The sequence below is a fragment of the Amphiprion ocellaris genome, chromosome 17, assembly GCF_022539595.1.
Source record: "Amphiprion ocellaris isolate individual 3 ecotype Okinawa chromosome 17, ASM2253959v1, whole genome shotgun sequence".
Classification (NCBI taxonomy): domain Eukaryota; kingdom Metazoa; phylum Chordata; class Actinopteri; family Pomacentridae; genus Amphiprion; species Amphiprion ocellaris.
This window is the reverse complement of record NC_072782.1, coordinates 6,244,628-6,388,806: the sequence shown is the minus strand read 5'-3', so window position 1 is coordinate 6,388,806 and position 144,179 is coordinate 6,244,628. Positions and strand designations below refer to the sequence as shown.

Below are 144,179 nucleotides of genomic sequence, written 5' to 3'. Positions count from 1 at the left end.
TATCAACTCTACGTCCTTTCCGTGCATGAGGAGAGGACCATGGGCTGTCTTCCAAGCTCTCCTGTGGTTCACAATGACCTCCTTGGTTTTCCTGGTGTTCAGGACCAGGTTGTTGTGTGAACACCACTTGGTCAGGTGCTGGATCTCCTCCCTGTAGTGGGTCTCATCGTTGTCTGATATAAAACCCATCATAGTCGTGTCATCTGCAAACTTCACAATGGTGTTTAAAGTGTGGATGGCAATGGATGGAGTATTTGAACTTATAGTGACATATTTAACATGATTTCAAGGTGTCGAAAACATGCTGCTGGACAAAAGCAAGGAAGATACTAAAGTCTGAGCAACCCGTGTTGCAGCAATGTTGTGTAAATTGTTGTGTACTGTGGTTTCCTGAAACAAACTCCTCCAAACAAGATCTATTTGGTGTACAGAGTTTGCTGTTGTCCTCATTACATTTTGCATTTGATGGCCACATTATGTAAGGATATCCCTCTTACATTGATTTAAAATTCACATCATGTTTTTTTCCTCTTTGATCTGAGGATTATTTATTGGTCAGCATGAAAGCCTGAGCAGATACAAAACTTATTAAAAATCTTCGTTATGCAACATCACTGCATGTGGTGGAAGATTAGGATGTTGTGACTCTATTGATGCTCAGCAGTCTTTATTTTTTTCAAATGTCTTAATGAGGATTTAATACAAATGGCACCTCTCTGCTGCAGTTTTGCTTTACTAAGGCTCCTCTCAAAGGAACCCATTTTCTGCAAACATGAGTCACATGTGGTCTTTGATGAAGCTTCCAGTCAGCAGCTTGACACAAACTTAATTTGTGAGTGAATTTATGTTCACGTCTGATGTGCTGCACTCTGTACGTTGGCTCTGTTTACACCGGCTTCCTGTGTTTCCTGTGCGCCTGGCTGGTACCATATGTTTGAGCCTGTGCATATAAAGCCTGACTGATAGCTTGTGTTGCTTTCATATCTCAGAAGGCTGTGGGTAAATGTGCATATGTGTGTTTAGACAGGGGAAGGCGGTGGTGGTGGTGGTGGTGGTGGGGGAGCATTGTTAAACGTTCCTCATTGGCTGAAATATTTTCTCTGGCAACGGGAAAACGTGATCCTGCCTGCAGAGGCACTGCAGTGTGTGCTGCAGCGAGAGAGAGCGAACGAGAGGGCGAGAGAGGCTGATTGTGAGTGGGAGAGAGAGAGAGAGAGAGAGAGATAGGAGGGGGTGGGCAGGAAAAATCAACCACATGCATAAGGAGGCAGCCAGAAGCACAGAGACACAGAGAGAGGAAGAGTGTGTGTGAGTGAGTGTGTGTGCATGTATGTGTGAAAACACTGCGCATGTGTGACTGAGAGATGCACTGACTGGAGCAGACGGACGAGGAGAAAGAGCAGTAATGAACAGCAGCTGAGGCAAGAGGAGAGATAACAGGAGCAGAAGGAGGAGAGAGGTTTTACCTGAAGACCAGCAGAAAGAGAGAACTGGGAGTCAGCGCAGAAGCTCAGCAGAGAAGAAGCTGTGAAACCTGAAAGAAGAGGAAAACAGGGGATGGAGAGAGAGATACCAGAGGGTCAGTCACAGCTCGGAGGAGAAGGAGGGTTGGCAGAGTGAAGGACAAAGGTACCAGAGAGGAGACGAGGGATGCGGAGGTCGATGAAAGCAGCCCGAGACATGATGTGCTTCCTCCATCTTACATCTCCTCCATCTCTTCCTCCCCTCGCTGCTGCTCATTGTTCATCCTTGTAGAAGCAAACAGGACAGGAGAGAGCATCCTCCCTCTGGACAAAGCAGCTTGGTTGATCTTCACAGAGACATCTCAGCAAAAAAAGCTGGACCGAGAGCGAGGAAGGCGAGAAAGGGCGAGAACAAGACGAGTGACAGACAGGTGAGAATGAGACGAGGCTTTTCGTCTGTTATGTGGTGACGATGCTGAGGCTTTTCTGTGTCTTCAAATCTTCAGATCATGAACGTTTCAGGTCTGTGAGGTGTGGCTCATCTACATTGATGCTCTTTTCTTTCTGTGTCTCTTTGTGCGTGGATGACATAGGCAGAGGTGGCTTTGTTACGTTAAGCTGGGATTTGCATGGCGGTTGCATCATGGACGTCCATTTTGCAGACATATACACACACAGATGCATGAATGGAGACACATGTACACCCACAGAGACACACACCTGCACACCTGCTTATCTACGCAGACCATAAACAGTGGTTGGAAACTGTGAATAGAGAGCAGATGCTATCTTGAGGGTTTCCTGTCTCCAGCGGTTGTGACATTTGACAGACCTCTGCACACACACACAGACAGACAGACAGACAGACAGACAGACAGACAGGTGGAGGAGGGAGTGCAGGGGGTAGAAAGGACGGGGCAGGAACGGCCTGTTCTGTAGCTGTCAGCAAACACTAAAGCATCTCCATATTGGCCATACATTGGCGCTGCAGTGAGAGGGCTCCATGCTGCGATTGCATAACTGCTGCTCCCGAACGCACCCCTCCCACTGGCGAAGCAGCACACTGACTCCATCTCACACTGTCCAAATATTTTGGCCACCTCAATTCTATCTCATATACGAGTCGCTGTCGTGCATCATCCCTGCTGTCCACCTTCAACCAATGCAGAGGCAGAGTCTTTAAGAGCAAAATCCATCGCCTTAATCAATCCGGTTGCTATTGAAGAGGTGGACACTTGCAGAGCTTTTTTGCTTCATGAATCTTCCATGAGGTCTGTGTCAGGTGGAGCGATTATTGCTTTTTGTTTTTCTGCCCGTGTGCAGCTCTGCCATGTTGCTGTGGGAGCTACATACACGAGAACAAAGAGCACTTGGCTGTAATGAATTGCGAGGCAAAATGGCCGATGTCTGCCGTGAATGACAGCAGGGCTGAATTATTAAAAACAACACCTCACCACACACACACACTGAGCACTTTCTGCCCAAGCAAAAACACAAACATCCGACTGCACTTATGCACTTCGCTGTAATTATGACAGATGGATGGATGCAAGCATCATATGTGGATTAAAATCCTGGGAATACTATCTACATGTATTTACATACTGGCATTTAAATTACAGCAACCTATTTTATGAGAAAAAATCATGTTTGTGTGAAAAAATTCTATAATCTAGTATGAAAAGGATACAAGAAGTTTAAAAAAACTACACAAAATTAAGGCCTGAGCATTTAAAGTTTTGCATATCATGGCTGTAACAAATAAAAATTAAACACCTGGAGCATAAAAACACACATTTATGCAATGCCACGCTTGATTTTCTCTCCAAACTGCAACATCTACAACATAATAAAGCCTCCTGCTTTGACATTATTTTCATTTAGTCTCTGCAAACTGCGTTATCTGCAGAGAAAAGCTGCAACCAGTAAACATACAGTAAATCTGGGGGATTTGCCCTCAGATCCCGCTAAGGTCACAACATGTTACGTAATGAAAATACAACATAATATTCAGCACAGGTCCTGGCACAGACGTGTCGATGTGTTTTTACCAGCCGAGCTACGAATGTGGATGCAAATCTCAACATAGCTGGCATACCTGACATGCTGCTGGTATGTGGCGCCGGGGCACAAAGACCCGGACCTTGTGTTCTGTCCAGGCCAACGTACGGATAGATAGATGGGCAGAGAGCGAGAGGGTGAGACAGACAGACAGACAGACAGACAGTCAGACAGACGGATGCGTCTCTATGACTCATTCAGAACATGGTGCCCTTCCCCTGCACTCCGATCTGCACAGGTGGAATCAATCCACAGCGTTCGCGAGGACCAGTGTGAAATCCACCGAGGAACAGAGTATGAGCAGAGTGTGATATGACAGGAATGTTCTGCAAAGGTGCGCGGATCGGCATGTGCTTTCTCTCTTTTCAGGTTTTGTCTGTGTCAGTTTAATCAGGTAATCTAGCATTTAAAAATACTCCTCCTAGTGGCTCCTACCGGCCCGTTATCAGTTTGTTTGTGAGTCCACAGGAATGTAAAGGGTGTTGCCCTGTACGTGATAGGGAGTCGTCGGAGGGTGAGAATGTTGGAGGATGTGTGTGTGTGCGTGTGTGTGTGTATGTGTGTGTGTGTGTGTATGTGTGTGTGTGTGTGTGTGTGTGTGTGTGTATGTCTAAAATGTGAATGCAGCTCTGTGTGTGTTTAATGCTATGAAGAATTCGCTGCTGAGGCAGACTCTTCTGACATCTCTGTGGTCAGCGCTCCTCTTCTTCCTCTTGCTTGCGATGATGAGGTCAAATGCCTGCCATGATTTCATTAGTGTAATAATTCCTCTACAGGAAAAGCATCCAGAGCTTCTCACACACACACACACACACACACACACAAGCAATGTGAAGACTGTGGGGAGCTGCAGCAGTTTACACTGTGTTAATATGGTGGCTGGGTGGAAGATGAGCTCCTTACATAAGCGGAGAGAGGGCTCCGTCGGTTAGGCGGAGGCTGCGCCAAAGCTGGCCCATCAGCAGGCAGCCCGCATCACTTATCAGCCCTTTTCATAGCGCTGTCACCAAATTAGAGGGTAATTTTAGCTGCTTCATCTCCCCCAGGCTCAAAGGATCCTCGTGCAGCCTAGATGCTTTATCAACTCGACCTTTGCCATTATCAGAAGGAGTCCTTTTTACAAGCTGTTTACATCCTCTGAAGGAGTCTAGACACACAAGATCTGTCAGATCATTTTTTGGGCCCAACTGATACTGGATGTTTTAGAGTTTATAGAAAACAACATCGATGTATGTAGGAATGATCAAATGTTCATATACACAAAAGTATGTTTCTTAGATTCCTTTTCACACAAAGTTTCTAAATCACCTCAAAAACATCCTTGCATTTCTTGCCTTCATTTAATTGGTCCATATGTACAGAAATACAGATATATCTGTATCGTTATTGGCTCCAGCACTAATTCAAAACTATCTTCTTACAGTGTTTTCAATTAATTAAAAATGCAGGCCTTAAGCCTAGCAAAATTTGCTAAAATGCAACTACTTAGAACAGTACAAAATAGACAAAATGTAGCTTAAATTGGTAATTTTCTGATTAAAAACGATACGTAAACAAGACTAATAAACTGACAAGACTCTGTATCACAGATAGGTTTAGTATTTAGCAATAATTAGGACTATACTGTCATACTGTGTTTTACAAAACTATCACAAAACAGAAATAAACTCCCTTTAAATAATAACATACAAATTAGTATTCTGATATTAATTTAGCCATATAACAAGGCATTGGAATCATGATGCAAAAGTAGATCATTTTAACTTTCCAAGTTAGTGTTGTCTGTATTTGCCAGGTGATTTTATTTATATATATATATATATATATATATATATATATATATATATATATATATATATATATATATATATATATATATATATATATATATATATATATATATAAAAAGATTCATGATTCATTTCTCAGAAAAATGGTCGACCAATATATTGTTTTCAGGGCTCATGCTGATTATTAGTAATCAAGAAGACCAATTACTGATCATCACTGACATATATTTGCAGTTAAAATGAAAATCTTGGTGTGAAAATGTAGAATTCTCCAACTCCAACACAAAACCTCCCTGATATGCCTTTACTTTTTTATGTTTTTACATACACTGCCAGTCAAAAGTTTGGACACACCTTCTCATTTAATGGTTTTTATTGAATTATTTTGTACATTGTAGATCAAAATTATAAAAGAATACATATGGAGGTATGTTGTAAACAAAAAAGTGTTAAACTTCAGTATTAATTTACAATGTAGAAAATAATACAAATAAATAAAAAGCATTGAATGAGAAGGTGTGTCCAGACTTTTGACTGGTAGTGTATGTTTTATTAAAAAAGAACTTTTCAACATTGATCCATCAGTGTTGTTTGGCTTTTGTTCATGACGTGTAAACATTCACACAGTGCAGACAGAAAGAGGTGGCTGCGTCAAAGCTAAAGTAAATGTATTTATTTTAGTATGAATCTTTAAATAATTACATGATGATGATAATCAGAAAATGTTGAATATCTGATACGAACTGCCAGGCTGATAATCAGTCAGTCCCAGATCTCCAGAAGCAGTAAGTTTAGCTTCTATATGCACTAAAATCAAGGCATTTGGGTGAAAATAATGTCCTTTTGTTTCTTGAGTGCTAACCTCCAGCCTTATGAAATGTGCATGAATGGATGCTGTGTGCGCATGAGAAAGGAACAGAGGCTATTTCGGGAGAAGTGTTGCAGCACTGCAGAGCTGGATGGACACATTTGGCGGGATTGTGTGAGAGATTGGTGTGATTGTGAGGGATTTTGGCTCCCAGCTCTGGTGTCTGAGTGTCAACAGATTAACAGAGAAAAGGATAAATGGGAGAAACAAACGTCTGCGCGTTTGCCCGATATGGCTCAGCGCATCACGTGAACGTAATGGGCTAAAGCGCTTCCGCCTGTTGGGTGCATCTTTCTCAGTCAGTGTGAATCTTCAGCAAAGGTTGGGGGCAGGAAACCACAGAGAAGTGCTCAGATAAACAAACCATAAATAGAACCCGGGACCTGTGCTGTGCTGTGCTCTCTCTCTCTCTTTCTCTTTCTTCCTCGCATGTAGGTCACCTCCTCTGTTCAGTTTTTTCCCTCGTATAATGAATCATCAGTGTTGACAGCCTCGCACAGAATGAACGATGTGTCATCCTCCCTCTTCTGCTGTTTGGCATCTATTGTTTTGGTCGGGCTAAAATCATCCATCCATACACTTGTTCTTTTTCATGGGCCCACACACGCAGTATGACACAAACCCTCCATGCAGATCGTTCCCACGCAACGATACGGTGGAACCGACGCAGGATGACTGAGCGTCGTCAGGAAGTAGGAGGAATGACGGGAGCCGTAACGCATCTGTGTCACAATCACCTGCTCTGACCACACGGTGTGGCAAGCTGCGATGTTGCATTTCCTGTGTTTAATGCAGCCAGGTCACAGCACAGTAAATTGTTACACATTTAAAGGTTCTAAGACGCTCAAAATGTAATTTACCTCCTCTGATGATGCACATAACCGTAGTGTTTCTACATTCCTGGCTTCGCTTGAACTATATATTCTTATGTTTCTGTGCACCAGAACAGAGGGCATTACTATCAATCTTTACAACAACGAATGAAACAAATTTGCAATTACAATATGTGCATCTACAGAATGATAAACCCCAAATATGTAAAGAAAGACTGTAAAACATCTGCACAATCTAATACAGCTCTGCTATTACATTGATCTTTACAAAACTTATAATGTTTCTTGTAACTTTTTTAAATGTGCGAATTAAATTGTATATTTTTTTACTGGGGTCATAGCTTTAGGAGACTAGATCATCTTATTTATGTACATGATGAAGGCAGGATATTAGAAACGTTCCAACATAATGTAATTGTACAACACCATTAAATATGACCTCAGTGCTGAATCATTTGATGGCACCAGTAAAAGCTTTACCCTTAAAGGCATCATAAAATTTTTGTGGAAGAACAGTGGAACTGAACTGCACTAAACAGGTGTATCTAACAAAAATAGTTACTTAAATACATAACTGGCAGAAAACTCACAAATTCAGTTTCAAATTAAACAAGAACATCATCAATCAATTCAATTTTATTTATATAGCGCCAATTACAGGTCAAATTGTCTCAAGAACCCATATGCCTGAACCCCCAGAGCAGCCCTAAGGCGACAGTGGCAAGAAAAAACTCCTTTTTAATGGGAAGAAACCTTGAGCAGAACCCAGCTCTTTATGTGGGGGACCCATCTGCTGCTGGTCGGCGGGTTGAGAGGGACAGATGAATGATCAGTAAACATGAAAGTAATTTTGTCCCGCCTCAGGATGAGCATTGGGTGTGCTGTGTTTGTAACTCGTACGACTAGAAGACACTACATATGAACTTGGTGTTCACGTTTGTTGATTGTGTTCAGTGAAAGGAAAGGCGTGCTCTGTGTACTGTGCCCTCGAGCGAGTGGCAACATAATAATTTTCTCATTCTTTGAAGAGACACACCTGAGCCAATGCCAAGATGGGAAAAGAAATAGGACAGACTGAGTGACTATCAGTCAATCATACACAGAAATATAACAGAGTCAAACTAATGCCACACATCCGAGAAACATAATAAACACTACACTTGTACTGTTCTAAAAAATAATACTAAAACCCTTTTTTTTTGTATCTCGTTTCTGTTTTTACAGGTAGATGGACCAAAGGAAACACGTTATGGATCTGAGGAAAAGGGAGACAAGCACAGAGGCGTCCTAACTGTTATCACTCTCTCTGCTCGGTTTGGGAGGACTGTCTGAAAGTCCAAATACAAACCCCTTCACTCCCACCTCTGAGGAATTCAGGAGCCTTGGAGTTTGAAGGAGTCATTCCTGGAGCATTATAAAAGGACCTCCTCCCTCCTTCTTATCAACAAGCCACTGACAGGGTCTCACAGGGTCACCTGACCACACCGGACCAAGAGCAGAGAGAAAGACTGAAGCTTACTCTTTCTTTCTCACGCACTCAAGTCAATGTGTAACACACCCGCAGCCAAAAACAGGAAGTTAAGCTTGAGCGAGAAACACATTTAAAGTCTCATTTGACAAGGGAAGAGTTTCCCTTAACAGGCCACAGGATATAGTTTCAGACAATACCTCCTGGACCTTTTCTGAACTGCCTGTAATCAACCCCCAAACCACTCTGTGAATGCAGAAATCCACCAACCTGTACTGTATGTATATATGTGAGCATTTGCGTGCATTTGAGATTATTTATATTATATCTTTGTGCTAAAGTAACGGTCTTCTTATATGAATATACATTTCAGCAGGTAGCCATCAAAGACAGCACAGGAAACATCAGCATAACTGGGTTAAACAACAAAAAACTACCTTCAAGTAGTCAACACTGGTCGGAAAGTGTAAGCTGGACTGTTAAACCATCTGTTCACATTAGCTTCAGTTTGCAGTGCTCTGGCTGAGCTCCTCTATCTGTCTCGTCCTCATAAAGACTCAGGCTGACAACAGCGCCCACCAGGGGGGGATCTCTTGAGGGAAACATGGAGGCAACCATCCGTCCCCATGTTCCCTCCAATGGCTGACTTTAGAGAAAGAGTCCAATCTTTTTCCCCTTGTGCAGAACCAGGCAGGGGTGTCTGATTAGAGCCACAGCCCCTCTCTCTTCCACCTCCAAAAACGTGCGAATGTCCTGCCTCAGGCGTCAGCCCGTCACCATCCCCATGGACACCGTCAAGATCATCCAGTCGGAGAAGTTCCCCAGAGAGTGCCCTGTGCCCGTCACCCAGCCGCGCTATGCCCCGCCCCCCAGAGTGGCGTGGGACGGCGGAGGCGAGGGCGAGATCATCGTCAACCAGGCCTGCAGCGACCTGACGCTGGACATATCCGGCTCCCCCAGGCCCATGGTGTCTCCGCCGGCCCCGATGACTCGCAGGGAGCAGAGCTTCCTGGCGCAGCGCAAAACCAGTGCCAACGAAATCTGCTACCACCAGTTCCACTACAAGATGGAGGACGTCATAGTCAACCAGTACGTGCTGCGCTCCTCCTCCACCTCCTCGTCCACGTCCTCCTCCTCCTCCTCGGGGCCCGTCATGCCCTGCGAGCCCCTGGACTGCCCCACCTGCGGCCACACCTACAACTTCGCCGGGAAGCGTCCGCGCATCCTCTCCTGCCTGCACTCGGTGTGCGAGGAATGCCTGCAGATCCTCTACGAGTCCTGTCCCAAGTACAAGTTCATCTCCTGCCCCACGTGCCGGCGCGAGACGGTGCTGTTCACTGACTATGGCCTGGCTGCTCTGGCCATCAACACCAGCATCCTGAGCCGCTTGCCCTCCGACCCCAACGGGCCCGTGCAGTGGGGGGGGGACGCCGACCGCAGCTGCTACCAGACTGTGCGTCAATACTGCCAGTCAGCCTGCACCTGCCAGATCGCCAACCCCTTGTCCTCCTGTGGCATCATGTAGACAAGGGGGCCACTGCAGGCATGACTCCACGCTGCTCCCCACCACCACCTCCACCACCACTCTTTACATACTATAAGCTCTACCCTCTCTGCCAACCCCCTCTCTCTCTCTCACATGCAGTAAATAAAATCCTCCATAGATGTTATCTCTATATATTTAATAGCACAGACTGATGCTGTGTGGGACTAATGGATGCTGGTGGTTCAATAAATAGTAAATAAATGTATTTTATGTATGGACTGGAATCCTATTCACCTTCTCTCGTTTGGTTGGACGTGTTTGTCATTGACATCTCTTTACATGGGAATGCCAGGGGAGGTCTATCCGCTCCCCCCCAAACTAGGTGAATAAAGATTAAATAAATGCGAAAGTACCTCTGTGTGGCCTGCACTTGTTACCTGTCAGAAGTCTGAGTGATCACGCCTGCAGAATCTGTCCGTCTCATTGTTGTGCTTCCTGCAATATGTAATTCGAAAAGCCAGTCTTAAAATGGACATTAGTGAGGTTTTAAAATGACTTTTCATTGATTAAAGGGAAGTTTTAGGGTAAAAATGCAAAAAATACTCAATAATGAGTGCTATTTCTGACTTTGTATAGTGCCATTTTTTTGCAGTTGAAATGAAACTTAAAAGTTGGTTTTGATGCCTCAAAATTTTATATCATTTTATACAGGACACTTATTTTAATTAATTAAAATCACTTCATTCATCTTAAAGTATGAAATAGTTCGCTGGTGCACTGACTGAGTTAAACATCAGTGACTGATTTTAAAAACAATAAGTTCAGTTATTTAGACAGCAAAAAAAAAAAATAAAAATCAAATAATGAGTGGATCTAGATTCCAAAATGCCACACTCCACTGCTTTTCTCCATTATGTAGCCTGAAATGCTAAAAAACAATATACAGACATGACCTTAAGCTCTGATGCACACTATTTTCTGACTTTTGACAGACTAAATAAGTAATTAAAAATAATAAACACTAGTTGCATCATTTATGAAGATACATTTGCATCTTCTAGGTTAAAAATATGATCTGACATTAGACAGAATGCCATTAGAAAGTCTGTGTCTTTGTTTAATTTCTCTCAGCTGTATTTATTGTAATGATGGATGTACCTCTTCTGTTGCAGAATAACAAAAAGGCAAAACTGCATTTTTTTTAGAAAAGTATATTTACATTCTATTATTTGACAATTAGAGCGTAGATATTGATATGAACTGCACATTATGACAAAGAAACAAGTTACACATTTAATTCCCAGTCACAATTTTACAGAGAAAGACTCCATTTGTCAGTATAAAATTTTTAAAAAGCAAGTGTACATTTTACAATAAAGAAGCATGGCAAATTGTTGCATCATGGCGTCAATAGGAAGTCATTTTGAAAGCAGCTTCAGTGCCTAAAGTAAAGCTTCTCCTCCTCCAGTGAAACCAAAATGCCAAAACATCGGCACAGACTCTGTGGTCCATTTTACACAGGCAGAGTTTTCCTTCTCCTCCTGAACAGCTGGCTGAGGTGTCGTCGGACCAAGTTTTTCTCAGATGACTGCATCTGTTGGCTTTATAGATAAAAAATTCATCAGGCAGAGCGGATACAAGACATTGTGGAAAACTGGAGGCATTAGCGCTTACAGTAATAAATACTAGATCTCACCCCTTCGTATCTGATGCAAGAGACTGCCCTCTCCTCAAAGATGTAATTCTTAACCTCCACGTCTTGTTGCTTTTACTCGTATCCTTCTTGGTAGATTCCTGAGAAAATACAAATATTTTTGGACCAGAAAAATATTAGATTTAGAGGCAACAAAATCTTTGAAACTCACAATAACACAGTACATGGAACATCATGTATGCATTATGTAGCTGTTACATTGATTGTGTTTATTATTTAAGTACAAATTATGTGTTTATTTGAGCGTATTGTACCCGGTTTTCATGGTCTTCCTCTTCCTCCTCCAGCAGGTCATGTGCACTCAGATGCTGCCCTCTGCAGTCTGCATTCAACCTTCCTGCACCAAGCACCCACACAGCAATTTACAAACACAGAACATGGCCTTTCATACGAGCTGCTCTTTCCCATGTAACAACACCTGCACAAAAATATGACCACAAAATGAAATCAGGACAGAAGCAGGTGACAGACGACTCACTTAAATGCAGCGCTGCGAGAGTCGTGTCTGAAGCTGATCTCTGACGAAAATGTCCGTAGGGAAACTCTCTCCTCCTCTGGGGTTCGCTGGAAGTCTGCTCTCTGTTTTCTGTGTGTTCAAGTTGTTGACAAGAAGCGGCATCCTCCTTGGCAGCCGTAGAGTCGGTCTGACAGGTGTCGGCAACCTTCAAGGAAATCAGGTGATGAGGACAGTGTTGTCACGGTTTAATTCGTACAAGCCCTCAGGCTGCAAGCACACTTCCTGTCATCAGCTATTTAACAAGCCCGTGTCACGTTTCTGGACTGTAGGAACTATGTCAAATTCTTAGGTGGCTTCCAAAGATGTCAAACATAAATGTCATCTGCTGACTCACCTCCATGTCTTGATCCTCACACAGAGCATCCATCTCTGTCTGTAACGCTCGGCTGTGCATCTGTTGTCTGGCTATTTCTTCTAGCATTTGGCAAACCTGCTCCAGGTAGTTGAGGCCGGGACTCAGTTCTTTCCCCTCCTGCACAGATCAGTAAAGTTATGTTAGTCAACTGAATTTAGGCAGTCCTCTTCTTCTGTGAATGAGGTGAAGTTCACTCAGCTGAGAAACAGGAGTTCTGCCTTAACCCTCCTGTTGTCCTCATTTACAGGCACCAAAAAATATTGTTTCCTTGTCTGAAAAAAATCCAAATATTCTGCAAAAAAATGCCCCAAATTTCTGAAAATTTGCAAAACCTTCAGCAAGAAAATTCCAATAATTCCTTAAAAGTTTCCTTTAAACGTTTTATTTTTTTTTAAATATCCACCAAATTTGGCAAGACAATTCTTGTAAATATTTTCAAAAAATGAGCAAAAATCTTCCCAAAAAAATCCTAAAAATGTCTAAAGTGATTCCATATATATCAATAAAACTTCTAATATTTTCTTTAAGAACATTCACATAAAAATCAACCAAAATCCAGCGAAATTCGCTGGATTTTGGTTGATTTATAGCTTTTCTTTTTTCCCCACCAAAAAAATGTTCAAAGATTTCCCAAAAATGTTGAAAATGTGGACATCAGAAGTTTCACTGTGAAAATATATGTTTTTTCCCACATTTTCACATTTTAAAATGGGTAAATTTTGACCCGCAGGACGACACGAAGGTTAAAAATATGAGGTCCTTGTTTAATTTCTGACCTTCCCTGAAAATTTCATCCAAATTCATTGGTCCACTTTTGAGTAATGTTGCTAACAGACAGACAGACGGACGCTGATCGTCACAGAACTCCTCCGCATTCCTTGGCAGAGTAATAATCAATAAATTATTACAACTACAGCAAATTTGTTGAGATGTTTCACCAACTAAGTCATCCTCGTGGTGGAAAGATGGATCACCAGCAACATTAGATTTCATCATCTGGGAACCACGTATATTTCTTCAAAATTTCTTGGCAATTCATCCGATAGATGTTTCAGCCTCAATCAAAGAGCAACAAATCTCAGTCAGGCTGCTAGTTTGGCTAAAATGATTGTGATCCTACTACAAATCCACTGCTGCAGACTTATCGGGACTTATCCATCGGAAATGATACAAGGAACAATCGATTAAATTGTGGGGGTGTTTCCAAGTCCCATCAAGTCCTGCCGCCCGCTACATATTTAGGTTACGCGATTCAGTATCTGTACATAAAGTACACATGCAAAACGTCATTTTGTCTGTGGGTCTTCCATGCTTTCAGTCTGCCTACAGTTGCTAGATTACGATCGGGGTTCACCTGTGGCACATGAAGTTCCCTACCGGATGAGGCTTCTTCCCTGAAGGCTCCATTCACATCAATGAGCTTAAACCGACATTGACTGGAGTTCATTTTTGTACTAGGAATAAATACTGTGGTCTTCCGTTGCCTTCTTCAGCTGCAGTGTCCATACTGGACTTGGAACCCTGTACTTTGATCTCTGGATTCCTCCGCCCAGTGTTGCGATTATACAACCATATATTCACTTTAACTGAATCTGCTTGTCAAATCATCCATCCACCTGCAAGTCACGGTTTCACGTAACCCTGATCGGGAGGCTAAACAGGTGCTACACATTGCCCAAGGGTGACCTGTAGGCCAACGTACAGAAGGAGCGCCTTACACCTCCTTTTGCTGTATTAGTGCTCTGCACTTATACAGTACCGACACCGATGTGGTTTGTTTGTGGGTACATCTATATTAAATGGACACATTCTATGGTGTCGTGATTTCTGACACAAATTTTTTCAAGATTTCAGCCTCTGGAAATGATACGACTGAGCAGCCTTGGCAAAGTACTGCGTTCTCTGAGTGTTTTTCTTGTTTCACTGTGATCCTCTGACTTGTCATGTGGGGGCCTTCATTGGAAACCAAATTTCACTTCGCTTTCTAACTAAATACCTGAAAAACTAACAAAATTTACATCAGATTTAGCCTCAGTGTTTAGAGCTATTTCCACATGTTAGCATGCTAAGCTAAACTAAGACAGTAAACATTACACATGAAAAATCAACATGTTATCTTGGTAGCATGCTAACATTAGTTAGCGTAAGTCAGTCTAACACCAAACTTATATTGAGACTAGATATAATAAGGGAGTTCCTCATAATATGACAGCATGATGACAACATCAAAGGCTGCCTTATGTTTTGATCTTATTAAGTGTTTCTTTCTTTGAAATGAACAATGAAAATCTCAACCTGTTTAGTCTGAATATCCAGATTTGACTGTTTCTAATTTCAATTCACATTCAAAGCGGTTGAAGTTGGGCTGAATAATCAAAGTGTAATTAAACATAATTAAAATAAGTGACCTATTTAATTGGGCGATTATGACTTTATGGTATGTTCAACAAACCTTTTAACTGTGGCCAAAAGGCTACAAAGAAATCTACATGACACACCCAAAAATTGACACAAACATTCTGGACAAATTAAATTCTAATAGAACATTTAATCCAGTTGTTTCAACACCTCGTTGTGCTGATATCTACACTGATGAGAGTGAAGAGGAATGTATGCAATGTTCTCCTGCTGCAATGGTCAGACTCAAACTAAGACAGATTATTTTCTACCGTCTGGTTCATAACACTGTCTGTGATTTTTATCAAAAACCCACAGACTGCTCAACTTGCCCCACATGTCTCCATCCATTCTTCTCATGCCTGACAGCTGGGCAGACTGGTTTCTGATCCACCGCATGAAAGAGATCCTGCATGAGTAATGGCATGCCTGTCTTACTTTAAATTTGAAAGCAGCTTAGTGAGTAGTTAAAGGGTGTTGCAACCTTTTAACTAAAGTAAAAGTAGAGGCCTAGTTAAACGCCAGGCTTTACTTTAACCTTTACAACACTGTGCTGTGCAAGATGGTGCATGTAGCTGTGACTAATTTACCTGAAACCTGTCCCAGAGAGGAACAAACAAAAATTAGATGCAGTATTTAAATGTTTGAAAGCTTTGACTTGTAAGTGACAAGTCAAAACTTTCAGTCAAACAAGCTGGAAACAAAAAAGTCACCGTCATGACCTACATGTCTTAACCCTCCTGTTGTCATTTATGGGCACCAAAAAATATTGTTTCCTTGTCTTAAAAAAATTAAAAAATAAAAAAAAATCTGCAAAAAAATTTGCAAAACCTTCAGGAAGAAAATTCCAATAATTCCTTATAAACTTCCCTTAAAAGTTTTATTTAAAAAAAAAATAAAAATAATCCCCAAAATTGGCAAGAAAATTCTTGTAAATATTTTCAAAAAATGAGTAAAAATCTTCCAAAACAATTCTAAAATAATCTAAAGTGATTACATATTTATCAGTAAAACTTCTCATGTTTTTTTGAGAACATTCACAAAAAAATCAACCAAAATCCAGCAAAATTCGCTGAATGTTCTTAAGAAACATTTTTAACATTTCTTTTTTTCCCACCAAAAAAATGTTCAAAGATTTCCCAAAAATGTTGAAAATATGGACATCAGAAGTTTCACTGTGAGAATATTTTTTCCCCCCACATTTTCAAACTTTAACACGGGTCAATTTTGACCCGCAGGACGACACGAGGGTTAAGGAGAATCTCACCTCTGATCTGGGCTTGTCGTAGCTCAGAGCAGACAGCGGTCTTCTGCACACCTCTGACATCTGCCTGACGGGAACAGATGGCTTGACTGTCCGTCTGGAGCCAAAACTCCCTGACCTCTGACCTCTCACTAACTCTGATGCTTGCCGTTTGGATAGAAAAGATGCTCGAGGCCGTCGACTGAGCACCTCCTCCACTGTCAGGGGTTTCGGGTTTTCTTTCGGCTGTCTAGAGTCGGTCCTCTGCAGGGTTTGCTCTGAGTGCAAGGCTTCAGTGGGGTTCTTCTCTGCTCTGCTCAGGCAGAGATGAGGGGACGAAGACGAGGATGAGGAAGGTGCAGGAGAGAGGAGGATGGGAGACTGCGATGTCGATGCTGGGGTGAGCAGAGGCGTGAACAGATCCATCTCTGTGTTGTCAGGGGATGCAGCTGGAGAAGACATGTCACAGCTGGCCGTCTCCACTCCGGAGTCCACCGATTCTGAGCGCAGGTTTTCAGGCGAAGGTGTGGGAGAGTCTTCAGCGTTACTTCCACTCCACTCTGAGTCAGGACACGGTGGGTTTCCTTCACTTAACCAAGCCTCCATGAGGTTTCCAAAGCTCCTGTATAGATTCATCTCCGAGAAAGGTTCCTCGCACCTCTGCTGCTGAGATACAAAAGGCAAAAAAGGAACAGCAGTTTGGACAACCCACGCAGTCATTAGCTGAGGTGAGCTGGTGATGCAGCATTGAAAACATCCCCCGTGATCCGCCTCTGCTGCTTCACCACGCCTCTCCACATCACAGCTGCATGTTCATACCCGCTCTTTGCTGTCACCAAACGCCGGGGAAGAAGGTGACTCAGCTGCAACACTATTTGAAATACCTGATTTGTCCTCCTCACCTGTAAGAAATCCAAAACAGAACAAGAACGGGTCAAGACACGCTCACACACAGTCAGCCTGGGAACTTGACGTATTTACAGAATGAAACTTACATGTTTCCCGCAAGCTGGAAACAAAAAACTCACCGTCATGACCTACATGTCTTAACATACCACACACGTAATATGCTGACATTCCTGAGTGGATATACGGTGCTTATTGTATGCGTGTGTGAAAAGCAGAACTGTAAAGAAGAGGCTGAAACAGAAAACGCTGTTTCGTCACTGCGACAGTAGGAATGTGTAGAATGGGAGCTGCTGATATGATCTGCATTCCCCAGGTGAGCAGTGACAGCACAGGTCATCTGATCCGACGCTCAGCTTCATTCACATCCGCCAAGACACCAAACTAAAGCTCAGTGTGCACAAAGTTACAACTGTTACTGTACTGAAGAACTGTGATTTAACTATTCCTCCATTTTGTTTGTTCCTATGTTTACTTACTTGTGTTTTAATTTCTGTATTTTTCATTTAAACTTCATCCCACTCGATAAATGGATAAACAGCTATTCTGACCATTTTTATAATTTATTTTAAATATATTTTTTTATATTTTTGCCATATTTGTCAACTTGTTTGTTGTGACCTTTTGTATGCTAAATTATAATTTAAAAAAGATGCAATTGTAAAGCATATTTAATTTGTGTAAAATTTAACTGCAGCTTTAATATGTAAATGTAAAAGTAACGAGCATATAGATCATAACAGTGTGTATGGAAGTGATTGTAGAAGTGTTGGTGCAGAAAACAACAGCAGGAGGAAATGGATGACCAGTGGAAAATTACCGGAACTAAGCTGAGTTAATGGAGCTGTGGTAAAAAATAATGCATTTTAACTACCTACCTTTTATGTTTTGCAAATTATCAAATATGTTTTTAGCTATAAGTAAATTTATAGAAGACACACAAGTTTTTTTGTTGTTTGTTTGTTTCAAAACACTTATATTTAAAAGCAGGGCATTTTGTACATTTTTGCTGATATTCAGATATTATTTTGAATGGACAAAGTGTGATTTCAAGTCCACCTTAACCCTCTAAAAGCCACTGTTGCAGAAATATACTGCATCAGTTTTATTTTTTAAATATTATTTTTATTATATATATTTTTTATTCTATATTTGGGTTTATATATTATTATTATTTATATTGGTTAGCTTTACTTTTTTGCTAATTTTCTTCTATATTTGTTTTTTTTTATTTTTTATATATATATATATATATATATATATTATATTTATTTATATATATATATATATATATACACATATATTTTTTTCTAGTGAGATTTATTCAAGAGTAATATGATAGTGATCAAATTAACACCTTAATATTGCCCTAAATTATATTTTTTCCTTTAATTTGCCACCTTTTGTGTGTGTATGTGTATGTATATGTATAAATAAATAAATGACTAGACATATAAATTAATGCATTTAATGCAAATAAAATTGTGTTATTATTGTTCATGTTTCTTTCATAATTTAAAATTTTGATCACGTTCATGTCTTTTATGCTCCTTTTTCGACTATAAATTGTAATTTTGACAGTAATAGTAAGTTAAGTTAAACAAACGAGTTAAATTAATATGGCTTATGCTGGGAAATAAATCAAAGCACAAGTTTACTGATTCAATTTGAGCATTTTCTTAATTAGTTCCCTATCACTGTTAATGGTTGATTTTAAAAAACGTGGGGTGGTGTCCTTCTGAAAAGGGAAGAATAATAGATTTTTTTGAGGTTTATATCAGAAGAGTGTGGACTAGAACTTGATTATTTAGTCAGTTGTGTCCATCAGTTTTCTGACTTTAAGTATTTCTAAAATGTTGCAGAACTACACTAGGGGGCGCCGCTGAGCATTTGTCAAGAATGGTCTCTGCTTTCAGTCTAGGATATAATTATCATTATCTACTTCTTCCTTTATTCATGTAAAGAAAAATGTTTAGAGAGAATATAAAATTTAGTTTCAATGATCTCTCTGAGCTTTTTAAAGAAGAACAGTATGAGGACAAACCGTCAGAAGTGCAAACTACAGCTGCTGTGGTTGTTACTGCACAGAAAACCTACAGTCTGAATGTTCCTAAACACTGTAAATTCATCATAACACCCCTGACTGAGTATTACAGCAGAGTTGTGTATAAAAACCTCCATGACAGCAGCAGTTTGTTTGACTCTCTCTCTGTAGCAACCAGAAACCAGCTCAGACCTGCAGCTGCTCAGACATGGACAGATACGGACCTAAGGTTGGAAAAGCTCTGCTCACACCGAAGCCACACTTTATCCCGGGGTAAGTTTACAACAAATGCTGGGTTTAGTGTTTAAGGTTAAATAATCAGGGATAAAATGTTGCTAAATTACTATAAATGTTGCAGGAGAAACATGAACACAGACCAGTAAAAACCTGTCTGACATAGAAACCAGGTAAAGAAACTATTATTATTATTATTATTATTATTATTATTATTATTATTATTATTATTATTATTATTATTATTATTACATTTATTTACAGAGACTAGTAAACCCTGTTCGACACAGAAACCAGCTGTGATGGAAAGTTAAGTAACTATTATTATTATTATTATTATTATTATTATTATTATTATTATTATTATTATTATTATTATTATTATTATTATATTACATTTATTTACAGAGATTAGTAAAAACCTGTTCAACATAGAAACCAGCTGTGGTGAAAAGTAAAAAAATAACTGAGTACTGTATGTCCATATAAAAAACATTCCAAAATACAAATTCAGACTCAATAGAACCTAAACATAGACGTGTGTCGTCCTGCTGCTCATATTATTCTACCAAACAGATAAATATCTCATATTTAACAAATGATTGCTGCACAGTTTTAACGTACACAATCCTACTTTACCATTTTTTTCAAAAACTTGTCCTCTTACAGTAATTCTTTCCGTCTCGAAGATATAATAAATGATGTCAACACAATCATCTGTTGTGGGTATTTCTGATCTCAGCTGCTTTCTAGTAATATCCTGCTGGCCTCAGCTTGGTCATAGTTAATAACAACTAATAATAGAATTAACTTTAACTGATGGTGTTTCACCAAAATACAAGGTTTGCAGTTTAAATAGATTGTGCAGCTCTTTGTAGCTGTTTTGACTTATTTGCAAGTCAATCAAAAACATAAAAGCAATGCAAAATTACTCAAAACATCTAAAAAGAGCCACACAATCACATATTTTATTTCATTCCCCTATTTTCAGAGATTTTTGATTACATATCTCCCCTAAAATCCTCATTATTTTTTCTAAAGTGTTTGTTTAAACTGCTGGAATCTTAATTTTCTGTCGGCTGTGTTCATTTAATTTCCTTTTCAAAGCAGCTACTGAGGATATTTATCTTATTTTCTAGTTACACGGGGTATTGCCCACAGCTGAAGTTTAACATTGGAAAGTCGTACGGAAAGCTGACGGCTGAGCTGCTGACCCGTCCTGAGGTTGTTTCCTCTGAACAAACTGACACCAGTCTGACACTGAGAGGCCTCGCTGACAGTAACCTGAAGAGGATGATACCTGGATACACAGGTTAGCATCGCACACTTACCTGAGGCTCAACACTTAACACCACCATCAGAGACAATCATTTTCCTTTAACACACCCACACAGTTTAAGACATTTATCAGCTGTTAATGATGTGAAACGCCAATCAGCAGCATGTGTGTAGTTAGAATTTAGCCTGAAATATGTCTTTAACTTCTCACTGCAACATGAGATCAACAATCTGTGTCCAAACTACTAAATTATGAAGAATAAGCTGCTCGTTTAGCGGATCAGTGTTGAAAATCAATACACCACATAGCTGCATGGAAGGAAGACAACATAGTGTGCACAGGTATCAGTGATCTTGGTAAAAAATTAATGCATCTGTGGACAGAAATAAATGCTGTGACATTGCAGAAGCTTATTGAAACGATGTCCCAGCGAATGAGTGCCATACTCAAAGCTAAAGGCCGTCCAATAAAATATGAGAATGTGTGACCTTTTTTTTTGTCCAGGCAGTGTATATCAATCTCTGCTGCAATGATTCAGTTTAAGGTGAGCTGAATTTCATCTGTGCATCAACAGCATTTTTTTTAAAATGTCATGATTATCGCAAAGAAATAAATCTTCTCACCTCACCGTGAGGCGTGACACCTAAAAAAACTATAATGAACTAATAATCTGTGTGAACTGGAGCTTTAAAGATGCTTGTTTCTCTTCTAGGTTTTATTCCAAAAAGTCAGAACTACTTTGCCTGCACCTACTCTGAAATATGCCACAAAGCCCTGACTGAGTTCTGCCAGGAAAGACAAGCGAAGCTCCAACAGCAGTCGGAGGAGCTGCCAGCTGCTGTCAGCTCCAGGATTCAACAGATTGACGTAAGTTCTCTCTCTAATACAAACCTGCTGTGGATTTACCACTTTATTAACCCACACACATGTTGACGTGACACCAGTTCACAGGTTCACTCTGATTTAATGATCCAGCTCCAGTGTCGGGTGGCTGTAATTTAATCCACTGCAGGGGTCAGACCAACCACAGATTCATTAATTATCTCTCTGAGATTCACACGAATCACTTTTATCAGATGATAAAAAGGAATTATCAGCCGTATGATCAGTTTTATGATGGTGATAGAAAAATAGCTTTACATTTAACCTGGATTTATAGGCATTAATTATGTATTATTGTATAGAATCTTTCCTTTTTATAGACTTTACATTAGAGCCCACTGACAGGTCTGTCATATGATCTCTGACTCCTGCATGTTTCAATGGTTTCTGTCATATGTCATCTAGGCTTCTTACTGGTCTTAACAGGCGACATCACATCTCCCCTATTCTGGCTTCTCTTCAGTGGCTCCCTGTCTGTTTTAGAACTGATTTTAAGATTTTACTTTCACTTTAAAAGCTTGCCAGATCCTTGCCTCTGGCTGTATTTTAGACATGCTAACTCCACATGTACATCCTCAGGTCAGTCCCTCCTGATCGTTCTGAAGTCGAGGTTTAAATCCAAAGATGACCAGGCCTTCTCTGTCAGGACTTGTCAACTTTAGAACGACCTGCCTGAGGCGATAAGGCTCACTGAATCAGTAACTTCCTTTAAATCACTTCTTAAAACCCACTTTTATAGACTCTCCTTCAAATAAAGTTCTCTTTTATCACTCTCTGCCTTTTTGTCCCTTTTAAAATTTCCACTGCTTGTAGTCCCTCTTTCTAACCTCTTGATCTTAATCTATTTCTGTCTTTTATTTTCTCTTCAGCTTCTCTCTCAATTCCTTTGTGTGATGTCGTCCTTTTAACCAGCTTTTTATTAGCTATCCAGTCTGCACATTTTTGTCATTTTTTATGTTCTACCTGTCAAAGCACTTTGTGAATGTTCTTCTGAAAGGATTCTATACTGATCAAGTTATTATTATTATTGTCTTCTGGCCCAGAGAACCAAACCACCTGTGATACCGATCACCAACAAATCGATCTCCTCTGAGCCTGTACAGATGTTCACACCACCTGGACGACCGTATTCTATGGATGATGACAACCCACACAAGCACTTCATCTCAGGTAACAGTTACTAGCTGTACCAACGTAGCTTCACACAGCTGACACTGGTAGCAAGCAGTAGGCCTTAAATGGACATTAACAGATTTTTTTCAGTCACTTGGGGGCAGCAAAAATCAGCTGAAAATACTGACAGTGATCATCTTTTCACCTCAAAGACACCAGATGACTCCGTAGAGCTAAGACAGTGGAGAGGAATTCATCCCAGCAATCCACTGTTGATGTGAAACTACTGATTATTTAACTGCTGCACTGTTTAAATGCAATGTGAGGCAACCAATCAAACAGAGTGAACTGTTCACTAGCAGCTGGATAGCTCAGTAAGGAACACCCCTGACTTTGGAATGGAAGATCAGTGGTCGCTTTGGATAAAAGCGTCTGCTAATGTAATTGTGGAATTTTTTTTCTCTGTCGCTGTTACATTATTAGACAACAGCTTTACTAGTTTATTGTCTTTATCAAAACTATTTTATTTTAGAGCAGTTCTGGCACAAATGAATGACCCAAAGACCAAAAAAAATTTTTTTTTAAAAAGCTAAAAGGGGCTAAAACTACACAGAGCTGCAGAGTTCTCTTTCATTCTGAAAAGATAACTACTAAAAGACTCCAGTGGCTCACATAGTGGCGTCTCTTTTGCAGGATTTACAGGGCATGTGCCAAAATCTCGCTTCCTGATTGGCAAAGGCTACCCCATTATCACCAAGCAGGCACTGATCCAGTCTGGAAAGCAGCAGAGTTATCTTACATCCAAAGACCTTCCAGACAGGAAGAACAGTGCAGCAACTCCACTGCCTTCTATCTATCCATCCAACAGAGGTGTGGTGCCATCATTCGCAGGACACATCCCAGGTCTGTGTGTCGTATTTCACACAGTAAAACCTCCTGATAAGCTCAATTATAAATGTGACTGAAATAGAAAATGAACAATCGGGAGTTAAACATTAATCATGTCTAATTCTATGCCATCCTACAGGATACAAGTTCATGTACGGGCAAACCTTTGGTCAGCTTTCCAAGAATGCACTGGAAAAGAGCGGCATCAAAAGGATCCTTCTGGAAAAGCCATAAAAAAAAAAAAACGGCACGGCAATAAGATGATCAATAAAGCGTGAAGAGGTTGTACCAAGAACTTATCAGGAAGTCTTCAAATTTCCATGAAAACAGTTTGTTCTTGATTGCAAAAACATCTGGCACAGGACAGAGCAGACAGGTAAACATGTAAAGTCTTTACTGACAGAAGGTTGATTGTCTCTGGGCATTAGAGGAAGCATTCAGAGGATAAAACAAGGTAGAACAGTTTCACAGACTTCACATCATCGCACTACATTTAAAAAAATTCTCTATTCAGCAAATGCAGAGAAAACAGTTTCCTTCACTTTCCTCCATTTTATCTCACCACCAGCCCATCGAAATAGACCCGACACACAGTAAAATACCTGAAACAGCCACAAGAGGGCTTTTAGTTGGTGCAGCTCAAAAAACTCCACTGGAAGACATAAAACTGTATAAACCAAACGCTGCCATTAATTTAAAATTCCATTTCTGGACAATTTCTAAACTCTACACCTATAAAAACATCAAGAGGAAGTTGAGAGATTAAGAAAAAGGCAGGAAACAACTGCTGTATGTTCATGCACCTACAGTAAATACATGCTGAAAAAAACATCACTGACAATCTACTACAAGAGGCTGGTGTGTGTGTGTGTGTGTGTGTGTGTGTCTGTGTGTGTGTGTGTGTGTGTGTGTGTGTGTGTGTGTGTGTGTGTGTGTGTGTGTGTGTGTGTGTGTGTGTGTGTGTGTGTGCGTGGCATATTTGGCACTGGAAACAGTGTATTGCTTTTTTTCCACTTATCAATGAAATGAAAGATTGAGCTACGCAGAGATTGACGGTGACAAATGAGAAATGGATCATTTTGCACCACAATAATGTCCAACAGTCCACAGCAGATCAATATGCACATTTTTATGATTGATATTCGCCTACGGGAAATAGAAAGAAGAGTAGCATAAGCACCTAGTTGTGGTTATTCCAGTATGCAAAGACAGATTGGGGCATTGGCTCTTATTTATCAAGCTACTTCCAGGAAAAGAGTTCAGGATCTACGTTGTCATTGAAGCTTATCTCACAACGAAGATGAGTACAAATTAGAAAAATGAACAACTAAGGGACATTTTTAAATCAAGAGTTGGTTGCACTAGCTGTTAGCAATCATAGAAAGATTTGCTACTATGTATTTATAGACAGAGAAAGAGATAATATGAAATGTGCTTGACATATACGACCTAATACTTAATCAAAATGCTGTTAAAAAAACACGTAAACTGATGATAATTTCAATGACATTTCACAGAAAAAGGTTTTATCTTCAATTACAAGACACATCTGAAGAACCTGAAGCCTTATCAGATACTTTTCACTCAAGTGCATGAATGTTAACAGCTGTGAAACACATTTCTGCAATATATAATACAAAAAATAACTAATTTATACACTACAATATAAAGATTTGTGACTGAAGCTAATTCTTGGCTGTTATGCTACAGTTTGTGACACGAAACAACTGCTTGTTCAGACGGTTAATTGTCTTTGATTGGACAGTTGTTTCCTTCTATGGATTTAAAACTATTTTATATGTATGTATCGTTTGATACTGCAGATGATGAGTGTTTAAATGAGAACCCAGACAGAACACACGCTCAGTTGTGGATTTACAAATAGCTTGATGAATAAGGGCCACTGCCAAAGCTGTTAATCTCGTACTTCTGTGCTTTCTTATCGGTTCAGCAGTGTGGTGGAGCGCTGTGTATGTATTTTTCATGCAGTTAAGACTTTTGTTATTACAGTAAACAGTCCTATCTCTGTGTGAGCTCAGTTTTTAGCAGCTCTTGTGAACCTGAGCTCCGACCAGCTTCATCGACCTGATGGACTGAGCCAACCGTCCGAGCTGTGATCTGTCCAAATGCAGCCACTGCGATGGTCGCCGCAGCCTGGCAAACAAATCACAAAGAGATGTTGTTCATGACCAGAATGTCACATTGTCAGTCTTTCATCAATCTAGACTGCACAAACAAACAAAAAAAAGAACATGGGATTAAGGAGGAACACAGATTATCATGAAAATCTGTTTCATTGCTCACTGCTTCTTACCTTCTGTTTTGTGCTTCAATGTGACTCTGAGAAACTGACTGTGCTTTGGTGGAAGTGTCGGCTGCTCCAAACAGTTTGGCCCAGCGCAAACCACCCTGACAAGGACTCTGGACAGCGGTTGAGGAATTTGGGGTCCCACAGTCTTTCTCTGATCCCCTGTCGTCTTGCCTGCTGTCCATACTTATTTGAAACCAAGTATCTGCATAATTCTGGCTACCGTCCTCTCCATCAACCACACCTTCCACAAGGTCAGGATCCTTCGGCTGCCACTCTGGAATAGGAGCCAACGACGGACTGCTGTTGGCCTGCGTATTTCCACGTTGCTGCTTTGAATTTTGAGAGCCGAGAGACTCGCGGTGATGCAGACCTACTGGGTGGGACATCTTAGCTGGCTGACCGCTGTAGCTGCTGTACATCTTTCTGTCAGCCTGTAGTCTTGGCCAGCTGGTCACCAACAGGGCTGAGCATGGCTGAGGTGGAGAAACGCTCTGCTCTTCTGAACACAGCTGTCTGTGGTGTAACAGTCGGGGCTCCAGGAGCAAGTTGAGGTCAAAGGGCAGCACAGAAAGTGGCTGCAGGAGAAGAAGCAGCTCCTGAAACAAGGGCTGACACCGACCCAGGGACATGGTCAGGAAGCCCCAAGAGTGGTAGTATGTTGTCACGACATCTGTGGAGACAATACTGGGCGTCAATACTTAACTTATATGCTGATATTTTGCAGATTATGTTCACCATGATCATGATTTCAGTTGAAAATGTTAGCATTTGTACATCCACGAATTAGCACTAAACACAAGTACTCAAATTAAAGTACAGCACTGGACTGAAAGTACAGGACAAAACAAAATGTTGACTTAATAATGGTGCTAAATCAGGAGATACAGATGCAAGAAGAAGCATGATTGTATAGAAGTCAATGAGAAAATGACTTTACTTCTCACTTGATTTAACAGCTTAGTAAACATTTTCTGAATTAGTTTGTGGTCTCAATCACTTCTTCAACACAGTATGACGTTCATTTAGTAAATTATGGCCCAATTTAGAGTAAATTAGATGAAAAAGAAGGGTACTCCTTAGGGGCAGGGCTATCTTGTGATTGACAGATCATTACAATACGGACATGTTAATTGTCCCTCTTTTGTTACATCAATTTCAAAAAACAAAAGGCCAAGAGCTACATTTAAAACTACAAATCAAAACAGCAATCCAGTGGCCATCTTTTATGTACAAAAAAGTACAGTAAATTGACTGTGCACTCACCTCTTTGACTCTGAAGGTGACTGAGCCAGAACTCCAAAGCTCTCAAGCTGTCATTGAACACATAACCAACAAAGAAATAAATGGTTTTAGGTGCAGGAACTTTAATAGCAGTAGTCTTTTGTCCTTTAATTTCATCATTAATATCACAGATAACTTACTTAAGCAGGCCCATAAGGAAGGCTCTCAGTCTCATGCAGTGGGTGGTGAGTTGTGGACAATGTCTGATTTTGGAGACGAGACTTTGAAGGACCCTGGTGGACGGACCTGAGGCCAAGTAGGACAGAAACCAGAAAATGTTTGTCAAAGAGCTCATGACAAATGGTGCACCACAAACAAGTACTGCTTAGCAAATTGATCCAGAGGTACATTCATGATAGCTTCTTTAATAAATGGTATAATAACCATATATACCAATCCTGGTAGAGATCTCCACCACGTTCCAGGAGTGGTTGCGACGCTGCCCAATGATGAAATCCAGTTTGTGATCCCGAAGACCATCTTCTAAAATATTCTGGATGGCTGGACACAAGTGTTCCAGGACTAAACCAGCGATTGTGGGACTACAAGAGCTGTTACCCAGACGCATCTGAGCCAGAAGGAAAGAAATGTTACACAGCATTCAGTGTTTCTTGCTGACACAAGTTATTTCACTCCTTTTCTATAATGTAAGTGATACCAGTTTGGCACGTTGCTATTGTGACACATCATTCATGGTGCTTAAAGCTGCACACTTGTACCTTTTCTTCAGGGTCTCTGCTGCTGCCAAAATGAGCCATGATCAAATCCACGGCTCTGCTCACAGACCTCAGCAAGCCTGGAGACAACGACAAACAGGTTGGACGAGTTGAAGTGAGGACAGATACAAACTCTGATATCTTTAACCCTCGTGTCTCCTGCGGGTCAAATTGACCCGTTTTAAAGTTTGAAAATGTGGGAAAAAAAATATAATTTCACAGTGAAATTTCTAAAGTCCACATTTTTAACATTTTTGGGGAAATTTTTGAACATTTTTTGGTGGAAAAAAGAAATGTTAAAAAAAATATTTCTTTAAGAACATTCAGAAAAAAATCAACCAAAATCCAGTGAATTTTGCTGGATTTTGGTTTTGTGAATGTTCTTAAAGAAAACTGATATATGTGTTATTGTTACTGATATATATGGAATCATTTTAGATATTTTTAGGATTTTTTTGTAAGATTTTTACTCATTTTTGGAAAATATTTACAAGAATTTTCTTGCCAAATTTGCGGGATTTTTTTTTTTAAAATAAAACTCTTAAGGGAAACTTTTAAGGAATTATTGGAATTTTCTTCCTGAAGGTTTTGCAAATTTTCTGAAATCTGGGAAATTTTTTGCTGAATTTTGGGATTTTTTTCAGACAAGGAAACAATATTTTTTGGTGCCTGTAAGTGAGGACAACAGGAGGGTTAAACTAGTGGTTCAACGCAATTTTTAAAAAATCTAATTAATTAGAGGCTTTGTAATTAATCAATCACGATTAATCACATTTTTACCAAATAGTAATATCTGACACAATATGCAACATTTTTCAGTTCAAATACATTTTGGTTGATGACTGAATTGTTAAATAGACATAAATGTGAACTTAAATAACAAAAATGTTTATGTTTCATTTATTTTTTTTCATCTTTCTGCTACATTCACAGATTACTGCAAACTCAAAGAGCAATTATAGCGATTATATTCAACATTTTAAGACTTTTTGTCAACTCAAGAACTTTCAATGTCTTGAAAAGTGGTCTATTATGGGATGGCTATAGTGTTATCGTAGCTAATGTGTCCACAGGAACATCAGTTTCTGGCATCCCATTCATTGTCTGTGTAAAACGCAAGTAGACTTGACTTCTACTTTATGCAAATTCGGTGTCGGCTGTGGAAATTTGGGAACTGAGAAAGGTGCCATTAAATGCGTTATTTTTTTAACCCGTTATTTTTTCTGTAATTAATCGAAATTAACGAGTTAAAGTCCCAGCCCTACTTTAAACTGTTTGAACAGTACATGCAACCTTGCAGTTTTAAGCAATTTCTTGTCATTATTCATAGTTAAAACTGGTACTGAGATAAATCTAATTTATTTCTGGTGAATATCAATCAAGACTTTTCTAGTATTATCAAGTAAAAATGCTGGCACTGCACTGGCAGATTTCTCCCTGTTCTAAAAAACTCAGATCAAAAATTAGGAAGATTTTCACCTCGCTAACTAGGTCAATGTGTAGAAATATGAGAGGATGCTTTCAAGATTCATTATCATATTGCACAAATGCAAATGTGGACGGGAACTAAAGATGAAAGAGTCACTTTTCATCTCAGCAGTGATCCTCATTGACTTGCTTTCCCCTTCCTCTCTCTTTCCTCGTCTCGTACCGGCTAGCCTCTGCAAATGTCACGGTAAATTCTTTATGCATGTTGATCCTGCCTGCAGTGCTGCGCCACACCGACTCCTCACCGCTGCTGCGAAAGCCTCCGTCAAGGCATCGCAAGAGGTTCTCATTTACATAATTAAATTCACACCAAGTGGCCCATATGGTACCACTAAAACAAAATGATTAGCTGCGATATAAATCATTTGCACTGCTCCTACTACATCCTCTCTCGGAGCTCACAGCCGCACACACATAGGCTACGCAGCAGAAGGCTCAGCCAATCCTGAGCAGGGAGAGTTAAAAATAGGTCATGTTTGAGAGGAAGCCCCTTCAGGGTATTGAAGTCACTGCTGCAGTACAGTGAGTTTTTATTGCTGCTCTTAACAGCTCATCACTGGCTAGACCTTCCAAACAAGGAGGGATCCTGTCATTACTGATACTGACTCCCTTTTACTGCATTCTGATTCCAATTTGTCAACTGTATTTCACATCATTTGTAGGTAATGATACAGTGCAGCAGTCAGTAGTTGACCCTCACCTCTTCTCTGCAGATGGCTGATAGACATGGACTCATAAGACGTATCAGGTGAAAGGCAGAACTCTGCGGGCGGCTTGTCACTCAGGATCAGAGACTCGCTGTGATGGCTCTGACTTGGCTTTGAACTCGGCCCAGCAGATTCTGGGATGTGCTGTGGATGCAGCCCAGAAGTGGCCAAGGAGATGAGAGAACTCAAAGAGGAAAGAGGAGCCACTGAGGAGAGGGCAGCCGTGAAACTGCTGTGAAAAAAGCCAGAGTCGGCTGCAGTTGCTGCTCGATACTGAGGGAACTTCTGCTGCTGTAGTGAGGTTGTTGAAGGAGACAGAGACGCCTGTCTGTTCGGGTGATGGCTGTCTGTGGTTAGAGGTAAAGTGGGTGGTGTGTGAGAGAATACTGAGTTGTAGCAGGTGTGGGTTTGGGACTGATCTAGACTTTTGGGCTCTGGACTAGCACGGCTCTGCTCAGGAGTGAGGTGGATCAGGTCCTGGTAGGTGGGAATCTTCACCAGGTTGGATTGATTTGGAGCTGACATCAGATTTGAAAAACTGCTTGTCTGAGTTTTGCCTGAGTACGGACTTGTTTTTTCTTGCACCTGAACTATTCTGGGCTTCAGGATGTTGTGATCCAGACTGCCTCTTGATGTACATGGACTCGGGCCTCCTTGGGTTCTGCTGGACTGACTCCACGTATGTCTGCGGGTGAAGCACTCTGGGCTCGGTGTGCAGGTCGAGCAGGTATCGGAGCTGGAAGGAGCCTCCAGGAGGATGGGGCACTGGCTGCCCAGAGGTGATTGCTGGAGATTAGAAAAGCACTGGCTGCGTTTCACCGTAAATTTGGAGCCTTCCTGGGAGCTTCCAGACTTGTTGCTCTTTTGGTTTAGGTACTGCTCCAGAAGACATCCAAGGTGTTGGGCCTGAGGTTTTCCTGTGGGGACCAGGACAAACGGCTGGATGGGCAGCGAGGTCGGCCTCTGGGCCTTACTGTAGCGGACCGCATCGTTCTCCAACACTCCTGAGAAAAAGGCGAGAAGCAGATACTAGAGTCACTTAACCCTCCTGTTGTCCTCATTTACAGGCACCAAAAAATATTGTTTCCTTGTCTGAAAAAAATTTAAAAATTCAGCAAAAAAATTTCCCAAATTTTTCAAAATTTGCAAAACCTTCAGGAAGAAAAGTCCAATAATTCCTTAAAAGTTTCCCTTAAAAGTTTTATTTTAAAAAATCCCCCATTTTGGCAAGATAATTCTTGTAAATATTTTCCAAAAATGAGTAAAAATCTTCAAAAAAAATCCTAAAAATATCTAAAGTGATTACATACATATCCGTAAAACTTCCAATATTTCTTTAAGAACATTCACATAAAAATCAACCAAAATCCAACGAAATTTTTGTGAATGTTCTTAAGAAACTTTTTTAACATTTCTTTTTTTCCCACCAAAAAATGTTGAAAGATTTCCCAAAAATGTTGAAAATGTGGACATCAGAAGTTTCACTGTGAAAATATATATTTTTTCCCACATTTTCAAACTTAAAAACGGGTCAATTTTGACCCGCAGGACGACATGTGGATTAATAAAACAAAATACTCTGTTCTTCATCTTTCAATGCATCGTGGCCTAAACAACAAAGAAAAAACCTGATTTTTCTCTCTTACCCGTCGCCTTTCCCTTCACAGCAGCATCAGTGTTGCTGTGTTCCTGGTCCCGAAGCACAGATGGCTGTGTGGACGGAGCTCTTGTGTCTTGGCATTTACTGCTCTGTGGGCTACACTGGCTGGGGCACAGTGAACGAGGCGTATGGGAGAGGTTCTGGACGCTGCCTGTCTGCTCCGTCCTGCAGGGGGATTTGTCAGTGGAGGTGGTGGCAACCTGGCAGTCGATGATGTGAAGCTGAGAACCGTCAAACTTTGGAGAGGAGAACCTCTTTTCCTTTTGTTGATCCTCTTTGTCCTGATGGGGATGGACAAGGAAAGCAGGCAATTCCTTAAAAGTTTCCTTTAAAAGTTTTATTTTAAAACTATCCACCAAATTTGGCAAGAAAATTCTTGTAAATATTTTCAAAAAATTAATAAAAATCTTCCAAGAAAATTCCTAAAAATATCCAAACTGCTTACATTTGTATCAGTAAAAGTTTTAATATTTTCTTTAAGAACATTCGGAAAAAAATCAAGCAAAATCCAGTGAAATTCACTGGATTTTAGTTGATTTTTTCCCGAATGTTCTTAAAGAAATTTTTTTTTTTTTTAACATTTCTCTTTTTTTCCACCAAAAAATGTTCTAAAATTTCCCAAAAATGTTGAAAATGTGGAAGTTTTCACTGTGAGAATATATGTATTTTTTCCACATTTTCAAACTTTAAAACGGGTCAGTTTGACCTGCAGGACGACACAAGGGTTAATTACCTTCTCGACATCATTGTGTTGTGGTTCTTTGTTATGTTCAGATGGAGGGAAGGGGCTGCTCCTGCTCTGACCCTCGGGGCAGCTGGTGAGGCTGGACCAGGCCGGGCTGGGCGACTGGGAGGAAAGGTCGCAGGTCACGAGTTTGTAGTACTTCTGGTTGGTCCCTGTCGGCAGAGTGTCTTGGCTTTGAAGACAGGCGGTCAGGTCGGACACCTCCAGAGAAGACAGACCTGGTGGGAGCGGCTCCAAGGAGTAAAGATTGCAGTTGGAGTCGAGGCCTTGAGGAGACCAGCGGGAGGCAGGAAGCGTCATGTCCTCTTTCGGGGGTGAGTAAACTGCCATGTGGTGGACGTCCTTGGTTGGAGTTTGAGGAACAGGTTGGAGGTTGAGGAACACGGACCCCTCAGACGACTGAGAGGGGTGAACCGCAGGGCTGCTGAGGTCATAAGGAGTGGCAGGATTGTTGCTCCTGTTGTAGATGGTGCAGAAGTTAACCAAGACGCCGTCAGAGCTGTTGCAGGAGGAGTCGCTGGGAAACTCTGTGTGGCTGTTGGACAGCAGCTCCGGGGAACATTTGTGCTGGCTGTGGATGCAGCAGGACATGTTATCCTTCAGTCTGTCTGAGTCCTGCTCTAAACAAGCCGTGCTGCCAGATCGGCTGCTGTGAAAGCACTGGCACTCAGGTTGCAGCAAGTCCGTCTGGTTGGGTTGATTAGAAAGCCACTCTTGGTCGCTCTCAGTACCCAGCATCGTCCCTTCATTGCCCCATTCGCTGTCCAGGTCCCCATTGGACATAGTGTAATTGGTGGCTCCATTATTTAAGGGCCAGTTGGAGTTTCCATGCAACACAAAAGATGAGTCCTCATGATATCTGTGTAGGTTATCTCCATCACTATCTTCATCCTCTTCGTCCTCATCCAGCTCTGGATTAGGTAGGAATGAGTTGTGTGACCGCAGACTGGCTCGAGCTGCAGAGTTTTCCTTCTTCAGGTGGGAACTGGTCTCTTCTGGCGATGAGGTGGAGTCATACCTGCCGCTGCTGTCGCTGGTACCTTCCTCCTCCGCTCGGTCCTCGTTCAGGCTGCTGTAGCTGCTGGAAAAATGCCTCCGGCCGCCGGTGAAGGCATGTTCCCGGTTGAGTGAATCCTGCTCCGGGAGGGACACGGCCCTGGTCAGGCCCACTGAGCACAGCCGGCTGGTCCTCTTGGCCGAGCCACACAGGGCCTGGACGGGAAGCTGCCAGGTGGGGAGCTGCACCACGGGGAAGTGGCAGGCTATCAAGGTGTCACCTGAGAGACTGGAGGCTCCGATCATGCTGCTGGATGAGGCTGGACCATGGACCACGCTGTCTCCATGTTCCTGTAGTTATCTCCTAAAAGAGCAAAGGAAAAGAATCATCACATTTATGCACTAATGTACAAATCACAGCACACAGAAAGTACAATTATGATAAAAAGTTATCAGCTTAACCGCCATGTTGTCCTGCGGGTCAAAATCGACCCGGTTTAAAGTTTGAAAATGTGGAAAAAAATATATATTTTCACAGTGAAACTTCTGAAGTCCACATTTTCAACATTTTTGGGAAATCTTTGAACATTTTTTGGTGGAAAAAAGAAATGTTAAAAAAGTTTCTTAAGAACATTCACAAAAAATTTTGTTGGATTTTGGTTGATTTTTATGTGAATGTTCTTAAAGAAATATTGGAAGTTTTACGGATATGTATGTAATCACTTTAGATATTTTTAGGATTTTTTTGAAGATTTTTACTCATTTTTTGAAAATATTTACAAGAATTTTCTTGTCAAATTTGGGGGACTTTTTTTAAAAATAAAACTTTAAGGGAAACTTTTAAGGAATTATTGGAATTTTCTTCAAATTTTCAGAAATTTAAGGAATTTTTTTGCTGAATTTTTAGATTTTTTTCAGACAAGGAAACAATATTTTTGGGTGCCTGTAAATGAGGACAACAGGAGGGTTAAGCAGTGATAAAACTTAACTGAGGAGTATTTTAATTCATTTTTTCTGCAAGCCATGAAAACGTATTTTAATGTTGAATTTAAATAAACTTTGGATAAATTCTATCTTTGTTGTCACCATCTGCATACGAGGTGTTTGTTTTGATCCCTGAGGTTCTGCTTCTGTTTTCTGGCCTCAGAGATCTTCAGGCCTCATCACATAACCAGATTAAGGAGTAAATAGTGCATGTGTAGGTGGCACGATTAACCAGCGGAATTTCTAGCTACATATCTGAGAAAGACCCATTGCCTCTGGGACCTAATTACACACTTCACTGATTAGCAAAACAGAAAAAAAAACCAAGAGAACGAGGTGAAACTATGAAGCTCAACTGCTGGCTACTGCCGTCACAGTCTGCTCCTTCACTGCTTCTCACTGCTGGTCCTCAGGTCTAAGTCCTACTGTGTCGTCTGGATCTGGCCCTCAGCGCAGCCTACACTCTATAATTCAGTCAACCATTAACAAACTCCTCCTCTTGCTGCTGGAGCCAACCACCGTGTCTCACAGCTACTCAGCTGCTCTGTAACTAGGGCAGCTGCACTGCAGAGATGCTCCCTCTAAGAGTAAATACACTTTCACATCAGTTTAGTTAAAGCAAAGTCCTCCACACCGTATTCATACACAGAGCTCCTGATTGTAGACACATTTGGGAAATATTTATGAAAATACACAGGCAGTGGAATTAGAGTCATCTTCATAAGGGATAAGCAGAAAATAAAATTACAAAGCTTGTGCAAACTGCATATAAAATATTTAACACTGGAGAGTGCTAATAATGTTTGACCAGAGAGAACAAAAACACTAGTCTTACTTTGAACATCATGTTTAGAAAACTACATTTCAGATGAAGCATTCTCTGTCTTTGCAGTCATCTACAGCTGAAAATAATGCACCAACATGAAAGAGCTGCAGATCAACAGGAAGATTATTTTTTCAGCAGCACAACAACAAAATCCTGGTCATAGCAGCAAACAGTAAACACGTCAATAAAATGCTCTCAGGCGGTAATAACCGGTCTGATCACACATACCGTCCCTCATGAATGAGGTTAATCCTTATTTATTGCACATATTTACCACAAGAGGAGACACAAGCTGCTTAACTTTCTTATTGCCTGTTAAAAGTGGTAGAAAAGCTGCTTGATGATTATTTCTTTGGCAACCGCTTCAAAGCAAAGGGGTCAGATTTTTCTCAGCTACGTTATCTCAGAGACTGGAGATTAATATAGTGTGTTGGTTAAGATGTTCTAAACATGAGTGAAAATATGTGTGTGTGTGGGGATAATTTCAGTCTAGTAGTAGGACAAGCTGTGGGAGAACATGATTAGATCAACCTTCTCTACATCTCTAGCTCAAAACACTCAAAAATGGAGCATTTGAAATTATATCAAAATCAAATTTGCTTTTCTGCCCATTGTATTTCATAAAGTCTGTTCCAGTTATAGTTACAACATTACTAGCTTTATGATGTACTTTACCTCACCCTTTAACAGTTTCACTTGTGCCAGTGATTTATACAGTATTGTTATTTCCACATCCAGAGGAATAGACAATCCACATCCACATATGGAAGAATTATGTACGTTTTTTTAAATTTATCTTAAATTTATTATTGTCAAATGTTTGCATTGCCCCTTTTGCTGCTGTAACCATTCAAATTTTCCCACTGCTGGATTAATAAAGGCTGTTTTGCATCGTTTAGGTTCATAGCCTCTTAGTCCTTCAAAAGCCTATCTAGAGACATCCATCCATTAATTATCTCTACACTGCTTCATCCTCATTAGGGTCACAGTGGGGGGGTGGACTTAGGGTGAAGACAGGGGACACCCTGGACAGGTAACAGTCTATCACAGGACTACATAGAGAGACAAACAATCACACTCGTATTCACACCTACGGACAATTTAGAGCTACCAATTAACCTCAGCATGTTTTTGGACTGTGGGAAGAAGCTGGAGAACCCAGAGAAAACCTGCACATGCACAGGGAGAACATGCAAACTCCATGTAGAAAGACCCTGAGAAGGCTGGGACATGAACCAGGGATCTTCTAGCTGCAAGGCGACCATCTAGAGACAGATGTCACAAATTAGCATTCACTAGAAACACTATGAAAATTCAAAAGTTGTTTTCAGTTTATTTATGTAAACTGTATATATCCCAATTAAATAAACTATAAATAATTACATATTTTCATATTTAAATGTGTAATGTGTTGATGATTTGCCTTTAGATACTTGCAGGTCTGTTATTTCTGGGGGGAAAAAATCACTGGCATTTATTTGCATAAATCTAAAACAAAGATTTTTTTTTAGGTGCAGGTAGAGCAGAAAGGCTTTTCATCATAGAGACGGCTTCTTCCTCAGGCACTTTTCTTTGCTCCTAGTGTTTGTGTAGGTGTGATGTAGAAATGTGAGTCACATAAGACAATACCATCTCCCCAGTGAATGTAACGTAAAGCATAATTTGTAGCCTCAGTGTCAAAGGTTGAGTTGTACATGATAGTTTTTGCAAGTACCAGTTATTTTTTGTATACAGAAGTTTCCACCTTAGTTTTGCTTGTCAGTGAAGCACTATTCATGTCTGAGGTGTAATATTTCTTTATTGAACCTTGAATTTTCCAGTACCACAGCAAACTAGGCCAGTGTGACAGACCAGTTGTCTGCAGAGATCGAACCATTCCGATGCATAGCCGAGTGTTTATCCCTGCTGGAAGTCTTCTTATCTCGCAGCCCAGAAATCTATGCCAAGCAGCTCCGAGTGCAGCTCCCAGCCTGAGATGGCTGCGATTATCTGAACTATTTTTTCTGGAAATGTCTGTCAGGTCAAGTCAGCCGTCTAACGTGACGGATGGGACAAAGAGTCTGAGGCCCACAGTGGTCAGGAAGCGGCTTGTTATGAGAGATGAGGCATCATTACAGAGGAGGAAGAGGAGGCAAAGTTTCAGGAGGTTCTGTGTGGCGGATTATCAAAGGGATGTTCAGTAGGATAATATGCAGGACAGCAGAGAGCGTGCACACATGGATGCCAAGACAATAAATAAATAAATAAATAAAAGAAACATGGCAGAAGTAGCATCTAGATTCATTTAGAAGTAGAACACAAACACACCCCCATCACATGCAGCAAGATCAAAGCTGAGAAAGAAAACACAGCTGAGTAACTGACTTTAAGTGCATCACCTACTTGAAACCAGCCGTCAGCCAAAGGTGAGCCTCTCCTCAGGTGACTTTGATTTGCAGCCTCCTCACAGATGCATGATTACATCCGAAATGATGCAAACATTATCTGTTAAAGCTGCATTCGACGAGCTTTTGGCGTCAAATGTGAATTATAAAGCTGCTGTTGCAAATCTTTAACCGTGCATCTAAAATCTGCAGCTTACCCTTGAATGAGTAACTGTGGTGCTGAGTGGGCTGGAACCGGTCCGGTGCTGAGGGTCCGGTGCCGAGGGTCCGGTGCCGAGGGTCCGGGCAGATCCAGCGGCTCTCCACGCCGCCGCTTCAGCTCCGCTCAGGATGGCTCAGCTGCTGCGTCACGGCGGCGTTGGCCAATCAGGAGAGAGAAGTCCCTGCGACTCGCAGCATCCAAGACACCTGTTTTTTTTTTTTTTTTTTTTCCAGGGATGTTAAAAATAAACATTAGTAGGCTTACAACTTACAGCCCAGTTACAAAGCAGAGCCTAAAATGATCACTCTGCTCCTCACAATGACTCACAAACATCTTAATCAGGATTGAGAAGGAAAATAATTTAAAAAGCAGCCTTTTAGACACATTTTCAGATACATTTTTGTCATATTTTCCTCATTTATAGCTTTATTATTCTCATTTATTGTCATATTTTTAAAAAGAAAAAAGAAAGCTTCAATCCCCATATGAATAACAATCATTTTGGCATTCTTGTTGAATTATTCTGATTGGAATAAACAATAAATACAGCTGCTGCAATAATAAGTTAGTAAAATATTACATTTAACAGCACACAGTGCAGTTTTAACCACATCTCAAATGTGGTGCTCTACATTCATCTGGTTAAACTGGCTCAGGACGCCCTCCAGTGGTGACAATGAGCACCAGCTAGCGATGCATCAACGATGTTAATATGTGGACATAAAAACACATCAACACGGTGGTAGTGTTGTTCTCTGATGAGGCTGTTAATCTTCGAGAATCTTCACCAACTAAAGGACAGGATTTGCTTGCTGGAAGGTCTCTGAAGTTATTTATACCGCAGGATGTCTTCCAGTTGGAAACTCCTTATGAAAAACATCACGTGTTTTGAATCATTCCTTAGACACCACTGTCTTCCCTGTCTCTTAACGGCATTAAACTCATTGTATGGTGAGAAAGAGGAGACCTGTTGTTTATTCCCCTCTGGAGAAGATTTTTTTTTTTTAACTTTGTTAACATCTCCATATAGTGTTTTTTAGATGCCAGAAGACACACTAAGAGAAATAAGCAGTCTATAGGGATGTCAGATATTGGCTTTTTTGCCAATAACCAATATGCCAATATTGTCCAATTCTCAATTTCCGATTCCGATATCAACCAATACTTATATATGTGGGCTATTTAACTAATTTTAGGTAACATCACATATCTCCTGTCACAGAATTAACATATCATGCCTGATTTTATTGCGATGCCCCATTGGATGCATTCTCAGATGCAACACGGCTTTCAAATGTAAACATTGTCTGTGCAAAATAAGAAAACTACTTCAACTTAAGTTATAGAAAAAAATGCCATATCTATGTCATATGTATATATTTAAATTGTCTCAAACAACAGTTCACACTCTCCCTCTATGAATTCAGTAAATGCCGGCGAAATCCAGGCAGTTGGTTTTCATGATAGGCAAAAAAAACAAAAAAACTAAACGATAACGATATTGACCGATATTACATTTTTATGCCAATATCAGGCCAACATCCCTGGTCGACACCCTGGGGGAACATCTCCCACCTTCAAACTGCAGCGTACTGATGACAATCCCAAAAACACAGATTCAGACTTTAGGAGTTTTATATGTAACAAACCTAAAAAATCAATCCGTAGAAGGAGGGATTTTCTAAATAATTATTCATCTTCAGAATCAGTTTCTGGTTTAAACATGTATGACTGACTGACTGACTCTAATGTTACAACTCACCATTGTGTAGCATGGAAGGGTTTTACAGTGTTTGAGCAGAGATGTAAGCGAGCTGATGTGCTCGAGCTGCAGCAAGTGGAGAAAAGTGACTAGAAACAAAGGCAGCAGAAACAGAGTAGAGTTACATCTGAGCCATTCTGAGGCAGGAAATTATCATTTTCCATTGAAAAAAACCTCCTAAACATGTAACTTTGACAGTCAGAGATCCGTTTTTAGGGGTTTAAGCAGAAACCTCACAATTCTCAACATTAGTACTCCTACTTTTTAGGATAAAAGGGAAATTTGTGTGTGAAATTCACACAGGTGGGTAATATGGATGTATCTATTTGAACTGAAGATGTTTTATTTATTTGTTTGTTTTTGATTGAAAAAGCAAGCATTTGGGCATCACCACCCTGGATGATCCTGGATAAGCAAACCTAGACATGTTCCACTCAATCTGGAAAATAAATGTAACACGGTTTTGGAATGGTTAAAAAAACTCAAATGATTTCAAGTTATTTCACTGAAAAAGTAGCAAGAACTGTGAGGAATGTTTTAATTTGTTTTACAGTAAAAAAACAAAAAAAAGGCAAGGAAAATCTGGGTAAAACAACCTGTTAAAAAAAGAATATTTGTCTATTTACATAGTTTACAATATGTATAAATAAATACATAATCTTAACATGAACCAAAAAATGCAGAGCACCTCACAAATTTTGCATGAATATTTATATTTTCTTATTTAAAACACATTGGGATTATACAGCCTGTCTGATGTTGCAGTAGTGCTTTAGACAACTCAACACCACTCAGGATGAAGATGTTTGTTGCTTGTGCAGCCCAGCTTTTATAGCTTTGTTTTGCTGCAGTGCGTCGCCAGATTAGATTAGTTGGATGGATTGCACAGAGTCTGATAAACTTCCAGTTCGGCTGTATCAGCGCAGCCATTTCACACAGGCTTTATTTCGAGACAAGTCAGGTTTGGTCCATAAAGCAGATGTTTGTTTTGTAGAGTCGTGTTTGTGCGTCTCTTATTCAGGGAGAGGTCCAGAACCAACACATGTTTTTCCTGTAAAGATAAGGAGGAAATTTATTGCGGTGTCATTAGTCTGACTTTGTCCACGTCATGCAAAATGCACATGGATACAACCACATATATGCAGTGCAGAAATATTATTGCATATATGTGAAAACTACAAAAAGAAACACTATTTCTATTCAATATCATGCAATGTCCTATAAGGTTTCTCATCATTAAAATATTATTTAACCCTCCTGTTGTCCTCATTTACGGGCACCAAAAAATATTGTTTCCTTGTCTGAAAAAAATCCAAAAATTCTGCAAAAAAATCCCCCAAATTTCTGAAAATTTGCAAAACCTTCAGGAAGAAAATTCCAATAATTCCTTAAAAGTTTCCCTTAAAAGTTTTATTTAAAAAAAAAATAAAAAATCCCGCAAATTTGGCAAGAAAATTCTTGTAAATATTTTCAAAAAATGAGTAAAAATCTTCCAAAAAATCCTAAAAATATCTAAAATGATTCCATATACATCAGTAACACTTCTAATATTTTCTTTAAGAACATTCACATAAAAATCAACCAAAATCCAGCGAATTTCGCTGGATTTTGGTTGATTTTTATGTGAATATTCTGAAAGAACCTTTTTTTTTTTTTTTTTTTTTGAACATTTCTTTTTTTTCCACCAAAATATGTTCAAAGATTTCGGACAAACGCTGAAAATGTGGACATCCGAAGTTTCACTGTGAAAATAAATATTTTTTCCACATTTTCAAACTTTAAAACAGGTCAATTTTGACCCGCAGGACGACATGAGAGTTAAAGAAATATACATATTTAGTAACATAGGAGGTAATATAATAGATAAGTTAAAAAAAAAGTAGCAAAATGAAATGTTTTATGTTCAACATAAATGCAAAGCTCTTTATTCACCTGCAGTATTTTGTGCCACACTCTGAGTGATCCCTGCAGCTGGCACCAACTGGCTTCATACTGTTCCAACGCCACAGCAGTGACCTTTTGGTCCGCTGGATCAAACCTTTCCAGTCATCACGTACAGGCAGGGAATCGACCTGGAAAAGCAAATATTTGATCATTTAGGAGCTTTAATGACCCTCGTGATAAAAGCTGATGACATCTAATGCCATTAAATATTTAAAAAAAAAACAAAAAACATTTTTTCAACAAAGGAGATAAAGCACAGGATAAAAACAACAACATAGAGGTTATTAACTTACCTGAGTGACATATATGAGAGACAGAAAAAGAGAAAGAAGGATGATTTTTTCCCGGAGGGTTCTCATGCTGCTTGCAGATCGCGCTGAGGACAGCTGCTGCTCTGCGTCAGGGTGGCTGTGGAGTCTCCTGCTGCTCGTATTAAAGCTTTTAATTAGGTTGGGGAGGAGCCACCCTCTGACTGATTCACTCGTTTGTCACTTTAATGACTGAAGCTGAGGTTTGGCAGACTGAGCCACTCAAGTCGAAGTCAGCGATGCAAATCTGTCGCAGAGTGCTACTTATCAGTTTTATAATGACGAGTGAAGCCAGAGATGCAAAGTACACTTTAACCCGGTAATTGAGGACAATTCCACGTCGGCGGTATCTGACAGAAACCTAACGTAGTTTATGGCTGTAGACAATTTATCTGTTCACACATCTTCACCATAGAAGTCTGCAGAAAATTAGAGAAGGATGTGCAAAAATCATTTCGAGTAGATAAAACAATAAACCACAATCAAGATCTGATTTCAGGACTTTTATGCCGTTTATGATGCACTCCTCTTGAACACCTGTACGTCATCGGCCTGCATGGATTCTGAGGGTGGCAGGGGAGTTCCTGACAAAGTCTGCTAATCTTGAATCAAAAAAGTGACACAAATTTGTTATTACCTCCTCTTGCCCTTTTCAACTGTTCCACGTTTTCTTTCACAACACTGTGGTTGTACATTTAATATCAGTTTGAATGCAATAAGAGAGTAAAAATCCCTTAAAGCAGTAGCTAAAACATCTGCTTTCTTGTTAGATGAGAAGATCAATACTCTTATTTGTCCCTTAAATATGAAACTAGAGCAGCCAGTTAGCAGTTTACCATAAATATTGAAAAAGCTAAATTGGCTTCACGCAAAGCGGAAAAAAATGTCAGTTCAGTTAACATGTTCCATCTTTAAACAGGATGAGTTTTTATTTTTCAGGGAGCTACGGTGCCCATTAAAAGTATTCCCTTTTTATTACTTTTCAACATGGTAAATATAATTTAGCTTGACAAAAATTCCCCCCCTTCAAAAAAAAAAAAAAAAAAGACTATTTCACAACAAAGTGAAAACACATTTCTACAAAGTGATGTCAATTCTTTGAAATTCTAAAAGCAAATGCCTGACTATTCACCCCCTTTAAGTCAATATTTAGTAGATGCACCTTTGGCCGCAATTACAGCATTGCATCTACGTGGATAGTTCTCAATCAACCTTGCACATCTGAACGTTGCAATTTTACCCCATTCTTCTAAGCAAACTGCCCAAGATCTGCCAGGCTGCACAGGGATCAGAAGTAAACAGAACTGGACTGAGGTCTGGGCTCTGATTCAGCCACTTAAAAACATTCACTTTGTTGTCTTTAGATCATTTCTCTTCATGCTTCAGGTCATCGTCTTCCTGGAAAACAAATCTTCTACTAAGTAAGGACAATCTGATGCAAACCTCCAGGATTTCCCTCTATTTTGCAGCATCCATTTTACCTTTAACCTTTACAAGCCCTGTCCCACATGATGATGCTGCCACCACCATGCTTCACACTGGGGATGGTATATTTGTCATGATTTCCTGGTAAGTGATTTCCTTGAGTTTTCCTGGCAGCCCCACACACCCCACCAGGAATACTTATGTGAAATAACTTGCCTTTATTCATTTTAAAGGATATAAAATGTTATTTAGGGAGCTTGATTGGAGCTAGAACACAGATTTAGTACACAAACTTTATATTTAATATCACTTGCAGACATGAGCATGAATGTTGTCAAATCAGCAGGACAGCAAACAGGCACATTTTCTATTTCTATATTAACTATTTTCAGCCTTCTGTAACATAAAGTGATCACACTATGGTCAGTTTTAGTGTTTAACATTCCAACAGGCCAACTGAAAACAGTTAACATGATATAATAATCATGAGTGCTAAAGAAACGGAGAGAAACGTTTCCTTTATCAAGAGTTTTCTTAGTCTAACTGATCAAACATCTTAGAGACGCCCTAAGGCAGTTATTTTGCACTAATAAGACCAGGTTCATATCAAAATGAATGGGAAGAGAGACATAACATTAATTATTTACAAGGGCATAAAAGCTGCATGTATTGAATCGGCAGTCAAATCTGATAAAGAAAAACATACAATTTTATTATTTTTCCCAAAGTAAGGTTTAAAAAGTGTTTGTCCACACAAAGCTTAGGATTCTCCAAGTAGCAAATCTCAGCTAAATGCCAACTGTTGATGAAGTGTGATGCTAAATCTTATAGGAGGCCTCATTTTAATTCACAGAAGAATATCTCCAAGTCTCAAATGCAACCTGCCTGTAAAAGTGTTACATTCACAGGGTTTGTGGGTGAGGTGTCAGTCATTAATTGCAGCTGTAAGAAAAAAGTTTCAACACTGATATGCAAACAATAAATTGGCCAGACCATCCGATGGAGTTTGTCATAAAGCGACTCATGCTTTACCGGTAACTTCCTGACAAAAAGGAATTAGGAAGTAATGATTCAGCACTTTATCAAATAACTTTGCAATGTGCGATCGAAGAACTACAGACACGCCTGTAGAGAAGAGCACAGCAAGTTTACTGATAAATCATAGCAAGTTTACTGACAAACAGTGAGCTATATGACCTATTCAAAGCATGTAAACAGTGATCACATGCGGGGTATTGATTGTATTGTTGAGTAGTACTAGTGTCAAGGCTGTTATCTTTTACATATAAAACACCAAAAAGTGAACACAAAATGTTTCTTCAGTGACTAGTGGTTACTGACATGGTAAAATATTGCACATTATAGTAATATTCTATTATAATGCCTGACAGAAAATTCATTTTACGTTAGGAACGAATGATCTAAATAGCAATAGCACAGTAAGAAAACACCGGTTTTATCATAAAGCGCTCAATAAAGTCATAAAATGCTGCTTAGAACTGCAGAATTAACCCTCAAAAATTAAGCTAAGTAGTTAAAAAAGGGAAAATACCATTTTCTTCTTTGCTAAATAAACATTGTTAATACAGTGATTTTAGCATAATCAAAAATTACGACAATTTCGTGAGCAAGAATAGGAATTAAGGAAAAGAAATTATTTCAGTGCATCTCACACAATGAAGACATTCGAAACACTTCCCTTTATCCTGCTACTGTTGGAGTAATGCTGCTTGGCTCTTATTCCATATTACACACACCAGCGTAAATAGTGCAGATTACTAGGTTTAACTGAAAACTACAAGCAGAGGACATGGGTTTTGAAATGAAGCTGATCCACAATATCAGTCCGAGAAACTGAGAGAAATGTCCACACTAAAATCCAGAAATAAGATACGACTTAAGAACCTTTTTTTTCTGTAAACAACAGATTTTAGACTTCTGAAATACTATTTATCGCATTAAGAAGGAAACAGTCTGCCAGCAGTCATTTGGCACAGCTGACTTCTGAATCGATACAAAAATGTCAAATGTGGATTTTCTTCTTTTAAAACTAACTCAGAGTCTGACAGTATTCTTTCAAGTGATCCACTAGCTGGAGAAAAATGTGGCAATTTTACAATAAGTTATGGCTCCGGTCAAATAAGAGTCCAGTATTTTCCTTCATCAATTCCTGGAGGTTTGATAGTTCAGAGTTGACCCTCCAAACATATTTGGCAAGGGATTTAAATTACATTTTTTTCAGTTTCAGCTATTATTTAATAGTAAAAGAAAAATATGTTCAATGTAACACCTAATTTTTAAAAAAAATTCTGATTTCAGCATCGTTAAAATCCTTACAAACAACACAAAGACAGTCAGTTTGTTTACTTATAAAACACTGGATTAAAATTGATGAATTCTAGTGAAATGTTGAAACCATTACTTGGGAATTAACAGCAGAAACTTGAAATCAATTGAACTTTTGAGATTAACCTTTGAACATGATAAACCTCATCCTTTGGCCTCCTGTTTGGTGCTATGATGAGAGCAGCGGCTGTCGTTCAGCAGCAGAGCTCTGAAAAGGGAAAGTCACAAAAATTGCCTTAACTTTACCCATTTTTAAAACAAAATGTCTCGATATTGGCATTTAGTATTTGACATATTTCATGTACAATAATACATATTTAATGTTAGCATTGGTCTTTTGACAATATTGGTTATTTTCAGTTCTAACACTATCTCTCTATAAATTGTAATTTCTAATTTCCACTAGAGCTAAAATGATCTGATATTAATTTGTTGGCTAAGAAAAATCTAGTCATTAGCATCATGAAAATTGATTAGAGCTGTTTAAACTTTAAAAGAAATGGCAAATATTCTCAGGATAAGGTTACAAATGTTAAAATTTTGTACTTTTCGGTGTTTTGTTATTGCATTTTATGCAACATGTAGGTCAATATATAATTGAGGGATGTTTGAAGTCCATGGGATTTATCTTGCATACATTTTTATTAAAAGTAAAAAAACTAATGTTTTTATGATCGTCTTTACAAATTCCATAATTATTTATTATAGAAACAATCACTTATTTAAAAAAAAAAAAAAGACTGGATATCACTAAAATGTCAACTAAATAACCGTCCCAATTTAATAACAACCACCTTCTAATTAGCTAAACAATAATAAAATGAACTTATTCAAAAATTGTTTTGATTGTGTTCTTTTTATTAAGTTGAGATAATCAGGACAGATATTTATGTTTTGGCAATATATCAAATTTTATATGGAAAATAACAAATTATATCTGTGTCCCAGAAAAGACTGGCCAGACTCCAAGGCTTTCTGAGTTATTTAATATAAAGTAGTGTGTGAGTCAAGTGTGGATTTATGGCATGTCAACAGGTTTACTACAATATCTTTATAAATAACTTTCAATTTCAATTTTACTCAATTGTACATATAATATTTAGAAGAATCTTTCTGTAAAAATGCCATGTGGTGTTTGGTTATAGGCGGCCATGTTGATTTATAGGCCTGAAAACAGCAAAAACGTCAACTATGATACAAACAGTCCCGCAATGATATATTGACCACAAGCAATCAACTGATTAACATGGAATGAAAAGATTCATAAGTTCCATTTCTGTTCATGTGAACAACTCCTTCATGTCCATCTTTAACACTCACCTCAGGGACCCTCTGCCGACACATCAGGAACATGAAGACTAACCCCAGAATGATGCCCAAACCGATCAGCATGAATGGAACGTTCTCCACGATGTTCTTCTCGAGAACAATCTTCTTTAGCTTCTCAACTGATGCATCGTCAATGACGACGCTCTGAAGACATGGCAAGAAAAAAGATAACATTAAAAAACATTTGAAAACAACTACCAAAGAACACATGACTTTTCATTAGAATAAACAGTGAACTTATTGTTTGTTGGATCCAACTTTATGAAAGCAAATGAGGCCATAAAAATTTTATGAGCAACAAAACTTTACCTGCTTATTTATTAATTTTCAGCTACCACTAAATTAATATCTCTGCAATGAAAACCCTTTACCTTGTTTGAAATTTTCAAAGACTGATTAAAAGTTGTGCAAACTCCAAAATTTCCTATTTAATTTTATGAGGAAAAAATAGAAAGAAAAGAAAACATTTTAATTGAAACATCAGAGCTCTCTTCTGTCAGTTACATGATCAGGAAAAAGGCTAAACCTTGAAGGCTTAAATTAACTAAAAAAAACAACAACTAAAAAACAAGGCAAAAGTTAATTTCCTAAGCTTGATGTGAGCTTGTGGAAAGGCAGTAAATACTCAGAGGTGGTTAGATTTCACTTCATTTCAATTATTACAGCAAGGTGCGTAATGAAAAAAAAGCTAATTTTAACTAAACAACCCAAAATATCACTGTCTGAGCGAAGCAATTCCAAATGCTGAACATTAAATAAAAACGGAAATATGAATATTCTAATGTGGGCCGATTAGTTTAATGACAGAATTCTGCCACGAGACGAGTGTGTGACACAAAGTAATACATTAATGACAGACAGATAGACGCAAGTGTGAACAAGGTCAATACGAATCTTTGCCCTTTGAAAGTGGCATAAATTTGGATTGCTGATTCATGGTCTGTATGTAAAGCAGTGCCGTGTGCCTGAATGTACCTCATTGAGATAAACCACAGGGAAGACCACCGTCCTCACATTTCCCGTTTGACTGAAAGAAAAAAGAAATAGTCATATTGTTTTTCCTGCAAACATAGTCATAAATAAACAGAAAAGACAAATACAGAAAAACAAATATCATCCTTTAAGAACAAAATCTTCCTGGGCTTCAGTGCATAGAGTTAACATTTATTGTTTCTATGTGTTCTAACATGTACAATCAAGACTAAGTATTTTGCACATTTTCTGTTCTTCAAGCTCAATGCTTCAGCACATTTAATCTGAAATAAAATAACAGCTACAACATTAAGTGTCATGTCTCAGCTTTAGAGTATGCTTTTGACACTTGACTGCTAATGTTTCTTGGACAGCTGTGTGGTTTCAAAGCTTGTTCTTGTGTGAAAGGAGCTAAAGCTTGGCTGACAGAGATGAGTTTCCATTTTGAGAAGGATATTTTTGTCAACATGGGGCATAAAGAAGCTGCCTTGTAGGTAAGGAAGACAACAAAAAAGCAGAATTCTATTTATAAAAAAAAAACTAAAGATATGAAAGGTGATTTGTTTGGCGAAATCAACAGAAGTCTCAGGGAAAAACCAGAAAATGATAAATGACCTGGTGGATGGTTTGCATAGTGAATAACACCCCCTTTTCGACCGCATAGGAAGTTAAGAATGCCTAGCAGGATGTAGGTGAACTTCTTTACTTGAGGCTATTTAATGAACATAACCTTCACCAAGTATGCAAATGACTGGTGAGCATCAGAGACAGAGAGGCAAGACTGCAGTTTGCAAAAATATCTAAAAAAAAACCCTCAGTTCTCAATCAAAATTCTACAAAATTCAGCTTCTATGGAAAACAACAGGAAGAGGTAAGTGTGGAGAATAAAAAAAAAGAACCATTAAGGATCCAAAGCAAATCATTTCATCTGTCGTACGTGCTGGTGCTTCTGTCACAACTGGGTTACGTATGGAGCAGAAAATTGGAAGTGGAAAACTGACATTTTTTGATCATTTGAGTACAGAACATTACTGTCTGCTCAGATTCAACCACAAGAGTTAAAACCCGCTGGACGACATTTAACGATCTAAAACATGCGGCCAAAGAGAGCATTTTCAGGCTGATGAATATATACCAGACTGCAAAGGATTTTCAGCAAATATCTCAAAATTCAGATTTTTTTGTTTTCAAGTGTCTCTGTTCAAATAATTTTGAGCTCCTATTCTTAGGGCACTATGTGTTTCAATATTTACATAAACCTACTCATTTAAAGCTGAGACTCTAATGGAATATCTATTATGTTACATCAGATTGTCTGTATTAAAGCGTTTGTGTGCCTGGTCTCCACATTATCTTGCTGTTTTTTCTCTTAGATGGCAGGTAGAGGCGTAACAATTAAGCCAGGACTGTCCAAAAGTCCACTTAAAGTGATGATGATGGCATTATTTGCTTTGATGTTATCTGACTGGCAACCCTTCACAGACATGGCCAGTCATCCTGAGCACTATTTCAGCTGGCAGGGAGGAACAAGAAACTGATGACGGAAATGAGCGGATTACCTGAAGGTGGGAATTTTCTCCACATATACATTAACCTGGAGCCGCTTGGCTGCTTGAAGGACGAATCCTGTGAGCTGAGAAACAGAATGAAACACACAGTTCAGGAGAAACTCACTCCTGCCACTCCTGATATATAAACATTTATGTTTGATTATCATACGATTAAATATTCAGCTCCAGTACCACACATTCTCTAGACCCTTTGTATTATTTTTAAGCTCTTTAAGGTGCCAGTATATTCCAGGATTTTCAGCAGTCGAAGGGCAAAATGATTTAACACCAACCCACTGTGCAAAGTCTTTAGATGTGTAGATTCAGATCCATTACATAATACCATCAGGGAGGCGTTGCATCGCTCCCAAAATCTTTCTGCAGCATGACAGCAGCTTCAAACATACAGCTAGAGTCATAAAAGCTAACTTCAGCTAGCAGAAGAACCCTAGAGATCTAATCTCAGCATCACTGTGTCAGTCTGGGACTATGTGAAGAGGCAGAGGACGCTGAGACAGAACGACAAAAAATTCCTACACTGCCCTTTGTAGGAAGCTAACTGATGACTATTCACAGCATCTGCAGTTTGTCCTCATTCTCCTAGCAGCGCCTTAAACAGTCACAGCCATGTCTGCATGCATCATTATTGTAGGAAAAATAGCTTCACATCCCTGAAAAGTGTTGAAGTTGTACGAGGCATCGCAACCCAGCAAAAAGTTAGGAGATAAGCGACAGGACTTTGATCAGTCCTAATAATCTCAAGCAGCAGCAGAGTGAAGATTACAGTATATTAAAGAGGATAAACTGACAAAACAGTAGCTTGTTTACTGGGATCAAAGACTCCTTTTGAACTTTCGATGCCACTGTCTTACATGCAGCTGAAGATAAAGTGGAGACAGCATGAAATTAAAATGTATGTCAGAGTTCCATGCTGGATTTCCTTCTTTGAGGGCTGCACAGTGGCTTGTTGGTTAGTACTTTCGCCTTGCAGCTAGAACATCCCTGGTTTGCATCCTGGACTTCCTGGGATCTTTCTGCATGGAGTTTGCATGTTCTCCCTGTGCATGCGTGGGTTTTCTCCAGCTTCCTCCCACAATCCAAAAATACGCTGAGATTAATTGGTGACTCTAAATTGTCCGTAGGTGTGAATGAGAGAGTGATTTTTTGTCTCTATATGTGGCCCTGCGACTTATCCAGGTGTCCCCTGCCTTTGCAGTACACTGGCTGGGATAGAGATGAAGTGGTGTATAGGTAATGGATGGATGGATTTCCATCTTTGATATGCATGCATCACAATCCATTTGTCAGCTTGCTAATCTGACAAACTAAAAGATAACACATTCCAAATAATACCACTGCAGTCCTCTACAAATACACTGCAAAAAAAAAAACTAAATGAATAAATCGCTTTCATACAAAGCAAGCACCGCCTGGCTTCAAAAGAAAGACTCTATATTTAGACCTCACCTGATTTATTATTGCACAGTTTGTATTTTTGTGCAGCATTTAAAGCAGAAAAAAAAGTGTTGTATGTCTTTTATCAAAGGTCATGCACTACAAGAGACCTATCAGCTCATCTCTTTACAACTATTAGGAAATCTCCTTTGATTTATGGACTATCAACAATAATTTTCACTACAATTTCAGTAACGTAGCTTTGAGCACAATCTCTTCCAGACTTGAATGTTTCTGAATTTAATTGGCAAATAGGTGATGCAAAATACCCCCAACACAAAACCGAACTGAAACTTAAACTAAGAGGTGTGATGCATCAGAGAGTACGTGTCTGTATTTGTTTCCTCTTTCTACAATATTATGACAGTAGTTTATATCTGCATTGTTTCTCTCCCTCTCTTGAACGGTACACATTGTGCTCCTGAAAGTGTTTTTGCAGACTGTGTCTGTTTATCAAGGTTTTACCGCAAGCTCAACAAAGTTATTACAATATTACTCATGATAAGAGCTATAAAAGCTTATCTTTCGCGACAGCTCCGTACCATGTACCTCTGCTTTAATTTTTAACCACCGCCTCAAAAAAAAGTTGTTTTACTTGATGATCATCGACGAGCACAAAGCCGAGACAGTTCCCCATCTAGTGGGAAAAATTTATACCACAGGTGTTTAAAACAAGGGTATAAATGGGCTCACAACACAAAACTACAGTATGAAAGCTGTAATTCCTACCGGATGGAGATCAATGACCGTCTGGTGCTGCTCTTTCTTGGGCGTCATGCCAAACACGTCCTGAACAAACTTCTCATCTGCCTGGTAGAAGTGTGGTGAAGACATTATGATGGGAGCTCCTAAACACACATAAGATTCACATTATGGAAACAGAGCAGATTCTGAATGAAACAGGTCGAGTAAAGAGCCACGAACATTTGCCCATGTGACACAATGACATATTGTCTTCTTTGTTTCAGCGGTTTTTAGTACATTTCCCACCTTGTTTACATGTGCTGACGTTCAGCACGCCAGATCCCAGGCAATTACCAGCAGGCACACAAAAGCCTGCGTTGGCTGGGTTCACTGTTACATTGGCAAACACCTCGCTGGGGGGACTGAATCGATACCCAGAGATCCCCTTCACCGTCACCTCGTCCTCATACAGAGCATACAGGGACCTTGGAAACAGAGTCACATGCCGGTTAATCTGTGGAGGCCTAAATAATTCTGTAAAGCTCAAAGTGTAACAAAGAGGGAAGGTTTGCATTGGTTTTGTCCATAAGCTCTGTGGTAAGCTGATTTACTGGAAACCGAAGTGGCACAAAACTATTTGCAAGGCTGTGTCAACGTGTTACTGCCTCATAAACCTCAACTGTTAGGCTTTTTAAAGCCTCCGTCAGCAGGTATTTGACCTGTATATGCTGTACTTTCTGATTCTATCTGCAGTCAGAGAGGCAGAATATTTGGTGTTCCAAATACACCTTAAAGTAACAGTGGCCTCATTTCAAGGGGCTAACGTTAAACAGCCATGCAAAGAGCCAGGCTAAATTGGTATCCTTAATCCAATATCTAGATCTGGATAATGCTAAGAAAAAGGCTTAGGAAGACTGAGGGGGGAGCCATTTCACTGGCAAGCACAAGTCAGAGGAAAGATGCCAGAGATGCTATATGAAGAGTCAGTAAGAGGACAGAAAAGTTCATTAAAATTAACTCTAAATAACCTAAAAATGTCAAAATGGGAGGAATTTCATGCTCAGCTATACATAGTAAGCAACTAAATAAAATTAATTACTTTTTTTGGTCATTAAAATAAACAGTGTAGAAAGAAAAAAGAATGAAACAAAGAAAAAGAAAGAAAGAGAAACAAAGAAAGAAACAAAGAAAAAGAAAGAAAAAGAAAGAAAAGAAAGAAAGAAAGACCTCACTGACAGGATAAAGGTTTTTCAGACAAAATTCAACTAACGAAAATCTAACTACATTCAATTTAACCTAATGTCATCTTTTAAATGACTAATTTGTACAGATAACAAAAAATGTGCACAAAACCCATAGAAATACTAGTGTAAAATAAAAAAAACATCTCCATTTTTACTCCTTTAAGACCCTGCAGCCATGAAATATAGGAAAAAACAACAAAAACAAGAATATCATTGCTTAGAGCGTAATCTTGACAAAACTACATAAATACAGTGGTGGAAAAAAGTTTTTGGACACACCACACGTGTGAAATATTGTATTAAGAATCACTTTAAGGTCTTCATGTGTAATTTCTATTAGTACAATCACAGCCAAAATACTAAACAAATCCTAAAAAAGCTATTAAAAACTTCAAATTGATTGATTCCATAAAAATAAGGAATTTTGAGTATTGGGTCATTTTGGTAGAATTTAGTTTTGTTAGTTTTTCTTGTAAACAAACAAAAAATCATTTGTATTGGTTTGTGTCTGTCTAATGCAACCACACCTTTTGAAACACAAAGATTTTTCCACAAATATTTCATGATAATATTTGAGATTGTGTAAAATTTTAAGGGTGCCCAAAAACTTTTTTTTTTCCACCACTGTATGTAGTTTATGTATCACTCCATCATTCCTTCCAGTTAAATCCATCAGACAGACGTAACAAAATCCCAATGGTCCGCAAAAACATCTATAAAAAAATCCTTTATTCCCACTGCAATAACCACCCTGAACAAAATGAAATAAAACACTGAACACTACATATATTGTTTTAATCGGCTGCTGTTTCTGTTTAACATTTCCTTTAGACATCTGTACTTTGTGAGCTTGTGTCTTAACTGTGTTTTGATGCGTTGCGTTTTTTTGTTGGAAACTTGTCAAAGGAGAATTTCTGTCATCGTTTGGGGCAGACAATAAAGTTGATCTATTCTATTCTATATATAAAATACTTGGGTGCTTACCAAGACACATTAGACCATCTATAAAACCTCTCTCTCCAGAACTCACCTGCACAGGTCAGAAGAGAACATGTAGAGCGTCTCATTCTTGGTGAGGACTGGATGGAAAGACGCTCCGTTGGTTCCATTAATCATATTGCACTCATCAGATGTCCACCAATTCAAGGATCTGCAGGCAAATTCAAATAATTTAATACTGCATCATGCATCTTAGTTACGATGCATGATGCAAAACAGAACGGAAGACTGGAAATTTTTGTAGGTCAAAACAAGCTTTGGCAAGTGTATTCCCCCTCTCATGAAAGGCTTAAAGACACCAGAAGAGAATGCAGAGATAGAAGAACGTCTGTAAATCCAAAAAAAAGAGGATTAACACTGGTTTGGCTTTTAAATGTAGATAGTTCTGAGTACAGACACAGCTCCTCTGAGTGGCTGTGTCTTTCTTTAGCATAAATTAAATTAGTGAGTTAGTTGTTCTAACTAATTAATGAATCTAATTCATTATTATTTAATGAGTCATCACATAAACTGCCAAAGGATCAGTGTCATATCAAGTGTGATCTAACAGTGGAAAGTCACACTGAGCTCCTGAACGTTATCAAACGGATGAAACTAACCTTTCATGTTCCTGTGTGACACTGATACAATCACTTTTTACGCATTCATTTAAACTGCTTATGATCAGTAATTCTCTTTGATTGAATACACAAAGTGACAGATGAGTGTCATTTTGGGTGTGAGAAGAGACCAATACCTTTCACCGTTCCATGTGTCCACTCTAGCAAAGTCTTTGTAGTTCTGCTGGCCGGTGAAGAACACATATTCTCCATCATTTGAAGCATTGGTCTGTGAGAAAAAACAAAGAATCGCATCAATAAACAGCTCTCACTGTTAGAAATAAAATTAAAAAACAAATCCATCCTGGTGGAGTCCTTGCGATTAATCTAAAACTTTGAATTTTGTGTGATTTTAGTTACTATGCATGCAGTTAAGAGTTATCCTTTCTACCATTTATGAATATGAACATGTGCTTTAGTGAGACCTTATAGAAGAGTCCAAAAACATCGTCCAGGTCAGGGCTTAGAAGTTTGAGGGCTTTAAGAAGGCCGTCTTCATATCCCCACAGCAGCTCTCCCACTGTGCGGGTGGTGAACAGGCCCTCCCCCTGGGATTTCATGTAGGCGGAGATCAGGTTGGCTGCTATAGAGTTGTCCTTGAATCTCTCCATCACCGTCTACCAGGAGAAAAAAAAGAGAAGAGATGCTATTAAAATCAATCTACTGTGTAAGGCAATAAATTACATAAGTTCTGTAAAAAGGCCAGGTAACAGAACAAATCATTTACTTAAATAGCATATAAAAAACCTGTAGTGACGTTCACATGACAGCAACACATTACAGCAGGACATACTGTCACACAATATGCAGCAGTAAAAAGGACATATTTCATATTCCAGTGGTACAATACATACAATAAAATTAAAAATATTGATACTAGATACAGAATAACGTGAGTAAATGCTAAATGGCTGATCAATAATGAGATTGCCATAATTTATCATGATTATTTTGCGATTTTAGGGGCAAAATGTTAAAATAAACACATCCATGTTGTGTTACATTGCTGCAAATGTGCAAATCTTTACATCAAAATAAAACTTTTTTCCACCTGATTTCTCTACGTCTCCTGGAGGCTTGAAAACAATTCTAATGTCAGATTTACCCAAGTTATTTTCATCTAAACTGACTGTTTCCTATAAGCAGAGGACACATTTTAAACACCAGTCGATCATCTGGGGAAGCCAAAATCATGACTGTGATTGACATTGAATGACTTCTGCAGTGCACTGCTTCCCAAAATGGCAACAATGCTAAGTTTACAAAAAAAACCCTGATGATTCACTGATCCTTTCTTACCTTTAAATTAAATATACACAGAACACAGAAACACCACTTCTTCATTTGTATGTTGATGAACATCAAAATGAAATTAATGCTTGAAAATAATGTTACTGTGACTCAATAGTTTACTATCAAACAGCACTTGTACTTTGTGGATTTCTTTCACTCACCATGGCAGGGATGTTAACCGTCCTGATGATGTCACTCTCTGGACCTCGGGACATGTTACGCTGGAATACGTAGGTTTTAGTGTTGACAGCTGTGACTCTGGTGCCGTTATCATGGAAGACCACTTGCTCCATAGGCCGGTGTTCTCTGAGTAGAAAAACAATTTTAGGTGATATTTAGTCAAATATAGGGTAGTTCAGGATGATGTTACGTCTCAAATTTTCTACAAAACAGTGTCAATCTCTCTCATTTGTATGTACAATAGCACAAACTATCCTGTATTATGAAACAATACTTGAAATTTGGATGCTCTACCTTGATGCACAGTCCTTTAACTGGCCAGTGATATCACATTTAGTGTACATGCATACAGTATCTCCACTTCAGACTGCAAAGGTTTCCTTTTCTGGTATTTTTCCTTTCTTTTTATTACTCCACCAAGAAACACAGCGAAGTTATGTGACAATCGGCATATGTTTGTTTATCTGTGTGAAACATTTCTCAAAAACGGACAAACAGATTTGGATGAAATTTTCAGGGAAGGTCAGAAATGACACAAGGACCAACTGATTAGATTTTGGCAGTGATGTGGCTTATAGTCTGGATTCATGGATTTGTTAGATTTCTGTATCACTGCAATGATACGGCACTGTATCTATGGCAACAAGTGAACGCTATGTCAGCTGAGTCCTGACGATCACATGATCATGATCCTACTAAAAATTAGGGCTGCAACTATCGATTAATCGATGAATCATCTAAGCATGCTACAGTATCAAAAGCGGAAGTGAGCGCGCTATGCAACAGAAATAACTGTCCAGGCAGAGCGCGGAACACGGATGGACATGCGCGCTGTATCGTGCATATGTTATATAGGCATATATAATGTATGCATGATACAGCGTGGACATCTGCGTTTACGATAGAGCGAACGATACAGAGCTGATGTCCATCTGTGTTCAGCACTCCGACTGGACAGTTATTTCTGTTGCTCACTTCCACTTTTGATGCCGTAACGTGCTTAGATGATTCATCGATAGTTGCAGCCCTACTAAAAATCCACCAGGACGTATCAGAAATGATACAAGGAACAACTGATTAAATTGTGGTTCCGAGTCCCATCGATTCCCGCCGCCTGCTACATATTTACTACGGCTAGCCTGAATAGCAGTTTCAGGGCTTCGGATATTTGGTCCCGATTAATGACGAATATCCGAACATTCAGTTCGGCTTCTAACGTCGGACGGGGTGGAGGGAGCGCAAGCCGAATATGGGGGGTGCGCTGAGCACACACACCTGTGCTCAGCGCAAGGTCATTGTGTTTGTGGGTACATCTACATTAAATGGACATATTCTATGTTGTCGTGATTTCTGATCATCAATAAATAATTTTTAAAAATGCTGCATTTCTACAAAAATATGCTGCATTTCTAACAATGCCGTATGGGGGAATGAACAGCCTTGGCGGAGTGCTAGGCTCTCTGAGTGCTTTTCTTCTTAATTCTCAATTTCATGTCACGCCTAAAAACCTGTATCTTTGAAGTTAGCGATCGCTTCTGTGATACAAACACTGACGGCCAGAAAAATCCCACTAATAAAGTGTCTCTCAGCTCTTTCACAAGACCAGTCATCAGGTCCTTGTCACTTGAAACACACAAATGTGAACATTTAGGTGCTATTTCTTAACAACTCCACATGACTTTTGTCCAACTTCTCTAGTTTTGCTGACTCAGTGATCCAGAGTTCAACATTTGATGACACTTTGCTTCAGCTTGCAGTATTCCGGTAAAGTATTTCATTTGGTACAAAAAAGATAAAAGGATCATCCACTGTGAGCAAATATATCTACCAAAGCAGGGTTTACAGGAGGACACAAACTTCAGTATAAACAGGTAGATGAATCATAGGATCATTGCAAGGCACAAATATGCTGACTGAATACAATAAAAAGTTTTTTTGGCAAAAAAAGGGAAGAAAAATGCAAATATCTCAGTGATGCAACTCTTACTTCCCAAACTATTGTGCCTGTGGTGGTGAGAGTGGAGAAAAAAGAATCTTCCTTTAGCTGGACAAAGGATCGCACTAATGTTTATCTGTGTGCATCTGTCTCCGCAAACCATTACTGTCTCTTCTGAGAAAACCATAATTGAGTTAGGACAGAGACACGTGGTGTGGGTGAAAGCCAGGACACAAGAAAAATAAATAAATGCACAAGTAAGTGTTTTAGACTGCTGTGGAGTCTGAATATGGTAGCTTTGCTGACTTAATGCACCGTACTGAATCTGCTTTTATAAGTTAAAAGTGGTTATTTTGCTGCTCTAATTATTTATCATTCTCAATATACAATAGAAACATCTGAGTTAAACCTCTTGTATTCTGTTTAATGGGACCATTTTGCCTCATTCAACGTCTTGTTTTCTTGTATCCAATGCAAAGCCTCTAAGAAGACTGTTCATTTATTTATTCCCTCCTTTACTTTGTGTTTTAGCAAATCTAACACTCAGCTTTTTGGCACTTTTGTTACTTTGTCAGATACCTTAACATTAGTATGTGCAACTGCACTATTTCTGGCTTTGAAAGTTTAAAAAAAGCTTTGTACTCACTGCAAATAGAGGATCTTTATTTTGTAGATGTATGATTTGCACAGTATGGGACATGAACAGGCAAAACAAAATCCTTCCTCACCTGTATGTATACGGTCCGATCTCCACCACAGCTGGCCTGTCCCCATCCAACACCTCCAGAGGATTTGTCAGATTGAAGAAGTAAAACTGCATGTAGATAGGTGCCGGTGGATTTTCCCAGGCCTCAAACGCCTCCGTGCCATTTTTTAAAACTACTTCCTATGGGGGACAAAGGGCAGTGGGTTAAAAATGTATGACTTCAGAGTGGTAATCTGCTGATGATAAGCTTTCTGAGGTCACATGACTGGCGGCGCCGCTGCACATGTCGGCTGCAAGTGGTGAAATCACCAAAAACGCAAAGCAATACAGGAACGATATCCCAAAGTAGAAGCTAAAATATTGTGAAATAAACTGTCAGTAATCATGTTAAGCTAAACTTGAATGTTTCTGGTAGTGATAGAAAAGCTTGCAACATGCAGATTTCACCAGATGTTTAATTTCAAAGTTAACTGACACAAAAAAAAGCACCAACAGCTAAATAATATAGTTGCAGGTGTGTGCCAAAGAGGGATATTTTGCCAAAAACAAATTGCCAGAGCAGTTATCACCTCATCAGTGCCAAAAGTTATAACCAATCCAGTTGTTTTTATCGCTTGCCCTAGTTTAACTCATAAATGCAGATTTCCACTTGCCATAACTGTGACTAAAATATTAATAATGCATGATTTCATTTCATGAGAGTTGTGTCTTACAGATTATAGCCAACAGGATAATTGCAGAAGAGACCATTCCTCTGTTTCAATATTTAGATATGGCTAATTTCCAAACACAAACGAAGATATTTGGCAAACACACACAGCCTTAACATCATAAACTCAACTACAGCAGTGCCTATAATCATAAAAGTGACGCCTGATTACACTATAAACCACAAATATTTCTTTGCTCACACGATAGGTTTCACAGAGACAAACGTTTGCTATCACCCCAGATATAAAGCTCTGTGTATTCCCACGTTTGTCGACTGTTTGACACAGATAAAAGCAGACATGGACGTTTACAAAGTGGACAATAATCAGCTTTTAACGCAGTTTTCCTTGATAAAACTGGCTAAATACATGTAGCATTACAAGTAGTCGCCACAACAGGAACAGACACTACATTCCTCGTCTATTTTTAACACATTCAGAGTTATAAGTGAGCCAATAGCCAATAGTTTTCATAAGGAAATTTAGCGGCGAAACACCAAACAAATCTGTGCTGTTTTGCCAAGTCAAGCTAGCTTTAGCATTAGCTTCCACCCACCCAAAATGTCTCGCATTAGCTCATCTACCGTTGACGCTGTTACAAAACACAAATAAGATGCTTACCGCTTCAACCGCTGAGTGTAGGGCATGCGGAAACACGTTGGATAAAACCAACGAAATGCCGAATATCAACAATAACAGAGAGAAAACCCCGGTGGTATAAACGCAGCAGGTTTTCAGCAGCATGATGAGACGTTCCAACTGCAGACTCCACTGACACTGACTGGGCTGTTTTTATTTTGGTGACCCAGGAGAAACTGGCTCAGTGGAGCAAAGACTCACATCCGGAGCGAAATAGTGATCAAAACCACCTCCGCTTTCTCAGACTGTGGATGGTTTCCGAAAGCATTCAGCCGTGACCAATTACTCTACGGTGGTAAATTACAAGTACTCGTTTAATTCAAGCTGTAAGAAATGTAAAAGTGTTCAAGGTGGTAGAAGAAATGAGCGTTTTTCTTCCACATTAGTTGTTTGCTAAAGCTAGCATGCAAGGCGAGTAACTATCTTGCAGATAAACGCTCTTTGATTCTGTCACGTTAACCATCGTGTCGTTCTGCAGGTCAAATTGACCCGTTTTAAAGATTGAAAATGTGTGAAAAATATATTTTCACAGTGAAACTTCTGATGTCCACATTTTCGGGAAATCTTTGAAAATTTTTTGGTTAAAAAAAAGAAATGTTAAAAATGTTTCTTAAGAACATTCACAAAAAAAAGTTTTTTGTGAACGTTCTTAAGAGAATATAAGTTTTACTGATAGATAGATGTATATGTAATACCTTTAGATATTTTTAGAACTTTTTGGAAGATTTTTACTCATTTTTTGAAAATATTATTAGAATTTTCTTGCCAAATTTGGGGGATTTGAAAAAAAAAAAAAAAAAACTTTTAAGGGAAACTTTTAAGGGACTATTGGAAATTTCTCCCTGAAGGTTTTGCAAATTTTCAGAAATTTTGGGAATTTTTTTGCAGAATTTTTGTATTTTTCAGACAAGGAAACAATATTTCATGGTGCCCGTAAATGAAGACAACAGGAGGGTTAAAATAACATAGGCTGGAGTCTATCCCAGCTGACTCGGGCGAAGGCAGGGGACACCCTAGACAGGTCGCCAGTCTGTCGCAGGGCTACATATATAGACAAACAAACACTCACACATTCACACCTACGGGCAATTTAGAGTAATCAATTAACCTCAGCATGTTTTTGGACTGTGGGAGGAAGCCGGAGTACCCGGAGAAAACCCACGCATGCACAGGGAGAACATGCAAACTCCATGCAGAAAGATCCCGGGAAAGCCGGGACGCGAACCAGGGATCTTCTCGCTGCAAGGCGAAAGTGCTAACCACCACGCCACTGTGCAGCCCGGTTACAGAGAATTTGCCACAATAATCTTATTCCTCTACTGGAAAGGAGTTTCATTCAACAGCTATTGTTGTGTGTTATAATGTGCTATATAAATAACACTGGCTTAATTTGACTGTTAAGGTTGTGCTGCTTTTTTATACTTATTTATTTTTATTAATATTGCCTTATAGGTATCCTGCTTTTGTGTTGTCAGTCAAAGAATATTGTTCTTGAAAGTGCTATATAAATAAATTATTATATTATTAGGTTACAACATTATTGTTATCTCATTTAGTGACCAAATAATGTATTTTTGTGTTACCCATTATTCAAGCCAGTTTACTGTTCAAAGCATTCTTACATGACGTGTGCAGACAGGAGATCAACACACTAAAACATGTCACAAATTCTATCATATATCCAAGTAACCTGCATGTTTTTGTGGTTTGTGTGTTTTATTATTTACTATTTGTTATGAATTGCATTATTCTATCTACACAGCAACGTTACTAAACAGCTTCTCCACTGGATGTCACTGTCTGCACATTTAACAAAACACCGCTGCTCACATTCTTTGATGCCCATAAACTGGAGTCAGAGTACTTGTTGAGTCAAAATTTCATACAAAAGAAGCCACACCTTGGCTAAGCAGACTAACCTATGAGCAACCATCTGTGTCACTCACTCATTTTGCTTTCACAGATTGTTTACGCAGAAATTTAAAAGATACAGCTCATATTTCTCGAGTAAATATTTAGAAATCTGCCAGGATGTTTGGAACAGACCACCACAGACTGTATATAAATTATGAAAATGGTTGATTTCAGAAGTAATTTGGGCACAGTGGTTTTGGTGTGACACAGAGAGAGTGACTATGATACATTATCTCACCTTACCAACTGGTATCAGCATTACAGTGCTGCAGCTCAGACAGGTTCCTACCTGCCTTAATAATGTTACTGTTGCGAAACAGGCCCATAACATTAACATGACTTGTTTGACAAGCGGGAGTTTTACAACTTAAGAGATGATACACATGAAGACCAGGTGATACATTATGGGGAGCAGCTTCAACAAACACTCAGTGAATGTTTTCTGTGGATCTGGAGTCAAGTCTGAAATGCATTGTGGGAAATGTAGGATTCAGATTTTTGGAGCTTGACCAAATATAAAAGGCTATCTCAACCATTACTGCCCTGATTTGCCCTTCAAAGTGCTGCTGGACAGGCCCTTTAGGTAAATATACAGTGGCCTCTCACTTTATTAGATACACCTTCAACCTAATGTAACCCAGCACAACAGCTATACTTTACATTCTAACTGCACAAAGTTGTCAAAGGGCATCTTTTAAAACTTTTTGCAGAGGTGAAAGAACTACTCAGATATTGTACTTAATACTCTATTATCTCTGAAAGCCTTGTATTTAAATGTCTTAGTAGCAAAAATCATGCATTTAAGTTTTACTTAAGTAAAACTAGAAAAGTAGTAGCATCGAAATACCCTTAAAGTACCAAAAGTAAAAGTATCAATTCCTTTATGTAGAAAGTCACATTTCAGAATAATGAAAGTTACTGAATTACATTTTTTGATTAATTTATATGTTCATCACATTGTTGTTGTAAACATGATTCAGCTACTTCATATAGCTTATGTGTCAGTATAACTGTGAATTTCCTTGGAGGTATCAAATACAGTTTTATCTTAATCTATAAAATCATATAAGTTGTTGATTTTTACATTGTAGTGCAGTAAAAAGTACAAATTTTCATCTGAAATAATGTGTTTAGGTGTAAAGTAGCAAAAAATGGAAAGCACTACACAAGTTAAGCACAACTAACTCAAACTGTACCAAGTCCATTACTTAAGTAAGTGTACTTAGCTACTTCCCTCCACTGATCTGCTGAGAAGTGTTACTGGGGTTCTAAATGGAGTTGTTGTACTAGACTGCATTATGAAATGTTTTTTGTAAATGTGTTGGGTAACCTGGGGTTCAATAACACCTCAGCAGTGTCATGGGCTGATTAAACTGTGCCATGCCAGACTGACACAGGAGTTTATGGTAAAGGAGCCCCAACCAAGTATTGAGTGTATAAATAAACATACCTTTGTAAATTAATTTTTTGAGTGATCGTAGGAAATATTTGAAAATTTTGAGATACTGTTTTCATAAGCTTTAAGCCATGATCATCAAAATGGGAAAAAAGGGGGCTTTTTTCACAATATTATAATTTTTTGAGCTGCGCCTGTATTCTACTTTATGGTGTTGTAAGCGAGGTTCTATGGGAAATGGTTTGTGTCTTATGATTTGTGTCTGCAAAATCTTCATAAATGCACACATTTTAAAGTGTAAATCCTTCAGATCGGGCTGCCAACAATCATTGCAGAGACTTGAATTGCTTACATGGTGCTCTCAGTTGAAATACAAGCAGAGGACCCTGGAAATAATAATAATAAAGTTAGTAAGTAGTCTAATTTTGGCTGGAATGCTCCAAAGGATGTTTTGGGGTCTAATCACCAGCAAGGTCATTTCAGGCACGAAAAAACTGGAAACTGTTGGAGGAGGTTAGGCTGCAAAAGTACAGTCTCCAGACATCCTCTAGGGGTTTGTGGTGATTTATAACATTCTTGCAGAAAACAATACAAAACCTATCTGACCTGACTGCATTGTTTTCTCCAAATCTTGGAAACAGGTTTAAATCAAAATATATGAAAGTTTAGCTTTTTGATTTAAATGAAAAAAATGCTTTATTGGCCAGGTAACTCACCTGACCTGAACCCCAAAGAACCCAATGTGGAGTATTGTCAAGATTAAGTTGAAACTAAACAGCAAAACTAAATGGTTTGCTGACCATGGTATTACTGTGGTTGACTGGCCAGCTATTTCACCTGACCTGAACCCCAAAGAACCCCATGAGGTTTCCTGTTAAGAAGTTGGAACTAAATGCCAAAACTAAATGGTTTGCTGACCATAGTATTACTGTGCTTGACCTTCCAGCCAACTGGCCTCATTCACGTTAAAGGAGCTCCAACCAAATATTGAGCACTTTTCCAGAAGTTAGACATTTATGTATTGTAAATTATTTTTTGGATTGATCATAGGAAATATTGTAATAATTTTAAATAAATTTAAACACACATATATAGATAGATATAAAGAACAAATTTTTTTTTATTATTCAATTTTTTTGAGCGGCACCTGTGTCGCTGTGGCGGTGTGAGTGAGGTTTTGTGGGAACTGCCCCTTTAAATCACAACATGAATGGGGGACACAATAGCGAGCAGCACAGGGCTTCGCTCGCCGCGGTCACGAGAGCACGGGCGGAGTGACGTCACTCGCCTAAAACCGGGCAGCAGCCGTTGAGCGGAGTCTCGAGCCAGAGACGACCAGGAGTCCGTGAACGGCTCAACTTTTAATGTATGCGGGCCGAGGCGAGCCGTGCAGCGCTGTTTTCCTCTTTTTATCCCTCCTCCTGGACCACTCGGCTCCGTTGTTCTCACAGTTGTTCAGTAGCTATTCTGCTTTTTCTAAAATTCTTTAAATTTTTGGTGAAACAAGCTAACAACAACAAAAAAAAGCGGTTGTCTGTTTTATGTCTCACCGTCCTGAGAAACACACCAACCGGGGGTAAGTCTGTCCGGTGATTTCACATCATGTAAGTTGGTTTTTTGGTCGAAATGATGCTGGGAGCCTTTCAGCTAATTGTTTGTGAGTGAATTAAAACCAGCTCGGCTCGTGTGTTGTACCAACGGCGCAGCTCCAAATCTGATATTCAAGTGTTTGTTGTACAGTGATGCTAGTCGCCTACATTTGATAGTTTCTGTGCAAAGCGAGTTGCAGCTTCAGCCGTGTTTGCTCATGTGTTCACGGCATTCATGCAGAAACTCTCACTGGGCAGTATGCAAATATGCAAACACTTGAAACTACAAGATCTGAGCTGCTCGTAGGCTCAGTTGGTACAAGTTTGACAATGGGGGCAAGTTGTAAAGTTTGCTAAATACGCTTCTGACAGCTAGAAATCTATTACCACTGCATGATTTAGTTTTTTTTGAACAAATTTCTGTCATTGCCTGGCTGCTGATACTACAGTCTAATCAAATTTGCTATATGAATGTGGTAAGCAAGCTGATACGAATGTACATGGCTGTTCATTCTACACCTACAGTACACCTCATCTGATCCCACATGAAACTAAACACAATGAGATGTGAATAACTAACTTATGCTTTGTGTCTGCAAAAATCTGCATGAATGCACGGGTTTTAAAATGTTGTTCCTCCAGATCGGGCTGCCAGTAATCATTGCACAGAGTCTCAAATTGTTCACACTGTGCTCTCGGTTGAAATACAAGTAGACACAGAGGACGTTGGCAAAAATAATAATGAAGTAAGTGAGTAGCCTAATTTTGACTGGAACACTGAAGGATATTTTGGGGTTAAATCACCAGCAAGGAAACTGGAAATTGTTTGAGGCAGTCGGGGGTGCAAAAATACAGTCCCCAGACATCCCTAAGGGTTCTGTGGTGATTTATAACATTCTCACAGGAAACAATACAAAGCCAGATACCATTCTCTGGAACAGGGTTAAATTAGAATTGCATGGGGCAAGTCTATTCCCAAAACTACTCATTAACTGAGAAGTCATAGTTAAATGTGAAAGCTATTCATGTTTGGCTCAGTTGAAGTGTAAGATCTAGACCGTTATTGCTGTAAATCGATGCTGATATATACATATTATATTTACAATGTGTATTGACTGTAATTTGTGGGGAATTTACCAATGTAAAATCCTCATAAGTCAAGTAGTTTAGTCTTCAGAAACACTCAATCGCACTCGAAATGGGAGCTAACGTCACTGAGGCTAAGTTCAAACATCTGCACTTTTTTCTCCACAGCCTTGACAGAGCGATTGAGTGAGTGACTGCATGGATTAGACTGAACATGAAGAGCCTCAAAGCCAAGTTTAGGAAAACTGATGTAAGTACTACAACACATGTTCACGACTATGTAAATTGTGTGTGCATGCAACCGACTGTGTGAGAACATGTGTAGGTCTGCATGGCTGAGTCACTGTCTGTGTATGTATGGCTCGAGCAGTTGGGAATGATTTATGGCAGAAATTCTCCGCTCCGAGGTCAACAGCACCCTCTGGCTTGTTGATATTTGGAGATTTGTTCAAGAAAAAATAAATGGCTTGGAAAAATAAAATAAACAGGGCTTAATGATGATGTGTGTCAGAGCTTCCTCCATGCTCTCGTAACCAGAAAAAAGCAAACCGTGCTCAATTTCACATGACAACTTGTCAGCTTTCATTGTGTGTGTCAGGAGAGTTTTAAGACCTAAAGGTGAGGTCATGAAGTCGAGAAGCTGCTACTACTAGACATTTATGCAGACGGACAGCAAAGAAACTTTATCTACTGAGTCTGTGGAGAGTGACTGTACGAGGTAATGTGAATTCTTTTGATCAGTTCTACAAAGGCTAGATAAATCTTCAGATGCACTGAGTCTTCACTGCTCCAGATGAAGTTTTGATCCTGCTAACTATGAATCAGGGATGAATTTCTTCATGTTGGTTCAGTCATTAATGTGGTCACAGTCTGCGATGCGCTACACTCACAGGAAGTGAGGCGTCTCCACAGCGTCTGACTCATCTTTTGTCACTGTGACCCTAATGACACAGAGCAATATGCCAGACAGGAAAAGTCTGAAGGGTTGCTGGATGAACGAGGCAAATTTTAGGCGAAGGAGGGCGTGTCAGAAAGTAGAGAAGCAGTCGGCGAATGCAGTGAAGAATGCCCACTAAATGAGACGCTCGGTTTATGTACACAGTTGCCATGAGATTAATGGTGTGCGGTGGGACAGGATGGTGAGCTCTGGTTAAATGGCATGCTTTGCTGAGAGAGAGACGGAGAGACTGTCCCGCAGAGGAAGAATTAGGCGGAGCACATCTCTGCTTTCATTCAATTATACTCAAAACATACTGCAAGGCATAACTTAAGCACAGACTACTGTGTAGGGAGCTAGATGTGTGCTGGTGGGAAGCAAATCAAACCCTTCGAGACCCACCTGTAGAACGTTTAGGAAAGCATTACAATTATTCATAAAGTTAAAGTTGAAAAAATGATCTTTTATTCCTAGTGTTCGATTTCATTTTTGACAGCCTGCCATGTGTTTTACATGCCCCTACTGCCTAATATTAGTAAATTATTGCAATTTTAGTCAGCTATGTTGGGGAGCACAATGGTGTCCATTGTTCTAGAAAATGTCGAGTCCGGCATTGGGCTCAAAGGTCAAATAGTTCCTTTTTCTGCCTCACCTGTTATTTGGTGTTTTCCAGTCAAAACCTGTAATAGAAGCAGCAGCAGCAGTTGTAAAATGTTTGAGATGCTTTTGGAGTGAAATGCTCGTCCTCACTGAAATAGCCAGTCGTAGGCGGCATGAGAGAAGAAAGGGAAGAGCAGTGGATGTGAATGTTGCTTAGAAACACAACTGATGCCATTTGCCGTCATGCATGCCTTTGCAGACCTCCCACCCACATACATTCATTGTCTCTCATTGATTTCTTGGTTAATTGCTCCTTGTATCCTCTTGTTTTATGTAATATATCTCCATTTTCATATCTGTACATTGATATGATGCAGTTTGGAATGGGGACAGACTTCACTGTTTTACTGCATTAGTCACAGACAAACTATTGAAAACGGTTTTCTGTCTTGCACTGCATTTGCTACAGAGTGTTACATAATTTGACATCTGATCTGGCTGCAAAAGCATGTGTATTTCTTTGTATTTCATGTCCTCTTAAAAGCCCTGCTCATCATCCAAGTCAATACAACACTCTCAGTGTATGTATGTCATGCTGTTTGCATTGATTTTACTATAACCAAATAACAGTGTGTTTCTGTCCTGCTGCATACTGATAGAAGTACAGTAAACTGCCTGTAGCCAGCTATATTCTGAGATCCAGGATGTGATATTTCCTTGAGACTTTTTCATTGTTGCAGTAGTTTTATACATTAAACAAAAACAAGACACTTCGAGGGAAGTGCACAATCATTTTTTTATGCAGTGGAAACCTGGGTTAGACTACGCTTAGCAATTAAAATTAATGGTCATTGTTAATATATGCAGTACAAAAAAAAGTTTCACAGACCAATATGTTTATCTTAGCCAATAGTCATTCCACTGCTTTTTATCGAAACTCTGAACAACCGTAATAGAATGAAAATATCTCTTTGACTCTATTTTAGGCTCTGTGTGTCAGTGACAGATTACCCAAGAATGTTTCCCCCTAAAACCAGCCCCCTCATTTTTTTAACACAAAATAACAGAAACTCTGTGCCTTTGTAAATAGCTTTTTCATGAAGTAAAGACATTTCCAGATAATGTACAATGGAATTTGTGCTTCAGTGTCAAATCTTTACTAAATGCTTCGCTTTAAGGATCCTCCTCCAGCATATTGAAATGAATGCATCAGTCAAAGCACATCACAGGAGGCCAAAGAGAAAAGAACAGGATGCGTTGTCATTTTAATGTGATATATGACATGAAAGAGCTCAACGATAATGCCAGATAATAAAGTCTTTATTACTTTGTGAAAATTTATGCAACCTTCATGATTTATGCAACTTTCGCAAACTGGAAAAACCACAACATAAGTCAGATGTATCTATATATCAACAATAGATTCATGTCAAAATGCTAATTCTAAACAAGTGTCCCAGTAAGCCAATAATACCGGAGCCCTCATAAAACTAAACAGCAGTTAGAAATGTTATTTGTCACACCTGTGCTTTTCCTGCTCTTACATGTTGAAATGTGTCTAAATTTTTCCATCAGTGTTTCATAAAATCTCAATTATATCATTCAGAAATGTTTACACACCATGGAAACCCATAATTACAGCGCTTTACACAGCCATAGAACTTAATTATGAATGCTGTTCCAGATCATACATTTTCAAAGCAAGAGAAACATATTATACTGAGCAACGTGAACTGCAAAACACGTAACCTTTAGAACTCTTCATTTAATGCAGTGGTACAGCCATGAGTTATATTGTGGGGTTTAATATTAAACTCAGCATAGAGTATCACTGAAAGCTAATAGGAGGGAGATAAAGACAGAGATAATGGCCTTTTTATCTTAATAGCATTAACTATTAAAATACTCTGTGTGGCAGTCTTAAAGTCTCATTCTGGTATATTCAGATGCCAGCAGTCTTCGTCTGATCTAGTTTCTGTTCTTTCTGTCATTTGTTCCATTTATACATTTATATGGACTGAAGAACCACTTTATTAGGTACACCTGTGACGTGTAATGCAATCCAAAACAACAGTTTTGCCATAAATACTGCATTTACTGAACTTCTACATTTTCTTTTTTTTCTTTTTTTAACCATTGTTATAGGGTGAAAATTCTGTTGTAAGTTCATTATTGGGGTCATAGTGTGTGGTTGTGGTGTACAGGACTGCATTATAACAAATACTACTAATATTTTGCTCCCCTTATGTGTTGTATTTGTATGATATTTTATAGGTTATTGATTTGTTTCTTTTTTGACCTTGTGCTTGTTCATTTTTTATGCTTTTGTGTGTCTTGTTTAACGCGTGGCTAGACACCGGTTTCCTCCTGGATAAAAGGCTAAAAGTCTATATGGTGTGCAAAAATGTTTTATCTTTATAGGCACTTATGGTTCGAGAGCATTTAAGGTTGAGAGATTAATTTTTCACCTTGGCCGACACTATTCTTTATTTTGTGAGATGCTGTATTATTCATTAGGCGTCTATGCCAGATTTTGTCAGCTAAAGAACTAAAAGCAATCATTAGTGATTAAAAAAATGATGACCACATTGGATAAATATTACCAGTTTGGTCGCCTAAGACTATGGAAAACACTAAGTAAAACAAATCTCACATACGAACTAAAACTAAAATATGACATTGCTACTTGCTACTTTGAATTAAGTCAACATTTGCCGTTCTCCACTTCGGTTTTACTGAATTTGATGCCTTCACCTATTAAATATAACATAAACAGACCTTGTCTTTCCACAATATGTTTGGCAAATGCTTAAGTTTGATTGTTGTAAAATATATTTGAATGTAGAAATACCACCCAAACAAGCTTAAAGCTGTAGAGCCAGGCACACTCAGCAGAATGCGCCACCAGGTTAAGTAGATCAGCTTTCTCCAATGCTGCACTGTTAATGCACTGTAGGGCTAAGTAGTGTGAAAAAACCGCCCACGCTTAGTGGGCTTATGCATTTTCAAGTTTAATATTAAACAGCGTTAATGCTGCACAAAAGATTATCTGCGAAGACAACCGAATGTGTGATTTTCTCACAGATTACACAGCAGCGATAATAGCAAGCCATGGGATGTTCATGTCTGTGTTGCGGTCTGACTTTTGCCACGTTCATTTTGTCGACCAAAGTTCTATTCATACCAGTGCCAAATAGCAAGTAGTACCAGTGTTGCTTTATCAGAATCCGTGAGCAGGTGTGTAGTTATACAAGGTCAAAGTGATTTAGAGGAATTCTTCAAGGTGTGTGTGTGTGTGTGTGTCTGTATATGCTGTGTTTGCATGTGTGTCTACTAGACTCTCTGTCTGTGTTTGCATGTTTCTGACTGCTTAAGTATGGAATGCAATATTGACATCTTGGGATTCGTTTGGATCATTTCAACTAAGCCTATTTCGCCAAACAAACAGTATAATGAGGGAGTTTATGTGCGTGTGTGTGTGCATACATGTGTGCGTTTGAGACAAGCAGACGGTGTAATCTGGTCTCTGGAAACAGTTCTGGCGAACAGCCACAGCAAGATTTACAGGCGTTCTGCTTCAACCATATCCAAACAGTCAGAATTGGTTTTGCTATCACCTGCATCCACTAAATGTACTTCAGTCAAATGTCACTTCACGTTGACATGTAAAGAACGGAGATGGGCTCACAACTTTTGTAAAATGGGGTGATGCAAGAATGTAAATGATGCTCTGTCGTGTCCAATCAACAACCACTTCTACCAATGTAATTATACTAATAAATTTTACTAATGTACTTAATTAGTTTTAGACTGAGCTCAATTGTAGAAGATTGATTGGTATGCAGATACATGGGTCATTTATACTAAAATAAGGCTTTTTGCCAGTTAGAAACATTATTAGGCCAGTGGCTAAGTCTCTTTTTTTTTTCTGACAGGGGCTCGATGTGGCCTTGTGACCTGCTAATCGCAAAATTCAGGTAGTTTTCTTCTTGACATTAGCCCTAAACGTCAGAAATTAAGTAAATATGTTACGGACTGTTTGGCTAGCAAGCTAAGGTTGCTGGAAAACATTAGCATGTATTAATTGGAAGTGTTAAATGTCACAAGACACACAATGAGGGTGAAGTGGGAATAAGAACCATGGTAAATGTCGCACATGTTCATTGTATAAATACCAATATTCTTGTTTCTGAATCATACACTCCACCTTGAACAGCTAAATTTCAGAAACATGAACATCTTTTTCTATAAACCTGTGTTTTTGTTCAGCAAAATAAGCATAAGGTCCCAAATGTGAAATATTGTGTATGAACAAAAAAGATGTTGACTAAAAATACAGTGTAAAATTAACAAAATTTTGACTGTGACTGTGACAAACATTCCATTTCAGGTTTCATCACTTAACTATTCAGTGTTTGGTTGTAAAATCACATTTTGGTCAGTAACAAAAACAAATGAGATTTGAAAATCAGTAGAAATAGTACTCTGAAATACTTTATATATAATATAAACATTTTGCAATGTATGTAATGTAACATGCACATACCATAGAAATGACCTTAGCCTTGAAAAGAAAGTCATGTGTAATTAGTTTGAGCAATCTTAATTGAATCTTACAGTGTGTGTGTCGACCCTTTGAGACCACATTAACAACCCTGTGCCTGCTGTTTGAGCAGAGCTTCCCTAAATGAGGTAAATTGCTTCGTCTATTATCTCTGAGACCTCTCACCACCATTCCCCAGGCACATTATTTACTAGCTGTGCTGTTGTGAACACGCATGCACATACTTACACATACTCTCAATTAGTGTGTGTTATTGTCTATGGATGCTGTTGCTGACACAGTGGTCCTAGTTTAGAGCGCTCACCCAGCCCATCATACTGTCACACTGCTTAAACCTGCTCCCCCAGCTGCTAGACTAAGTGGGATTACTCAAGGCTTAGATGCACACATACACACACAAGCATGCACACACACATAGATGCATTCACATGCATGTGCATAGACCAGCATCACAGCAGACACACACACACACACCCTTCCTTTATCATCCAACCTCTGTGTCTAATTGATGTGTGGATTATGCTGTCTCCACTCACTCCACACAGCTGTTTCATAAATTCAGTTCATCCGAACTACATGGCACTGGAGACTAAACTGCGCATTTACTGTTTGCTGTAATTTCAGCACCTCTGAGATCTATAGAGTCTGAATTTAGTGGTGTAAATATTGGCGGAAAGCAGTCCTCCTTATCGTGAGTTATGAAATGTGTGTGCAGTCTTAACTGGAGCAGCACTGAAAAGAAAATCACATGCTGATCATCTGAAAACATTTCTGAAAAAATGCCTTGCGTGCTGTGTGGCTAAAAACAGTAAACCATAATATTTCCCAACATTCTTGGTGCAGTTACATTAAGCAAAATGTAGCCATTACAGGAAAATGTTGCACCCTACTTTGTCCTTAAAAGATGTAACATATTATGGTCGTGAAAATCATTATAATGCAGCAGTAATTCAGTTAGAGATGGTTTCTTTTTAACTGAACCACAGCCTGAAGTATCCCCACTTGGCTGTGTTTGATTTGGCCCAGTCCGACTTGGCTTGGCATGTAATGGTTTGTTCTGGCTGGGTGTAGTGAAAAGGGTATTAGTACTGGGAGTGACAGTAAAACCATAGGGACATCCTGGCATTAATCTGGGGGAGGCGGTGGAGGAAGGGTGTGTTGTCTGTCTATGTGTTGCCAATTGTCAGCAGGAGATAGGAGAGCAACCCAAGGGATAATTATGACCCTATTCACACTTACTACATACAGTATTCAGACTGTATCCAGATCCAGCTGAGAGAGTATTCAATAATAGTCAATACTGATTTAAAAATACACATGTAAAGGTGATATAGGCTCACAACCCTTAAAATTTAATCAGGATAGTCAGAGGATTTAGGGACTCAGCATCAGTCACTCCTCAAACTGTCACTTAGACATCAGCTGACTCAGAAATAAAGCTGAAAGGATTAGTTGATTATTTGATTAATTGACAGCAAAACCTTCTGTCTAGCCGTCTAGATGTTATTTTTACCTAGATTGTTGTGATGAGTGTTTTTCTTGCTTACAGCAGTCCGTCATGCAGCCCACCTATGCTGCTGCTTTAGATGTTAAGGTTATGTAGCTGTCGATTGTACCTGCCGCTTCACTTGTTATGCTTAACCTTCACTCTTGATTTTGTCCACGTAACACTCCGCCAGAATGTTAAAAAGTACAGACTTGGAACTAGTTTCAATTAATCCAAGGAAAGTCAGAAGAAAATGGCTTAGGGCCTGTTTAAACATGGATCCAATTAAAGCAGGAACTGCCCATGGGATCTGTTTATTCCTTATTGCCTGTGTACATGAACGCCAGAGACGCAGCCAGGAAACCTGCTCGTCAGTAAATACATGAAACACCGAGCATGCTAAGTTGCGGCGGGTATGATCCTGGTGTCTGCATGTGTTTGCATGCTCATTTCTGAGTGGGTGTATGTTTGTGCATGGACTAGTTTGTTGTCCGATGTGGGTGTGAAGACATCAGCGGTGATGCAAGGTGCTCGTCTGCTGCTTTATGTGAGTGTTTATGTAATGATGTATATGGGAATTAGTTTGCGGAGGTATATTTATCAGGGTGAGTTTTTAGAAAACTGTGTGCAGTACCTCCAGTATAGCATGACTCACTAGACTGACATGTCAGATGATGCTGTTCTGTGCTTCATGAGGTAATGGTGTAAGACACAACTAATCATTGATATTAATGGAGGCACCAAGAAAACAGACAGAAGCAGATAAGATGAGTGGGGGGACCTCAGCTGAAAGGTTAATGTGTAGGCGTTGTAACAAATAATGAGAGAAGAGGCACAATGATGACACAATAATAAGGAATAAGAACTGAATAAAGTTAGAATTGATGAAAAGAAAAAGGATAAAAGAGGAGTGGATGGTGATGATGGAGAAGAAAGTGTGCTGGAGAGAAATCCAGTTTGAATGAGAAGAGCAGTCAAGCTCCCAGCCCCCAGTTTAGTTCAGTTGTTTAGTTTGGCTTTCTCTGAACAACTGGAACAATATTCAAGCTAGGAGATGGATGGAGGGAGGGTTAGACACAGTTCACCTGAAAAAACTGAGACTTTGTAAGAGACTCAAGGCATTGCAGAGCTTTTTTTGCTGCTGACATGCAACTAACTGTTCTGTCTTGCAAATGCCTATGAGATGTGTTCTTAGTTCTGACTGATTTAAGTGACAGCCAGGTTCACTGTTTCTTGTTTAGGGTCTGTCGTGCAAAATGTGGTACTTGGAGCTCGACAGAATGATTTATGAGGCTGTGTAATTTTATTTTTTTGTTATTTGACTCTACATTGATTTGACTCTTTGTACACTAACCATGTGCATATATGTGCATGTGTGTTTGGACTGCCTGCCTGATGTTGACTGAAGGGAGTGATACTGTGTATTTTTTCCCCTACTCCACTCACTTTATGAGCAGGCCTCGAGCATAATGAGCCTGGTTGCTTTCCAAGTATAGCAGTGTTTATTTATGGGGCAGGAAAGGCTATTTGTGTCAGGAGGAAGTGTTGCACGAGCGCTATTTTCTACTCGGGGTCTTTTTGCACCCATAACGGCCCTACATTGGTCATCTGCATCAATCCTTCAGCTTTAAACTGGAACACAAGTACATTCCAATGAACAACCTAAGTATTTAAAGAGTTCCAGCTAAAAGGTAGTCTACTGGCTGGATGTTGTGTTCACAGGATGTCTGTTAGAACTCATGGCTACGGTGAATTCCACTCAACAGAGTCATGGTGGCCTCATAGTATTCCTGTAACCATACAAGTTATTTATGAGAAGAGCACAAGTACAGCTTTAAAGTATGAGGTAATTAGAGAGGTCAACTAATTCAAGTTGAAAGTTTTTCAAGAGCTGGCTTTGAAGAAAGGCAAACAATGCGTGGCATGAAGGCAGTTTTTTGTTTTTTTCGCCTCTGTGTGCTCAGTCTTCAGGAGAAAGGCTGTGAGAGAGAGACTTTTAAACAATAACAAGATCTAATGAAAATTAAATGTAGTTGTCAAAAAATAAATGTATCAGCATTGCAGTTTTTGAAACACTGCGAGTGTTAAGCATGAATGTAGTGTTTGTTTCACAAACTTTGCAGTAAATCTGTCTCAGGTTTCTCCATTGCTTTGTTTTTATTGGAATGTTAAATGTGCTATAAATACTGAGTGACTTTTGGTTTTAATAGCACAAATGAAGGAAGGCTAAAAATAACTTCAATGAGGTCTTCAAGGCAATATGGAAAATGCTGCTTTATTTTTAGGCTAACATAGTCATGTCATACATTTGAATACATATTTCTTATCAGTGCATCCAATACACAAATATTCTGCTTGGCAGTCTCAGTTCTTGGCAAAGTTGGTGCAAAAAAAGCTTCCTTGGCAGACATTAGGTGTTAATAGGACTGCCATTTATCTTGGTTCTCATTGGTGCCTATAAAGGGGAATTCCACCATCTTTACACAAAGTCTGTTTACAGGTCTTGGGGAGTACTACTGCACATGTGAAATAAAGTTGTATAAAGCGTTTTGTGGCTCCATCAGGAGCCACGCTGACTGTAGTAAATTGTTTTAAGTGATGACTCATGCCAGGATTGGTTGAAGTTAAAGTGTGTGAGTTTGAAAATTAAAAAAATCTGTGGGTGTTAATTCAGAAAGAAGCAATCTTGCTAGAAATCTGCAGTCTGTTCATGATATCTGCTTGATTCTAGCAGCTTGAGGCTACATTACTCACCATCAGTATTGCACACCCATATATTAGACCCACTGTTAGATGTTGAATTGCATTGTGGGAAATTAAGGTGCTAGATTCTGACAAAGGACAAAGAATATGTGGAATAAAATGGGTGATATTTTTGGTTCTGCTGCATTTATTTTTAAAAACTTATTCTCTTTAAACTGTCAGTTACAACTAATACTGTTACAGGAGTTCAATGTTAAATCTAGTCTTTGATTTCCACCCCTGACTGATCATACATGTGCGAGACAGTGACTCTACAACCAGCATTTGCAAGCTTTGAAAGTAAAACACATTTAGTGAGGTTAGAGTGGTGCAGGTAATATTGCAGTGAATTTTTAAACAAGTTTACCAAACTAAGAAACTGTTCTCATGATGTAAATTAGCGTCACTATCTAAATGTGCAGCCCACATTGGGAAGTATTGTGAAATAAATGGCAGCATCTTTCATTATAAGAGCAACCATCTGGTCTTTGTTTAACTGATCTGTATGCTAACTCTTTATTCTTGGTTTCAGAGTTTGAGAGTCTAGTAAACTATTGTGGCATGTGTGTGTGCGTGTGTGTGTACGTGCATGCCTGTACACGTGTTTGTACTGCAGAGGGCAATAAGCGGTTTCAGCTGTGGCATGAGAGAAAGGATGTATTGTTTGAGGACATTTGAGCATCTGCTTTGTTGCAGATAAGGGGTTTGAAGTTAACAGCCCCTGCTGATCAAAAGGCAGAGATATTGTATATGTGTCAATCTCTGTCCTTTCTTTGCCGTTTCTTTTCCTTTCTGTACAGTGTTCACTCTGTATTTCCTGTCTACTGCCCTTCTGTATCTCTCCACCACTGTCGAACAAAGAAATTTCTTTCAGTTTTGTGTAGTTGTTATTCCCTCTAGACTTAAATTTTGTTGACTCTGTTTTTCCTCCCATCTAACCTACTTTTCTTTTGCATTTATTTGCCTTGATCTCTCATCTCTGCATGTAATCCCATAGAAAACATAATTCTTATTTGCACAAAAGACAAATCTGTGTGAGTGTGTGAACTGGAATAGAGAACAGTGCTGTGTGTGAAAAAGAAAAGACTTCAAAAGAGTCTCTCTGTTTTCATCTTAATAATGTTGCCTTTATACTTAGCATTGGCCTTTTTTTCTTTCCATTTTTCAGCTTTTTAATAAGCCAGTCTTTCTGTAGATTATCTTTACAAATAATGCATCCTTACTCAGCCTGTCTGTTCTCATCTATTTCTCTTATAATCTGTCTTTATGAGATACTTTTTGGTTTTCTTGCTCAAGCAGCAGCTCGGCTTAGTTGGTCTGTCTGATTCTCCAACACTTTAGTCCACAAATGATTTCTTGACAATTGCTGCCTGGATCACCATGAAATTTTTTGGGATATTTTTCATTCTTTTTTGGTGCTGTCAGATCAAATATCCCTTGCACAACTCTTTAACACATGACAAACCATCTGGAAAAGAAATTCCTGAATTTCCATGAAATTTGCCATGGACATGGATTAGACTTCCTGGGAAAAGATTTTCTTAACATGCATTTAAATTTAATTCTCTAGTTCCACTTGAATTTACAAAGTGCACATATCTGATTAGTAGTGGGAGCATTCTGAGGGATGTGCTATGAAGCAAATTTGACACAGTCAGGTTTTCTTTCTGCAAGATAAGAGGTATTGCAAAGGTGATTGTCAAGTTTCTTAAGTAATCCAGGTTTTTTTCACCCAACTTTGTGCATGTTTCCATAAAAGCGGGCATTTAAGACCTCATGTTACTACTCTTCCACACAAAATGGACCAACGTTATGTGAGAGTAATGACGAGCATTAAATAGTTATTCAGGTAAAAAGTGAAGATAAAGAGAGAAATGCTGGTAGAAAATTGTTTATTGCCCAAGTTAATGAATTTATGTTGCTACTTAATGACTCTTAAAGCAGAAAGATACTGGTTGAGGGTATAAACCTGCAACTGGCTGCTCGTTTTGGTAAGCTTTCTCCTCTGATATATCTGTGAGTTTCAATTTTTTAAAATGTACTTTACTATAAAACAACTACAGTAACTAACCACACCAAAAATGTCTGGTTTTGTGAGGATATCTATTGTGGAATAAGCCAGCTCTGCTATTTTTTTTTTGATTATCCATTTTAAGGACATTGCTCACCTCCTTGCATGCGGATGTTCCATCAAAACAATTTCATCCATCACTACGTCTCACCAAAGGTGCATTATTCGTTTAATTCCACCCAAGACAATTGTGACTGACTTAAAGTACCGTAATACAAACGTGCATTTTCCCCCTGTAGCAGAATGATAGTGAGGTGCAAAATGGACTGGGTAGCGAAATAGGAACAGGAGTTACCTTTGTGAAATTGAAGACTCTGGCTTTAGGCTCAACATACCTCGCTAACCCATTCATTTTAGTACACCCCTTTATTGTCTTTGCCTGCGAGAAAAACCTTAAAGTGGAACTACCAGTTGCATTACAACAGAATCTCCCCAGTAAATGTTTTCAGTGATTTAGACCATAGTGAAGGTAAACAAGACTACATAGAATATCAAAGAAGAACAAACACCTTTTTATCTGTAGATCAACAAAAATGTTATTTCGCCTATTTTAAGGGAAATAAAGGTTTTCTAAAGTAAATGTTTATCTGTTGAGGTTGATCTGCTCTACAAACATACAGAATATGACGTAGGAATTACTGTTTCTTGATCTTTGTTTTTCCTCTCAGAGAACTGAGGAGGTTCGGAGGAAGGAAGGATGTTAAGGATGAATGAGTCTCTAAAATATATAAGGTTACACACAGGATATAAGAAGTAAAAAGTCTGATTTATACAACTGAAATATCTCTTTAAACCTCTTTGAGTGTATTTTTCAACTCATTAATTCCTCTTCCTTCCTGCTGTGCTTCTTTCACACATTGGCTCTTCACTCTCTTGTCCTTGTCCTTGCAGCTAGCCTCAGGTCTGGACAAACAGGAAACACTTAGTATTATCAGCACACCCTTTGTGTGTTTTAATGAGTATCAAGCTAAAGACAGCGAGAGAACACACACCCTGATCCCATTGTAAACACACTTAGTCCAGCCCAAGAAACAGAAAGAGAAGGAGAACCTGAAGGGAAGCTGGCAGACAGAGCCAGAGGAAACAGAACTGAAAGCAGGAGAGGAAGGGAAAATCCTTTTCACTTCCTGGTGGTACACACAGAACGACAGTAGTCTTACTGGTTTATAATCTCAGGATTGGTGACCCATGATGTATTGCTTGTGCAAACAATTTTGGACTAAGCCCACTGTATTCAGTACCAGCAGATATAGTTCAAAGTTGTTTAGGGTCTGTGTTTTGTGCACTGACTAAATTGATTTTGAGAGTCTGCTGTTTGTTCAGGATTTGACATTCTCTTTGCTCTATTGTTTCCTCCTGATGTACCATCAGGCCTGCAACTAAACCACTGTTTTTCAGTAGCAAGTGCTCTGCCAATTTGTTTTTGCTATTTGATTAATCATTTGGTCTACAAAATGTCAGAAAATTGGTTTCAGATCACTTGGTTTTCTCCCGCTAGTGGTTCAAACCTCCAAGTTGTTCAGCAACTCTTATAGCCGAGGAGCTCGAAACGCTTTGTTTTATCAAGACAGACTAAAGCTAATTGTTTCAGCTCTAATGAAGACTTTGAGATTAATTAAGATGACAAGGATGATTTCTGGCTTGGTATTATTGATTTTGTGTTGACACTGGCATATTATGACATTAGAAACAAGTTAATGTTCCTCCTGAACGTAACTTTTCTCTGCAAATCAAACCCTATAAATAAGTTTGATGTCGTCACATCTACTTTCCCATTACAAAAAAAGAGACTTTCCTTCAGGACCTGCATGCTTAATACAAATGACCTTCCTACTGGTCTGGACTTTTGGACTCAGAAATGACAGTTATATTTGTAAAATAATAGTCCATAGAACCAACAAAGGTTCAGCCTTTACAAGATTTGATCATTTGCCGTTTAGTACTCCTGTTCGTACAACTAAGCATGAAAACATGTAATTTATATACATAGATATTTACCCTATGTATGCTGGCCAACAGTGTAGTCTTACATTGTGGGCTATCTTTCTGTCAACATCGACATCATTTTCCGGTATCATCTCGTGTTTTTATCAGTATAGAAAACTTCCAGACATGCTTTGTGCATTCACGTTTTGTTGGCTGCTGAGGTCTGCGCTGATTTCGCTCCATCTCTGGCAGCACATGATTATTTCATCAGCCTCCCTGCGATGACACTAGTTCAGTACATGGCCAGAACTGGAGCAGTGCATTCCGCTCCACTTAAACCTGTCCAGTATAATGTAGTCTAATGCTATTGGTGTCATGCTGCTCTGTCGTGACTGTCCTTCATTTTTTGTTCAGCCTATTAAAATCACAGAGGCCACGAGGCATGATCATACTATAGTGCTTTCCTGTGATTTTTTTTAAATTAGTCTGAGAAGAAGGTATTTATCTTGGTAAGGGTCCATTCCCTTTTCTTGTTAATGAGACCACGCTAGCAGCATTCAGTGCAAATGTCAACTGTTTACTCAACAGCGTTTTCTCTGCTTTTGATTCTTGCTGCTGCAGAGCGTGACCAGTGTGATGCTTCAGTGTACAAAAAGGAAGTCCTGCTCCGTTAGACAAGTGAAATTAATCATGAACACTGACGGATTTTCACTTCTCAGATGCTGATATGTGGAAAGTTTGTGGAAAGTACACAAAGTTGTGCAGATGTTGGGCTGGTTTCTTTGTCCTACAAACCCCCGTGAGTATTGGTCTTGAACAGTAACTGTGTATATTTCTGTTAGAGAGAAAGGGAATGTTGACTCTGCATTGTAGACATAGTGGAGGTTCAGATGAGGTTAGCGCTTCTGAAGAGTTGTGTATTTTTAGAGTGAAGTTCTTGTCAAGTGGGCAGTTGTTAAAAGAAGGGTAGTGGGGCCTCCTACTCTTTTCTTTGCCCTAAATGTTGTGCAGGTTCTAGAAACACAGCAACCAACAGCCAGTAACGGCATGAACAAATTTCTACTGAAGTGAGTATACAGTGTACCGGTAGTCTGGTGTTACTGGTAGTGTTCTTCATGACAGTGCAAGACTCTGAACCACGAAAATATACAACAAGCCTTTTTGTGGTTTCCCTTCGCTGTAAAACTGCACTCCAACTTTACTCAAATTTCTATGTACTCCTCCTCACTCTGTCCTCTCAGGTTTGTATGAATTGACCACTTTTCATGGCAGCTGTTTTTCTGTCTCCTCTGGATTTTGTGTAAATTGTTTGTTTTTAGTTTCATTTTAAGACATACCAAAAAAAACCCAAAAAACCTTTTCTCTTTGTGACATATTTCCATCATACTGCTGTGCTTCTGAAGGTGTACACAGTGATTTTCATCCAGGAATTGTATGAATAAATACCATTCTACATCATTTGTGAAACATTCTGCCAATTGGGCATCTATCAATATTATCGTATACTAGGAATTAGCTTTGGCTGCTTGAGGGAAACCTGGGCCAGAGAATTTATGCTACGGCCATATGCTAGTCTGGAGGAAATTCCTTTAAGAAATGCAAAATGTGCTGTACTGTGCTGTATTGCAGGAAAAATAACATGAGCCAATTCAGATTTTCAACATGGCATTATGGTGGATTGGCAGAAGTAAATGAGCAGTGTGATCAGAGGAGCCTCGAGGAATCTGGAGCGCATTCCAGCATGCACTGGATGAAAAACAACTTCACAAGTGACTAACCAACCATAGGGTTTCATATATACAGGCAATGCAGAGTACTGTGAGGGTTTGACAGTGAAAATGAAGTGAAGATTAAGACCGATCAGATGCAACATGATACAAGCGTTTATTTTTTGAGATCTGACAAGTTTCAGAGCTGTTCAGGAATATGCTACAGAATAAGGCTTACATTGCAGCTATAGTAGCCTGAATTAAGTAATAGATGTCTCTTCGCCATCCTTAAGGTCTGACTTTCCCTGTTATTCAGTCTGTCATTTATTGGGGTGGGTTTGTTTTTGCTACTGTTTCCGGATCACAAAGGCACTCAATTACAGCAGTAGGTTCTGCCCTTCCTGATATCCACATCACAAGATAAGGAGAGTGCTGGTCACTGTTAAACAAGCACTGCCTCTGTCGATTAAATGTGTTGAGTAATATAAACAAAAAACCTTTGAAGCTCCTTGTGCAATACAAGCACAGAGTTCACATGTAGGAGCATGTTTATTTCAATTTTCTTCACTTATGCTTCATCTTTGACTTTTCTCTTCTTATACAGTCTTTCAAGTGCAACTATTTTTAGTATTGGATTGACCCAGTGATCTGCACCTCAGTACCGTGATTGAACAACACATGACTGTCTGTATGAAAAGCACGAGACTTTCCATGCCAGCGTGCCGGGAGACAAATCCAGCCCACCTCTTTGAAAACAAGAAATCCTAACCACTGCACCATATGGGATGTGTCCGTTATAACTCCAGCTATCTCATACTGTGTCATGTTTCACTGCACACACCAATCATAGTGACAGACACTTGCACTTCCTTTGACTTTCTGCAGTTGCTATGTAGACAGTTTCTTTATCCTTTCAGCTCCTGAAAGTTAGAGTTTTATTTCAGAAAAGTAGTTAGTGTTTCAGTAATGGTATAAAATGTAAAACTCTTATCTTCTGATGAAAATAAAAGTAAAACTGTACATGTAATGAAGCTTAATGATGCATGACCACATGTGTGTTGTGGTCAGATATGCCTGCATGCATGATTCTGTTTCTTTTAAAATATAAGTATTGTGGCTGAGAGCCTTCTGAGCATTCTTGTAAAGACACAGAAGTTATGTTTACGTTTAGTGTTGCACCAAAATGCACTATGTGTAGTGGTAAATATACATTCTTTCTCTATGAAAAAATTTTGAGTAGTTAAAACTGTGCTTCATGTACAGACGTAAGTATTTTGGAGTCATCTCCTTGTTTTGTTTATGCATTTCTGCATGTAGCCACAGCATCTTTGCTTTGCCTGTGCTGAAATGTGTTATAAAGGAAGGTTTTCTCAGAGCCTGTATTTGTTTTTATTAAATCTGAACTAACAGTGGATATTTTTGGCTACATGCATTGAGGTATGTCAATCACAGCCCATAGTAGACTTGGCAGAGCACCTGGTAGACTCATATCTTTTTCTCATGTTTCTGTTGGTGTTCAGCTGAATGTTTTTATATCCAATCTGTTATTTCTGATCTGTCAGAGGACTTTCTTGTCTTACACCACCTCCTAAGTCGTGTCTTACCTCTTGCTGTGGTGTGTTGAAGCCTGAATCACAAGAAGTCATAGATATTGTGTGTGTGGGCACTGGTTTACAGCTGGATAAGAACCAATTTTCCACAGCTCCTTCTTTGAAGAAAAAAAAAAACAAGCAAGAATTTTACTGTTCACAGTCATCTTAGACTTTGTTTAATTTTTAAACCACTAACAATTTGGCATTTTTCACTTCCTTAGTGATCCATGTTAATGACCCTGTGGCTAAGGCTGTAGAGCTCAGTGGTCATCCTAGCTGTTTCAGTGACAGAAGATTTTTATAGCCCTGCATTTTTCCACCAGCTGTGCAAAATGTATTGCAGTGGTTGCGTTTGGGTGTTTGCCACAGAGGCTATTTACACCCTGTATCGCTATGTTGGCTTAATGCTCTCCTGTAATAGGGTACAGTTTGCCTCCCTAAGTATTTATGGAGTCAGAGAGTTCACCTCCTTATCACGTGTAGGTCAGTAGGCTATCAGGTCAAATCTAATACTATACTGCATCCTGATATGTACAGGTGGTAGCAGAGAGAGCTGACTGATGAACTTGCGTTGCCAACGTGGTGAGGGAAACATTAACAACCCAGTCTGCTGTGAAAGCTCACTGTTCAGTATCTTGTAGCATCAGACTGCTGTGGAGCAAGATAGTCTGTGTATGAGATCATGCTCAAAGCTTTCCAATAGCTGACTTTCCTCTGTCTGAACAGCCCATCAGTAAAACGAATGTGAGACCATTTGGTTTGTCTCTGCGTGTCTTGGTGTGCATGTTCACATTGGATGCTGCTGCTGTCTGTGTGTGTGCGCTCACGTATGATAAGAAATGTTTTGTGAGCCACAGCAGAGTGAAAAAAACATTCTCTCCCTCCGAGAAGCAATTTTGACTGCAAACTACGAATTGCTAATGCGTCCGTTAACATCTCACAGAAGCAAACAATTAGAGTAGATGTGAATCTAATGCACCATGCTTTCATAGAATTTACATAAATACATCAATTGATTAGAGCAAGAATAACAGATTTAATATCCTAAAGTCTGTAAAACAGCTCTGATTTTCAATACTAGACGATTTACTTATCTTCTTCTCCTTGTTCCATTATATTACTTTTGATTGCATCTTCTGATAAGTCTCTCTTATTGTTCTTTTTTTCCCTTTTAGACCAACGAATGGAACAAAAACGACGAGCGCCTGCTTGCTGCGGTCGAGCATGGCGAGGTGGAGAAAGTGGCGTCACTTCTGGCCAAGAAAGGTGCCAATGCTGTGAAGCTGGACAGCGAGGGCAAATCAGCGTAAGCATTTTTTAGTATTTATCTACACAACAATAAACAACAACAGTTTTGGTGCTGATTCAGTATATAGGAGTTGGAGCACATGTTTGTGCTGTATACTAATTTAGATCCATGTGCATGAATTCCATGAGAATAGTAGACCCAATTTACACAAACCTACAGTCTTGGTGATTTTTCTGTTTCAGGGATTACACATACCTCCACAGTATATGCTTAAATCCTCAAGTCTTGGGCTTATGAAACTACTTTCATGCTCCGCTGCACAATTTTAAAAATGAATGGGCAATCTAAAAATATATCTGTTTTTGTTGGTTCTTAAAAGGTTGACATTTTGCAGCCACTCAGTCCGTGACTTCAGTGTTTTGAGAACCAGTTCATTTCTGCAGAAACGGTGGAGCAGGTTGCTTCACCCGTTGAGATTGTTGATAACACTGTTAATATTTGACCTCTTTCTTTTTCTGAAACTCAACACCGGCTGACCTCAATGTGCTTAGCAGCTCACACAGAGCCAGGAACATCAAAACACGGGACTAAATGCAGTGAGAAACAATTATGCAGATAGTCACATGCTGAAACAAACACGTAGGCTTTTCATTCCACCAGTAGTTGACATCCTTGACCTTTTCTCTGTGTGCGACTAGAACACAGAAACACACATACAGATGCATACTCACAGCCTTTGTAAATCATGATGAATGTGGTGGATTGGAATCGCAATGCTCCAATCTTTTCACGACGCACAAAGGAGGAGTCTACAGTATCTCTATGGTGATAAAACCTGATTGAAAGGCATGTGGGCATAGCGTGTGTGTGAATGTGTGTATCCTACGCACACACTGAGAGAAGGCTGGGCATGTGTAGTGTTTTTTTTTTTTCCCCCCCACTCTGCTCGATGAGGTGGAAAGGGGTTGTATTGATCGCCTGCTGCATACATATACACAAACAGGCACGCACGATTCAGACAAAGGGTTTTTTTCTGCACATGGGGTGATATTAGTTTAGCGCATTCCTGCATACACAGCAGCAGTTATATTCAAAATAACTCAGTTCAATGGACAAATTTAAGTTCTAAAAACTGTAGGTAGGCTACAAAATTGTCAGTACACTGTTCCCGTTTGTTCACTGGAGTTAGTCCCTACCTGCTTTTTTGTTATAACCTTGAAATCCTATAAAATGTTGTCATTGCTATCCTCAAAGAAGTAAATGTTTTTGTACACTTATTCTCTTTCTTGTTGAGAATATGGTATTCTAATGTCTTCATGAGCAACATGAAGCTGCACCCAGCAGCTCATTAGCTTAACATTAGCGTTGTAGAGAAGACCACATAAACCAAGACATGACCAAACCAGAGCGTATCAAGACAACACCAAGACTTTGAGGAGTTCAGACCAAGTTTAGACCAGGGCCAGATTTCTGAGTGCAGATAAAAATCTGACGTCGTCCCAGCCATTCCAGAATCTACATACTTGTGTGTGATATCGTTTGGACGCTGTTTTGCAGATGAGCTGATTGTGGTTTAGATTGCAACATTTTATTAAAGAATATTTGTCTGACTCCTCTTCCCAGACAGCAGCTTCTTCTCCTCCTGCCTCCCACATTCAGTCGGAGTCCGTGTGAAAGAGGGCAAGGAGGGGAGACAGCCATAAACAGTAACTAAAATTAAAAATTACAAATACACCAAGGTATTCATTGCTTTTTAAGCTGGAACTGCCACATCCGATCAGACATTTAGTAACATCCCTGCTGTGTTCTTGGTTCGTGTTGATCTAAAATCCTGAGTTCTCCCTGTCTGAGACGGAGACAAGACCGGGTAAAACATCTTCAAATAGAGCTCTTAAAACCAAGATGTTCCTGCAAAGCCTCCAATTAACACCAAAAACAAACTTTAAAAACAAGAGGCTCCGAGAAGCCGCCGAGCCAGCCAAAAAGTAATCCCCTGCAAAGCCACAGTTGTTTTTTGCGCTTCGGTTTTTGTAAGGATTAAAGAAAGAAGATATACGAGTATTACATTATTGGACGAGAGCTTCATATAATCAGGCAGATAGGAAAGTAGTTCAATCATTTCCTCTAATCTTAGGAGAAAAAAAGCAAATAACTGTACTACCCAAAATGTGGAACCATGTTTTACAATGAAATTTAAGGCACACAGTGAGGGCTTAATGGATGAGAGTACTACATATGCACCATTATTAGTGTAGTTGTTGTTGTAAGAGTGTAACTACTGATGGTGTTGTTTCTAATTGATTCTTTGCTTTTGTTTTGTGTGTAGTCTCCATGTTGCAGCTGCTCGTGGTCAGACAGACTGCTTATCTTTGATCTTGTCTCATGGAGCCGATTTGTCAATCATTGATGCTGCTGGTATGTATTGTAGTTACATTCAGAGGTTAAGGGGAAGTTTTTTAGACTCTTCTGTATTTCTACATAAACGCGAACATTTTACTCTCTACATAAAATAAATGTAAAAGTATATTGTAGTGTTGTCTTGTTTGGGACTTAGAAATAAAATGGAACATTAGGCCCAGTGAAGAACTTAACTAAGGCATTTCTTTATTTACATTCAGGGTTGAGTCCTTTACACCTGGCTGCCAAAAACAATCACATTGAATGCTGCAGAAAACTCATTCAGGTAAGGTTCTTGAAGTGAGGGAGGACTTTGTTAGTAAAAAAAATGGGATTTGCCATTTCACTTAATGTATTGGCTGTAAACTATTTTAGGTCTAATGAAGCGTTTTTCAGATGTGTTATACAACAAAAAAAAGATTGAAATATGCGACTAAAAGTGTTTTAATGGCAGTGTAAATCTGTGGTACCCAGCAAGACTTTTTCTTGGATGCAGTGTTTAGTGTAAAAAAAAAAAATGAATCTGTGAAATCTACAGTTTCTTTCTTGCTGTTCTGGTAAGATGCCTGAAACCAGACACTTTTCACTGCTTCATTTCTTCAGCCTGCTGATTGCGTATTTGTCGGCACATCCTCAGACACACACACACACACACACACTCTTCCTGATCTGCTGACCTAACTTACTACTGACTGATTTTTACCCCCACTATCAGGAAGCAATACTAATATTCAGAACACTTACAGAAGGTCATCACTTTTACTGAGCTATTTGGAGAATGGAAACATGCAGGTTCAGTAATATACTGTTTGTTGCAGATGTGTGTATTTCTGGTGAATTTACAGTGTAGTAATATTACATAAAATATCCCCATAAAGCACCAGTGGTAAACAGATCTTGGCATCACTTCCTTGGGAAAAAACTCCTTTGTGTACATTCCATGTTTCTGAAGATATCAAAAACAGATCAAACAGCAGAAAATCAAGTTTTCTGCTAACATTATCACAGATACACTAGCAGTCAAAAGTTTGGACACACCTTCTCATTTAATCTTTATTTTCATGACTCTTTACATTGTAGATTGTCACTGAAGGCATCAAAACTATGAAAGAACACATGGAATTATGTAGGAAACAAAAAAGTGTGAAATAAGTCAAAATGTTTTATAGTTTAGATTCTTCAAAATAGCCACCCTTTGCTTTGATTACTGCATTGCACACTCTTGGCATTCTCTCCATGAGCTTCATGAGGTAATCACCTGAAATGGTTTTCCAACAGTCTTGAAGGAGTTCCCAGAGATGCTGAGCACTTGTTGGCCCTTTTGCCTTCACTCTGCGCTCCATCTCATCCCAAACCACATAAACTGGGTTTAGGTCAGGTGACTGTGGAGGCCAGGTCATCTGATGCAGCACTCCATCACTCTCCTTCTTGGTCAAATAGACCTTCCACAGCCTGGAGGTGTGTTTGGAGTCATTGTCCTGTTGGAAAATAAACAATGGTTCAACTAAACGCAAACCGGATGGGATGGCATGTTGCTGCAGGATGCTGTGGTATTCATGCTGGTTCACTGTGCCTTCAGTTTTGAATAAATCCCCAACAGTGTCACCAGCAAAGCACCCCCACACATTCACACCTCCTCCTCCATGCTTCACGGTGGGAACCATGCATCTAGAGATCATCTGTTCACCTTTTCTGTGTTGCACAAAGACACAGCGGGTGGAACCAAAGGTCTCAAATTTGAACTCATCAGAACAAAGCACAGATTTCCACTGGTCTAATGTCCATTCCTTGTGTTTCTTGGCCCAAACTAATCTCTTCTGCTTGTTGCTTTTCCTGAGTAGTGGTTTCTTAGCAGCTATTTGACCATAAAGGCCTGATTGGTTCAGTCTCCTCTGAACAGCTGATGTAGAGATGTGTCTGCTACTAGAACTCTGTTGCATTTATCTGGGCTCTGAGGTGCAGTTAACTTGTGATTTCTGAGGCTGGTGACTCAGATGAACTTATCCTCAGCAGCAGAGGTGATTCTTGGTCTTCCTTTGCTGGGGAGGTCCTCATGTGAGCCAGTTTGGTCGTAGCGCTTGATGGTTTTTGTGACTACACTTGGGGTTACATTCAAAGTTTTTGCAATTTTCCAGACTGACTGACCTTCAGTTCTTAAAATAATGATGGACTGTCATTTCTCTTTACTTAGCTGATTGGTTCTTGCCATAATATGGATTCTAACAGTTGTCAAATAGGGCTGTCACTGTGTACCAATCTGACTTCTGCACAACACAACTGATGGTCACAACCCCATTAAGAAGGCAAGAAATTCCAAATGAACCTTGACAATGAAGCTCATTGTGAGAAGGCCAAGGGTTTGCAAACCTGTCACCAAAGCAAAGGGTGGCTACTTTGAGGAATCTAAAATATAAAACATGTTTAGTTATTTCACAATTGTTTGTTTGTTACATAATTCCATATATCTTCATAGTTTTGATGTCTTGAGTATGTATCTACAATGTAGAAAATTAAAAATAATGAATAGAACGTGTGTCCAAACTTTTGACTGGTAGTGTACTTTAAGCCAGAATTAAATGCAGGCACCAGATATTTTGAGTTATTTGGACACATTGTGAATCTTTGGGATGAATGTAATAATGTTTCATATGTCCCAGATCACTGATGTAACTGTTTTATTAATAGAGCACTTTCCTCTCACATCATTTAGAATAAATGTCCCATCGATGTTGTAGACGGCTCAGGAAAGACGGCGCTGCATCACGCTGGTGAGTGTCTCAGTTTCCTTGTAGCTAATTACAAAGTACAGAACTCTTTTATTGAAGGTCAGTCTGCTTTCAGACAGACATAGCAAAACATCTTCTGAGATCAAGTTTAAGCTATAATTTTATTTGGATAAAATCATCTTTCACATCTGATTAAGTAATTTTAGCCCAGTTAGCTTCAATCAAACTTCACCGCAGTGCTCCTTTGCACCATCTGACTCTTGTTTTATTTTGTCTGCAGCTGCCAGCGGGAACATCCAGATTGTCCAAGTGCTGTGTGAACTCAAAAGTCCCATCAACCTGAAAGATGCAGTATGTACTTTCACTCTGACTTAAAGTCTATCCTTCCCCGGCTTATTTTTCCTGGCATGATAGAGGGGGGCTGTGAATATAGAGTAAAGACCACAAAAACGCTCCGTTCCGTCTCCTACATATCGCTTTCTGCTGGGATATTTCCACAGAGGAATTACTTCAGTTAGATTGAGGAATCGGCATACACTTGGGATTCTTCTTTAAGATTTACGTCTGTTTTTTGGCTTTCAGATATCTTGTTCCCCTGATTTTAGTTTGGTCTGCATCCCTTTATGTGCTCAAGATAAAAACTTTGTTTACTTTCCTTTAAAATCTAAATTAACTACAGCTATTCCTCACAGCTGTTAGCTCACAGTATGAAGGACCCTCGTTAACAGGCAATTCCACTTGTTTGTCCGCTGTTTCAAGATTGATTATGGTTGTTCATGGTGTGTGTGTGCGTGCGTGTGTGTGAGTGTGTGTGTGTGTGTGAGAGGTAGAAGGTCAGTGTACTGTGGGAACTCTGTTCTCCAGCCGCAGACATGTGGTCTCCATTGCAGTGACGCACCATGCCTGTGGTTTCTACCCAGCTGGGGTGTGTGAGCATGACATTTTGTGCGTGTCTCTGTCTGTTTGTGTAAAAAAAAAAAGAGAGAAAAGAAATTGAGATGTTGCTCATTATTTACATTTTTAATATCACACCATAGCTGGTGTGTTGGAATTAAACCCACACAGTCGCTAACAATGATTTCCCAGCCTACACGTAAAGATGGGATGTTATTTCCACCTAAAATTCATGCAAGTCTCATGTGTCAGCCTGTGACAAATCCTATGTTGTGGCTTTTGAAACTGGTACCACTTTGTACCACTAGCTGTCAGGACTTAACATCTAAAATCCTCGTGTAGTTACAGCAGGCTCCGCCAGACATGATAGTATTTTTCTCCTGTGACTTAAAATTCTGTTTCATAAATCCAAAAACTGTAAGCAGCACTAGCAAATTATGTACATCACTCAAGATGTGCTTTCTACATTTGCACATTTTATGCTTTGCATGTGAGAAATGACTGGAAGAAAGTGCTTTTGCCTCGTTTTCTTGTTGAAAGCACGACAAAATCTGACATCTCAACGAACTGCATTTTTCCTTTTTTAGCCATAATCATCTGCAAATGTGTATGTGAGATCTGAGCAGCTCTGTCTCCTGTTAGTGGACGTGAAGGCTGCGAACCTTCATGTTGTCTGGAACATATTGCTGTGTCTGCTGAGCAGAACATGCCAGCTTGTTAGCCTCGAGCATCTGTACCTGATCTGTATTTGACTTGAATAAACACACAGCAAGATGTAGAAAGAATAGAGAGGAAGATCTGCCAGATATAATGTATGTCAGGCGAAGAATTTTTGTAGAAAATCAAGTACAGGTAAACTTTGATTCTGCTCAGAGATGGTGGTAATATGAACTATGAAAACTTACATTTGCTGTTGGACAGAAATGCTGCATATTTCTGAACAACTTGAAAAAGCTCAGCCTTGACACAAGGATTTCTTTTGCATCCGTGTGTTTGGTTTGAATGGGTTAAAAACATTTGGAAGAACTGGAAGAATTTCTACTGCAGTTTTATTTTGTTTGTGGTTTTTTTTTCATACTTTTTTGTGTTTCAAAGGTTGCGGCTGCATTAGACAGACACAAACAAATACAAATTTTATTTTTTTGTTTGTCGTTTACAGGAAAAGTGACAAAACAAAATTCTACCAAAATGACCCAATACTCAAAATTTCTTCTTTTTATGGAAGCAATCAATTTTGAATTTTTACTGGCTTTTTTAGGATTTGTTTATTATTATGGCTGTGATTATACTAAAAGAAATTGCACTTGAAGACCTAAGAGTGATTCTTAATGCAATATTTCACAAATGTATGGGCTGTCCGTAAACTTTTTTCTACCACTGTATGATGATGATAATATGATGCACTTTCATACATTAAACTACCCTATAATATGACCTAGTTTCCCAGTAGAATGTATAATTGTTTCACCATCGACAGCTACAGCAGTAAATTACTACCTACACATAATGCATCAGTAGTAATAATCCATCCATTATCTATACACTGCTTAATCCCCATTAGGGTTGAGGGGGGCTGGAGTCTATCCCAGCTGACTTAGGGTGAAGACAGGGGACACCTGGACAGGTCACCAGTCTATCACAGGGCTATACATAAAGACAATCACGCTCACATTCACACCTACAGACAATTTAGAATCACCAATTGATCTCAGCATGTTTTTGGACTGTAGGAGGAAGCTGGAGTACCCTGAGAAAACCCGCGCTGCACAAGGAGAACATGCAAACTCCATGCAGAAAGATCCCAGGCTGGGACATGACGGTGCTAACCAGTAATAATAATAATAATAATAATGTCTTTATTTACAGAGCACTTTCCAAATTTGAAGTTACAAGATGCTTTACAAGGCACCAGTTTTCGACAGATTCAATTCTGGTTCAAAAACAAATAGTGTTGTAAATTTGGATTTTTTTTTAAATAAATAAAAGACAGTTTAGATAAAAAAAAATGTGAGCAGGTAAAACCATGGAAAGCTCTCATAAAAGTATGTTTGAAGAAAAGACTTCTATTAAGCTAGTTTCACTTTGGTACTTAGAATTGTTAATGAGAATACTTATCATTCTGAAGTAACATTTACTACTTGTAACATTTGTACTTGTAAACAAATATCTTTATATTATTAATACTTTTACCTAATTGACCTAAATACTCCCTCCAAAAGGGGCAATTCGGGATTATCACTATCCTACATTCTTTAGCCTACAAGAACACAATTCACTTACACAGGTAACCACTACAGTGTGTTGAATACAATATTGCAATAAAACAAGATTGAAAAACTCTAAAAATACAAATACTTAAATTGCTGATTTAGTTTCTTGTTATGTGAGCCATTTACTAGTCAGCATGTAGCTAAAAAGCTTAATTTATTAGGTGCTCTGCAACTGTCTTTATAAAGTGTTGCTCTCAGTATGTGTTGGCTTCATTGGTTAATTATGTTAAACAGTTTGTGATGTGTTCTGCTTTGGAGAATAGATGTACTTGCTGTGCGAGTGAATTGATTAGTTTCACCAGTATCATAATGATAAGTGGTACTGCAATAGGGTTTCTAGTCTCAGTGTGGGAGTGAGGACCTAGTAAAAGGCTGCAAAAGATAATAAAACATTTCTGCTTCCCCAAAAAATGTAGATTCCATAAAAAGCTAACACACTTATTTGGGTTCTTCAATCAACTCTGCTGCCATTTTTCATGTGTAAGAAGTGGTATGAAAAAAAAAAAAACATCCTTTCTAAAGTCACCTGTCATGTGTTGCACTCATTAAATATTCATGAACACGCACAGACCTGCATGTATGCACAATATCTGCATCTAGATCAGCCCATTTTTTTTGGCAGTTTTTTTGTTCTGTTAAAAGCACGTTAAGCTTTAAAATGGGGCATGTTTTTGCGTATTTGCCATGATCAATAGGATTCTTAGACTGTAGTTGTGATGCCTGCTGCCCCACTTCGGCTCTGCCCACGTGTTTCACTTCTGCCCAAATTTGGCTTGTCTGGCTTTAAACAACTGACAGGTTGACAGCAGGTTATAAACAAGTCAAGAAACACATGCAAGCAAACAAGTAGTATTACACCTATACATCCACACACATAGGCACACACTGAATCTATTACCCAGAGGAGAACAACATCATTTTTGCCTTTCAGATTCCAGAGAAATAGCCTGAGCAGAGCAGACACAGGGCTGTTAAAGTCTTTAGCAGAGCTCAGAGGAAGCCAGAACATAGTTTTGTTCTCTGTGGTGTGTGGAAGCAGCAGCCTTGTAATATAAAACACGCAACTATGCTGACATACTTTACTGTTTCTTAATGTTCTTTTACTTTTTCCAGTTGAGATTTTTTTCCGTTTCTTGTTTCACTGTTAACAATACAGATGGTCTGTGGAAATATCTGTTAATACTGAGTTCCTTGAAATCCGTCGTTATGCACGGTGCTGATTTGCTCTGTTTAGAAACAGTGATCTCATAGCTTACATCTAAGTCACAGTTATTATACTTTCTAAATTAATCTTGGCTCCGTCAACACTGTTGTCCTTAACTGAGCCTTTGAGGCGGCATCTCCTTTTGGACTGAACACTGCCTCCAACAGTCTCAGCCAATCAGGTTGGACTAAGGTTAGGTCAAGGGCCATGCTTTGGGTGAAGATCCATCAGTGTTGTTGAAAAATGTTGTGTATTTTCATGAAATACTGCTCTGGTTGGTCAGCTCGGTGCCAAAACCTCTGTTGAACCCATTCATTCAGCATAGCACTATCTATCTATCTATCTATCTATCTATCTATCTATCTATCTATCTATCGATCTATCGATCTATCGATCTATCGATCTATCGATCTATCGATCTATCGATCTATCTATCTATCTATCTATCTATCTATCTATCTATCTATCTATCTATCTATCTATCTATCTATCTATCTATCTATATATATATATATATATATATATATATATATATATATATATAAAAACACTGGGGATTTTCCCTTGCTCATACGTCTTTCATCTTAAAACATACTGCACTGTAAAAAGCAGGAAAGTCGTCCAGTGTTGCCTTTTCTGTTTATTTGCTGAGAAATGCATTCACAGAAGGAGACATTCAGTTCTTTTTCGCATGGATCTGAGACTTTTCCCACCTCACAGATAGTTACCAAAGTCCATGTCAAGGCCCACATCCCGATGTCATACAAGATGAGTTATATAGGTGTGTCAGTGTCCTTTTAAATGTGTGTTATGTTGGTTTGTTGACCCTCTGTATAAGTTTTTTTTTTAATGTCTGTCTCTCCTACAGGACGGTCTCACTGCTTTGCTCTTGTCAGCCAAACACAGTCATGCTGAAGTATGCAGCTCTTTGCTGGACTGTGGTGCTGAAATCAACACCTCTGACAACAGTGGCAGGTAAAAGCACAGTCAGTACAGTCACTCTGACATTGGATAAATGTATGTACTTTGTTCTCATATACTGGGTCTGTCTGTTACTGCAGGACGGCCTTGATGCTTGCATCCGAGTCCAACGCGGTGCCTGTTGTTGAATTGTTGGTCCAGCGAGGAGCCGACCTGTCAGTTGTAGATTCAGAAGGCCATGATGTTGTACATTATGCCAAGATGTCAGGAAACCCAGACGGCAAAGTGGCCCTGATGGCTGCTCTCAACAGACATCCAGTCATAGGTGAGACTTGTGCAAAGACAACAAAGAAAAGTGAGACCGTTCTTTTTACATGTCAGCTTGCCTCCTGTAGACATTTGTTTTGTCTCTTAAGGACTATGCATTGACACAGATTATTTCCCTGAAGAGTTACCTCAGTTATCCTGATAATCAGAATCAAAAAAGGTTTACTGGGAGGTCTGGCTTTACTTAGTAAAAATGTTATTATTCATCCCTTATTCATTAGAAACAGATCGTTCATTGTTTCATTCCTGTGGTCTACATTTATTGCCCTTTATCGTCTTCAATGTGGTTGTGTTGTAGACAAAAAATTGCTTGTAATTTTGGGTATAATAAAGAATTTAATCACTTTCTTCCAACAGTGCTCTCTCCATGAGGATGTTGTGTAGTTTTGTGCTTTACGAATTTGTAGCTATGTCATCTTCTGAAATGTTCATACACATTCTTTATCCCATTCTGCTTTACGAACAATGTTGTGTTTCCCCACATGTCCATCAGATGTAGTCATAAACTCCAGTTATAGTAATAATTGTCCCATTTCCATCTAAATTTACATTATGCTTGATTGCTCTATCATCCTTTAATACTAATATTTGAAATAGTCCTGGTTATTTAATGCAGAGTTTTGTTTCAGCTCCTGGAAACTACTGATGTTTGTAATCCATTCTTTGAACCGCGGGTCAAGAGTAGCTGGGAATGATAATTTTCAGGTCTTTTTTACCACAACATGAGCAATACTAATACATACACAAGCCTACCATCTCTGTTGGACAGAGTTGTGCTGTTCTGGTTTGAACACAGTCAACACTGCCATCTGCTGTAGCTCTCCTGTTACTACACTGATGTGTGCCATGTGCTCTACTTTGTCAATGTTGACTTGCATTAGAAATAATACAACAATTTTAAAGTATAGCTGAAATGATTCCTATGGCCTACTACTGTTGTTTAATATATCATTGTTTTGTCTTCTTTGATAGATATCAAATCTCCTAAAAGTCCTCAGGTAAGAGTTTAGTCTCCTTTTTCAATATTTTCTTGCAAAAAGGCATGAAAGCTACTAAAATAAACTTAAATCCAATGAATTAGAAATCACAGTATAGGAGTGAAAATCTCTAAACATTAGTAATATAAGGTACTTTTACATGTCTAGCTACTCTTATTGTAGTTCAGCATCAGCTTCTCTGTTAGCATTGAATCTCACAGCCTTAAGAAAAATCTTTTAGTTGTTTTTGAAAAACCAAAACTTAATTCTTACTGTAGCACTCGTTGATTGACTTTCCTTTTACTAACCAGCACTGAATCCCACTTTTGTTTTTGTTGCCTTCCCTCTCTGCCTCTTTTGCTGACTCCTCAGCATGATCAAGTAGCTAAGCTAAGTGATGAACGGATCACAACTCCCAAAAAACGAAAAGCACCTCCACCTCCTATTAGCCCACAACAGGTAAATGCATGTTTCACACTGTTTCTGTCGGCTTGTATCAGTGTGCCACTCTGTATATTAATATTAATGCATGTCTTCAGTATATTCAGAAAATGAGTAGTATGAATGCAGTCTAGGGTTTGTGTATTTTCATATAAGCTGTTCAGTTCTCTCTGTGAGCGTTTTATAGTTTGTCAGTGTTTCATTTATCTATTGAGTTCATTTAAATTATGTACTAATCTGTCTGTTGTTAGAATATATAACAGTATATAAGTTTAAAGTTCTGAAAATATTCTAATTGCAAACATTCAGGGCAGTAATAACTTATCCATGTCTTGGATGACTTTGTTTTTGTCATAAAATACAAACTTTTTGAATCCTTATTAGCATGAGTTCTGTACCAACAGCTCAAAAACATATGACCAGTACTCTGGTTTTAAAACTGCCAGTAAATTATTTTTAAAGCTCCAAAAACAGATGTTGGAAAAATTAATCCAAAAACTATCAACTTCATCTTTCTTCAGAGCTCTGGACCCTCCTCTCCTTCAGTCATTACATCAACTGGCACTCCTGCATCCAACAAAAGTGACACTCCCAAAACATTCAACTACAAGGTAACGCCAACACATCAGACACCATAACTAATATAAAAACTAAAAGCTGCACTCACCATTACCTCATATTTTCCATGTAGGTTTGCAGCTAAATGCCATGTACCAGTAAGCTGCATTCTTGCCTCCAGCCTTCATGTTTTTCCCCTTTAAAGCCTGTTTTTCTTTTTTCCCGCCACCCCTTACTCCTTTCTCCTCCCCTTATTCCAAAGGAGGATGAGATCAGAGGAACAGCACTAAGAGAGGAGGTTGAGAAGCTGCATGAGGAGAGAAACATGTTGCTGGAGACAATCGAAGACCTGAAGCAGACGGTGGAGACGGTGACTGGGCCTGAGCTGGATATAAAGGTGACTAACTACGCCGTGGTGATTTTTTAATATTGCATATGAGCATATCTTAAACCAGGTGTGTTGATTAAACCAAAAAACACGAGAAAAGTTACTGATGTCCGAGTAAAAAATGAGAAAAACACAGTATAGAGTACCACACATACATCCAGGATATATTGCTGTATAAAGAAATCCTCAATTGATCATCAAGCTTTCCCTAACTTAATTAAAACATTCCAAGAATATTTTAATTAGATATAATATAAAATGGCATTTCTTTTTTTTTTTAACTTTTGATTAATCTGACACTTTTTTCTATGTGTCATAAGTTTCTAAAAAGTCATTCTGGTTATTTTTTTATAGTTTCATGTTTCCAGCTTCGTGCTCTGACAACAGAAAACAGCTCAACTCATTCACCTTCAGCATTCTTGAAGGAGGTCTAACCTAATCTTAAGACGTGTCACGACTCGTGTTGTTTTTCAGGAGGCAGCCAGTGGTCCTTAACGTTGCCTTTATGTGCGGCGCTGAATGTATGTGTGTTTGTGTTTTGGCAGGTCGAGCAAAGTTTTACGGCATCTGCAGCTCTGGTTTCTGCTCTGCAAGCCAAGATTGCTGCTCTTACTTCGGAGAACCAGCAACTAGCAAGCAAACTAAAGGTATGTAACCCTTTCATTCATGGTCAGGAGTTAAACTGTGAACAAATGACTGAACACGCTCTAAGTGAGGGCAACACACTGTGTATTTAAGCTTTTCCGCTCAACTGGGTTGAATTACCGGCTGTGCTTATACAGAGCAGAGAGAAGACAAATATGGAAACAAACTTAGAATACGAGTAATAAAATATCTATAGTAGAGAGTCACCATTTTTTCGCACAAACATGGAAAACATGTTGTAATGTTTATTTGGAAAAAGCATTTCATAGCATTAGAACTATGTCATTCTGCACAGAAGACATTTTCGTAGCCGTGGTTGTAATGTTTCCACAGTGAATCAAAATATTACAGAAGCAATAAACTGCCAGAAACTGCTTCGTGTTCAGATTACTAATTTATTAAAAAAAAAAAATTGATGTGTGTAAAGATGGAAGATGCACCTTTTCTAGTACTCTGTAAATCCAGTCCTGCACTAAAGGATTGTTCCCTTTTTTAGGACCCAATACGTTTTTATTTTTCAGAAAACATATATTTGAAATGTTATAACATTTGAATCATCAGAATCCATAAAAACACTCTTCAATATCCAAATATTTCACTTTATTGCTTTGTAATGAACCCTCTCATGTAATGCCCGACTCTGGCCACAAAACTTTGCCTCATTCAAGTGGTCGGTGGTTTGTTAATAAGATTTCCATTTTTCCATCCTCACTCTCCTCTCCCTACTCTTCACCCTGCACCCTCAACTCACAGAAACATCCGTCCCTCCAAGGAAATGAGGACCTGAAGGACGGCAGTCGTCCAAACAGCATGGCCTCCAACTCCTCCTTCCACTCCACCCAGGATGAGTTTGACTCGGTGCCACATGTCACCTTCACCACCACCGAAGATGGGGAAGGAGTTGCTTCTGTCCGGCTGGAGGAAGACGAGGGTGAAGGAGGCAGAGGAGGAGGCAAAGAGGAGATCAGACTGTTGAGACAGGCACTAGAGAGCGTTCAGGTAAAACTTCTTGAAACCAGGAAGGAAAACCACTCGCTTCAAGCTCAGCTGAAACCTGAGCGAGGCCAAGAAAGAGAGGATGAAGACGGCATCAGAGAGAAAGGACGAGAGGAAGAGTTAATGGAGAGTCTAGCAGAGCTGCAGGCGAAGCTGACGGACACTCAGGAGAGATACCACCAAGCTATGGAGGAAGTAGAGGATCTGAGAGCGCAGGCGGGAAGAGAAGGTGAGCTGATGGACAAACAGGAGGCCCATGGACGTATCTCATCCGCACTTGAACATGAAGTAAAACAGCTCAAAGCTCAGCTCGTCCAGTCGGGGTCCGAGCAAGACAAAGCAGCTCAGCAAATCAGACAGCTGGAAGAGGTGTTGAGGAAGACGGAGGAGGACAGACGGACAGTGAAGGAGAAAGAACAGAGGACGGCACAGATGGAGGAGCTGTACAAGGAGGCACAGGAGGAAGTCAAAATGCTCCAGGTAAATAGAAGATTCTCTTGTTGTTTGAATATCACTGTGACTGAAAGGGTAACTCCATTAATTTTACACATCAAAGTCTAAGATTTGTGGAATAATCAGCGTTTTTCGAGGCTCGGAATCACTGAACATAACAGAAAGTGTGATTATCAGTGTCCAGTAAATGGAATGAATCTGTTACCATAATTGACGGACTTTAATAAACAAAAATGTCTGTTATGGTTGAGAAAATAACACTGTAATTAATGAACTGATTACATTTTTTTAATGTACTTAATTCTTGTTATTTTTCCAATAAATAAAATCTCTTTGGGAGTGGGCTAAAACTACTATTGGAGCTGCCAAAAGATCCTTTATCCTGGAAAAACACTGATTATCATCTCACATACTGAACAAGGAGGTGAAAAGATTAGCCTGAGTCACCAGATCCTTATCATTGGCTGTGAATTTGATGCCACATTCTCCTCCCTACAACTATCTCTGAGCTAAATCACACCCTAAAGTAATCTCACACAGTCAACATATATTTTAATGTATTTTGTACCATCTTCCATTGCAGGAAATTTATTATTTAAATGATGAAGCTCGCCTCACCACATATAAATGTTCCACCAAAGCAAGCTCTGCCCGACGCTGTTTTACAGGGGCACCGTTGTAGCATCCTGAATTTAGCGCTGCCCAAAGACAATTAGGATTGTTTTTTAACAAATACAAACAAGCCAGAGCTTATTTTCCCCATCGCATACTGACAAAAGGTGCAGCCAGATGATTCTCTAGTGCTTACATAATGCTGTGAGGATAGGTCTAGGAATTATGCACATGGTATGGTACTACAATGTGAGACTATGCAAAGAGTTTTCCTCAGTTACCTGAAATGATGTCAGTTGAATCAGTGTCAACTAAACTAGAGACTGATGATAGAAAAGAAAACATCTCGTGATTCTATAAAACCTCTATAGTCTCCTGATGGACCTGAATCTTCCACTGAACTACTGCTAAATCAGAATAAATATTGTCAATTCACCTCTTTAAATTCTTCTCTAAGTGACGTTTCCTACCTTTGTCATGCCTTTCAGTCGTCCTGTAATTGTGTCCTTCCTGTTGTTTAGGAGGCTCTGAGGGGAACGGTGCCTGTTGAAGCAGCAGCCAAAGACTTTGAAGAGATGAAGGCTGAGCTAAATGAGGTAATTGCCGGGCTGCAGCGTCGTTTGCTGGAACTTTCACACTCCTACAGCGAAACCAAGAGTCAGCTGAGTGCCGCTCAGAAAGAGCTGACGGAGACCCGAGCGGAGAGCAGCGCAGCTTCATCTCCCTCCACAGAACAACAGGTCCAGGTGCTGAACAGTAAAGTGGAGGAGCTGCAGGCGCTGCTAGCTGAGACTGAGAAGAAGTATTCAGCCACTCAAGAGGAGATTTCACTACTGAGGCAGGAGGCAGAAGCTCAGGCACAGAGCTCTGTGGCCCTCGCTGACCACACACAAGTTATGTCATCTCTGGGAAACGCCATCAAGGAGCTGGAAAGTGAAGCAGAAGCTCTAAGAGCAGAGCTGCACCAAAAGACAGTGCAGCTGGAGGCTGTTCAGAACAGGTGAGAAAAACTGTGGCAACAGAAACCTGAAAAGAAGATGTCCCACATAGGTGATCAAGGCCGGGTGATAAAATGATAGCGATGTGTCCGGCAATAGAAATGTCATCATTCATTGTTCAGTCGTTTCACTTAGATACATCAGATGCAGAAAGAAAATTGAAACTACATAAAGAAAACAGTCTGGTTGCCTGAACAAATCCCAAATTGTTCTTTCTCTGGGTCAGAACAATCTATCATATCCCTTGAAAATGTTTTTTTAATTGTGGTGCTGACATTAAAACTAGGGCTGTCAAAATGAACGCGTTAACATGAATTAATCCATCATCATGATTAATCTGATTAAAATTTTAATGCAGTTAACCCATCTGCAGCGAAGAATGACTCAAAATCCCTGAAACATCTCTGGCAAAGTATTTTAGGCAGTTTGTCCAAGTAGTCTTACCGTAGTGCATGCCGCTGCACATGTACAAATGGGCAGCTGATCCGATAGTGGCAGGACCAAGCAACTCCAAATGGAAGACACTAAACAGCACGTTGGCTATCTCGGTGGGACGGTGAATGCAAAAAAAATGTTTTTTGTTAACATGAACCTTTAAAGGTGTTTAATAGACAGGTTATGTGCATATATATTCCCTTCTTTGTTGAGTCTGTTTGCTCATGCAAAATGAAACGCAATTAATATAGATTAAAAATTAATTATATTTAATCATTATTAATCAATATGAATCCACAGCAACCTTGTGATTAATCTGATTAAAAACTTTAATCGTGTGACAGCACTAATTAAAACTATACATAAACAGACATAAGTAGTTAAATTCAAATTAATCTTTTTTTCCGGATGGTCATTATTAATTATAGGTCATAACAATAATCAATAATTAGTGACACATTGAAATTAAACATTTAATTATGATAAAGTGTTCCATGATATTGTGCAGCCTTTAGGTGTAAATATTTCTATTCAGTGATACTTATTGCTTAAAATTAGCTCAACCTTGTCCAGCTACAAAAATATACTTTTACACATGAATTCATCAGTATGAACAATCCTTTAATGTAATGTGCAGAAATAGACCAAGGAACAATTTTCCTGGAATATTCAAATTTTTACTTTCAAGTCAGATTTTAAATGCAGGATTTTACTTTTAATGGAGTATTTTGCACAACTATTTTGTTATTTTTCAAGTAAAGAAGCTACTGTTCCACTACTGGTGACCACTACACAGGTTTATGCTTAACCCTTTGATGCATAACCTGGGTCAAAAGTGACCCAAATCCAATGGGAAATGGGTATCTCCTGATGTGGTCTACGCATCAAAGGGTTAAGGTTGATAGTAAGTGGAGTTATGTGGAGCAACAGTGAGAGTTGTAAAAAAGTAAAACAAGCTGACACAAATTGTGCTTCTGGACAAACACATTGCTCTGAATTTGGAGCTGAAAATAAAGAATGAGGAAAAACGGGGACGTCACTTTTTGTTCTTATTATTTAAAAGAATTAGCTTAAATTTTCAATGAGAGTTAAGTGTGTGAAAAATCTGATTCCATATGCAGGAGGGTTTTTTGGTTACGTTAAAGATATTACATAAGTAAATAAGCAGAAATTGTAAGCCATGCAGTGAAAATGCAATCATTTCTTTGCAGTGGGTGAGAACTGACAGGCACTTGTATCAACATTTCGTCTCCTGCTTTAGCGACACTGTGTTCACCCCGTCTGTTGAATTTGTGGTCAATACTCAAACTATTTTGCCAGCTTAAACACATTTTCCTGTCTGCTGGAATGAAGTGTACTTGAGCACTAGTTGTTACCATGCGGCTCCTGTGTCTCTTTCACAAACAGGCTGACAGCCGAGAACGACGTCACCTCGGATGACTCAGTCTCCCGTGTGGAGCATGAGACGATGAGGGAGCAGCTGGAGGCTGAAGTGAACCATCTGACACAGCTCCTCCAGGAGGCCCTCAGGAAGCAGGACGAGATGGCTCTGGAGGCTGCTGACGCCTGGCAGAAGGTGGGAGAAACAAGATGTCTACAGAGGAAGAAAAAAAATTCTCAAATGCTGTTTCTTCATATCATTTAAAACCATTTTTTCCTTAACGTTTACTTATGTACCTCTTGTCCATACTTAAGGCACGGGATAATCGTGCTGAGCGGGAAGCCCTGCAGGAGCTGGTGATGTCGAGGGAGAAGGAGAACCAGACGCTGACCTCCAAACTTACAGAGTCTCAGGATGCTGTGTCTCAGCTCAAACAGCTGGTGGAGAATCATGTTGCTTCTGAGAGAGAAAAGAACAAAAGGGTCAGTAATGACCTGACAGAAGAACGAAGACTAATATAGCAGCAACTTGACAGTAGAGTCTGTCTGACGTTGTATTTTTATTTATTTAGCATTTATTGAACCAGGTTAGTCCCGTTGAGGTCAGAGATCTCCTTTACAAGAGAGACCTGGCCAAGAGGGCAGCAGCATAGTCACATTAAAAAAACAGTAAACAACAGATAAAATTAACAACATTCTAACTTGCACACAGACAAAACTGTAATGATTTCACCAGAACTTTGAACTCATTCAGTGTAACAAGGGCTTGAAGTTGAAGTTGAGACTGTAGTTTATTCCAAGCATTAGATGCAGAAAACCTAAATGCTTTCTTGCCCAGTTCAGATTTGGGGACGACAAACTGCAGAGTATCCATAGATCGGAGATTGTGACTTCCATGTTTCCTTGTTGAAAGACAAGACAAATAGGAAGGAACAGCACCCACAATGGTTCTGTAAATAAACACCAATGACTGAGACGTCGGGGACTTAAAGACGTGTAGTAAACTTTAGAATAAAGCACACAGTGGTGAGTAAGGGGACCACATCTGATAATGAACCTCAGTGCCTCATGGTCCACACTATCCAACATGCTAAGACAATTAGCAGGTCTTATTGTACAACACATCTCCGTAGTCAATAACGGGTAAAAAGGTTGTTTCCACCAATTTCTGTTTCACACAAGAAGAAAAGCGAGACTTGTTTCTGTAATACAAATTGTATAAGGTGTGATCAAAAATATCTGCACCTATAAAACAAAAAAGTGATTTAAACCTTTGATTTGACCTCCATCCCCTTTTGTCACCTTGTGCAGTGATACACCATCTGATTATCGGTATTTTTATTCTTTTATATCTTTAGTTTTCAGGTCTGATGCAGCCTTCTGTCTCCGTCTGTCATCACTCTGTGGTCTCAGAAATGTGTCTCAAGGAGAAAGTGTAAAGTCTGAACAAAAACTGATGCCACAAACCAGGAGATTAGCTCCTCTGACAGTAGCTGAGGCAATACTAAAGGCTAGCAATGGAGTAGTAAGAGTGCAAAATGAAAAAAAAATCTATACAAGAATAAGCAAAAAAAAGTGGGAATATAAAGCAAACTAAATTAAAAAAAAATGTTGCTATATAAACAAATATCAATCAAAAAATGAATCCATAAAAGAAAAGGTTAATATAAGTAGAAATATAAAAACAAATAAATAAAATATTTTTAAAAAATAAGAAATGTGCTTGTAAATAAAATAAAAAATACGTAATGTAGCAATATAAAGCAATATTGATAAACTCTCTACTTTTATTAGCCTTTTCTTTTATGGATTCATTTTTTGATTAATATTTCTTTATATAGCAAAATTATTTTTTATTTTATTTATTCGTCTTCATATTTCCACTTTTATTTGCTTATTATTTTATAGATTTATTTTTGTAATTTGGCAGTCTCAATACTCCATGGCTAGCGGCTAAGTCAGAAGGCAGACGTAGGTGCAGAAGACAAACTGATCAATCTCAGTCGATCCCACATAAACAGAGTAGAAAGTCCTAATTTAATGACTCCTGTTTCTATTTTACATGTTTAGTTATAGTCACCCTTATTAATGAAGGAACCCCGTTATGAATGACAAGTTCTCTGCTATCACATGCTGTTAAAACAATATATTAAAAGTGGGTCAGTTATCCATCTTTCTAGATTACCAATAATCAACTTTAGTATTAGCCCTACAAAGAAACAAGAACAAACCAAAAACAAACCAAAAAAAACTCGACTTGTTAGTTGTTTGTAATACATTTTTCTGCACAAGTTTAGTAATCAGAGCTTTTTTCCTTCTATCATCAAATCAAACTTACATTGACCAGATTTTTTTGTTTGTTTTCCCTTCCAGATAGATGACCTGTCTCGAGAGGTAGGGAAGCTAAAGGAAGCCCTTAACAGCCTATCACAGCTCTCCTACAGCTCATGTTCCCCCTCCAAGAGACAGCAGCAGAACCAGCAGCTGGAGACCATGCAGCAACAGATCAAACAGCTGCAGTACCAGCTCGCTGTAAGATTTCTTCAGCCTATTTTTACAATATTTCTACAACAATGCCTGTTTTGGTACCCAAGTGAGTGTACTTTTTGGAGATTTTTTCTGGACTGCTTTTGCGTTACACTCCTTCCTGTCCATAAGAACAGTTGTGTGGGAAGCACTGTGCAGATGTGGCAGACAGGAGAGATGATTTAGTGCTCATTATTCATTTTAAAAGCAACCAACAGCATCCAGCTGCTCTGTCTGGCCGTGACGGGTGAAGCTGTGGCTGGATATGATTATTGTTCGGTATGGGGTTTATGCTGCTACAGATGGATGCCCAGCTGCTTACTATTTGAACCTGCGATGTTTCTACAACAGATATATTACCAGCACACCACAGGAGTTCAGCATTACAGTAGCTGGAATACAGTGTTCAGCCAGCAGTACCATCACTGTGCACTGAACTGCTGCACGTAGTCAGTATTGGAACCATCCATCCATTATCTATACACCGCTTAATCCTCATTAAGGTCGTTAGGAGGCTGGAGTCTATCCCAGCTGACTTAGGGTGAATAAGAGGACACCCTGGACAGGTCACCAGTCTATCACAGGACTACATATAGATTCACACCTACGGACAATTTAGAGTTACCAATTAACCTGAACGTGTTTTTGGACTGTGAGAGGAAGCCAGAGAACCTGGAGAAAACCCACACATGCACAAGGAGAACAAGCAAACTCCATGCAGAAAGATCCCGCAAAGGCTGGGACACGAACCAGGGATCTTCTAGCTGCAAGGCGACGGTGCTAACCACCAAGTGTTGGAACCATTAAAAACAAATGTGTCAGTGCGATAATTTTACCAGCCACAGCACAGCCTTGACTTCAGCCACCAATCACAGTGACAGCTGCAGCCATAATCAGAACTCATCCCTTCAGGGAGAAAACTGGTGAAGCAGCTCCTCTAGTTTTCTGACTAAATCCAGTGGTGCAGACTGAGCAGCCACAGCTGAGGGAGCACTGAGTCTTACTGCAGTCTGGCATCCTTCCTCTAGGGGGCAGAGGAAATGCAAAGCTCATTCAGAAGCACTGCAGAAGTAGTTCTGAAAAAAATCCCACCGTAACTTTTCTTTGGCACCGAGCAATAAGTAACAGGACTTTTATTTATGTCACATTGTTTTTGTAGGAGTCAAAGAAGCAGCACCATGAAATAGTGTCTGTCTACAGAATGCACCTCCTCTACGCTGTCCAGGTAAATATCCTGTCAATGTTTTTCATTTGGCCTCCAGCTTGTTAACTTTTGTCTCTTCAGGTCATTCCATCTCAAATCATCAAACTTTGAGAACAGCTTCTTCTTGACAATCTTTGATTGGCCTAAAGGTTTTATAGCATAAAATATCGATATTTACAAAGATATTTGTGACATTTAAGCTTGATATATAGACTACTTTCTGTGATAAATATTTAATAAGAATTCAATAAGTATAACAGGTAAGGTTTAGTCTGTTTCTACAGAAGGCAATCTGAAAATGAAAAAAATACACTTAAGAATTACATCTTCATAGACAAAATTTTAAACATCTGTAGTTTTTTATAATGAAGTTTTACGTAAATCAGAGCAAGAGGCACCTGAAGATTTCCTGAAGAAATGCTGTTGCTTCTTATTTTTAAAAATATAATTTCACATTGGTGTAAACACTACAAACATGTAATTCAAATCAATCCAGTCATACAGGAATGGTTGGACACCACCAACTAACCGACTAACTTAAGATCACGTTGCAATTTGGAGTCTATTTCCTCCAAACTGACGAGTGTATTTTATTTTTATTTTCTTATTGAACCTGTGCTGTTTGCCCTCAGGGTCAGATGGACGAGGACGTGCAGAAAGCCTTGAAGCAGATCCTGATGATGTGTAAGGTGCCAAGCCAAGCCAAGGAGGCCTGCTGAGACACACAGGGAACGGTTCCCCAAAGAACGGTGTCTTTGAACCTGAAGAACACTGAAGACAGGACAAGCCGACGCGGTGCCTCTGGATGAACCTTGAGTATTTGTTTCTAAGGAGTTGGTTTACAGTCAAGCGTTTGTTGCCTTCGCTGGTGCCATTTCAGTGTTTCCCCTAGAACTTCCTTCAGGCCCGATGGTACACAAACCGCTGAACAGATGCAATATTGGCACAGCTGGCGGTTCAAAATGTATATTTATGTTTACATCAACTGTCCCACCTCAGTGACTTTCTGTTCTTCCCAACCTTTGGCTATTAGAGAAAAATATTCATAAATCCATCCCCCTAATCCCACCTTCCTCTCTCTTTAAGCTCATGGTTAATTAACCTGCAACTAAACTTGGATCAGGTCAAGCGTTTTGGAGGCGATGCAAAAGTCAACTCGTATTTTGGAACAGCACGGATTTAAAAAATGCAAATAGTTTCCAAATGACTGGATATCTGCTGTTATTGTTTTTTCTGGGCCTGGGCAGTTGAAGGGGAAATACTGCTTCTGAACTCACGCCTATAAACCCATTTACACCTGATGTTAACATGTGATCTGTACGGTGTTAGTGAGGCGACTCCACGTTTAATGCAGAGTTACAGAACATATTATGACGGAGGTTCTGCACACTTTAGAGCAGCTTATGTTCACAATAGCAGGTCAATGCGTAGAAAAACACAGTCTACTCTTAATAAGCAGTTTTTCTAATCCTGTCTAGATGTTTGCAGTGATAGTGGGAGGATCTCTGAGGAGGACGAGAGTTTCTCAAAGCCATGTCATTGTTCTGTTGGCCTTTATATGATGATATAATCCTAAAACAGACAGATTTAAGCCCTGAAGCCTTGGCCTGCTTCACCACTTTGAATTATGTCATGATATTTGTTCCTTACTTGCTCCCAAAGCACCACAAGGTGGAAGAATAAAACTCTCAGATGCCACAAGAACACATGTAATCATTTAATAGAATACATAATTGTTTTATAGTCGGACCTACTTGTGCCTTGGAAGAGGAAGTCATTTAAACATTCAATAAATTGGAATTCTTTTGCAGCACTTGTGTTGCTTTTAACCTGCGTTATTATTGCCGATTTTTAAATTGTATTTGGTTTCCCAGATTTTTTGCTACATCGCAGGTTTTTGCTGTATAGGTATGTTTATATTGTGGCGAGCTGCATCGAAGAATGACGCTGGAGAAAGAATATCTACCTTTTATGCATGCTGCAATTAGCAGATGCTTTTATTTTGACACAGCGAGCACGAACACAGGAAAATGTGGCAAGAAGTCGTCAAACACATTTCACACTCACGGTCCTGACAACATAACACTTAACTAAATTAACTAAACCTCAAAAACACAATCAAACACAAACACTGTAACACTAATAGAAACCACAATAATGACATTTAAACCCCTGACCCCTGGAACTCCCATGGTGCATTGCAGCACAACAGTTCAGTCATAACGTCTGGCTCGACGATTGCTACAATATATTTAGTATTTTAATTATTTTTACGGTAAAATAAGCATGTTATAGCCTAAAAAAATTAAAACTATAAAAAATAATAACTGAAACATTTTAAAAGAATATTTAATCGAAATAAAATGCAACCGTAGCATCAGCACAATCATCTCTTCTTCATCACTACTGCACAGCTAATTCATCATCATCTTCATCATTTAGGTTGGTGAGTACCAATATAGAATTTGATATGCTGTTAACCCTCCTGTTGTCCTCATTTATGGGCATCAAAAAATATTGTTTGCTTGTCCCCAAAATCCCCAAAAAATCAGCAAAAAAATCCCCCAAATTTCTGAAAATTTGCAAAACCTTCAGAAAGAAAATTCCAATAATTCCTTAAAAGTTTCTCTTAAAAGTTTTATTTAAAAAAAAAATCCCCCAAATTTGGCAAGAAAATTCTTGTAAATATTTTCAAAAAATGAGTAAAAATCTTCCAAAAAATATCCTAAAAATATCTAAAGTGATTACATATATATCGGTAAACCTTCTAATATTTTCTTTAAGAACATTCACATAAAAATCAACCAAAATCCAGTGAAATTGGCTGGGTTTTGGTTGATTTTTTGTGAATGTTCTTAAGAAACATTTTTAACATTTCTTTGTTTTCCACCAAAAAATGTTCAAAGATTTCCCAAAAATGTTGAAAATGTGGACATCAGAAGTTTTTAATGTGGAAAATTTTTTTTTTTTTTTCCCCACATTTCAAACTTTAAAACGGGTCAATTTTGACCCGCAGGACGACATGAGGGTTAAAATTGCGTAGGTTTAAGAGTGCAGAAAGTGTTTCAGAGCATAGGAGGTGTTTATAAGAGTGTGGGGAGGGTCTATAAAGCCTTAAAATATATGTAAATAATAAATATGGTCGTCTATCACGGGAGGTCTGCAACGTAACCCCCGTGATAGACGAGGGTAGTTTGTAGTTAGTTTTTGTGAGAAATATGCAGCTCTTGACCCGTCCATCTTTGTGATTAGTCATCATAGCTCGATTCAGAACCGTTGGATTAAGTCAACAAGCCGATCCAGATGCAGATCACACGTTGAAATCAGGTGTAAATGAGCTTTAAAGGTCATAAAAGTTACGATGGAAGATGTTTTTGGGGGAAACCTCAGCCCAGATTGTGATACAGAAATGAATGGAGGTGGTTATCTTGTGTGAACTCGCCAAATTTCTGATCTCAGTACTTCAACAGTGAAAATGTGCAGTAAACTTAAATCACATGCAGTTGCACAGTTGTAATAATTCAAAGTGTGTGTGTACTGTGAGTTAAACATACAACCTGTGTATGTGTGCACTATTCAGTCCAATGAAAACAGTGTGTTTCTGTTACAACGTGCGCTTAGAGGAATAACTGCCGCTGCTGTCAGTACTATCTATTTTATGATACAACAGTATTGGTATTATCTGAACTCTTCTCTAAGTGTTTCATGGTTTTCCACATTTATCTGATACAATCTAAATTATTTGTGCCCTTTGAATAACGCATGTAAACGCCCAGAAATCCCACAAATTTTTTTTTTTTTGGTCGCACTTGTTTGAAGAAAAAGAAGAAAACTCTTTCTATTGATATTTTCCTACGAGGCAAGAAAATGTGTACAAATCTATATTTTACTGACTTGTATTATTACCATGTTATGTTTTCTGTTACTGTACTTACATGAAGAGGTGTGATAGCTGTGTTTTTCATGGCCTTGTCTGTGTTTTGTGCGAATGAGAAACTTTTTCCTCGAGTATAACGACGCACTATTTGTTCTAGTGACACCTGAGTTAGTTTATTTTCCTGTTATTCATATTTTACATATAAGGGGTTGACTTTAACTGTTTACTGTAGTAATAACAAAGGAAAACATTTCAATTGTAACAAAATCCCAAGTTAGATTTGTACTTCTTACATTTTGTCTCCTCTTATTTTCTTTTAGCAAATACTTGAAAAGCACGTACAATGTATCGGCTGAAATCAAATCATTGAATCAGACAGTATTTTATGTGGCTTCCATGTACAAATTATTAATTTATTTACATTTACCTCTCTTTGTAAAGCTCCCTCTTCTTTCAGTACTCCTTCATAGGTACAGAAATTCACTGTACGGTGTTTGAGAATACAACTCAAATGCATTTCTTTTTGTCTTCTAGAGGCTTCTCAACTGTTTCCACACAGCACTCCTTTGCCTTATCCTTGTCCTTAGAGCCGTTAGCGATCACCTTTCTGCTCCACAGTATTGGAGCTCGTTATAAATACACACAAACTAACGTTGCTGAACTGGACTCGGTTTTAATGAACCCTCGTTTCTCTCTCAGTGGAGTGGAGCCTCTGCATGTCTGTGATTTAGCTTGTAGGAGGTCATGAACTCTCTCTTTCTCTTTAGACCTTGACTGAAACGTTTTGTACCAAGAAAGGGAAATCAAAGAAACAGTTTTTTTCTGCAAGTTGTTTCTTTACTAATAGTTTTGTAGAGACAGAAAAGAAATGCTTGTTTGCCAGCTGTATTTTGCCCACATTAATACATTTTCAAGATACTGTAACGTTGTCTGTCTGTGTTTTGTATTTTGTACCTTTTAGAAATAACAGATTGAAGAACATTTTACCTCAATTGACACATGAATAGTAAAACTTGTATCGGTTGACTGTTATTTATCATACATGTAGGTGGGTCCCTGGATGTTTTGGCAATTGGTTTTTCCGTTCTGAAACGGGTATTGAAAAACAAAAAACGAGTGGTTATTTGATTTTCGTTTTAAAATACAAAAATTAAAATTGAAATACAAGGCGTTTCTCCTTTTCATGATCAAAAAGGGTTATACGAAATTTTAAAAATGCTTTGATTTTCATCTTATATTTAGAATAAAAAAATAAAATCAGTAAGAGACAGAAACCAAAAAAGGTCCGTTTTTTCATTTTCTAAGACCGGAAGTGGTCATCAGCAAGTGTGGAGCCAAACAACAAGATTCTCAGAGGGCGGAGCCAGAGAGCAGTGATTGGTCAGACTGACTGAGAGCCAGAGAGCAGTGATTGGTCAGACCATAGATAATGTAGAAGACAGCGCGCTAGCGGATCTAGTCTGCTATATGTATCCATGGTCGGCCCGTCTGATAGCATCTCTGGCTGCTGTTGACCTTGTTTTTGGAGTTAAACACGGTAAGAAGATAAATACTTCTAACCAGTAGCGTTGTTTTGTTGTACGTTAAGTCAGCGACTTGTGAAGAGTTGCGTTTTGTCGTGTTTGAGCAGTTGGTCCGGACGCGTTAGCTAGCTAAGCGGCTAAGTTAGCTAGCGGGCTAATTAACACAGGTGGCTAACTTACTGCTGAACACCTGTGTTAACATTGCACAACATTACCTCTCTGAATCTCCATAATTTCATTAAATTCCTTCTCTCTTCCACTGCTCAAGTTCAGTCCAGTATATAAAGTGACATTAATAGTGAATAAACTAACAACCAGCCATTGTATTTATTTATTATTGCATGTATTTGTAGTAAAACATGAGTTGAAACATCCTACTTTTGGATCTAGAACCGCACAAGCCGTTCATTTTCAGTCACCTGATGAGTTAAACTCCCCTTTTTATGCAGGGATGAGAATTTTCCGCGGATCCGCGGAATTCCGAGTTTTTTTCCGCCGAAGGTATAGTTTTTGTGAATCGTGTAAACCCGTTGAGAAAATTGTAGGGGGGTAGGAGTAGGCAAGCGGCCGGCCGGCCGACGCGTCGCGAGCCGAGGCTTGTGATGGCCGCCCGCCGTGATGGCCATCCCGCCGCCGACATCGAGGGGGGAGGGGGGGGGTGGCGCGGCGCGGGCGGGGGGGCGGGGGGGCCGGGGGGGGCGGGCGGGCTTCGGCAGACATTTTCCGAGTTTTTTTCCATTTGTCATTCTCATCCCTGTTTATGTGAGGTTGAAGCAGAAAGTCTGAGTTAAAGGAAGTTGTTTATAATTTGCGATACCTGTTATCTCTGACTGAGGCTTTAGTTTTTGTAGAGCTGATTTACATGTAGAAACTTTGTTCAGGAAGATTTCTCAGTAGCTCAGAGGACAGGCTGCTTTTTACACAACCTTGTAAGAGAATGTCTGTCAATGCTTTCAGCAGAATTTAGAAACAACACTTCCTAAACAGATATTTTGAGGCTGTGAGGTTGAACGTTTGAGAGTCTATCAGTGTGTTTGTTTGTGGTCTTTCTGTTTCTAGGTGGAAGCTGAATTAGTGAGGATGACTCCTGCTCCTGTCATCTCTAAGCTCCTCACACATCTTTACCTGCACATGAGGAAAATCACTCCTGTAGAATGCAGGTATGTTTGTCATTATTATAAAAAGATGTTGCCTGGTGACCTGTCAGAAACCCATTATACAGAATCAGCCGAAATAATGTTTACACACATCAGGAAAAGAAAAACTTGCATAAATATTTCAATACCAAATTTATTCAGACATCACGAGATTAATAAAAGTTATCTTTGGCCTCTACAATTACAAGAGGTGCTCAAAGTGGTGGCCACTGGCTTCCAGACATTTCTGTTGTGTTGTAGACGTCACTTGTTGATGCTCCATTCATGAGGGTAGCGCCATCTGTTGGGAAAACATCGTACAACAGGACAGTTATCGTGATTTGATCAAACTTAGAAAGAGGAATCTATATGTGTAGAAGTACTTATACATATGAAATATTTATAAAAGTTTTTCTTTTCCTGATGTGTGTACATTATTTTGGCTGACTCTGAACTTAATGAGAACAAAACTGTCATTTAATTGTTGTTCTGAAGCTTCTTTAGTGAAAACCAGCTGGTGTTCTGCTTTGAAACAAACTGCTGTTGAGGTCTGTGTTTTTAGGTTTAACCCCACAGTTTCTGAATGAACTGATAGTTTGTTTTTTTCCTGATCAATGTGGACGTTATAATTGATGGTAACATTTACTGATCATATAATCAGCATGACAATATAACAGTATAACATTCTGACCACCTGACTAATACTGTGTTGGTCCCTTTATGCTGCTAAAACTCCTCTGACCCAGTGGTTCATCAGAACCTCTGGGGATCCTGTGGATTCTGTGGATCCTGTGGGTTGCAGGGTGGGTCCTACCTAGACCAGGCTGATCCTGGACCATCCCACAGATGCTCCATCAGATGTGGATGTGGGGAGTGTGGAACCCAGGTGAACAGCTTAGCTCTGTCGTGTTCCTCGGACCACTCCTGAGCAGTTTTAGTTTGTCCTGCTGAGGGAGGCAGCTGGCATCAAGGACTGCTGTTGCCATGGAGACTAGAGGGTTGTTTGTCCTGCAGTGTTTAGGTGGTGGTACATGTCAAACATCCACATGAATGTCAAGGTTTCCCAGCAGAACGTTGCATTAGAACAAGATGATGGATGTTGTTTTCTTCAGCTGTCAGTGGTCAGAATGTTGTGGCTGATCGGTGGATCTGTCTGCCTTTACTCTGACATCCAGAGTTATACAAAAGTGTAGTATGTGTGCAGTGCAGAAGAGATTTACTTTATTGTATGCAGTTTTAGTGGTCCCATCAGAGAAAATCATATCCATATACAGATTTTTATTAATTCCAGGGCTGGTTCAGTAAAGATTATAATAATTACATCAGATAATTCTTTGTCGCAGTTGGAATTTTGCAGACTGAGAGATGGTTGAGAAGGTTTCAGTTCTTGTTTTAGCAAAATATGTTCTAATAGAAGATCTTTACTGTCATTGAACATGAAATTCTCTGCAAACCAGCAAAGTGCATCAGTCTGAGGTATGTAAAAAATAAGTAAAGAAAAATGCTTCTAAAGCCAATAATAAACCGAATATTTTGAGGGAATATTCTAAAAGGGAAATAAAAGCTCCATTCTCACTCCTCTCAGGATAAACTGTCATTAAAATTGACTTTAAATTTAGCTTCAACACGAGATAAAAACATTTTCATTACTGATGTTGTCAAGTTTTAATAAAGTTCATGCTACTTTTATAAAATGATGAAAGTGAATAAATTGTATTTGTGTGATCTGTGTTTGATTTCTGTCTTTTCTCCTGTCATCCAGATGTTCAGAGGGAGATGATGCCACATCTGGTCCAGCTGATGGAAGGTCTTGAAGTTCTCTGACTGGCCTCGACTGAAGATGGTCGTCTCACTGGATTTAAGGTTCAGATGCTCAGTAACAAACTCCACCAATGAGCCAACAGGGAAGCTTTAGGTTTATTAAATGTTGCTATGAAGGTATCGCTGTTTTTCTTTGTGAATGCAATGTGCTCCAACTGAAACTTGAATTAGAACTTAGAAGTAAATCCTTCCATCTGAAAGGATTTAGTTGCATTAATAACCTCATAACATTCTAATTTTTATTCCAGTCTTGGTTGGAAATAGAATCTCTGTATTGATTCAGGTAAAAACTGAACTTCACAGCATGTTGGAGCAAAACAACCAGATGAAAACTGTGATGGTGTTGGATTGTCAGACCGTAATGTTGCAGCTCAAAGCAGCTTTTCTATCTCAGTTCATTCTGACATTCAGCCATGAATCAACACAGCAGATGGTGATCCATGCTGTGGAAGTCTCACATCTCCTGATTTAATGGAGCTGCTTTGCACTTTTTACACTGTTTATTCACCAACTCTTTATTTAATAAAAGTCCCATCTAGTTTTTATGAGGAATGTGATGTTTTAATTTCTCTGTGAATAACTGCAGTCTAATGGAACAGCTGGAGTTGTAACATCTGTCCTGATACAGACCTGATCAAAATCTTAAGGCCAGTTGAAAAATAGCTAGAATTTACCTTTTGCACATTTGGATCTTAATGAGGTTTTAAGTCGAGCTACGATATGCAAAAGCAAGAATGGGAAGTGAGACAAAAAGCACTTTGAAAAAGTAATTTATTGAAAACAACAAGTAAACTGAAATAGGCTGTTCATCAGCTGATCAAAAGTTTCAGACCATCGCTCAAAAAATTACAAAAAACTCTCCAAACCAGAACAAAAAATGTTCTCAGTAGGACTCAGTAATGAGTAGCTCCACCGTTCTTGTTAATCACTTCAAAAATTGGTTTGGGCATGCTTGATGCGAGTGTTTCCAGGAGGCTGGTGGGAACATTGCTCCAAGTGGTGAAGATGGCTTCACGAAGGACATCAACTGTCTGGAACTGATGGCCATTTTTATAAACTTCCCTTGCCATCCATCCCCAAATGTTCTCTATGGGATTTAAATCAGGTGAACATGCGGGATGGTCCAAAAGAGTGATGCTATTCTCCCTGAAGAAGTCCTTGGTCAAGCGAACATTGTGAACTGCAGCGTTGTCCTGTTAAAAAACCCAGCTGTTACCACACAGACGAGGGCCCTCAGTCATGAGGGATGCCTGCTGCAACATCTGCACGTAACCAGCCGCCGTTTGACGACCTGCACCACCTGAAGCTCCAGTGTTCCACTGAATGAAAAAGCACCCAGATCATGATGGACCCCCCTCCACTGTGCCGGGTAGAAAACATCTCAGGTGGGATCTCCTTGTCATGCCAGTAATGTTGGAAGCCATCTGGACCGTCAAGGTGAAATTTTTTCTCATCAGAGAATAAAACTTTTTTCCACCTTTCAATGTCCCATGTTTGATGCTCCCTGGCAAAGTCTAAACGGGCAGTTTTGTGGCGTTGTAGGAGACGAGGTCTTTGAATTCGTTTTTTGTTTTTGAAACCCTTTTCCCACAGATGCTGTCTAATGGTTATTGCGCTGCAGTCGGCACCAGTAAGGGCCTTAATTTGGGTCGAGGACCGCCCTGTGTCTTGACGGACAGCCAATCGGATCGTCCAGCTCAGCGCAGGTGTAATTTTTTTGGGTCTACCACTTGACTTTTTTGTTCCATAATGCTCAGGATCTTTCAAAAGATTTAGAATGACTGTCTTACTGCATCCAACCTCAGCAGCAATGATACACTGCGAGAGGCCTTGCTTATGCAGCTCGATGATCCGACCATGTTCAAGAAGAGAAAGCTTCTTAGCTTTAGCCATCAGGAGGACATGACCGTGTGAATGCCTGACAGAAAATGAGAATTTTGAGCAGATTTGGGCTTTTATAGCCTGTGGTCTTAAACTTTTGATCAGCTGATAAACAGCCTATTTCAGTTTACTTGTTGTTTTCAATAAATTACTTTTTCAAAGTGCTTTTTGTCTCACTCCCCCTTCTTGCTTTTGCATATTATAGCTCTACTTAAAACCTCATTAAGATCCAAATGTGCAAAAGGTAAATTCTAGCTATTTTTCAACTGGTCTTAAGATTTTGATCAGGTCTGTATTGATCATGAAGTATTGATCAGAATACTTATGGTCAGCAGTCATCCCTGAAGTTTTACATTAAAATCTTTACTTGTGTTGTGAACTTTGGTAAGAAGCAGAAACGTTAACGTTGCCATGGATACATGAGTGTTAAATTCTGTCCATGTTTCCATTTTGGGAAATGCAGTCCAGCAGATGAGTTTGTTTTTTACTGCCAGCTACCGTTCAGTCTGAGATATTAAGAATAAATAAATGTGCATAATGTGGAAATGAACAGATTTTATTTTTATTTATTCCTACAGCTACTGCATGTAAAGTTCCAGAATGTGGAGGAATTTAGTCTCACAACCACAAAAAATATCATCTGAAAGTTGGTCTGATTGTTGTTTATCAGCACATGTTGGACATATTCCAGTTAAGACTCAAGAATATCAGGATTTATGTAAATTTACCTCAATAATATGAATGTTCAGGTTAAGATTGTGCAGTGATATTTATTATGTAAGTTTAGCTGATTAAAGTTTATGACTCTGCACTAAAATATTATTTAAACTGACATCATTATAATATTTAGGGTCAGACCCTACAGTATTGAGATTAAGAAATCAAATATTCTGTAAAATGTAAATACACTGAACTCATTTGGATATATTTAAGTGAGACTCTACAATATTATTTGACACAAAACTAAATCAACATTTTAATCATTTTTACTCCAAACATTTACTGGACTGATTTAAATATTAAAATCACTCCTTTCTAATCCTCTGCTGTACGTTCAAACCTGAGGCCTTAAATAGAAACACACAAGTATCTGATTGAAGGAACTTCTGCAGAGTCCTGGTTCCAGAACATGATGATAGAATTATAGACAAACTTTAACAAAAGCTGCCTGAGAGTTTACAGGTTTTTATGTTGGATTTCTTCAGTAATTTAATAAGAGTTATCAGCAAAAATCAAGTTTTCATTTGATGAACTTCATTTCCTAAAACATCCAGAATTGGAGCTCATATCTTTGGCAGCTGTAAAGTTTCTGCTCCTTCAAAGTTCACAACACAATGAATGAATTCCTAAAACACTCTCAATGCTGGAGAGCGTTTGATGCTGAAGCAGTGAGCAGTTTTTCAGTTTCTTCTCCGGAGATGCACAATGAGGGACGTCTGCAGAGACTGAGAAAGAGTCTCACCACATCCTGACATGAGGAAAAAGACTTTATTGAAGACTACAATGAGAAAACTATCAGACAGCAGACGGCTGCATTCAAGTTGAGCTCTGAACATTTGATCTGGAACAGGAATTCATTAACAGTAGCATGAGCTTCATTTCAGTCTGTAGCTGCTGAATTCATGGATGAATCATCTGGCACTAGAGAAGAAGACCATCAAACATCCACGTCAGCTGATGGAGGTCCAAGAGTCTCACCCAACAAACAACCTACAGAGTGAAGACCTCGAACCTGATTGGACGGCCTCCTATTCAGCCACATGTGAACAAATGCCTCTAAGCTGATTTGTTTTCTAAAATAAATCTAGTTTGAGTCCTAATCTATGCCTGTGTGTTTGCGTCTTTACACGGCTGTTAACAGTTTAGGCTGTTAGATTGTTCCAGATAAGACGAGTACAAGATTCTTCAGAGCCGTTCTACCACGAGCCTGACAGGAAGAACTCCAACAGCTACTGAATGTTCCTGTGGTTCCCTCAAGGCTACAGGAGGAGCCCTACGAGGACGAGCCGGTCCACCTGATGGTGGCCAGTCGCTGCGGATCAAAGCCAACACCGACTACGTGAACTTCTACTGGACCACATGGAGGCCTTCAAACCGGACCAACAAGTTCAGCGACTCCCCGACTTGTGGGTCTGAGGATGCCGCTGAGCCTCGGTCCAGCCGGCCTCCTGTCTGTGGGTGTTTGAGTGCTGAGAGGTTTGTGGATGGATGTGAACGTTCTGTGTTGAAACAGCAGCTTTTGACTCAGTAACGCCAGGAAAAACCAAGAGCTCCTTTATTTGTGACTTGCACTAAAAAAACTGATGAAAATAAGTTTGCCAGGGTTCTGACTGATAACAGATTATTAAATAATGAAAATAATCGTTTAAATATTCCTTTAAACAATCCTTTTAGGTCTACATTTCCTTTACACTGACTTCTTGGTATATGTACAAGTATTTTGGGTGGAATATACCATTAAGCCCGATGTTCAAGGGTTCTTCTGGGAATATACCATTAAACCAACCTTTTAGGTAAATATTCCAGGATGTTGGGTAGAATATACCATCAGATCAACCTTTTAGGTCTACATTGGAAGATTTTAGAGCAGAATATTACTCCAAACCATCCTTTAGGTCTATATTTAAGGTGGAATACTCCTTTACACCAAGATTTTTTAGTCTACATTGAAGGATTTTAGGTGGAATTTTCTGTTGAACAAACTTTTTAAGTTTATGTTCAAGGATGTTGGGTGGAATATACCATCAGACCAACCTCCAAGGTCTACAGTAGTGAATTTTAGGTGGAATATACCATTAAACTCACATTTTAGGTCTACATTGGAGGATTTTAGGTGGAATTTTCTTCCAAACCGTCTTTTAGTCTACATTTAAGGATGTTTAGGATGGTATATTCTTCCAAACCAACTTCTCAGGTCTACATTTCAGGTGGAATATTCCTCCATACTAACTTTTTTGGTCGACATTGAAGGATTTTTTCTAAACCACCCTTTCGGGTCTATATTTGAGGTTTTAGGTGGAATATTCCTTTTAACCAGCCCCTCAGGTCTCTTTGAGGATTTTGGATGGAATACTCGGTTAAACCAACATTTTAGGTGCATGTCCAAGGATTTTTGGTGGAATGCTCCTTTAAGGTGGATGTGTGAGGACCTTGTTGGTGGAATACTTCCTAAAACCAACCTTTTAGGTCAACATTCAAAGATTTAAGGTGAAATATTCCTTTAAACCAACCTAAATTTCATGTTTTGATCATTATCAAGTGAGAAACCTCAATCCAGACTCCTCATAATGACGTTTGAGATTTATGCTGCTGTTATTTGTTTAGTCCAGACTAAATGACAGAAATCCACAACTGTAATTTTATTTCAGGACTTGTTTATTAAATGTCTAAACAATCCATGTGACTCTAAAAACTCAACAGCTTCACAAACTCTAAGATTAAACTCTCCACAAGGATCCAAAATAAGTTGGACTTCTACATGAGAGCTTCAATTATTCTTCATCTACTTCCTGAAAAGTTTGGCCAATAAAAAAGACTAACTGTTATTTTCAGCTGAACTAAAGACAGACTTTGTGATTTTTCTGCTCACATGTTGTGTTGTTGTAAACTTACTCTTTCAAATAAATACCTGCCTAACCCCCTGGAAACCAGCGTTTGTCCTGTTTTTGTGTTGCTCCTCGGCGACCCTAGACAGCCGGGTCCTAATGTTTTTTGAGCAACACACCATACTATGACGTTTTTACAATGATGGTTCTACTATGGAACCAGTTTGACATGTTCAGGTGTTCTTTGTGTGAAAACTCAGAGATTTCAGGGATCAGAAGGTGGTTTTCAACTTTCTTTGTTAACTTTCTGCTTCAACTTTAAACTAAATTTCCTTGACTAAGCCAGCCCTCTGGACTTCCAGGAAGCTGTGTTCCTATTGGCTGTCCAGGTGGCTGCTTGGTGTTATCAGGAACACCTGAGCAGTTCAGTGTCTTCCTGCTTTATTTAGCTGCAGACAAACATTTCCTCTGTTTCTCTTCACCACAGAACTGGGTTTGGCTCTGTTGCTTTAGTTTGTTGGTTAGGCGATGGCTTGCAGCTTCCAGCAGTAAAATCGTCTTTAATGTGTTTCTTGGTGTGTTTCAGGGCTTTGTACCAGATAGTTGTCTTGGTAAATGTGGTTCTTTAGCCACAGTTAGCACATAGTGCTAATGTGTGCAGTGATTAGTGGATTTGGTACAGCTGGGTTGTGTCTTTATCTTGGCTGTAGTGAGTCTTTAGAGGTTTTTGGTCAGACACATTCTGTATTCCTGTTTGTGAACCAGCGTTGGTTGTCCAGAAGGTAAGAGTTCCTGTCCTGATTCTCTGTTCTCAGAGGTTCTCTGGTAGGCTGCAGGAGACTTTAGCGTTTGGGTTGTGCTAGTGTGGTTTTTGTACCGTTTGATTTGGACGACTATCTTGAGGCCCCTCCATGTGGTTTAGTGAGGTTTTCTGAACAGTTCTACAAAGCAACCTGCAGCAGAAGAGACTTTGAGAGTTTTTAGGAAGTTCTGGAGACCAGACTTTAGAGCAGCAGAAACATTTGTCAGCAGTTTGAGCAGGAGAAGGTGAGCTTCAGAGTAGAAATGAGAAGGAAACCTTCTTGACCCATGTGGTGAGGTCCTGTACCAAGAGTTTGAGCAGGTTGTGAAGAGTCTGTAATTCTTTGGTCTGAAAGCACAAGAAGAGTCGACTCATTAAAGGAGAAAATAGGAGATATTGTTGGTTCTTCTGTCGCTCTGCAGTTTCCATTTTCCTTAGACTGAATATCAAGTTTATATTTTAAATGATTTCCCATGTGAGCCCAAGAAGACTTCAATAAACTCCCTCCATCCCCTGGACACAACATATTTTATTACCATGTTAAAGCTTTTTTTTTTTTTATGTTTTTGAGTTTTAATCATAGTTTTAGCAAAGTTTTTTCTCTTTGCTTGTTTAGTTTTGTCATCTGTGTGAAAGGTGCTAAACAAATAAAGTTGAATTGATAAACTGAATAATTGACTAACTCATGATTGTGACAACAGAAGTATTTTCATTGTGATGTAAAGGTTTGTTTCATGTTTAAGGTTGGGGTTAAAATCTTGACAGAAAAAGATTAAAGAAATAAACTACATGAAAAAAGCAATAAAGTCAAAGGAAAAAAGCATTTAATACAATAAAACTTTTAAAAAGAAAATTAAACATTAAATACAATTAAACTATATTAAACAGACAAAATATTTAATTCGATCATTAAACAAGATACAAAACATGTAATTTTAAAATTAAACAACAATTTTTAAACAAAAATATTAAACATTAAAGATTAAATATTTTAGATAAACATTTAAAAATACAATTAAACAAGATGAATATTAAACATTTAATTAAAAAATTAAATGTTTAATTAGAAAATTAAATCTTAAAGACAAAACTTTAAATAGGAATTAAACAGAAAATAAAATGAAGCATTAAAAAAGAAAATTAAACATTAAAAGGTGGTAAAACGTTTAAAAAGAAAAACCTTAAAGATTTAATTGAAAAAAAAATAAAACACGGGGAAAGAAAAGGAAATTTTTCAAACAAGCTGATAAAACATTTGAAAAAGACAACAATTAAACATTAAAAAGACAAAACATTTTGAAATCAAATCAGACATTAGAAAAGAATAAAAGGTGAGAAAAGAGCAAAACTAAACATTTAAGAAGAATCAAACTAAAGACAAAACATTTGAAAAGACACCAGTTAGACTTTAGAAGATCAAATTAAACAGAAGAAACAATAAAACAATCAAAAAGAGCAAAAACAGATAAAGGAATTAAAGCCTTTTCTAGTCTGAAATGAAAACATCAAGTTGTTTCTTCAAACATTTCCTCTTTCTATGTTCTTGGTTTGATTGTGGACAGATTTACTAAGAACTCATTTCAGAAAACTGCTTTCCAGATAAAGTCTACAAGTAGTTGAAGGCATCGATCAAACTAATGTTACCTTCTGATCTCCACAAACTTTACTGTTCAGTGACGAGAATCAAAGTTTGTTGAGGATTTCTAAAAAACCCATAGGTGAAGGTCTGAGAAGAACTCAGATGGATGGTCTAAATGTGAAATCAAGACTCATGGTCACAAGTTTTAAGGCTTCTGTTAACCAGAAAGTTCAAACTAACAGAGACGTACTGAGAAACTTTTAAAACTTCAGTCCTCAGACTGTCTAAAGGTTCAAACTAACAGAGAACTACTCAAGAACTTTTAGGTTTTCAGTCCTCAGACTGTTTAAAGGTACAAACTAACTGAGAAGTACTGAGAAACTTTGAAATCTTCAGCCCTCAGACTGTCTAAAGGTTCAAACTAACAGAGAAGTACTGAGAAACTTTGAAAACTTCAGCCCTCAGACTGTCGAAAGGCTCAAACTAACAGAGAACTACTCAGGAACTTCGAAGATATCAGTCCTTGGACTGTCTGAAAGTTAAATCTAACAGAGATCTACTGTGGGACTGAGAAAATTTCAGCCCTCAGACTGTGTGAAAGCTCAGGTCCTGAGGACTCGGGAGGTGTGGAGGCTTGGAAAGTCTTGGAACTGAGGGTTCAACCCTCCAGCACAAAGGCTGAAGTCCAACCTCCTGAGACAAACGGTCGAGTCGAGACTCGAGTAAAAAAAAAAAAAGTCGAAAACGACAAAAAATAGATGATAAATGCGCAAAAAAAAGAAGAATTAGTATCTGAGCGAATAGCTCAGGGGATAAGAAGATGGACTACCAAGTGGAAGGTCGCAGGTTCGAGACCCGCCAGCGGCAGTTTTCTTTCTTTGTCTTTGTCAGGATTTTCAGAAAATTTAAGCAGTGTCTGGTCTTGAACCAGCGACCTGCAGCTCCATAGGCAAATCCTTAACTCACTGAGCTACAGATCAGATAAAAAGAAATAAATTCGTCGTCCCTTTGGCATCGTAGTTGCTGATGTCACCACATGGGTGGAGCCAAGGCGGAGTCTGGGTGGAGTCAGGGCGGAGAGTAGGCGGGGAGGTGGGTGGCGGCCTCCCCCCTCTACTCCCCCCACCTCCCACCACCACCCACCACACCTTCCCCCACCCGACGAGTTCTTCGAGTCTCCACGAGTTCTTCGAGTCTCGACTGGTTTTCCCGAGTTTCTGGAGTTTCCACGAGGTCGGAGGCAGAACAAGTTGTCATGAAGAGGTGTTGAAGTCGGCCAGGATGGACTGACTTTTTACAGCAACTAGAAGGAAGACCACTAGAAGAGCAGGTCTTTAACCACCATCCATAAAATCCATGGAGTCGCTCCAGAGAAATGAAGGGAGAGAAACTTTTATCAACCTCCATCCAGATGTTCAACTTGATATCTTTACATTGACATTTTTAGCACCACAAACCTTTAGTATCACACTTTATTATCATTTATTAGGACTTTAATGGAATCCACCAGCAGATGTAGCTTTTGTTGACAAACTTTATTCTTGTCGTCGTGGGACTGCAGTATTTAAAACTCTTCCTTCTATTTGACCTCATGTTTATTAGCTTTAGTGGAGAACGTTATTTTAATTGTCCATTAGTCTCTTACAAACCAAATAATAAATTGGATTAGTCAAGAGGTTGAAAGTTCTTACTTTGTCATATTTTAAATATGACAAAAAAAATAAAAATAAAGTATCCTGAGACAATTTGACCTGTAATTTGCGTTATATAAATAAAATTGAATTAAAATTGTATGTATCTTGTAATGTTGGAGTAATTCAGCCATATATGTTGGAAAACACATTTTCTTTGTCCATTAATCTGTTGATTGTTTTCTCCACTAATTCATTTCTTGTTTTGGTTTATAAAATGTCAAACCCAAATATATTCAGTTTACTGTCATAAAAAACAAAAAGATTTACATTCATGATGCAGGAATCAGGCAGTTTTTCACTTTTTATCTTAGTTTAGTCAGAAAGATAGTTGGTAATGTGTGAATTGTTGCAGCTTGTAAGCCGTAAAAGGTTTTAATCTTTGGGGCCGAGTGTCAGAAAACATTTAGAAACCAACATCAACAAAACATTCAACAAAGATTAGAACATCATTAAAGAAAAATCCAACTTTTGCATGACAATGTCGAATTAAAGAACATTTATTTCCAATGTAAATGTGTGATATTCATCCTCTGGAGCTTTCTCTTCACATCGTCTTCCACCTGGACTGGTTTGGTCGGGAGCATGTGCAACAAACATTTGAAAAACTGCACTTTAACATCAATGAATGACACTGAAGTTTAATCTCTACGTAAATGAGACTGAGTCTGGATGTGCTGCTCTGTCATTAACTCCTAAGTTTAGGGAAAGTTAAAACAAAAGAAGTTAGTTCAGATAAGACGTGAGAATGAGCTGATTTTGAACAAACATCTCAGACTTTCTGAGCTTCAGCACCTCTAGCAAGATATTTTAACAAGAAGCAACTCAAGAGATCCAGAAGTTGGAGAGAGTTAGCTTTAGCTGAGCCAAAGAACACGTGGGACGCTAACCTAGCAAACATTTCAGACTTTTCTCTGTGAATTCTGAGAAATAATTTCCTATTTAATGACAGAGCTACACTTCTTAACTCAGTCTCATTAAAACAGACTCTAATTCAGTGTCATCCATCCATATTAAAGTGCAGTTACCCAAAATGTTTGCTGCATGAGCTCCAACAAAACCTGTCCAGGTAGAAGGCCACTTTGACAAACAGGAAGTGGAAGATTCCAAGCAGATTTATAGAAGGGGGAACTGGACTGTACTAAGTGTGGTCGAGTATAGAGGGGTGTTTTGTGAGTTTTTAAGGCTGATAATGATTATTAGTGAGGCATTTGGAGTAGATATTCATTTGCAGTAAATGAAAGTATTTAAAATCTTGGAGTTAAACTTAGAAGAACACAAACTCAAACAGAAAACTTTGTTGATATGTTTTTGTTTTGTTTACAGATGTTAAGTTAAAGGAGTTTTATTCGTGACGTATAACCAATCAAATCACTCCAGAAGACAGAGCGACCACAGGTAGATAAAGGTTCAGAGCCAAATTAGGGGCATTTTAAAATTTATTTATTACTGTAAATCAGTAAAAACAAAAATACTGATAATCAGTAAATAAGTCAGTCCACAATTATTACAATTCTACAATGTATGTCTCTTTCCTTTGACTTGCTATTTGTACAATATACGATGTATATGATGGTGTTTTTTCATACCAAAGGCTATACTATGATGTTTTCTAAGAGACATACGATGCTACTCTGTATATTCCGGCCCTGGGCCACTGCACTCCTCCTCTGTTGTTTTCTGGATTGTACTCAGCTGCATGCCTTCGTCCACCCGGCCTCCGTTGACTCGTCCCGCCTGCCGTCTCTGGAGCTGAAGCTGGATTGGAACAGACCAAAGTACAATCCAATCACGATGCCAGCTGCCTCTCAAAAGGCTCCTTCATCTGTCAGGTGGCAGCACTTCTTCTGAGGGGAAGCTGAGCTGGCCCGGCAGAACTTTGGAGATGTGTTCCAGTGGTTGGTGGATCTGTGGGGAGATAGAGAGGGACCTTTGAATTGTTCAGAAAGGAAAACAGGGAACCCATTGGTAGTTTTAGTTTAGGGTGCTACTGCGGTGTGTTTTTGGGTTTTAAGAGGTGAACAGGAAGAGTTTTTTTTGGTATTGATTATCTTTTACTTTGTTCCTGGTTGGAATGTCCATCAATGTCAACGTGAAGTTCACTTTTAGTTCTGTTTATTTCTATTTTACTAACACCCATTTGCTTTTAACCCCCTCACATGTTGTGTTGTTGTAAACTTACTCTTTCAAATAAATACTTGTCTAACAATCTGGAAACCAGCGTTTGGACTGTTTTTGTGTTGCTCCTCACCTACTTCAGACAGCCAGGACAAAACAACGTTTTGTGGACTAAACGCTATACTATGACGTTTTTCGAGCCACATGCTATACTATGACGTTGTTGTGACATTTTGGACGACATACTAAACTATGACGTTTTAGTGATATGTTGGACAACATACTAAACTATGATGTTTTTGTGACATTTTGAACGACATACTAAATTATGACATTTTAGTGATATTTTGGACGACATACTAAACTATGACGTTTTTGTGACACTTTGGACAACATACTAAACCATATGGCACGTTTTTACAACATGTTGAAAAATCGCATTTTTTTTCGACATAGTATACTATGGCGTTTTTTTTGCGCCAAAATTCATGATCATTTTTTTTTCAAAATAAACCTTTCTTGAGTGTTTTTCATGGCCTCCTTTACACTATTTCATCATATGGCACATTTTTACAACATGTTGAAAAATCACATTTTGTTTTCGACATAGTATACTATGGCATTTTTTTTGCGCCAAAATTCATGATGATTTTTTTTTCAAAGAAAACCTTTCTGGAGTGTTTTTCACGGTCTCCTTTACACTGTTTCATCATATGGCACGTTTTTACAACATGTTGAAAAATCGCATTTTTTTTTCGACATAGTATTCTATGGCGTTTTTTTGCGCCAAAATTCGTGATGTATTTTTTTTAAAGAAAACCTTTCTGGAGTGTTTTTAACAGCCTCCTTTACACTATTTCATCATATGGCATGTTTTTACAACATGTTGAAAAATCGCATTTTTTTTCGACGTAGTACTATGGCGTTTTTTTTTGCGCCAAAGTTCATAATGATTTTTTTTCAAAGAAAACCTTTCTGGGGTGTTTTTCATGGCCTCCTTTACATGATTTCATCATATGGCACGTTTTTACAACATGTTGAAAAATCGCATTTTTTTTTCAACATAGTATACTATGGCATTTTTTTGCGCCATAATTCATGATGATTTTTTTGTCAAAGAAAACCTTTCTGTGGTGTTTTTCACGGCCTCCTTTACACTATTTCATCATATGGCACATTTTTACAACATGTTGAAAAATCGCATTTTTTTTCGACATAGTATACTATGGCGTTTTTTTTGCGCCAAAATTCATGATGATTTTTTTTCAAAGAAAACCTTTCTGGAGTGTTTTTCACGGCCTCCTTTACACTATTTCATCATATGGCACGTTTTTACAACATGTTGAAAAATCGCATTTTTTTTCCGACATAGTATACTATGGCGTTTTTTGCGCCAAAATTCATGATGATTTTTTTTTCAAAGAAAACCTTTCTGGAGTGTTTTTCACGGCCTCCTTTACACTATTTCATCATATGGCACGTTTTTACAACATGTTGAAAAATCGCATTTTTTTTCGACGTAGTACTATGGCGTTTTTTTTTGCGCCAAAATTCATGATGATTTTTTTTTCAAAATAAACCTTTCTGGAGTGTTTTTCATGGCCTCCTTACACTATTTCATCATATGGCACGTTTTTACAACATGTTGAAAAATCGCATTTTTTTTTCGACATAGTATACTATGGCGTTTTTCTTGCACCAAAGTTCATGATGATTTTTTTTCAAAGAAAATCTTTCTGGGGTGTTTTTCATGGCCTCCTTTACACGATTTCATCATATGGCACGTTTTTACAACATGTTGAAAAATCACATTTTTTTTTCGACATAGTATACTATGGCGTTTTTTTTGCGCCAAAATTCATGATCATTTTTTTTTTCAAAATAAACCTTTCTGGAGTGTTTTTCATGGCCTCCTTACACTATTTCATCATATGGCACGTTTTTACAACATGTTGAAAAATCACATTTTTTTTTCGACATAGTATACTATGGCATTTTTTTTGTGCCAAAATTCATGATGATTTTTTTTTTCAAAGAAAACCTTTCTAGAGTGTTTTTCACGGCCTCCTTTACACTATTTCATCATATGGCACGTTTTTACAACATGTTGAAAAATCGCATTTTTTTTTCGACATAGTATACTATGGCGTTTTTTTTGCACCAAAGTTCATGATGATTTTTTTTCAAAGAAAATCTTTCTGGGGTGTTTTTCATGGCCTCCTTTACACGATTTCATCATATGGCACGTTTTTACAACATGTTGAAAAATCACATTTTTTTTCCGACATAGTATACTATGGCGTTTTTTTTGCGCCAAAATTCATGATCATTTTTTTTTCAAAATAAACCTTTCTGGAGTGTTTTTCATGGCCTCCTTACACTATTTCATCATATGGCACGTTTTTACAACATGTTGAAAAATCACATTTTTTTTTCGACATAGTATACTATGGCATTTTTTTTGTGCCAAAATTCATGATGATTTTTTTTTCAAAGAAAACCTTTCTGGAGTGTTTTTAACAGCCTCCTTTACACTATTTCATCATATGGCACGTTTTTACAACATGTTGAAAAATCGCATTTTTTTTCGACGTAGTACTATGGCGTTTTTTTTTGCGCCAAAGTTCATAATGATTTTTTTTCAAAGAAAACCTTTCTGGGGTGTTTTTCATGGCCTCCTTTACATGATTTCATCATATGGCACGTTTTTACAACATGTTGAAAAATCGCATTTTTTTTTCAACATAGTATACTATGGCGTTTTTTTTGCGCCAAAATTCATGATGATTTTTTTGTCAAAGAAAACCTTTCTGGAGTGTTTTTCACGGCCTCCTTTACACTATTTCATCATATGGCACGTTTTTACAACATGTTGAAAAATCGCATTTTTTTTTCGACATAGTATACTATGGCGTTTTTCTTGCACCAAAGTTCATGATGATTTTTTTTCAAAGAAAATCTTTCTGGGGTGTTTTTCATGGCCTCCTTTACACGATTTCATCATATGGCACGTTTTTACAACATGTTGAAAAATCACATTTTTTTTTCGACATAGTATACTATGGCGTTTTTTTTGCACCAAAGTTCATGATGATTTTTTTTCAAAGAAAATCTTTCTGGGGTGTTTTTCATGGCCTCCTTTACACGATTTCATCATATGGCACGTTTTTACAACATGTTGAAAAATCACATTTTTTTTCCGACATAGTATACTATGGCGTTTTTTTTGCGCCAAAATTCATGATCATTTTTTTTTCAAAATAAACCTTTCTGGAGTGTTTTTCATGGCCTCCTTACACTATTTCATCATATGGCACGTTTTTACAACATGTTGAAAAATCACATTTTTTTTTCGACATAGTATACTATGGCATTTTTTTTGTGCCAAAATTCATGATGATTTTTTTTTCAAAGAAAACCTTTCTGGAGTGTTTTTCACGGCCTCCTTTACACTATTTCATCATATGGCACGTTTTTACAACATGTTGAAAAATCACATTTTTTTTTCGACATAGTATACTATGGCGTTTTTTTTGCGCCAAAATTCATGATGTTTTTTTTTCAAAGAAAACCTTTCTGGAGTGTTTTTCACGGCCTCCTTTACACTATTTCATCATATGGCACGTTTTTACAACATGTGAAAAATCGCATTTTTGTCGACATAGTATACTATGGAATTTTTTTTGCGCCAAAATTCATGATGATTTTTTCTTCAAAGAAAACCTTTCTGGAGTGTTTTTCATGGCCTCCTTCACACTATTTCATCATATGGCATGTTTTTACAACATGTTGAAAAATCGCATTTTTTTTTCGACATAGTATACTATGGCGTTTTTATTTGCGCCAAAATTCATGATGATTTTTTTGTCAAAGAAAACCTTTCTGGAGTGTTTTTCACGGCCTCCTTTACACTATTTCATCATATGGCATGTTTTTACAACGTTGAAAAATCGCATTTTTTTTTCGACATAGTATACTATGGCGGTTTTTTTTGCGCCAAAATTGATGATTTTTTTTCAAAGAAAACCTTTCTGGAGTGTTTTTCACAGCCTCCTTCACACTATTTCATCATATGGCACGTTTTTACAACATGTTGAAAAATCGCATTTTTTTTTCGACATAGTATACTATGGCATTTTTTTTGCGCCAAAATTCATGATGTTTTTTTTTTTCAAAGAAAACCTTTCTGGAGTGTTTTTCACAGCCTCCTTTACACTATTTCATCATATGGCACGTTTTACAACATGTTGAAAAATCGCATTTTTTTTCGACATAGTATACTATTGCGGTTTTTTTGCGCCAAAATTCGTGATGATTTTTTTTTCAAAGAAAACCTTTCTGGAGTGTTTTTCACGGCCTCCTTTACACTGTTTCATCATATGGCACGTTTTTACAACATGTTGAAAAATTGCAAAACATTCAGGAAGAAAATGCCAATAATTCTTTAACAGTTTCCCTTAAAAGTTCTTATTTTTAAAAAAAATCCCCCAAATTTAGCAAGAAAATTCTTGTAAATATTTTTTTAAAAATGAGTAAAAATCTTCCAAAAAAATCCTAAAAATAGCTAAAGTGATTACATATATATCAGTAAAATTTCTAATATTTTCTTTAAGAACATTCACAAAAAGATCAACCAAAATCAAGCGAATTTCGGTGAATTTTGTTTGATTTTTTTGTGAATGTTCTTCAGAAACATTTTTAACATTTCTTTTTTTCACCAAAAAATGTTCAAAGATTTCCCAAAAATGTTGAAAATGTGGACATCAGAATGTCTGTGTAGTTCCTCATTCATCCAGGTCATGGTTATCCAAAGTTGTTTAAATCAATCCAACTGGACTTTAAGAAAGTTCCTTGAAGACGTTTCACCTCTCATCCAAGAGGCTTCTTCAGTTCTGACATCAGAAGTTTCACTGTGAAAATATATTTTTTCCCCACATAGTCAAACTTTAAAACGGGTCAGTTTTGACCCGCAGGACGACACGAGGGTTAACACATAAGTCCACAATTTAAACATACATATTAATGTAAAAATATCATAGATGTCTGCTATGTATAATGTAGACAATGGAATTTATTATTATTCTGTGTTCTACGTAATGTTACTTAATTCTGTTATTTATTATAATATCACTGTATAACTCACAAATGTAACAAATGAGTAGTTTTTTCCCATCTTGACAGATAAAACCTCAGCTTAGCATTCAAATCTCTGCAGCTGTCTCCTCATACAACATCCCAACGTGTTTAGTTAGCATTTACAAACTAACAGTAGTTTGGTCGGGGTGTCTTTATGTTTTATGTTATCAATTAACTCTATAGGTACGTCTATAACCCTCGAACAGCCTTTGCCTCCATTAGTGACCAACAGCAAAGAAGGGAAAGTCATCTGTAAATACTGGACCCTGAGCAGAGATGGCAAGAAGATTTTATTATCTACACAACAAGCTCAAACCATGGAGGCCTCATTCTGCATCCTACAGGAGCACGACCAACATCCAGGTGTCAGACCTCACAGGACACCAGAGAACAAGAAAAGCCCTCAAACGTACACCGATGGTCACGTAACTCTGCCGCGTTCCTTAGTGGAATAAAAATGGTGTAAATGTTGTAGCAGATGGGTTAAAATCAGTAAAGTCAGGATGCCACCTTCAGGTCCCAACACCTTTTCCAGGGTTTAGGGACAAAGTGTGCTAACTGAAATGCATCCAAACTAAGCAACCACTGCACCTTTATATCAGAAAATATTCTTTTGCTTCAAAATCACACTGCTTTCACACTCTGGTTTCCAACTAAATACTTTCCTAATCTGTCACCAGCAAATAATCACAGGGAAAACACCACTTCTCAACAACTAATTTCTTTGGATCAACGAGATGTAACACAATTATTCAGAGCCATATGTCAGGAGGAGATGGTTCTAAAGAAAATGCTTTGTTTTAGATCAGTCAGTTTGTCTTTTGTCCCCCATCAGACTGTACAACTCATCACTGAGTGGTCAGGGGGGTCAGGGTCAGGATCACATTGGGACTGATCCAGTGTGATTGTAGAACGTCTATGCACCTTATGTAGTTTACGACAACTGTTGTCTTACTACCTTTAAATCACAGAGCCTTGAAAGGTGTAAATACTGTTTAATGACGTTTAACACAATTAGTATTTCTATATATTTTAAAATTAGAAGTGTTATTTTATAGTATTGTACAGCAAGTTTTTCAGATCCATCCATCTATAGTCTATCTATCTATCTATCGTCTGTCTGTGTCTTCTGTTCATGAGTCATTAAAACATTTAGTTAGAGCTGAGATGTGTTTGTCCAGCAGAGGATCAGAGGAAGTCTGAACTGTCGATTAATAACCACTAGATGGCAGTATTTGTCAACATTGATCTCTTATTCCCGACTCACACATTTCCATATGGGAGACAAATGAAAGCAAAATGATGAATAAATGACTGAACAAACTGCATGTTTGATCATAATGAAAGCCAATGAAGCCAAACTGACCACCTGTGGTATATTTCAGACTGATAAATCTCTTAGATGAGGGGATATCTTTCAGAAGAGTTACATTTTATCGCTTCAAATGTGTAGAATTCATGTGCAGTGAAGCTCTACTAGCTGCTCCTGGAGCCTCAGATCACTCAGCACATGCATTTTCCTGATGGTCTTCCAAAATCAGAGGCAGAAATACACACTTCAGACTCTGAACCACTTGGCGAATGAAACCTATCAGAAGCATTGTTTGTTTTCCTGTTGGGTTAGGCTCACCATCCTCCATGTCAACACTCTGTCCTCCCTCTCCGTCCACTCAGCTCCGGCCCTCAGAAGTCCTGCCAGCCCGACTCCCAGTAATTTATCTACCGTTCTGTTTCCTCTAACCGGTGGCACAACCACTTCGTTTCCTGCCCTGGCCCTGTGTTCTGCCCGCTGGGCAAACACGCACACATGCACGCAAGAAAACACACACCGACGCAACACACACACCTCTGCCTTTACACGACAACTTCCTGTCAATCTTGCTTTCCCACATGTTCTGCCCTCGGGCCTCGGGGGTTAGTGCAGAGAGATCCAGCGCTGTGATCCTAATCCAGTCAGGGCCCATATTAGTCGAGCATTCTGGGCTGCAGCAGAATCTCAGTCTGGAGTCTGAGTGGCAGGATGGACTCAGCTCGGCTATACCCAAACCTACCGTGTGAAGGTGTTTGATGGTCAAACACGGGACATTCCTGTGTTTGTGTTTGGTCATTTGATGAATATTAAGCTGAGGTTTCATTGCTTCCCTTCAGTCTGTAGTTTCTTTAGAAAGCTCAAATGTCACATTCATATAGACGGGTTACAAATTAAAGGAAAAACTAACAAAGTGTCTCAGAAAGGTGTTTGTCCACCACAAGCTGCCAGGACAGCTTGGCACTGATGCTGTTGAACTCTACTGGATGGATCGTTCTCCTGCGTTTGGTGTTCTGACGAGGCTGAAATCTCACATAGGTGTTAATTAGGTTGAGGTCATCTGACTACAAAGATCATTTTTACTTATCAAACTATTTTATGACTCCTCCTGCCCTGTGGATGAGGCAAAGAGACCATCAGGATAATAATGTTTATTACAGAGGTCAGTATATAATTGAGGGACTTTTGAAGTCCATGGGATATATCCTGCATACATATTTATGAAAAGTTTAAAAAAAAACTTTTTTTGTCCATTATGATCATGTCCTTACAAACGCCATAATAATTTATTATGGAAACAATCACTTATTAATAAAAAATGACTGGATATTACTAAAATGTCAACTAAATAATCGTCCCAATTTAAAAACAACCACCTTCTAATTAGCTAAACAATAATAAAATGAACTTAATCAAAAATAGTTTTGATTGTGTTCTTTTTATTAAGTTGAGATAATCATTACAGATATTTCTTTTTTGGCAATATATCAAATTTTATATGTCCCAGAAATCACTTTCAACTAAGTTCCCCATTACAAAAACACCTCTCAAGGAAGTGTGTTAATTCCAGATCACATGACCTGCTCCACATGATGTCATTTCCTCCTGAAGAAAAGACTGGCAAGACTCCAAGGCTTTCTGAGTTATTTAATATAAAGTAGTGTGTGAGTCAAGTGTGGATTTATGGCATCTCAACAGGTTTACTACAATATCTTCAGAAATAACTTTTTCAATTTCAATTTTACTCAATTGTATATATAATATTTAGAAGAATCTTTCTGTAAAAATGCCATGTGGTGTTTGGTTATAGGCGGCCATGTTGATTTTAGGCCTGAAAACAGCAAAAATGTCAACTATGATACCTGTCAACTATGTTATAAAAAGTCCCACAATTATATTTCCCCGTGGGATAAAGGTGATCACTGAGAAACAAGTAAGAGGACCGAAACAATGTCAGTAAAATGCCCCCAAAAGCACAACAAAGGCACCAAGAATCCCCACTGTAGAGGTCCAGGGTTCATTTGTTTTCCTTTAATTTGTTACCAATCTGTAAATACATGTTCTGAATTATGGCTCAAACTATTTTTTCCAATTAATGTATCAAGAGAAACACAAAACTAAAATTTAATCTGCTAAATTTTAGACACTTGAATGACTGTTTACTTAAACTTTCAACCAAAAATCCCAAAGACTCCCTGATTGCTTGTACACAAATATGAAAATTTTCTGTTTTGTTTGGTGTCATATGATAGTAAAACCGAACATCTTTGGGATTTGGCCTGTTTTATAGACAAAACAATCAATTTCACAAGGAAATGATCTGCAGATTAACTTACGATGAAAATAATCAGAAGTTACTGACCTACTTGGAAGCAATTAAAACTTTCCAAACTGAGATCACGGATCTAATTTGACATGTGGTCCGGGTTATTCATATTTTCTGTGTTTCCAAACCTGCATTGGACTAGAATTTTTTAGAGTGTCTGTAATAACAAGTTGAGATAGTCCAGTTTAAGAGGTTAATGGATTTAGTCCATATGATGCCAAAAGATGGAAAAATTCTGGAAGGACCAAGGACTGAACTCCGATCACTAGAAACTCTGCTGAAGGACCAGAAAACCTCCCAGCGTCTGAATACAAACGCAAAAAAAAAGCAAGTGAATCCTCCGTTCTGAATTTTGCAGCTATCCAAAGATAATTCTGCAGAGAGAGCGAGAAAAAAAAGAGTTCAGGAGAAATGAGGAGAGTTGAGACGACACAAAGAAGTCATAACAGAAGGTCAAAGCCCAGGAGAGGAAGACTGCGGCTGAAGGAGCCCATTTCTGGCAGGAAATGAGACGAGGTTGTGGCCCAGAGAAAAAACATGGAGAAGCAGGAGCAGCAGATCGGCAGAGAGGGACAAGTGTAAACGCTGAATCACCGGGAGGATGACTAATCCGCCGCTGATGAAGATGTCACTCTGCTGCTCAGTTTTCTTGACGACCGTCGCTCACAGCAGCGACAGAGGACTTCACCTTCACACCGCTAGAACACGTTTTAAATACTCTATCCGTGTCGCTGTTTGTTTAGAGTGTGTATTTCCGACTAATCAGGGTTTGTGTGCTTCGTAAATATTGTTGGACGGCTTCTCGCTGATGTGCATCATCCATGTGCTCTCCTGCCATATCTGCTCAAGTGCTGCTCCTTCAATCTGCCAGTAATGTGTATACGTTTCTGCTGTTGTTTTAATTAAGTATTTCCGAATTGTTTTGGCTGGTTAAAGAGACATCTGGACTGGGATTCTTGTAGGTGTTTTTACAGATTTTAAAGATTTATTCATCGTTGAGTTTGTTTCCAGGTGGTTCTTGTGCCTGCAGTCAACATTCAACACATGAACGCTGATGAATGCTTCCTGTGACTCATCAAACTGCGGTTAGCTGAACCACCAGTAAACTCTATCAGTTTAGTTCATTGTCCATCATGCCATACCTGTACATATCCATATGTAAATTCTAGTTCTCTCTGGTTCTTCTATTTGACACAATAAGTGAAGTTTTTCAATTCAAATACATTTTGGTTGAAGACTGACATTGTCCTTATTATATCTTTATGTCGAGCTTTACTGTACTATTGTATTTCTTACCTTGTTTCTATCATGCCTCATCTATATGTGGATCATGTTACATGTAAATTTTCCCTGCTGAGGGATCAATATAGTTCACCTCATCAAAAAGACTAAACGTCGCCTTTTCCAAACGCCACAGAAAACAAACAGATCTGTACAAGAGAGGATGGACGCACAGCAACAAGTGTCACAATGCTGGGTCATCGGAACAGTTTTATCTGGTGGGAACACAGATTAGCCTTTCCTGTCATTTAATATTAGTCTTAACTAAATGTTCACTTTCTTTTTAGAATCATTTGTTTTACTTTTGTTATATAGGACAGTGGAGAGAGACAGGAAAGCAGGGAGAAGAGTGTGGGGAGGACCTCAAACCCGAACCCATCACCACTGTGTCGGGGACTATAGCCCGTTTATGGATCACCCATTCATCCAGTTGAGCTACTGCGATGCCCCTAAATCTTCATTTTTATGAACATGCACCAACTTCCTGAAATGCGATCAATAAAAAAATTAATTATATTTACACCTGGCATACATTCACACTCTTCAGATTAACTGGAGTCAGGTTGATTTTACTCACAACACAAACATGTTTTACATAAGTAAACTACAAACTAGAAACTAGGAAAATTCAGCCAATCAGGCTGAAACAGAGGTCAATGATGACATGATACAGTCAGCCATTAAACAGGTAACACCTGCAAAAACTAAAACAGCAAACAAGTTTTATTTTCACCTATATGATCGAATGATTGACAAACACTAAATTTCTATCACACTTTCAATTGATTTTCAAATGCAACACATCTACTCACAGCCCTATACAGCTCAGCTACACACCAGGATAAAGTAAATAGATTTTAGAGGTTATGTTGACCAAAAAATGACAAGAAAATGTAAAACAAATCTGAACAGTAAATAAAGTGTACTGATATTTGAAGAGAGGCTCTTTTTTAATGTCTGATGTGCCACAGGGACTGTATTTAATTATTATCACTTATAAACTATATGCACTTGTCAATTTAAGTTATGTATTTGGGTCAATATATAATTGTGGGACTTTTTGTACCATAGTTGACATTTTTGCTGTTTTCAGGCCTAAAATCAACACAGTCGCCTATAATCAAACACCACATGGCATTTTTACACAAAGACTCTTCTAAAATATTATATATACAATTGAGTAAAATTGAAAGTTATTTATAAAGATATTGTGGTAAACCTGTTGACTACTTTATATTAAATAACTCAGAAAGCCTTGGAGTCTGGCCAGTCTTTTCTTCAGGAGGAAATGACATCATGTGGAGCAGGTCACGTGATCTGGAATTAACACACTTCCTTGAGAGGTGTTTTTGTAATGGGGAACTTAGTTGAAAGTGATTCCTGGGACACAGATACAATTTGTTATTTTCCATATAAAATTTGATATATTGACATAAAAGAAATATCTGTCATGATTATCTGAACTTAATAAAAAGAACACAATCAAAACTGTTGTTGAATAAACTCATTTTATTATTGTTTAGCTAATTAGAAGGTGGTTGTTATTAAATTGGGACGGTTATTTAGTTGACATTTTAGTGATATCCAGTCATTTTTTTTATTAAAAAGTGACCATAATAAATATTATGTAATTTGTAAAGACATGATCATAATGAACACAAAAAACATGACTTTTTTTTTTTTTTTTTTAAATTTTAATCAAAATATATGCAAGATATAACCCATGGACTTCAAAAGTCCCTCAGTTATATAATGACCCATTTACAACAAAATGAATAATTACATCCCCTACTTGCAAGAAACATATGGGTCCAGATTTTAATGCCTCATTAGTGTTTGCTGCTGAACCTGAACAAATCTCTGCAAGCAGGTTACAAAACTGTAAACATCATATTTATGTTATAGAATAGAAAACTAATTGCCCTGTCAAGATGTAATAGTTGCATATTTTTATAATTTAGCTCAAGATGCAACACAGAACACAGAAATGATTTTCATGACCACTGAGGGGATTTTAACTTGCTGATAAACTGGCAGTGGATCAACTAGTGGAACTATGAGCCTCCAGGTATAAAGTCTGAATCAGTCATCTCCTAGCAGTGCTGAGGTTAGTTTCCACTACACAGTTAAATAGATGTAGCTCAGCCCTCTTCGGTACACTTACTGCCTCCGTAAACAATCCTCATGACCCTACATCCACAACAGATTGTTGATTATCGGCAGAGTTCAGTTACAAAGCATACTATTGTGACATTTAGTTGTGTTAAGTGCCTCTCAGCAATGCTAGGGACAATTGGTATTTGGCATCCAGGCTCCTATCGACGGTTAAAGGGTTCGGCATGATCACTGCTCGCATGTTTCCAAGTTGTGTTGTCATCAGGGGACTGAGCGGAAGAAAATCAGAGTGATTCTCACTGATCCGCGGCTCTCTGTTTGGCAGAACACTGAGACCACAGTGGTGTTTATGTATTTTAATGGGAGGTCTGATGGTAATGAAATAAAGCAAGTTTGACACATTTACAAATTAAAATCTTCTTTGTGTTCTCGGTTCTGTCTTCGCATTCCTCCTCTCACCTCTGCATTTCTTCCACCTCCACTCTTCCCCCTCTTTCCTTCTGTCTCTATGGTTTTTCAGCATTGTTCACATGCTCACGTTCTGTCTAATATGACCACATTTTATTGTCGAGTAATTAACCGACGTGTGCAACATGTTGTTGCTGTGTTCAGCCACTAAGCCATCAAATGTTCTCAGTTTGTCTAATGCAGGCTGGCCTTGAAATAAGACCCTGCAGTAGACGAATGGAGGGGCGTAAGAGACGCATGCAGCTTAATTGCTGCAAGATGTAACCTCGCCTGCAGCCTACTGTGGCCTACAAACACACTCACACACATTCATGCATGTGAAAGCACGCACATAAAAAAAATAAATCGCGCAAACACAAACGTGCACGCAGTGTTCGCAGTGAAGAAAACACAAACTGCTCTAAGTGTGTAACTAAAATCACAACATGGCAGGGTTTTTAAGATGCCTTTTTTTTGTTTCTTGCTGAAAAAAAAGGTTTTAATTCGACTACAAGGCTCTCCTTTGATGGAGAACATTCAAAAGTACTTCTCTCTGAAGAAAACCAGATGGAATCAAACCCAATCGAAGTGATTGAAAATCGACGGGCTTCCTTTGGGGCATCTTAGGACATCCTTTGAACCAAAGTTCAATGGATAAAACATGATATTAATGCAAAGATGCATTTGAGTAATCTTCATTTGGCTCTTGGGGCCATTACTGAGTAGAATTGATGAGAGGGATGAAGTCCTGATTTGATCTCTAGTATGAGAAGCATTCTAAAAACCACAGGGAGCTGCTCTGAATGACACCATTACAATATAAGATTTCCTTAGAAAAAATATTGAAATTGCTGAATCCATATATGGGCAGGTGAACATTTAATACCTCACAGTCAGAAACGATAAGGACTCCTGAGAGGTCCAGAGAGAATCAATTGGGAAAGTTGGCAAAGCAGCCCACCAGAACATTTCCTGTGGGGAAACGTTCACTTTAAGACTCAAATCTAACGTCAATAAAAGATCGCTAAAAAAATTCACAAAATTCTGCCTTCGTCTTGATTCCAGGCAGGATGACGTCACAGATTACAGCCTCGGCCTCTCTGGTTTCTCGTTTTAGGGAGAAAAGCTGCAGAAAAGAGATTTGACGGCGCGTCGTGATGATAGCAGATGTGATTTCTTAAAGTGAGTGGTATTCCCCCTTACAACCGCTACACTAACCCTGGGCACGCTGACGATATTCTCCTGACATCATAGCGCTGACTGCAGCTGAGACCCGGGTCACTGAGATACAGTTACACTGTGGAAGGAGGCAACACAGGAGACCACAGGGAGGCTCAGCAGCGAAGAACTGCGATGAAATACTGCAAGGGTAGAATCAAGAACAGTCACAAAGTCAGGATATGTTAGTATAATCTCATATAGTGTGGTTGGTAAAGTATGTCTGTGCTGATTTAAGATAGAAGCTACATAAATGCATCTTCAGCTTTACTGAAAACACAAGACAGAGAGCAGTTTTTGAAGGTAAAAGAGTCAAATATTGATAATATTCAACACATGATCAATGTGCTGCATCAAACATGTTGTTCTCCTCTGTAATAGATGTGGGATAGTTGGATGAGATCCCTGATCTGAAAGTGTTTTGGCTACAGATCCAAACCCTAGAGATGTTTATTTCTGCATCTGATTTAGCACACAATGATTGCAGCAATACAGTCTGGAGGTGGGGTAATAGCAGCGGGCAGAGTAAAGCCTTTGATCAGGCCATTTTCTTGTTTATGTTTTACATTAAAGCATCCTACAAATATGTTAATAGTGATGTCGACTTAGTTGTGTCCCAGGGCGGCTACACTTTAAACCCAGCTCAATCATGTAGGACAATGTAGCTATGATCATCTGTATATTGTGAGAAATAAGCGCAAGTAAACATTTGGCAGGGAGCCATGAAAAAGAAAAGAATCTGGAGAGGAAAGAATGCTTTGTGCAGCATGTTGACGTTCTATCATGTGATCGGGGTCAGAAGAACATCTTTATTTGACTATTCATTTTACAAGCAGGAGAATCACTTGGTGCGGCTCTCACTGTATTTCCCACGGGTCCTTTCTTATTCCAAACAGACTTTGTGAATTTTCATGTATCACTTAAGTGTATACCTGTGCCCTGAAATAGTGGAGACCCTGTGATTTAATTATCCTGCCCTGTGCCGCCGTTCCCACTCCAGGCCAGGCTTCCCAGTTTCAGTCCCTCTCGCTGGACTCCGGCCTCCCCACATCAGGTTCTGATGAGCCTAACTGGAAACATGTGCTCCACGCTGGCTCCCCCGACAGATGGGACAATATCATATTATTAATGACAGAAAGAGAGAGGCGGAGGGAGGGAGAGAGAGATGTGGGGAAGGAAAATCCTCCCTCCTCAAAGGCTTGCTGGTCTTAAATAGCTCAACACTGAGCTGCCGTTGCTTCTGAGGAAGTTATTATAGGAGAACAGCACGTCTGTGTTTGCATATGGAATATCCTCTCAATCTAACTCAATACACAGCAGGCTTAGCTCCATGTCAGTCCTATTAAAGCCGCTGAACTCTGGACCCTGATGCACACGTTGGGAAGATGAACAGATATTTTGTGCTCAAAAGTATGTGTGTGTTTTTGGTCCAGGGCTGGTCTGTTTGTTAGTTACACAACAGACACAAATTAGTCGTATTTAAGATGGTCGAGGATCTTTATGGTGATTTTGGTGTTGACGCCGAACCGTCCATCACCTGATGCACGGTGGAACAAAAAGCAAACTTTGGATACATTTTTGTCTTTCATTTTCTGAATTTGATCCACTCCATTTCCAGGTGGGAAGTCCACCGAAGTCAACCGAAATAAATCTTGGTCAACTGAAATTGTACCAGCTCTTTAACCAATCAATTGGCTGCACTCTGTAGCATACAAGTCTACCTGCAAAAATAATTAGAAACAGGAAAAGCTAGTATTTGCACCCTACAAAATAATTTTAACCCATGTATTTTATACTGAAATGATAACAGTTTTGGAGCACCAGCTTGCACCTGCCCATATTCATATGATTTACAAAATTAGAAGTATATACAGGAGGTCCTTGGATTATGAAGTTCTCGTCTTACGATGTTTCGTCGTTACATCAGAACTGGTTACGTGGAACTAGTTGGTGAGCGAGGTGGACAAATAGGTCATCATGCAGTGAGCAGAGCCGATGAATACTATATGTACAGTTGTCATGCGGCACTATAAGACGGCTTTGTTTACATTTGTTGCCACATTGGATTATGCTACATTCACTAACTTCATTATGGCTCCCAAGTCTAAGTCAGACTTACAGTTTCCATTTTTGCTGGTATTTTCCTACCAAGTTGTGTTTCAGTGTGAGCCAATGACTGTTTTCGTTACTGTAGTTATACAAATATGTAAACTGATCGATATTGTGATGCACGCAACAGCTTTGCTTACATTTTCACCGGAGTTCCAACTTGCGGAAAAATTGACTTAGGTCACACCATAGGAACGGAACTCTGACGTAAATCGAGGACCCCCTGTAACTGGTGATTCCAGCGCAAAGATTATTGAGAAATCTAACTTAGCTAAGTTAACCAAGTTTAGATAATATGCCATATTGGTTGCTGAGTTGTGACGGTCAACATTTTGTCCATCCAATTTACCAAAATGAAGGCATGCCAACGACTTCTTTGACAGTTAGTTTGGATCCAACTTTGAGTAAAAGTTCAGTAAACCAAACAGTCTATGTTTCATTGGACCATTTCAAAGTTGTGAAAACATATGAGTGTTCACAGGTAGTCTGGTTTTTCCAAATATAATTTTTCCAAATATAGTGAAATCATTCTGGAAGGACACTGGAAGTAGCGCTTTCCTCCTTATGAAAGTAGCATCAGTGACCATCTGACCAATGAGCTGTTGACTTGGCCATTTGGCTGGATGAGAGCATATCGATCAACCAATAAACCCAAAGACTACAGCCATAGCAATAATTCTGGTTTTGGATGGACAACCTTCTTTGGCAGTTTATAAAGAAGATAAAGCAGAGAAATGATGTTTTCGAAGTACAGTACAGCCAAGTGCTTTCAAAAACAATGCAGGTATTATCTTCATTTATCACTTAGCTTCCGACAAAAGGCGGTAAATGCCAAAAAACCAAACCGATGAGCCACCTCTCTGTTAGTATTACATGCTGGATAAGAATCTCATCACCTACTGTGCCTATAATGTGTGCACAGTCGTCAACATCACATCGCTGCCCTGATTCGGGACCACGACGGAAACATCCTCGTGCCATAGGCTGAGTCACAAAGGCCAGATTCACCTGCACCGAATTACTTGGGAAGCCCACGGCTACGTATCCCACCAGTGCAGGAAACACAGAGCGTGTACACATCATGGTGGTATGGAGGCAAATCACCGGTGAATGGAGGCAACCTGTTCCCT

The 144,179-nt window shown here is 38.9% G+C and overlaps 7 protein-coding genes and 2 long non-coding RNA genes across 11 annotated transcripts; 4 read left to right on the top strand and 5 right to left on the bottom strand.

Annotated features, from left to right (window-relative positions):
- Positions 1-1,263: 1,263 nt before the first annotated feature.
- On the top strand, positions 1,264-10,381 carry rnf208 (ring finger protein 208). Its single transcript, XM_023292874.3, has 2 exons — positions 1,264-1,894; positions 8,240-10,381. The coding sequence occupies exon 2, from the start codon at positions 9,232-9,234 to the stop codon at positions 10,006-10,008; it is 777 nt and encodes a 258-aa protein (XP_023148642.1). The 5' UTR covers positions 1,264-1,894; positions 8,240-9,231; the 3' UTR covers positions 10,009-10,381.
- An 855-nt stretch (positions 10,382-11,236) lies between these two features.
- si:dkey-106l3.7 (uncharacterized) lies at positions 11,237-17,049 on the bottom strand. The gene is made up of 6 exons (XM_055019389.1): positions 16,220-17,049; positions 12,535-12,672; positions 12,162-12,345; positions 11,938-12,020; positions 11,666-11,763; positions 11,237-11,570 (listed from the first exon to the last, which is right to left on the bottom strand). Exons 1-6 carry the CDS (start codon positions 16,913-16,915, stop codon positions 11,483-11,485), a joined length of 1,287 nt encoding a protein of 428 aa, XP_054875364.1. The 5' UTR covers positions 16,916-17,049; the 3' UTR covers positions 11,237-11,482.
- A 2,089-nt stretch (positions 17,050-19,138) lies between these two features.
- On the top strand, positions 19,139-23,816 carry fam166b (family with sequence similarity 166 member B). The gene is made up of 6 exons (XM_023291936.3): positions 19,139-19,418; positions 20,519-20,691; positions 21,371-21,525; positions 22,584-22,710; positions 23,347-23,556; positions 23,681-23,816. Exons 1-6 carry the CDS (start codon positions 19,354-19,356, stop codon positions 23,773-23,775), a joined length of 825 nt encoding a protein of 274 aa, XP_023147704.1. The 5' UTR covers positions 19,139-19,353; the 3' UTR covers positions 23,776-23,816.
- Positions 23,817-23,912: 96 nt separating this feature from the next.
- On the bottom strand, positions 23,913-40,349 carry LOC111583030 (AP-4 complex accessory subunit RUSC2). Of its 2 annotated transcripts, XM_035958015.2 has the most exons (11): positions 39,604-40,349; positions 37,837-38,047; positions 32,438-33,809; positions 31,691-31,985; positions 30,038-31,048; positions 27,853-27,929; positions 27,527-27,701; positions 27,274-27,379; positions 27,116-27,162; positions 25,856-26,522; positions 23,913-25,695 (listed from the first exon to the last, which is right to left on the bottom strand). In XM_035958015.2, the coding sequence occupies exons 3-11, from the start codon at positions 33,749-33,751 to the stop codon at positions 25,584-25,586; spliced, it is 3,804 nt and encodes a 1,267-aa protein (XP_035813908.2). In that variant the 5' UTR covers positions 33,752-33,809; positions 37,837-38,047; positions 39,604-40,349; the 3' UTR covers positions 23,913-25,583. The 2 variants fall into 2 exon arrangements, with proteins under 2 accessions (XP_035813908.2, XP_023147708.3); XM_023291940.3 differs by lacking the exons at positions 37,837-38,047; positions 39,604-40,349 and adding an exon at positions 37,638-37,809.
- Positions 40,350-40,504: 155 nt separating this feature from the next.
- On the bottom strand, positions 40,505-44,262 carry LOC118471756 (liver-expressed antimicrobial peptide 2). The gene is made up of 3 exons (XM_035958016.2): positions 41,841-44,262; positions 41,536-41,675; positions 40,505-40,654 (listed from the first exon to the last, which is right to left on the bottom strand). Exons 1-3 carry the CDS (start codon positions 41,904-41,906, stop codon positions 40,621-40,623), a joined length of 240 nt encoding a protein of 79 aa, XP_035813909.1. The 5' UTR covers positions 41,907-44,262; the 3' UTR covers positions 40,505-40,620.
- A 146-nt stretch (positions 44,263-44,408) lies between these two features.
- On the bottom strand, positions 44,409-60,085 carry scarb2c (scavenger receptor class B, member 2c). The gene is made up of 12 exons (XM_023291941.3): positions 59,905-60,085; positions 58,596-58,753; positions 55,913-56,057; positions 54,884-55,075; positions 54,596-54,687; positions 53,891-54,010; positions 51,923-52,101; positions 51,662-51,780; positions 49,487-49,560; positions 47,931-47,982; positions 46,947-47,099; positions 44,409-45,834 (listed from the first exon to the last, which is right to left on the bottom strand). Exons 1-12 carry the CDS (start codon positions 60,025-60,027, stop codon positions 45,796-45,798), a joined length of 1,446 nt encoding a protein of 481 aa, XP_023147709.2. The 5' UTR covers positions 60,028-60,085; the 3' UTR covers positions 44,409-45,795.
- A 4,433-nt stretch (positions 60,086-64,518) lies between these two features.
- On the top strand, positions 64,519-111,936 carry rai14 (retinoic acid induced 14). 2 transcript variants are annotated; one of them, XM_023291938.3, is made up of 21 exons: positions 64,519-64,808; positions 66,076-66,157; positions 84,710-84,840; positions 87,110-87,198; positions 87,402-87,466; positions 89,891-89,948; positions 90,187-90,257; positions 95,143-95,249; positions 95,336-95,520; positions 96,495-96,520; positions 96,872-96,958; positions 97,462-97,551; positions 97,761-97,895; positions 98,432-98,533; positions 99,285-100,007; positions 101,114-101,592; positions 103,433-103,601; positions 103,721-103,888; positions 105,779-105,937; positions 107,091-107,156; positions 107,768-111,936. In XM_023291938.3, the coding sequence occupies exons 2-21, from the start codon at positions 66,122-66,124 to the stop codon at positions 107,852-107,854; spliced, it is 3,033 nt and encodes a 1,010-aa protein (XP_023147706.1). In that variant the 5' UTR covers positions 64,519-64,808; positions 66,076-66,121; the 3' UTR covers positions 107,855-111,936. The 2 variants fall into 2 exon arrangements, with proteins under 2 accessions (XP_023147706.1, XP_054875365.1); XM_055019390.1 differs by lacking the exon at positions 96,872-96,958.
- A 1,326-nt stretch (positions 111,937-113,262) lies between these two features.
- On the top strand, positions 113,263-117,539 carry LOC129350925 (uncharacterized). The gene is made up of 3 exons (XR_008604517.1): positions 113,263-113,695; positions 114,418-114,557; positions 115,434-117,539. It is a non-coding gene; the product is annotated as an uncharacterized LOC129350925 (long non-coding RNA).
- Positions 117,540-126,411: 8,872 nt separating this feature from the next.
- LOC129350916 (uncharacterized) lies at positions 126,412-134,064 on the bottom strand. The gene is made up of 2 exons (XR_008604505.1): positions 133,875-134,064; positions 126,412-126,898 (listed from the first exon to the last, which is right to left on the bottom strand). It is a non-coding gene; the product is annotated as an uncharacterized LOC129350916 (long non-coding RNA).
- Between the last annotated feature and the right edge of the window lie 10,115 nt (positions 134,065-144,179).

Coding starts and splice junctions, on each gene's coding strand:
- scarb2c (XM_023291941.3), bottom strand. CDS start 60,027: ATGCTGCTGAAAACCTGCTGCGTTTATACCACCGGGGTTTTCTCTCTG. Junction 51,781..51,922: donor CGTCAGCACATGTAAACAAG/GTGGGAAATGTA, acceptor ATGTGTGTTTAG/GAGCTCCCATCATAATGTCT. Junction 47,983..49,486: donor GAGAAAATTCCCACCTTCAG/GTAATCCGCTCA, acceptor TTTTTCTTTCAG/TCAAACGGGAAATGTGAGGA.
- LOC118471756 (XM_035958016.2), bottom strand. CDS start 41,906: ATGAGAACCCTCCGGGAAAAAATCATCCTTCTTTCTCTTTTTCTGTCT. Junction 41,676..41,840: donor CTCTCATATATGTCACTCAG/GTAAGTTAATAA, acceptor TTGCTTTTCCAG/GTCGATTCCCTGCCTGTACG. Junction 40,655..41,535: donor TGTGGCACAAAATACTGCAG/GTGAATAAAGAG, acceptor TTATCTTTACAG/GAAAAACATGTGTTGGTTCT.
- rnf208 (XM_023292874.3), top strand. CDS start 9,232: ATGTCCTGCCTCAGGCGTCAGCCCGTCACCATCCCCATGGACACCGTC.
- rai14 (XM_023291938.3), top strand. CDS start 66,122: ATGAAGAGCCTCAAAGCCAAGTTTAGGAAAACTGAT. Junction 97,552..97,760: donor CCAAAACATTCAACTACAAG/GTAACGCCAACA, acceptor CTTATTCCAAAG/GAGGATGAGATCAGAGGAAC. Junction 98,534..99,284: donor AACTAGCAAGCAAACTAAAG/GTATGTAACCCT, acceptor CTCAACTCACAG/AAACATCCGTCCCTCCAAGG.
- si:dkey-106l3.7 (XM_055019389.1), bottom strand. CDS start 16,915: ATGACTGCGTGGGTTGTCCAAACTGCTGTTCCTTTTTTGCCTTTTGTA. Junction 12,346..12,534: donor GTGAGGATCAAGACATGGAG/GTGAGTCAGCAG, acceptor ATTTCCTTGAAG/GTTGCCGACACCTGTCAGAC. Junction 11,764..11,937: donor AGGAAGACCATGAAAACCGG/GTACAATACGCT, acceptor GTATTTTCTCAG/GAATCTACCAAGAAGGATAC.
- LOC111583030 (XM_035958015.2), bottom strand. CDS start 33,751: ATGATCGGAGCCTCCAGTCTCTCAGGTGACACCTTGATAGCCTGCCAC. Junction 31,986..32,437: donor AACACAATGATGTCGAGAAG/GTAATTAACCCT, acceptor CATCCCCATCAG/GACAAAGAGGATCAACAAAA. Junction 27,163..27,273: donor TTCCTTATGGGCCTGCTTAA/GTAAGTTATCTG, acceptor GTTCAATGACAG/CTTGAGAGCTTTGGAGTTCT.
- fam166b (XM_023291936.3), top strand. CDS start 19,354: ATGGACAGATACGGACCTAAGGTTGGAAAAGCTCTGCTCACACCGAAG. Junction 20,692..21,370: donor GATGATACCTGGATACACAG/GTTAGCATCGCA, acceptor TTTCTCTTCTAG/GTTTTATTCCAAAAAGTCAG. Junction 22,711..23,346: donor ACACAAGCACTTCATCTCAG/GTAACAGTTACT, acceptor TCTCTTTTGCAG/GATTTACAGGGCATGTGCCA.